Source organism: Chelon labrosus (genome assembly GCF_963514085.1).
Source record: "Chelon labrosus genome assembly, chromosome: 6".
Lineage (NCBI taxonomy): Eukaryota > Metazoa > Chordata > Actinopteri > Mugiliformes > Mugilidae > Chelon > Chelon labrosus.
Genome location: NC_140342.1, coordinates 15,308,100 through 15,429,079, shown reverse-complemented (window position 1 = coordinate 15,429,079; position 120,980 = coordinate 15,308,100). Strand labels below are relative to the sequence as shown.

General features: G+C 43.5%; 5 protein-coding genes across 7 annotated transcripts; 3 read left to right on the top strand and 2 right to left on the bottom strand.

The window, feature by feature from the left end:
* Nucleotides 1-1,717: 1,717 nt before the first annotated feature.
* LOC311489899 (general transcription factor II-I repeat domain-containing protein 2B-like) lies at nt 1,718-12,354 on the top strand (the record flags this gene model as incomplete). Its single annotated transcript, XM_084547211.1, has 3 exons — nt 1,718-3,334; nt 11,420-11,524; nt 12,310-12,354. 3 exons carry the CDS (start codon nt 1,718-1,720, stop codon nt 12,352-12,354), a joined length of 1,767 nt encoding a protein of 588 aa, XP_084403337.1.
* Nucleotides 12,355-12,817: 463 nt separating this feature from the next.
* LOC311489898 (meprin A subunit beta-like) lies at nt 12,818-18,584 on the top strand (the record flags this gene model as incomplete). Its single annotated transcript, XM_084547210.1, has 13 exons — nt 12,818-12,884; nt 13,086-13,148; nt 13,229-13,272; nt 13,379-13,457; nt 13,915-14,032; nt 14,174-14,352; nt 14,867-15,085; nt 15,281-15,433; nt 15,586-15,801; nt 15,910-16,377; nt 16,478-16,657; nt 16,963-17,212; nt 18,259-18,584. The coding sequence occupies 13 exons, from the start codon at nt 12,818-12,820 to the stop codon at nt 18,467-18,469; spliced, it is 2,247 nt and encodes a 748-aa protein (XP_084403336.1). The 3' UTR covers nt 18,470-18,584.
* A 188-nt stretch (nt 18,585-18,772) lies between these two features.
* On the bottom strand, nt 18,773-61,812 carry phlpp1 (PH domain and leucine rich repeat protein phosphatase 1). The gene is made up of 17 exons (XM_084546652.1): nt 59,832-61,812; nt 34,649-34,845; nt 33,483-33,608; nt 32,532-32,680; nt 28,027-28,173; nt 26,574-26,801; nt 25,384-25,586; nt 24,962-25,022; nt 24,431-24,526; nt 23,674-23,829; nt 23,137-23,337; nt 22,879-23,041; nt 22,670-22,800; nt 22,371-22,484; nt 21,802-21,996; nt 21,455-21,683; nt 18,773-21,357 (listed from the first exon to the last, which is right to left on the bottom strand). Exons 1-17 carry the CDS (start codon nt 61,453-61,455, stop codon nt 20,038-20,040), a joined length of 5,340 nt encoding a protein of 1,779 aa, XP_084402778.1. The 5' UTR covers nt 61,456-61,812; the 3' UTR covers nt 18,773-20,037.
* A 2,076-nt stretch (nt 61,813-63,888) lies between these two features.
* LOC311489844 (phosphatase and actin regulator 1-like) lies at nt 63,889-96,582 on the bottom strand. 2 transcript variants are annotated; one of them, XM_084547149.1, is made up of 12 exons: nt 96,163-96,582; nt 86,549-86,713; nt 79,308-79,388; nt 77,693-77,896; nt 76,898-77,237; nt 75,545-75,747; nt 73,902-74,058; nt 69,823-69,878; nt 68,744-68,805; nt 67,720-67,864; nt 66,420-66,492; nt 63,889-66,321 (listed from the first exon to the last, which is right to left on the bottom strand). In XM_084547149.1, the coding sequence occupies exons 2-12, from the start codon at nt 86,685-86,687 to the stop codon at nt 66,306-66,308; spliced, it is 1,476 nt and encodes a 491-aa protein (XP_084403275.1). In that variant the 5' UTR covers nt 86,688-86,713; nt 96,163-96,582; the 3' UTR covers nt 63,889-66,305. The 2 variants fall into 2 exon arrangements, with proteins under 2 accessions (XP_084403275.1, XP_084403274.1); XM_084547148.1 differs by lacking the exon at nt 96,163-96,582 and adding an exon at nt 89,409-89,970.
* A 12,626-nt stretch (nt 96,583-109,208) lies between these two features.
* On the top strand, nt 109,209-116,315 carry LOC311489459 (NAD-dependent protein deacylase sirtuin-5, mitochondrial-like). 2 transcript variants are annotated; one of them, XM_084546538.1, is made up of 9 exons: nt 109,209-109,319; nt 111,032-111,140; nt 111,677-111,810; nt 111,960-112,185; nt 113,056-113,143; nt 113,261-113,314; nt 114,616-114,739; nt 114,896-115,011; nt 115,236-116,314. In XM_084546538.1, exons 2-9 carry the CDS (start codon nt 111,041-111,043, stop codon nt 115,303-115,305), a joined length of 912 nt encoding a protein of 303 aa, XP_084402664.1. In that variant the 5' UTR covers nt 109,209-109,319; nt 111,032-111,040; the 3' UTR covers nt 115,306-116,314. The 2 variants fall into 2 exon arrangements, with proteins under 2 accessions (XP_084402664.1, XP_084402665.1); XM_084546539.1 differs by having other exon boundaries at nt 109,299-109,319; nt 111,036-111,140; nt 115,236-116,315.
* The last annotated feature ends 4,665 nt before the right edge of the window (nt 116,316-120,980 follow it).

The window sequence follows — 120,980 nt, the reverse complement described above, 5'->3', positions numbered from 1 at the left end:
GTAAAAAACAAGTCCTTTTAGAGCGCTACAAAGGGAGCAAATATAGTAGAACACCACCAGTGGTGATTGAACAAAGTAGCACATTTACATAAAATTATACTCAAGCACAGCGGATCACAGGTATTTTCTTCTCATGTCACTTCAAAAGTATTGTACCTTTTTACTATTCATGCATTCATGCGACAGCTTTTGTTACTTTAAGACTCATACTAACAACAAGGAGAGTTACAGATTAACCTTTTCTTTTCAGTCAAGTTAAGTTTTGACTAGAGGCTGGAGCCCAACATTAGCATGTAAGCAAGTAAAGCATCTGAACGATCTGAGTGCTTCCTTTAGCAGGGGATGCTAAAGACTCCAGTGGAATCTGCAGGATGTGTACATTAACAACTATCTGCACACAAACTAGCGGCATTGTGGGTTAAAACTTTTTTTTTTCCCCCCACGCTGAAGACAATTCTCTTGAGAAATCCAAGGTTGGCCGCGCGCAGTCGTTCATTTCGACCTTGAAACCACACATGGGAAAAAAAAAAGACACTTGTTATGATCTGCGAATGCGGCTTTACAGTTTTAATAAGCTCGCGTCGGAGGGGAATCGTGTGATTGAATTCGCTGAACGACTGTATTAACATTGTCAGTACTCTAACCTGCTGGTAATTCAAAGGTGAGGATGAACACATCAGCATGCCTGTAAGCTACCACTGTCATCCGCGTTTTCATTCTGCCTCAGCAACCAAAGTCAGATTTATGAACCACAGGCATAAATCGATGGATGACATGAGGGTCAGTAAACTAATAGGTAGCCCGGGGAAATACACCTAAAACACATGAGGTCATCCACAGTGCATATTTTTCAGGTAGCCTAAACTGTGCAAATCCTAACGTCCGCAATAACAGTGGAGCCTGTTACCAACTGCAACTGTGTTGATGAACACGTGCACATTCTGTGTGTTTGGTGTGCATTGATTTCAGTCCAGAAATCATCTTTTTTTTTTCTGTATATCTGTATTTCCCCACATACCGTCACAAAAGATTTAAGATATATTTAAGATCTACATCAAGTTATTACTAAAAACACAGGTAGTTTTCATTCTCCACAATACAAAAATGTCTCTAAACCATTCCTTTATGTTAAGTGGCAGTAGCTGAGTATTGGGCTTTAACTAAATCAAGATTTACATGTTTACCACACTGATTTTTTCATTTTAATAAGCTGCCAAAAAGTTTTCACCACTCTATCGTCCTCTTTTCCAAATGCCATTGTTGTCTCTGTGTGCTTGTACAGCATGTGTCATTCTCTCTGTTCACCTGTTGCAGTTTTGCCTGCCTCCAGCTGGTAAAACAGGGAGCCAGCAGAACACGCGTGAGAGACATTAACGGTGTGAGAATGCGAGCACCTCCTCTCTAGCCTCTACATCAGGGGTCGGCAATTAAGTTTGGCCTCGGGCCAAATATTTTCCAAGCCATTACATGGCGGGCCACAACCAAAACAATGGCTAATATAATGAATTAATAGGGGAGGAGGGGTGATAATGAAAATGATAGGCGATCTTGAAATGACGGAGCAGACGCACTGAGACATTCAAGCGGGCTGATGTAGGTTAAATTTGTGGACTGACCATTGGGGGCGCTATTAATTATATGCCTGTTTGTTAAAAAAAAAAAAAATAAATAAATAAATAAAAACATTTCCACTTGTTGCTGTTAGCTGTCCGAAAAAATGGCACTATCAAAACATCGCAAGAGAAAAGTTGACAGCGAGAACAGGATCTTTCATGATGAATGGACAGAGAACTATGCCTTCATCCTCCCCAGTTTTGTTAATGCAAAGCCCACATGCCTGATCTGTAACGAGGGTGTCTCTGCATGCAAAGAGTACAATATTAGACGGCACCACGAAACGAAGCATGCTAATTTCAAGGTTGCATTCCCTCAGAAGACAGAGGCACGAAAGCGCAAAATCGAAGCCCTGAAAGGTGCTTATGCACACAGCAACAGGATCCTGGTGCGAGGCCTCACATCCCAACAGAAGGTAACTAGTGCATCTCTGAAAGCGTCCTGGGTGCTCGCAAAGCACGCCAAGCCATTCACTGACGCAGAGGTCTTCAAGGAGATGATGGTGACAGTTTTGGAGGAACTTGATACCAACAAGTCGATGGATGATGTGATCGCGTCAGTGAAACAGATGTCGCTCTCTGCGAGGTCCGCTGCCCGCCGCATAGAAGCGCTGTCTGATGCGGTGCAGGGTGCAATTGTCGACGGTGTCAGTCACGCAAACTACTTTTCCTTAGCCATTGATGAGAGCACTGACAACACAGATGTAGCCCAGTTGTGCGTTTATGTGAGATACTTTGATGAGAAGGATTTCAAGGAAGAGCTGCTGTCTCTAATTCCATTAGAAGGGCACACCACTGGAGATGCTATATTTGCGAAACTGGAAGAGTTGTTTCAGTTGCATTCATTATCATTTGAGAGGGTTAACCTAATCGTGACAGACGGGGCTCCTGCTATGGTGGGAAAGCACAGAGGTCTGGTGAGCAGGCTGAAAGAACTCGCCCCCCAAATGCACGGGCTGCACTGCCTCATCCACCAAAGTGTCCTCTGTGCCAGACTGAATGGCGAGCTAAAGAATGTTATGGACAAAGTGATGAAAGTCATTAATTTTGTCAGAGGTACATCAAGCACCCAGCATAGGCTTTTCCGACAACTTGTGGCTGAGTCAGCAGATGCCGCCCACGATGACTTGCTGCTTCACAATGATGTGCGCTGGTTAAGCAAGGGGAAAGCACTGGATCGCTTCTGTGCGCTACTGAATGAGATCAAAGCGTTCCTTGGAATGAGCAAGAGCAAGGCAGCAGCTGACCATCTTATCCTGCTGGAAGATGAAAAGTTCATGTCCAATGTAGCGTTTTTATCTGACATATTTGGCCACCTAAACCTGCTTAACCTTCAGCTACAGGGGAGAGACAAAACCATCGTGGACATGGTTGAAAAACTGGAGTCATTCACGAGGAAGCTTGAGATACTTGAGGCAGACATATCTGCCGGCAGGCTCCTACATTTCAGCACACTGAAGAAGACAGCAGGAGAAGTGACGGAGCTGATGGTTGACTTCATCAAGAGGCTACGAGCCAACTTCACTTCTCGGTTTGATGACTACTCCATCCCAAAAGACATCATTGACTTTATACGTGACCCTGCAGTAAAACCAGCCGACAACTTCTCTTCCCTGGCGAAAGAAATTATCCCCTCTTTAGATCAGGCTGCGCTGGAAATGGAAATTATTGACTTCCAAACCACCTCAGTTGTGCGAGATGCGCTCAGAAGTGCGGAGTCCGTGAGTGCCTTTTGGATTGGCCTACTATGCTCCGAGGAATACAGCAACCTCAAGAAAGTCGCACTTTACATTCTGACAATGTTCCCTTCCACCTACGTATGTGAGTCGTCCTTCTCAGCTATGAATGCAATAAAAACGCACGAGAGGAATAGACTGACTCACCAAAATCTCGAGAACTGCCTGAGGATTAAAGTGACGTCTATTTCACCAGATATCCAGAAAATAGTGGCCAGCGGGAGATGCCACTTTTCACACTAGGTGAGTAATCTAAACCAGCTATTGTGTCTAAAATCTGAACTGTAGCCTATTTTTAATGAATGTCTCGTTGTAGGCTAGGCATAATTCAGGCCTACAGTAAATGTAGCACGTCTGCTCTGTCGTTTCAGGGGCCGAGCACTCCAGCCCATGGTCGAGTGGATTCAGATTTTTTGCTCTGATTTGCTCCGATTTGACAGTGCAATGCATTGTTATAAGTTTACATTTTTGGTGCCACCACAGTCATAGAAAGGCCTAGCCTAAATAACACGCACGCTACGTTTGAAATTCGTGTTTTACTTTTCACAGTTCTATGTACGTAAATGCCTATGTTTGATGTCTGGCTTGTTTGAAGAAAGTCGTGTTTTAATTTTCACAATAATATGAAGCCTGTCCGTTGTTTGAATGACAACTTGTGTTTTAGAGACGAGTTTGGAGTTTCAGCACCAGGCACTGTCCACTGACTTCATTTGTTTTTGCATGTTGAGCGTTCGCGCTGCACCTCGCTGATGTGCGTATTCACTCTCGTATCCAGTTAAACAAATACGCATTTAGATTGAGGAAATTTTTCTGTTCTGGAAAATGAAGTTTCCAAATAAAGAGCATTTTTGAGACTGGCAGTCCAATTTTTAAAAAGTATATTTTATATTTTTATTTTCTTTCTCTAGTTCAAACAATCTCACGGGCCAGATGTCTTTGCTTGCGGGCCACATCTGGCCCGCGGGCCGCCTATTGCCGACCTATGCTCTACATCGTCTGTCTTAATCTGACTGCGATTGGCTGGGTTAGTTACACCGCACATGCCGTGTGCAACAGGAAACGTTCGCGCTTCAGTGTGTGAAAAGTCCGCGCAACAGAGACCTAGAAATGAACCACAGCCACACTATGTAGGCTGCTCAAACAGAAACGTGACACCGGACGAAAATAACACAGCGTAAATCCCCATGAATATGGTATTCAGGATGAATCGGGTGTGACTGCGTGTTGAGTCAGCAGCTCTGCCGGGCAGTTGTTTCAGTTCGCTCTGTGCGTAAAGTGCGCAAAATTCATCCAGACGCACAAAAAAAAAAAAAAAATCCTAACTTGTATTTAAACCAAATCGTGTTAGCAATCTGACTACTGTTAAAAAAAAGAGACACCTTGTGGAGTTTAATTTCTATCCATCATCTCTCCGCCATTCAGAGAGATAAATTATTTAACAGGACTCTATGGGCACAGCAAGCCACGTTAAAACATGAGCAGAACATGCGAGTCCACAGTTAACAAATCTAAGGAAGGCTATCAACTTTTTTAAACTGAGACTGTAGGTGTCAGGTTGGAGGATGGACACTTGTGAAAAGTATTAAAGCATTTAGTATAAAAATAAGACAGTTTTGTCTTCTGTTTCATCAAATGACCAAAAAAAAACAATCTCCTTACCTTGGAGAATAAGAGTTAAATCACCCCAAATCCACGTCCACTAACGCTTGAGTCAGTTAAGGCTCCAGGTAAGTTTTCCAGAATTACTTTGAAACCTCTTCCCCCCCATGGGCTACTGCTGGCGCCAAACGGTGTCTCGGAGATGTCCACTCTTCTGCAGCGGCGGTCAGAGGAGCAGCAGAGGGAGCATCACACCGAGTGTGTGCTAAGGGATGCCCGTGTGGTCAGAGAAGCTGGTGGGTGGGGGGTGGAGTGTGTGTGTGTGTGTGTGTGTGTGTGTTGGGGGGGTTCAGAGCCTCCAAACTCCGATCAGTTAATAACGTCAATTACAATTGTGAGCTCACGTACTCTGACCCGTCTCCAAGAGGAGAACTGGAGCCCCTGGTGCACCGCTCAACTTAAGCCTCCTTCCGTTTCCAAAAAAACGTTTTTCCTAATAAAAAGAAACGAAAATGAGACTGATCAACAGTCAGTGCACCAACTACGATACGATGAGTGCAAAGCCACAGAGATCGAGGCAGGTGCTCTCAGAGTACTGGTCAGCGTCTTTCATCCTAGACCTATAGCGCCAGGGAGATGCACCCACACCCCCATCAGGTGGCTGATGCGGGCTATTATCACCGTATGTCTCTTGTTAGACCATATTCTCTTGTCACTCACAATGACCAGTGTTCTAATGTTTACCTCTCAACACTGGGCAGCGCTTGTTAAGTCTGTGCTTTCGACCTGTCGCAGTTTGTGCACCTCATGTAGCCTGTTCTCATTTTGAGTCACAGAGCTAACTTAGTCAGTGATGTCTGAAAAAAGTAAACCAGAAGACCAACTTCAAATGCTGAAAGTCCGTTGATTACATTGAACTTCTACATTGAAAATATGTCTGTGAAGGTTCTTAGTCAGCTAGGTCATGGTACACTGATCAGGCATAACATTATGACCACCTGCCTTGTTTAAGTAATATCCACACGAATGCCAGGTCCAAACGTTTCCCAGCGGAGCACTGAATTGTCACAAGAAGGTCAATGTTATTCTCTTCTCCTGTCAGAGGTTTTAATGTTGTGGCTGATCGGTGTATATCATGGTGGTGGCCACAAGAAACTCACATCAGGTGACCACCCGTCATTTAGAACTGAAGAAGATAGTTGGTCAAGTAACGAAATGTCTTCCAGGATCCCTACAATTCCAGGTTAAATTCTTTTTAGATAGTGATTAAAACAGATTTTTCACCCTCCTCTCAGATCTGATCTTGATTCTTACCTACAAGAGTCACTGGAAAGTGCACAAAATCATACAAAGTGCAGATCTGATACTGTTGCCTTATCGTTCTTAGTAAGTTAGGCTACAGGCATCTTATGTGTAAAATGGTTTAGCAAGAAAAAGAAAGATGTGAACTGAAGCTTGCACGATCATCGTGGTGCACCAGCCTTGCACACATTTTAATGAAATGTGTCCAGTTCAAGGAGTTTTCTTTGCCTACAAGACTGCACATAAGATCAACTGTGGTATAACTTGTTAAAATGCCTTAACACATGAAAACTGCATCATTATGCTGAGTTTGTTTACTCTTAAACAAATCACGGTTTGTTACTGAAATATATAAGGCAATACTGCTTGATAAGGGAGTGCCATTAAACAAAACCTCAATCTGTATGGTGTGCAAACACATAATGTGACACATGATAATGTCTACACTATGAGAATCGGAAGAGCAAGTTGCCACAGAATTTACATAAGTCTCATTATACTGATGCACTGATGCAGTGCAATCAGACCGCAGAGTATAACTAAGCTACTAATAGAAGACATTTTTGATCCCGTTTAAAACCACAGGAATTCTATCTGAAATGAATAACTCAATGAAAGTTAATTTTAAAGATATGTTGTTGTCCACGTTTCCGTAAAAGATTTTTTTCACTCTGCAATACAGCATCTATTCTGTACAGCTTCTCAACACATCATTTATCACGCTACAATGGACAGTGAAACTTTTTCTATCATTTTGGCTGGGGTACATTGGATTTGAAATTAAACACATTACCGTGGTTAGAGCGCTGACCTTCATCATCAAGGACGTTGGAGTGCGTTCACATTCACTGGGTCGCACCAAGAGCACCATTCACCCTTCACACAGTCCCTCAATTTTTTTTTGAACAGGACAGGGAAACAATGAGAGGGATGCTGTTTAACTCCAAGCACAGTAAACACTCCCTCAGATCAGAGCTGAATGTCAGCAATTTCACCTTTTAGCTCAAATCCAATGTCCAAGTTCTGCTTGGAAACTTTCGGACCTGGCATTCATGTGGATGTTACTTAGACATGTAGCACCCACCTAGACCAGACCAGACACCCCCACCCCATAGCAATAACACTCCTTGATGGCAGCAGCCATCCCCAGCAGGATGCAGCCTGACACAGGGACATACACAAAAAACAGTTTAGGAACAACTCAAAAAAACATGAAGAACAGCACAAGGTGTTGACCTGGCCTCGAAAATTCACCAGATCCCAAACTGATCAAATATCTATGGGATGACCTACAGAGTCCCCTCAACCCATAGGACCCAAAGGCCCCCACTAACAACATCCTGTCACAAGACACCACAAGACACCCTCAGAAGACCCATGTCCATTCTCTGATGAGTCTCAACTGTTTTGGAGGCACAAGAGAGACCTACACAATATTAGGAAGGTGGTCATAATGTTCGGTGTATGCACATGCATGAAATATTCAGATCCACAGAATATCTCCATAATTCAGCATGACCTACTGTAGTGTTTCATCTTTGAAGTCCCTATGATCTGTACTGGAATTTCATTTTGAATTTCATTCCATAGACATTAGTTTGTGATTAGGAACTTGCCGGTGGGCTCCTGATGTTGAGGTATATAATTCAGAACCTTTAGTGTTTCAACAATGTGTGGTTCTTTGTGGGAGGTCTTGTAAACACCCCTCTCTAAAGTATTAGTCATCCCTTGCAGCAATGATGTGCTGCTTTCATTAGAACTCAACATGCCCTCCACATAAACATAAATTAAATCACAGTGGGTCAGAAGCACATATGGTGGCACTTGAAAATTAATTCGGAATTTGTCTCAGAACGCGCAGAAACAATCCAGCTCGTCACACCTTGAAAGCAGGGTTGAATTATCTTCAAAAGAATTATGCTGAATGGAAAAATAGAAATAAATAAATAAAAAATTGCCCTCCGTGCCACTTGCTCCCCTCTTTGCTCATATGCGCCAATTCACGCGCACGTGAAGCAGCACGCAGATAGAAGCCGGAACGGATTGAGCCAACGCTTGAGATGAAAGCTCCATTCAAGGTGTAATGGTGTTTTCAAATAATTAATTGTGATGGCCAGGGAGGGCATGGAGAAATGAATGTCCACGATAAGATAAGACACAGCGTGGACATCAAAGTGGCCTGGGCGGAATACAGAAGAGGCAGTTAACACAAACTTCACTGCATGAGGAAAAGCCTGCAGCCTGCCTGCATAGTCGTGACTACAAATGAGTTGGCAGAATACTAATTACATTAACAGTTTTATTGGTAACACTGTTTATGCACACACTGCTTGTAAGGCCTCATTTGCTCAACTTTACAGCTGAAGGGTACAATTTCCATAAAGCAAGGACTGATCTTGCAGGAATAAAAACTGTATCTTTATGCATCTTAATGAAGATACCGTGTGCTCAAGCTAAATGGAGCGTGTTGTCTCAAAACAACAAAATCCTTTGAGCAAACCTAATTAAATTAGCAGTGGTACCACTCCCATGTCTGAATGTTAATTATGACGCAACTGTTTAATCAGATTTATTTACTTTAGCTTAATGGAATTGAGTGCAAGCAACTGCCTTATATTCATCGTCATCTATGACCGTCAGTGGTAGCCACTGCACCAGCGCAAAATCACAGAAAATGCCATGTTGAGCCTCAAACCCAGGTAGGATCTCACTCTCAATGGAGCAGTGACATTTAAACCCCACGTGCTTGACATTTTTTTATAATTAGTCCTTTCTTTTACCCTGTACTGGTTATTTTCTGTTCTCAGCTGAGTTCAAAAAAATGAGATGATTGGCTTCATCATGAATTAATATTAACTCATATCCCAATCTGTACTGATTTTGTGATAGAAAAATATTATACAGCGTATATAGAGTATAACACGTACTTGTTTTACATTAAAATTCCAGGACTCAGCTTTTCTGCATGCCATACCGCACTCTGTGGGATTGAATCCGTATGAAAATGAGTAAATCTGAATGTGAGAGATACACATATTTCTCTGATCACGAGATCAATGAGAAGAGCAACTATGTTATTAATGGACTGGTGGAAGGGTTGAGGTCTCGCTGTGCAGAAACTGCCGACAGCAGGACCGGTCTTTGAGGGAGCAGCTGATAAACATTAACTCACAGATCACATTTTTGAATTCACAACTCATTTCTACATGTGTGAAGAAGTTTTTATCTGACGGAGCAGGGTAATATAGGAACTGAAAGAGTCCGTGTTAGTCATACAATATCACAGCAGGCCTTCTTCGGTCTGCACGCTCGCTTAAACTAGTGAATTAACGGCTTTGCCAGCTTCTACTTGCCTTCTGTCATGGAAATGTCCTCAAATGTGCAGTTTTACACACAAACACACGTGTGTCATCTGTAAAGAAAAACACATTTTGAAATGAATTCTCTGCTGTGAATTTTATTTTGCCTCGTCTGTGCCTGTTCTCACATGTAAGCTTCATTAACTCTGACGGACGATAGGTGCATACAGTATAAACACACACTGATGCCCAAACACACTGGTAAACACAGGCTGTCTGGACTTGACGATACTGGCAGTGAAAAATAAGATGAGCAGTACTTGCAATATGCATTAAAATAAATAATGGGAGTAAAATTATTTAATATTTTGGCAATTAATTAAAAATAATAAAAAAACATAAGAACTTAATGGCATGAAGTTTAACACAAAAGCTACTGCAGTGACTTAACTGTACCCCTGAAACTTTTTTCCACGGCATGACACTGCTCCATCCGAGTAAAGTGTATTGATGGTGGAATCTTTTGTAAGGAAAAAAAATGTATTAAAAAAATCTCAGGAAAAAATATGGCCAGGGCCCCAGTTGCATCAGTTCAGCTCCATTAGTTCCATCCGTCCCGTGAACTCATCTTTTAAGTAATATAAAGCAGAGGCCAGAAAATATCAATACGTAATCAGCAAAGCCAAAAAAAAAATAAAAAATGACACCGTCAAACCACACAAAGTTTGCAGGAATGTGACGGCTGTGGGATTGTTTCCTCCGCCTTTGTCCTAGTTCCACGATTATCAAGGGCACAATGAAAATGCCGCTTTATGGACGGAAGCTTTACAATAAGAAATGACTCTTGCTGCGACCACAGACTTGTGTGTGTCTAGAAAAATGCTTAATTTAAAAAAAAAAAAAAGGGTAAAGGAAATTTTTAACCATAGTCAGAGCACTCTTTGGATATCTTTACTACCATCTGCAGGACAGTATGAACAAAACACTGATTCAAAGATGTTAACGACCCAGGTTGAAGGCTGCAACAAAGTGGACGTCTCAAGCCTTTTCAACAATGCCCTTTATCCACATCTTTTCAGGTGGTTGGTTGATGGTTGGTGGATGGTTAAGGTAAAGAAGCACAAGCACTGCCACTACAGAGGGGCGTAACACCTCCAGCCTCAAAAGGGATCCTCTAGGAGATCTAAAAATCAAAGTCCCTCTGCGATCATGCCTGATCTCCGAAGGCGTGCAAGAATAGATGCCCATATACAACATTTTGACAACAAATACAAAACATGTAGCATGCCCCACGCAGCGTAGAGCACAACAGTCTCAAACCATTACTCACCATACAAAGTCACTGCCTTCAACCAGCTAGTAACATCAAAACGTTGGCGACCAAAATTTGTCCGACTTCCCCACAACACAAAAAGAAGCTAAAGTTGCTGATGTTCACACATGATACCTCAGCTCACCCAAAATATCCCCATCTTACTGCACAGAAAACAATAAAGTGGTGATGGCCGCACCAACACCCAGAGGCTCTCTACACCAGGCATGTTCTGAAACATTCAACCTACTAACTTCTAAGACAAAACATCTACTGCAAGCTAAGCTTTGAATAATCCCCGTTCTCACCCTAAGAAAAAAAAAAAAAAAGAACTCTGGTTTTCAGTCTCCACAAAAACATCCAAAATATATCCACCACTTGGACCCGTCGCGAGGGCCGCAACGTAAAGTGGAGACACATAACAGAGTTACAAAGACAACGGTTTACTTTATTAAAATGAAAACAAAAACGCAACAGGTGAGACATGGTGAGCTTCTGCGGGTGAAAAGTGGTCGTCTCAGGCATTTTCAGCAACGCCCTTTATTCTCATCTTCTCAGGTGTGGCTGGTTAAGGTGATTGTGCGCAAGAACCTCCAGTGCAAGGCCAGTGGAGGTGCAGAGGGCCGTAACAGATGTGCAGAAGACAAAGTGAAACACCGTCAAGTTAGACCTGCACACAGATATATACTGTAGATAGGAAAAGCGCTAACTCCTGCGATTTTCACACATACAGCATGCCGCATGCAGGCAATGAATAGGCTATTACTACATAGACAAATACATAAAAAAGAACAACCTGATGCAAACAGAATAAATTTATATTTTTACTATTACAGTCTTCAGCATTGCTGCTTCACAGCCGAAGCTTAGGACTCTACCAACGTTTTGCTGTTCTGGTTGCACCTTTGAGGGTTTTGTTATGTTATTTCTCTCACAATCCAAAGACCTGCAGGTTTGGTGGACTAGGAACTTCTGGTATCTGTACTTGTCTGTTTTGTAGTAGATCAAAGGAGTTAATTGTCTCTTCCAAACCCATGTTAGCCTTGTTAATATTCGCCAAAGCCAATATGACCCTAAAACAAGGGTTAGGGTTATGACTAGCGACTCTTAAATATTTAACACATCCCATGTAATAGTTTCATAATAGCTAACCATATCTTAACATTATATTGTACGGCGCACAGTTTTAAGGCTAAGGGTATGTTTAACAATTCATTGAAAAAGTCCAAAGGTTGCACACCACAGCTGCACACCACGTTGAGTGTATTGAGCATTGTGTCACTGCATGAAGTAAGCTGACAATGACAGTAGATTTGAAGGGCAAAACAGATGAAATTCTAGAGAGTGTGGGCAGTTATAAGCAAGCTTCTGTGTTCAGTTGAATGCCGGGATTCGGTGCAGGAATGAGGGTGATGCTTTTGAGGTAAAGCCTTTGTGTTTCTGTGTAGGTTTACGAGAACCTCCCATGCTTCCTTCGCCGTGCAGCAAAGTGACGCAAAACTAGTTCCTGTAACAAGCCACGCATTTTGTGTGTCTTTCTGCTCGAGGGCAGGGGACAATATAAATTAATTCTGCAAAGTTTTATTCAATGAAACAAAAAATAAACCCCTCATAACTATTTGCTCTTACTGGGTCTTGAACTGATTGGTGAGCCCTGAAAGGAGAGCCCATGTTAGGAGGCTACATTTTGCTTTTTAAGAAGTAAAATTACTTTAAATGAGTGTTTTGCTGCTCCATGCAAATGTGTGAAGATGTGTATAAGAGATAGAGGAGTAGACTGAAGTTGTTGCATAACTCTCATGCTTTACGGCTCTGTCAGTTATTGACTTGTGTCAATAATACATTACGTGTGCTGTATTTTATGCACCCCTCTAATCATTCCTGCTTCCCAAGTGTCTATCAAGTGATTACAGACGTGTCACCTGCACGCGAGCATTTGGATTTCAATCCTCTGGCATGGCAGGTGTGCTTGTTCTACACATTGTTTGCCTTCTTTGTGGTGCTGCATTTTGCTTGGTAAGAAGTTGGTTTATTTCATTAACATCTTATGACAATTTGATTTAAAAAAAAAATAAAAAATAACATTTTTCATTTTTTTTATTTCATATTATTCAGCCCACAGGAAAAGTATCTGGTAAGTCTCACACTCCTACACTAAATTGATTTCACTTTTTAAGTCTCTTATATCTCATTGCTCAAATGTATCTTCATGTCCCTTTGCTAGCTCCACTTACAGACTACGATGTGGACGGTGGAAGGGACCTAGACATTTTTGACATCAATGAAGGTAGGTAGAAAGAACTGTTTTTCTGCCTTGTGCCTCCAGACAGCCCCGTAAACCATTTTCCTTTGCTTTTGTCTCCATAGAGGCAGGGTTGAATCTCGTTGAGGGGGACATTGTGCTTGATGAGGTATGTTAATTCAGCTGTTTATAATTATCACCTGCACAACTGACTTTTTATTTAACCTCGACTCATTATGTCCCCCTTATCTTTCTGATTGGTTTTGGCGCTGCAGAGGCAAACTCGAAATTCCATTATAGGGGAAGAGTACAGGTGGCCAACGACAATCCCATACTACATGGGAGATGACTTAGGTAAGAGTGCCTGTCTAAATAAAATTTTAAAAAGTCCAAGTCTGAGCTCCTAAAAGCTGTTAAAGTGCCTTTGTAGAATGTCTCTGGATAGATTTTTACAATATTGGCATTATTAAGTATTTAGTATTTTTACATTGCAGAAGGAAACTGTACTTTTTCTGCATCAGATTATAATATATGATGCACTTTTGTACTCCTCAAGAGCTTTCAAACTTTTTTAAACATACCACAAGTAATAATTTTGTACTTTTTTCAGAACATACGTCATGTCACAGTTGTAGTTCATGAGTTAGCACTGCTTTAGAACAGAACTGGGTGTAATCTGTATGTTAGATGTTTGTCCATTTACAGCTCTGAGCCTTATGGGAGCCTTAACATGCATCAGGGTCTTTCTTAAAAGGGAATTATGAACACATATTTTTGTCCTATTTTTTATTATTTATCACTTTCTCTGCAGAGATCAATGCAAAAGGTGTGATTCTTAAGGCCTTTGAGCAGTACCGGCTCAAGACCTGCATTGACTTCAAGCCTTGGAGCGGAGAAGCAAACTACATCTCCATCTTCAAAGGGGGCGGGTAAGGAAAGAAGAACTTGTACAGAACCTTTTTTAGTCTGATTAGATTTTGACACAAGGTGTACTTCCTCACGTATTAATGCAAACTCTTGGAGATGAGGCTGATTCTGTGTTCACAAAGTCTTTGTTTTCTTTTCATAAGCTGTTTCTCCTCTGTTGGTAACCGGCGAGTTGGGGAGCAGAGATTGTCAATAGGGACAAACTGTGACCGCATCGCCACCATTGAACATGAGTTCCTTCATGCTCTGGGTTTCTGGCACGAGCAGTCCAGAGCAGACCGCGATGATTATGTTAAAATCATGTGGGACCGCATCTCAGCTGGTAATGAACCACTCACTGGTATTCTACAAGCTCATCAATTCCAAGACTACTCCCACATTAATCTCTTTGGGATATCCCACCTTTCTGACTTCTGTTTGTATAATAATAGTTTTGTAAGATTGAGAAGTAATATAGCTTTTATACATTTAATTTATACTGTTTTCTCCCCAAATTTTAATTTAAATGAAAAAATCAAACTTGCAGTCAAGAGGTTTGAGAAGGTCGACTTCAAGGATAGCGATTGATTTACTGCTTTTGTGAGTGATAAGCATGCGCATGAGCTGTTTTCTCAACTGCAAAATCTCAAAAAAGATAAGCAGGATTATCAACACATCGGTTGTCACATGTGACCTATGCTCATCAAGGTGAAATCTACAGTACAGAGTACTTTGATTTGTCAGCAATCTTTTGTCAAGGCTTTGAACGCCTGCTGATAAGCAACATTTATGATTTAAAAAAAATCATCTGCCCCCACGTTCATTGCGATAACTAATTGTTTATGTCTGATCCGCAGGTAAGGAACACAACTTTAACACCTACGATGACACCACCTCCAGCTCTTTGGGTGTACCCTACGACTACGGCTCCATGATGCACTACAGTAAAAATGCCTTCCGTAACGGTACTGAGCCCACCATCGTCACCAAGATCCCTGCTTTCAGTGACGTCATTGGCCAACGTATGGAGTTCAGTGACAGTGACCTGCTGAAGCTAAACCGCCTCTACAACTGCAGTAAGAGCTGATCTGTTTAATTCCAGGTTTTATTGTAACTCATTCTTGAATAATGTTGCAAATGTGGGGGACTTATCTCTAGAATCTACCTCATGAAAATACATGGCTGTGTAAAATATTGGTGTAATGAATCAATTTACTGCAGTTCAAAGTGCTCCTACACATGTGTGTTTGTGTCTATGAAATGTCTTCTAGCAAAGGGATCCACCTTCCTGGATTCATGCGACTTTGAACGTGAGAACATCTGTGGCATGATCCAGGGACAAGGGGATAAGGCCGACTGGATCAGGGTTGACAAAGCTGATGGAGGGCCGGACACTGACTACTCCAACATGGGCAAATGCACTGGTAAGAATGATCTTGGGGGGATGTGCATCATAAAACAATACTCACATGTCTTTTAATTATCGCTGTGTGACAGATCAACAAGAATAATCTTTCCTCTTTCCATCTACTATGTGACACTGACATTGTTAATAAAGTGATATTTGTATCTTTAGGCTCAGGGTATTTCATGCACTTCAGCACCGGGTCAGCCAACGCTGGGGATACAGCTCTACTGGAGAGCAGACTCGTTTACCCTAAAAGGGGATACCAATGCCTGCAGTTCTTCTACTACAACAGCGCTGGCCCCAGTGACACACTGAAGGTCTATGTCAGAGAGTATGACAAAGCTAACCCCAATGGAACACTACGCTTTATAAAGACCATAGATGGTGACTATTACAAAAACGTCAGAATCTCAGAATCTTATAACGTGAGCAAAATGTGCTCACGTTATATTTGTCGTTTAATTAATGCTTTTACTTTATGTTCTGTAACAGGATCCCCTCAGGAGCTGTGGCAACTCCACCATGTGAGTTTGGATGTTAAAACCAAATTCCGCGTTGTCTTTGAAGGGACCAAGGTGGGCTCTGGGCCTGCAACAGGAGGGCTATCCCTAGATGACATCAACCTCTCTGAGACCACCTGCCCAGAGTTTATATGGCGTGTGAAAAACTTCAGTCATGTAATGGAAAGCACTCCAACAAACACACCTATCTTTAGCCCTCCATTCACCTCTAAGGAAGGTTACACCTTCCAAATGCAGCTGTACCCCAGTGGTAAGGCAGGCTACCCTGGTGAATTGTCAGCCTATGCTCATCTGGTGGCCCGTGAAGGGGATACAGGACAGAAATGGCCATGCCCCTGGAAACAGATGACCATGATGCTAATGGACCAGCATCCACACATCCAAAAGCGAATGTCCAACCAGCGCAGTGTCACCACTGACCCCAACATGACGGCAACAAGTACAACTATTTTAACTATTAGAAAGATTCAAATAAATTGCTCGATCTTTGCTGTGATTCTATACTGTATGTGTAACCCCTTCAACTTTCTTTTAAACAGACTCTGAGCAGTTTTTCTGGGATGATCCTCGCAAGGTCGGCGTTGAGGTCACAGATACAGATGGATCGAAGTATTTCAGGGGGCCAGGTTTGGGTACTGCAGTGTATCTCACCCAGCTCAGAGCAAAAAGCAGGGATTTTATCAAGGGAGGAGATGCCATCTTTCTTCTCACCATGGAGGGTAAAAGCAAACAATATAAATTTAACAAACTTCAGCATGAAAACATCCAGACACAGTATATCAAAGTAAATGTATTATCTCTAAAAGCCAAAATACCATCACGCTGTATAATGTCATCTATTCATTGTTCTGTACTCTTCACTGACTACTGTATCTGCAGCATTATTGGGATTACATCCATGAAGAACATACTCAGACACTAGAGTCGATTATACAACCCAGTTGTGTCCCCTTCATTTCATGCTCAACAATGCTCTCCCATATGGATCCATTTAAGCGCTCTTTTACTTACTGTCCCTCTTCAGATGTTTCCCATCTGACTGCACCATCACCTACACCTTCGACTTCGACTTCGGCTTCACCTTCATCTTCATCTACATCTTCATCTTCGACTTCGGCTTCACCTTCATCTTCATCTACATCTACATCTACATCTACGACTTCAACTTTGACGACAACTTCACACCCTGTCACCACACCGTCTGGTGTGTGTCACAATATGCAATGTCAGAATGACGGAGTGTGTGTCGTGCACAACGGCAAAGCTGCTTGCAGGTGAGTGCTTTTTTACAGTGACTTACTGGTTCAAATCCGTCCTAAAAAGCGTGACTAGATGGCCTCTACGTCGGATGACCCAGTGGTTTAGAACCTAAATGAAAATGTGTCTCTTTGAACTGAATATCTATCCCATCTTATCCAACTTCAAACAATGTTATTGATGATATTGCAGTCTTAACCAGGTATCTTGAAACCAAAACTGAGCAATCCAAATATTAGGAGTAACTTATTTTGGTGATATTATTCGCAAATTAATGATCAGTTTTGTTATGTGAAGCAAACATTCCAGCAACCATCCAGCGGGGTTACATTAGCAAAAAGACTGGAAACTGGGCATCTAGCTTGGCTCTGTTGACAGGTAGCTTTGGCACAAAAACATAGCATGTAGAAGAACAAAAAAGGAAACAAGACAGATATCTTAGCTCCATCCAAAGATAGCTTTAGCACAAAACTTGGCTTGTGTCGGTACAAATGAAAACAGGACAAATAGCACAGCAGTCTGGCACAAATACTTGATGTGCCATTCTTAACTACCCATGGGTATAGCTTTAGCACAAAGATTTCAATTAGGCTACACTGACACAAGGAATGGAAATAGGACAGCTACCTTGACTCTGTCCACACGTAGCTTTAGCACAAAGAGTTAGCTTGTGTTGCTACAAAAATGGATCAGGACAGCGCTAGCTTGGTTGTGTCCTCAGATTCAGCTTGTGTTGCTAATAAAAGAATGGAAACAGGACAGCTAGCTTGACTCTGTCCACATGTAGCTTTAGCATAAATAGTTAGCTTGTGTTGCTACAAAAATGGAAACAGAACAGCGCTAGCTTGGCTCTGTCCACAGGTAGCTTTGGAAGGGCTTACAGACAGACGGAGCTAGATGTTTCCCTGCATTTTCACTTTTTGATAAAAGTTACTCTTTGACCCCTCTTACTGAGTTATATTGGTATTCACCCAGGTTACATCAAGCACGGTACATATGGATACTGTATATACCTTCCAGGTGGATTTTTTCCTCTGTTCATCCCTTTCTCTCTGCTCTCCAGGTGTGTGGTGGGTCAAGACTGGTGGTACTACGGAGACAACTGTCAGCACAAGGGGACCACCGATGATACAATGATCATTGCAGTTGCTTCTTCTTTTTCTGTACTGGGAGTTATGTTGATAGTAACAGCACTCAGTGTCTACTGTGTGAGGAAGAAGTACAATAAACGCTCTGATAAAGGTTTTGCCATGGAAAACATGAATGCCCGCTGAACACTGAACTTTCAAGTACACAGCAACAAATTACAGACTTTACAAATCAGAAGCCTTGAAATCTTGACTGGATCAAAACATTGTATTAGTTCGCCACCTGCTGGCCATTCAATGTAACAACACTAAGGCAATGTAAGAATATTATTGTGTCAAATAAATTATTTTAAATAATTTAAGTTTTGTGAATGTTTCGTGGTAAAATTCAAACTGCACAAACATTGAGGCACTTAACAGGATTTCTGTCAACTGTTAAAAAAAAGTCCCAGACAATGTGACTTATATTCACAAATTTAAAATTTATTATACCAAAGACAAGGAACATTTGTGTTGTCTCTTTTCCATGTGGATATATTTGTTTGTATTACTGAACTTGACACAGTCATGCCGGTGAGAACAGTTACTGTAGGAGGGAGGTGGGGCTAATATTACCTGTGAGTGTACATGTATGTGTGTTTCTGTGTTATGTCTGTACGAATGCGTGTGTGTGTGCATGCAAATATCAGTTTATATTAGTGTTCAATAGATACAGTGATGACTACAGGACATCACAGTTAAACAAAGTGGAGCAGACCGTAGCAACGTAGTGTAGTTATATTGCATGGAATGTTGGGGTTTTCTGACCTGCAATTGCACATTTACATTTCTGTGTGTGTGTGTGTGTGTTTGTGTGTGGGCTTGTGCACGTGTGTGTGTCTACTTTTTGAGATAGAGGGAGGAGGGGAGCGACGCCTCCATAACAGCAAACAACACATCCTCCCCACCACTAAAACCTTCACCGACATACAGGTACGCAGTTCCTTTAAAAGCATCAGTATACAACATTTCTCTTATTTACAATCATTGGAAAAAAAATCACCATTTCTCTCAGAGAAGATTAGTAAAAGTGACTGAGTCACCATAAAGAGTATGCAACTCCTAGGAGTTAGTATTGCAAATTTCTACAAAAAAATTCTATGCCATTTTACAGGCCAAGAGCCATGATTTACTGAAGAAATACAGTATTTTAAGTGCCCTATCTACAACAGTTAGGTGTGGTATTAATGGTGTACCATTCGACATATTTTACTGATAATAAAAAGAATATGTGTATCTGTTTTTAAAAAGTTCTTTGAGCAACTTCACTGCTTTCACATTAAAAGATATGGTAAGTTCTTACAAAACAAACAAACAAACAAACAAAGAAACCATGGAATTGTTATCCATATTAACAAGTGTTGTGGCTAATGCTATTGCAAAGAGACTAGTGTTGATTACATACTCAGCTGGTTCTCTAATGTAAAAATAACGTTCCACAGTCTGCGAGAAGGGCACGACCATGAACACTAGGGGCTGTGTCCACAGGCTATTCAAAAGGGTTGAGTATCATTAAAGGGCTCATTTGCTTGTTTCATTCTATGAGTTCGGGTGGAGCAGTTACAGTGCATGTTTCTCCAATGATGAGGCTGCTCAGAAAAAGCCGGGCGTAACTTTTTCATGTGCATTTTACAGCCTCTCGAGGAAACTCATTTGCTTGTGTCGACATCAGAGTGGTTACGTTAATGCAAAGGAGATGAGGCTGTTCTTGCTGCTCAGAGAGGGGTGTCGTAGTAGTCCGTGGGTTGATCGGTCCCTGGCGGCTTCTGCTGTTTCTGCTGATGCTGCTTCATGATCTCCTTCACCTCCTCCTCCAGCTCGGGGGGGATGATGAACTGGTCGTCTGGGTCGGGCTGGGCTGGAGCTGTGAAGTAACCCCCAGATTTCTTAGAGGGGGCGTCAGCTGCCACCTCAATAAGGTTGTGACTCTTTTCCTGGCGAGCCACTGACCCATTAACCCTCCTCTTGCCTGCGAGCTTTCCTCCATCCCCACCTCCAGTTCCGACACTCTGCCAGGACTCATCCCTCTCAAGCCCATTCTCAGCTTCTCCTTGGCTCATGTCGCCTCCTTCCTCTAGAGGCTCCGGGGTGCTCGGTGGAGGTGGAGGAGGTGGGGGAAGAGTGAGCTGGGTGCGCTCCTGACTAGAGGGTGCGGGTGCAGATGTTTGAGGTGATGAAGAAGAGGAGGACTCTGCTTTCAGGCAGTGGACATCCGCCTCTACCTCCACACGGCTCCCGTTAGAGAAAACACCAGCAATGGGCTCTTCATCCTCGCTATCCAACCCATTGTCAGACAAGGCGCTGGAGAAAGTGGCACTAGAAAGCTGCCTCTGAAAGGATCCTGCTAAGCAGGCGGGATGGAGGGCACAGCAACTGCGGGCAGAGGGCAGCTCTGAACCTGGGAACAGGTACTGGCAGGGCTGGGTCGTCGTGTGGGCCTGCTGGTGCTGTAGGGACAGCAAGTGGGCCTGATGGTGCAGGTGGAGGTGAGGGTGGTGGGGCTGCTCCTGCAGTAGCAAGGAGCTCTGTGGAGGTTCATCAGAAGAGGCAGTGGAGCCCACCTCGCTGCTCATCTCACTGGTGCTGATCTCACTGCTGATTTCACTGCAGGAGGAGGGGGGCACAGGGAGGGAGCCATCCGAGGGCCGCTCCTTGATGCCGGACGATGACGAAGGATACGGGCCCAGGCCTGGGCTAGGAGGTGGCTGGGGAGGCTCAGAGCAGCAGCAGGAGCAGCAGTCTTCACTCACACTGAGCTGGACCACGACAGCGCTGAGGCTGTCAGTGCAGCCGTAACCCTGTGCCAGCGTGCAGAGCTTTTTAGCAGCAGCCAGGCCATCGGGGACGTTCCGAACAGCCTCCACAGCTTCGGTGGGAGACACAGCGTCCCACAGGCCGCGGCTGCCCACAATGAAGAACTCATCCTGAGAAGTGAGAGTGACTGTCTGCACATAGGGACAAGGGATGACGGAAGGGTAAAGGAAGGAGTAGCCCATGATTCGCGTCGAATCGGTCACGCCATTCACCTTGTTGTCCTGTGGAAGACAGTATACGAATCAATACAGTGTATCGCACATCAAAAAAACACAGGATTTCTTTATTCTCTCTTTTTTCTCTTTAAAGGCTCTCTACCTCAGTGACGATTGCCCTGTGCTGCCGGATCCTGCGGTATTCTTCCTCAAGCCCTACATTGTGAAGCAGTGACAGGGACAAAGGCTTTCCATCACGGCACAGAATGGCCTGGCACTTGCCAACGTTAGCCGCAGTGAGAGTGAAGCAGCCACCGGGGTCCGTGGGGTCATGCCGGATGTGACACAGAGCTGCCGAGCCACCCAGTTTCTGTCCCGCGGTTCCAAGTTTCCTACAGGAGGAAAGAAGATACGGCAAAAGGATGTTAAATTAATCTGATCAAATCGTTATTTGTTATAGAGATTAGAAATTTGCAACATATAAGTAATATAATCTAGCCTATCGTGTACCTTTGCATGACAAGGAAGGTGTTGGTCATGTAGTCCTCTTCACTTTTGGTCTTGTGTAGTTCTTCAGCCAGCACATCATTCATTGTGCACTGCAAAAGGTAGGGCACTTCCACGTTCCTGTCTCCATCAAACACGCCGTAGAGAGCTTCACGACTCCCACAGAAACTGTTCACTGAGAGGGCCGCAACACAGAGTCTGAAAAGAAAGAGGCATGTGCTCTATGAGGAAACAATGAGGGCTTCACAGAGATAATAACTTTTCTGTGTATTGATTGTGTTACTCCACACACGAATAACCAAGGACACAACAGATGATTCATTAGGATGATCTCGTATTGTCACGGTGGACTCGCCTTCTAGCATCATGAAAATGTGAACGCAGTATACGCAGCAGCTCATATCTTCTTTTACTGAATTGGCACGTTATTTGACACAGAGAAGTCCTGGCATGTGAATGTACACGATTCATGTGGTTTTGAGCGATGCTCATTCTCAAGAGGTTTGGATTAGTGACGCATCAATGGACGAGGCTGATAGTGGGTGCTGTTTCATCAGCTGCGCCGAACTTACTTGTTCTTGACGCCTGAGGCCTCCGTGTAACCATGACTCCACACAGCAGGCCCGCCGGATGCCTCGTTCGACGAAAAGGTCGGGGGTGGATCGATGCGGAAGCAGCGGATATTACTGGAAAACAAGAAAGAGGTCAAATTCACTATAGCATAAATACATTAAACCACTAAGAGTGTTCCATTCTGGCTATTTCCAAAATACGGAGACATATTAAATATGCGTTTGTATAAAATAAAACAAAACAGGGAGGAGGGGGGCGACGCCTCCATAGGTCTGCCAACAGAAAGACAATGACATACTTAAGCTGCTCCAGGGTCTTGTGGTCCAGGTTGAGGCGAGGGTTTCCAGTGAGGTCCAGCTCCTGCAGCTTCGGAGGCATATTCTCCGGCAGAGTGATCTCACTCAGCTCATTGCAGCTCAGATCCACGCACTGACAGCAGAAGAGAATATGTCAGCACCAATACAAATATATATGCAGAACACGCGTGTGTTGTTGCTAGAGGCTTACTTTCATCTCCATCAGCTGCATGACCTCCGGAAAGACCTCAATTGCGTTGGAGTGGGCGATGAGTGTGTGCATCCGCCGGCAGTTCATAATTGTGGTGGGGACCGTCTTCAGCATGTTTCCGCTCAGGTCCACCTCCTCCAGCTCCTCCAACTTGGCCATTTTACTGAAGGAGACCGGAAAGCAATAGACGATCATTAGTTCCAGCTCTAGTGTGACACACGGGTGGAGATAAATCACAGTCGGATTTGAGTTCTTTACCTGGCGGGGAAGGTCTGGAGATGGTTGTAGGCCATGTGCAAAACTCGTAGGTGTGTGTGTCCTGTAAGCATGGGTACACACTTGTCTGTCAGCCTGTTGTTGGTCAGGTAGAGTTCCTGCAGGATGCTGTGGCTTTCCTCTGATAAACTGGATGGAGGCAGGTGCTCCAGCTTATTGGCCGACGCATTTACGCTTCGTAAGCTGAAAGAAAAAAGAAAGCACACTCTTATTTCTGTTGTCCAACAGACTTGGAAAAATACAAATGAGTCACTTTAACTACTTCTGCATTAATTCCTGCATCTTTGACCCCTCTACTCAAACGTTTTCTTCTTCTTGACGTTTGTTTTTTATATTCGTCATCAACGTCCTTTGGTTATCTCATCTCGATCCTTGATTAAAAATCCTACTCATAACTTCTGCCCTTCGTCCTTGCATACCTGGGCTTTCCGAACACTTAATCTTCTTGTCAGATGTTGGCTGCATATTAGTGAAAAAAAATTTAAAAATAAATCACTTCCAGCTAAAGATTAATGCTACCTGTCAGATTTGAGGAACAGATTGCAGGGCAGTTCCACCAATTGATTGTGCTGTACATCCAAAACCTCCAGAAGAGGGCGCTCCACTCTTTCAGGCAGCTTCTGCAACTGGTTGTGTCCTGCGCTCAGCTTCCTCAGACTGTTGCTGCATAACAACCTGCGGCATGGGGAACATACAGATGGTTGGGTCAGTGGTGCAATATTAAGGATAGACAAATCAACTTTAATGAAAGTTGATAGACCATAGATAGATAGATAGATAGATAGATGAATAGATAGATGAGGGGACTGTGACTAGGAAAGGCAGGAACAGTCATGGAAATGAGGATAGTGCAGGAGAAGGACAGGGGTGTGGATAAGGATAGAAAATCAGAAAATAGCAGCGCCTCTAGTGGAGCCTGCAGATGAAATTCATCATTCTGACAGTTATTGGGTAAAAAATAAATCTACAGACAATGAGGGGGACCAGAGAAAGAGAGAGAGAGAGGAAAAAAAGAGTGAGACAGAGTGGGCAAGGTTGACAGAGTCGATGGGAGACATACAGTAGAGAAGAGGAAGAGGTGCATCTGAACTGACCTTCTAAAAGGCTATATAAAGAGGGAGAGAATGGACGAAGGCTGCAGAGGTTACAGGCTATCCGTGTGATTTATGGGACTCTATGGGGGATAGATGACTGGCCGACAAAGGGCAGGGAGAATAATACAGCATTGTGCTCCGTTTAAAGTCTCGCAGGCACGTTCGCCGCGAGAGAGACTCACCGTGCAGGGAGCTCGGCGATGAGGTTGTGGCTCACGTCCAGGACTTCCAGTTTCTTTGCTTCACACAGCCAGTCTGGCAAGGACTCCATATGGTTCCTACAAGAGGAGAAGGGGTGGTGACGATGATTAATTATCTGCAGCTTGCAAAGTGGTGTACCTAACATGGAATATGATGTACTGGAAACCTGTTTTTCCCATAATATTTCAGAACCTGTTTAGTTGGCACCTGACGTCTCAGCGTTTTGTGTTTCGCACTATTGTAATTAAGCCTCTTGATAGCATGTTACAAAATATAATTTTAAATCAGTTTGGCCCTTAAAAACACAATAAATCTTCCATGCCTTTTGACAGACCGCTAATAAGTACAGAAGAAAGTCACGGTTAAAGTTATCAGAACTGCAAATATCCTTTTACTGCGTACTTCCACATGCAGTCACATTAAATGCCCCTGCAGTACAAAGATGACGTACTTAAATAAGGTACATTTTCAATTTTAGTTTGTCGTCATTGCTGCGTGTACTTTTTTCTCACCTCGAGATATCCATGTAGCTGAGATTGGAGGGCAAGGGACTGACATCCAATTGTCGCAGCTCTGTGGGGAGAAAACCCAGACACATTAACCTACAGCAAGGACAGACGCGGTCTATTACAAAGGCAGGTGGATAGAAGATTGGAGGGGAGATTGGGAGGGGGGTGGATGATGATGATGAGTTAGAGAGGAATGATGGAGAGAGACAATGAGACTGCAGCACTGATGAGAATAATGGAAGTGTGCGGATAGATGAGGAGGAGCTGAGGCAAAGTTTTCCAGGAAAAAGGGAGTGATAGGAGCGATATCTATCGTAGATTAAGAGAAGACAGATTCAAATCACTGTTTTCTGTTTATAAACGACAGAGTAAGGTGGTAATGTGAAGGTCACCTCTCTTTTCCAACCACACGTTTTCAAACCCACCGTTGTTGGAGGCGTATATGCCCTTGAGCAAGCAACCCTTGGCCCTGAGGCTGGCGATGTGATTCCTCTCGCAGTGAAGCACCTCCAGTCTGGGAAAGACCGACGCATCCAGGTCAGTCAGCCTGTTATCCCTCACATCCAGCTGGGTCACGTGCCGCAGCAGGTCTGGCTCGTCTGGCACCATGATGGAGATCTTATTCAACCTGACAGAGGAGGCAGTGAGGAGGCAAAGGTTCATCTCCAGTTGGATCCGGCTGACTGGCACAGACCGTGGCCTTTATTGTAAGTCAGGGAACATGCCTTGGGTGATTGCTGATAGATCGTGCTGTTTCATTAGTTTGCTTAGGACTCAGCTGTATTATGCTCATTAAATGGATGGAGAGAGTAGGTGCTTTCAATTAGTGGTTTTGATTTGCAAAGTGAGCAGCGAATCGTAATCTTAAATAATTATCCACATTTGGTTATGATTCTGTTTCTTACTGCTTATCTCTTAAATGCCAATTATTACAACCAAAAAACTAATAAGATGCAAAAGATATAAATATATTATTTTGTATTTGGTTTTCACTATAATCAAACAATAGCCACAGCCAAACGATTAATTATCTCTGCCCTGTTCGTCTGGATTGACACCTCTCTCTCCTCTAAAAATGCCCATAACAAGTTCACAAATTCCAAGATGACCTTTACAAACGGATTCTCCAACAAACAGCTCAACATTTTAATCGAATTTAAGATTAGATAAAGCAGACACAGACGCTGACATTTTTAAGAGACAAAACTGTCAAAACAATAACACGGCAACACAGCGATACCGAGTGATCGCTGTTTTGTGACAATCCACAAACCCTCTACGAAGCACGGTGAAGCATTAACTGTAAAATAGTGCAAGTCACTACAACTCTGCGCTTTCCCAGACAATGATAGCCCGACACCTGATGGAACTACTGCAGGCAAATGATTTCCTGACTGCGTGCTGTCTGACTGTCTGCGGCACGGTTTGGCTTCCTCCTTGTGTTTTTGTTTCTATCATCACAGGACGACATTTGTCACCGGGTGCAGCGCTTGGGACACGCATGAGTGGGGACTGAGACAGTGAGGCCCGTTCTCCGCAGAGTTGTTCAGCTATAAAACCCATAATAGCTATCATCTTTTAAATAAGTTAGAATGATCTGCCCGGATTGTCGTACCTTAGATCGATGTGCTTGACGTGGAGCAGCCTGAAGTTCTGCAAGGTGAGTGTTTCTAGGTGGTTGCCAGCCATGCACAGCTTCTCCATGGAGGTCAACCGCTCCAGCACTTGGGGCACGTGGTTGAACTGGTTGAAGGAAAGACCTAGGTAACTCAGCCTCTGGAGGGAGCCCAGCTCATTGGGGAGGTCATTTAGACTGTTTCCATCTAACAGGAAGGTCTGCAGACTGAGAGAGGAGCATCTGATTAGACTTCACTCATCAAAGAGGTGACAGAGGTTAACAGAGAATCTTATTTATTTGCAGAAACAGTGCACCTCATGACCTGTGGTGTGCCAACTCGGGTCTGTTACAACAATATCCACCAGATGGCAGCAGCAGCATAAAAGCCCTACTGGCCACTACAGGAATTCACAGGCATACCAGATCATTCCTGCAGATTAACTTCTCATCTTGCTCTGTTTCAACCCACATACCTTTATGTTTACTTTCGAATTCTGCTTCAGTTTGAGGAGCATGTACTACACACACTGTCAGTGCTTCCCAGCTACTAAAATACTCAATCCCAAATGGGGGAGTAAATTAAATGACAAATAATGCAAGTTATTTAGATGACTTTGTTTAGTATTTTGTTTACACTTTAAGATTGAATAACTACTCATTTCAAGTCAAGGAGGCCTGTGCTGATCTCAATCAAAACTGAAAAAAGTTCTGAGCATTCCCATGTTGTTCATCCGGCAAAATCTGTTATGTACCATCACCTTAAAAGAGCTGGCCTAGAATTACAAAATCCGTAATTTATGGTAGAATGCAAGGTAAAACTGTCATCTCAGGTAAGCCTAATGGGATTTCTGAGCCATGAGAACCAAATTACAATTCGTTTCAGAAATGTAATTAAGTAAGTAAGATCAATGTTTTATCGGCAATATTTTACAGTCCTCGAGAGAAATGCAAAGTAAAACTTAGATATGCGGCGTATTGCAAGCGGATTAGCTTAACAACAAGTTAAAGAAACTTTTTAGATCAGATCAAAGGTGAAATTCAGCATGTTTAGATCAGACCAGCACCACGCACGTTCACACAAGTCATGCTCTTGTTTCCACATGTGTTGGAGCTAGCAGAGTAAATCATTGTGGTTATTATGCCATGTGACTGTTGCTAGGGAACTCCCACATCTGAGTATGTAAACTTTTGACACTCATACTGTCAAAACTGTGGTTGGTTGGGGAAGAGGTTCACTTGTCGCTTAGCCCTGAGATGCCAGTAAAGCAAGCATGTATTCGGGTAATTACCGGCATACAGTATCAAGCAGCCAGTGGTAGAATAAGAATTGAGTTGGACCAAGTTTCTGGCTTTACCAGATATTTAGATCTTGCATGGCAAACACCCTTGATTATTATTACATTGATTATCACCGCATCTGTGTCCTCAGTGAGTTCCTGTTGTTGCTTACTTGGTCATGGCACCCACAGAGCCGGGGACAGAGGCCAGGTAGTTACAGCTGAGGTTGACCTCCGTCAGAGTGGGGATGTCACAGATGGCCAGAGGGAACTGGCCAAGGTGGTTGTTGGATAGGTTGAGGCTCCGTAGACGAGAAAACCTGAGAGAAGTGAAGAGAAAAATACAGGCGGGTGATTCAAGAGTTTTATCTCATCAACATTTATACTGCAGTATAACATTCATAAATATATTCATGGGTAGTGTACCCAAGAGTAGCCTATATATATATATTTTCTGAAGAGCCCACAGTTAGAGCCAACACACACATAAACAAGGCTTTCCTTAATAGTAGGGCTAAACCTTTGGGTTTGATTGTTGAGCAAATAAGCGCAGCACAGACGTCTGTGTTGTTCATTGAAACACCAGTGACCAGTGGCATTCCCATGGCATGGCAGACCGGTAACCTTCACAAGGGTTAGACCCTCATGGGGAAATTACTCTCCCTGTCTTTATTTATCCATCTACACATGTGCATGTGCCACGCCGATATCACCTATCACACACAAACACACACACAGAGAGAGAGAGAGAGAGAGAGAGAGAGAGAGAGAGCAGTCAGGCAGCCGGAGATGAGCAGCAATGCCATATTAGTACAGCACACTGGAGCAGCTGCTAACACTGACACATGATTTTCCACGCTATGTACGCACACAGGTAGCACACGCACACACATTCGCGCAGTGAGTCACGGTGATGGAGGAAAAGGCAAACGAGATGTCAGAGCTATTGATTAGGGTGGCCGAGTAATTCCAGCTGAGGGTGACTCCTGCAGGCGGAGAGAGAGTGTGTGTGTGTCTGTGTCGGGGGGAGCATGCGGGAAAATGTCATTCCACCATTAAGTCAACCTCTGTAATCTGCTGAGTAATGCTCACTCCCCCTCCTCACACTCTCTGTCTGTGTCACTCTGTCTTCTCATGTTATTCTGTTTTCTCCTTTGGAGCTGGTGTAAACAATAGCTTATGGTCATGGTTTCTTTTAGGAATAAATCTCCAATAAATCTTCACTACTGGTTCACCAAATGACTGAAAGGGAGAAATTAGCAGCCAGCTTACAGTTCATCACATTAGCTGAACCGCAGAACAGCTCCACTGATAGCTAATGGTGATTAATATTGGGGATAAGTCAATGCTGTCTTGTTTACATGACCCGCAAATTACTAAAACTGTTAGTTAATACAGTTCTAGAGCTTAAAGCAATATTTAGTGTTAAATTGTTTTCCAGCTGGGTAGTTGCCTGTAGCTCCATGGAAGCCTTTTAGCATCTGTCTTTATTTATGGTCGCTGTAAGTACCTGCCCAGCGTCAAACAGCAGACAGACAAAGTAAGCAACTAGCGGGTGAACACCGAAAACCATTTAGCTGCTAAAAAGCTTCTTGCAGTTGCTTGTTTCAAGGGTCCGTCCTGGAACTTCGCTGTCATCAAATTCATTTATAGCCGATGTAGACAACACTATCTTTTAGCTGAAGGTCTGATAAACTCATTATACACTTCATGCTCAGCACCCAACAACAGATAAAGATACTGAGAAACTATACATTGAACAGAGCAAAGCATTTAGCTTCTGAGAGCAGCTTTGATAAATCTTTACTTTGTCCACCAAACGATGAAAGACATAAGTTAGCAGCTAGCGCACACTTGTTAAACTCACTGCCCACAGTTAATACAGATTTAAAGCTGCATTAAGTAATATTTTTGTTAAAACCTTTTCCGGTTAGATTGTTTCCTGCAGCTCTTTGAGACATTTAGCTTCTTTTAGTTATTTGTTTCAAGGGTGTGTCCTGGAACTTCGCTGTCATCAAATTAATTTATAGCCGATGTGGACAACATTATCTTTTATCTCTGATAAACTCATTGTACACTACCTGCTCAGCACCAGATAAAGAAACTATACATTGAACAGAGCAAAGCATTTAGCTGCTAAAAAGCTGGGTGTATTCTTCAGGAATTGATGAACAATTCTGATAAAGCTTCACTTTCTTCACCAAATGATGGAAAAACTAGCTTAAAACTAAGTTAGCAGCTAGCTTACGGTTACATTCATCGGGTAAACAGAAGAACAACTCTAAGGATAAGTCAACTGTGTTCATAGCTTGTTTAATTCACCCCCAAATTACCAAAAGTAACAGTTTCTACAGATTTAAAGCCGCACTAAGTGATATCATTGTCAAAATCTTCCTTCTGTGGAGTTTACTGCAGCCCTACTGAGACATTTAGCCTCTTTTAGCTACTTGTTTCAAGCGCTGGGCCTAGAACTCCACTGTCATCAGCTTCATTTATAGCCGTTGTAAGCAGCTGTTATCTTTTAGCCGGAGCTCTGATAAACTGCCCAGCGCCAAACAGCAGATAGACAGAGTAAGCAACTCGCTGCTGAACACAGTAGAGCATTTAGCAGCTAAAAGCCGGATATCTTCTTCAGGAATTGATGAAGCAGCCACAGGAGAGTGGACATTGGATTTCTATTCATTAGGCGGACAGAAATACAACTCTAAATGGATGCTAATGTTGATCTATGTCTGCTGAATGTGTAAATAGGCAACTACTTACTAACACTTTCACATATGGCAACATTGCTTCTTCTGATGCCCCCAATTGGCACATAAATCAATTAATGCGACTTTAATCCTTTCCCCAAGGCCATAACTAACCCCTTTCATTCAGAATTTTCACTCCCATGTTTTCCCCTGTCCCTTCATCTCCATGTCTTAACCTTAACCTGCTATACTATCATGCATTTGCAAATAATTGGGCCAAAAATGCAATTATATGCACAAAACATCAGCCTTTCCCTTGCGTGAGTGGTGACCCTTTTCTCCGAGAGATGTATGCAGGGAAGGCAGCCCCATGCCAGAGGAAAGAGCTAGTATCCCAGACAACTGATTATGCATATATGATTGGCAAATCACCCACCAGTGAGTATTTGTCCAGAGAGAAAAAAAAAAGAGAGAGAAAGGGAGAGGCATGTGGCAGGTTCACACATTCCACTGCTCTTGGAAAAATACAAAGCACTATGACCCCACGTTAGATGTCAGAGAAAGTCAGTGTTTATACTGAAACAAAAACAGGCTCTCACACAACAGTCCACACCAAAACACATACACCCACATTCATAGAGGCTGTATACAGAGTATTATTGTTCTTGACTCTGGCTCTTTTGTCTTCAGTCTCTCAGGGGAAAGCGAGTACTCAAGTAACTCTGCTGCATGTTTCTGTCCAAACCCCTCTATTTCCAGCTAACTATTCGTCTCTGTCTCATTACTGACCTCTTTTTCTGTCATGCTGGGTCAAATGCGGATGAGCCTACTTAGATTTGGCAACGCTAAATGGATGTTATTTCACTTGACCAGCAGGGGTGCTGTGCATCACTCAGTCAGATTTAAAAACGAGTTATTTCCCTTCACATCGTCATCTTTTTAACACCAGTCATTATCCCTGGGATTAAAATACAAAGATGATTAAAAAAAATCTGAGTCATAATATCCTGACCTCATTCATTCACAGTTTTTTTCAGGAACATGCAACAGCATGCAAGTTCAAACATGAACACACGCACACAAGCAGATTCCTGTAGTGCAGCCATCTTAACATGAAAATAAATAAATAAATAAATAAATAAAAATGCCATACTGTATCAAGACTTTGTATGCACTGACCTCAAATCTGTAGCCTGCAGCCACTCTTTCTGTTGCACCCAAGCAAGCAACTCTCCCTCTCTTTCTCTCTCGCTCTCACACACACACACACACACACACACACACTCTTCTGCGAACTCTACTCAAGCATCAGATTCACACAATTCACTCAGTTAAATGGTAGAAATCTTCTGGCAATAATCTTCACAGAGAAACGCTGCGATGGGTGAGTGTACCAGTGTGTGCATGCATGCACACACACATGAACACTCATATATCTTGGCTATGGTCTTTAATCTGTGACCATGACAAGCATGCAGCAGATGGTGCCCACAGAGAGAAAGAGTGAGGGAGGCCAGGCACATTAAAAGCTTCCCTACAGACCCATCTACCCTTCTGGGCTCTGGGCTCATTTGGCATAGCCTGGCATAGCCCCGGCTAGCCTTTTTGGTCGCTGTGTGCCAATGGCCCCAGTCCTAGACTGCTCAGGTCGATGGCTTGCAAATTGCAGGCGAAAGCAAAAGCTGTCCAAATCAGCCAGTCATGACCCGCTGTTTCCAGTGAAGTCTCACTGCGTCCGTGTCTCATTGTACAAGAGCCTACCCCAGCTCCTGTTGTGGGATAAGCTACTTCTGTTAAGCTTTTTTTTTTTCTAAACCTTATCATGTCTCAAGTTTCATCTTGCCCAAACCAGCCCATTCAAAACAACCCTGAACTGAATGCTCAAATTAAAACACCTACTCAAGTCTCTACACTCGTTCACTTCTTCCTGCACCGCCTTATAGTTTAACTTCAGGTGTGTTTACTGAAGATTTATAGTGGCATTGTACCTCTGCAGCTGCTGCAGGCGCTGGTCTGCCGGCAGGAAGTTGTGTTTGAGGTTCAGGTGGGTGAGGTCGTGGCTATAGAAGAGGTTGGGAGGAAGGTGCTCCAGACTGCAGCAGGACAGATCCACCGAGTTGATTCTCTGGGACACCATCTAGATGGGGGTGGAGTGTAAAGTGTGGAGGGGTGGCGGAGAAAGAGAGAGACAGAGAGGAACGTGGAGTTAAACAGGATTACCTCGACCACACAAGACTTTACTGGTTTACTGTGTGTGTTCGAAGCCTGCTGCTCGGGGGTCAAATGTCACTCAGCTGCAATCTTCTTAGAATTAGAAAGAAACACAGGGAAAGTACAACAGGCTACTGACTTAACATCACACAGCACAACCTTGTGTAATCTAGTTAACTGCAGGTGCGCGGAGTAGTTAGCCTGCGATCATTTGTTAGTCAAATTTCACTGAAACAATGGAGCTGCAATCTAAATCCAAATGACAGCATAAACGTCTGCCGCATCTTAAAGGACAAAATCTACAGTCTGTGAACTTGAGCCTGTCAGAGTTAGCTAGAGGGCTCAGCAGTCGTCACTGGAGCACGTGCCGCTTCCATCCAGGCTTCTATTCTGAGTGGCCCTCAGGGTGCTGGTGACATGCATGTCCCTGTTAATATTTAGAAAAGAGGTTTTCTGGCTATGGCCTACTTGAGTTCAAATGAGAGAAAGGAAAGGGGAGCCAGGAGTGGTGTTTATGTGCAACAGTGCGCCCAGTGACACTTATACAACAGATGAACGGCGGGGAAAATTTGTATCGCAGTTTTCAGTCAACTCAGCTCATGTGGCAGAGGGATTGCAGTGGGTGCTGGTCATATTCCGGTAAACAATGCAGCTGACCTACAAGTGGTGCCCGCGCAGCACATGCCTCTGTTCTCATTCCTATCTCTAAACCTCTTCGCACACAATACCTTGGCAGCGTGTCTGTGCCAGCGCAGGTGCTCCGTGAAGCTGTCAAAGCTGACGTAGTAGGTTTGACTCTGAGGCCCCGCTGAGCTGAAGGCCAAGCAGTGATTGTGCTTCTTCACCTCCTCCACCTGCAGCAAGACACACAACACATTAGAGTGACATTAGAGATCTGAAATGCCGACATCCCTGACCCTCTTCTGAATTTACATGGGTGACCTCACGCCTGCTAGGGAGCCGGAGAAGAAAAAAGGAAAGGATACAGAAAGGAAAAGCTGACACACGGATGTCTCAATAGATTGCTTCTCATTTGAATTGGCTTCTGCTGGAAGAAAATGAGATGTTTAACGCCTGCGAGGCAAGCAAATTCAGTCAACCAGAGGCAAACCCGTGAAAATATGTCAGTCACGCGTGATCATAGACTAATATACACATATGCGTGACATGAGCAACAATAAGTGGATGCGAAACTGCTCTTTCGGCATGCAGAGCCACACACGCGCTAAAGTGTATAGACTGTGAATGAATGGCTGACTAGTTATGGTGTTTGAATAGAATACTAGCACACACACGCAGAGGCGCCGAGCGGAAGAGTTGACTAGAGGTCATGTGCTGTGTGTGAAAACTGGGTGTGGTGGGGTATGGAGTGTCCTTTGTGCCAGAAAAACAAGCAGATAAGGCCTTTAAGAGGAGCCCTTACAGCGTATTTACCAAGTACACACAAACACATATAAAGCAATAAACAGATAAAGGTAATTTTTTTGCAGGAGAGATATAATGCGACCTGGATACATAAAGCTATGGTAATCAGGTGTCTAGGCTCTAGAGTAGGAGTGTGAAAAAAACCTCCTGACACAATGCTGCAAACATTTTGAGATCGTAGCTAAACCGAGCTTGCAGCATTTCTGTTTGACCCGAGGCGGAAATGAACAAATGAGGAAGAATTCCTGGATGTCAAACTCAGGGACAAACAGTTGCTTAAGGTGACATGCCTTCAAGGACAAACCACACCGCACAGAGAGACATTGTAATGAGGCTGATTTTATCAGGTCATTCTCCGGTGACATTATGAGTTTTATGATCCAAGCCATAAATTATACAGCGCAGCCATAAAAAGATCAGGAAAATAAATAAACGAAATGGTGCATGCCGGTACCGCTCTGCTACATACTTTTCCCCCGATGAGTGGCAGGATGTGCATCTTCCCCGTCTGGCTCTCTTTGACAGAGGAGACGATGAGGCAGGTGCCGCACAGGATGACCTGCCGTCTGGTCCAGCGGTTGACCGGTAGCTGGAGCTTCCCTTTCCGGACGTTGTAGGTCCCCGACAACTGGACCCGCTCCGAGCTCTCGATGCTTTGTGGTTTCCCTAGAACAAAGGAAGAGAATTTTTTTTACATTTTTTTCTTTTTTTAAATCGTTGGCACAGTTTAAGATAACATGCTGATTGAGAGAGTGAAATATATTTTTTTTGTTGTACTGTTTGTCTCAGTACAAATTATGAATGTAAACTAGCTTCGCTCACATTATTAGGATTCGTATTTGGCTGTCTGTGACACATGTACCCATCTAAAAACTGTTAAAATACTTCTGAATAAAAAGTGGAGGGCCGACCAGCATTGTCATAGCTCATAGCTGTGCAAAAAAAAAAAAAAAAACACTCCTACTTTGCACATGGAAGTGAAAAGTCCAGATTTGCATTCACTGCAGTGCAGTCTACATTAATAGAGTCAAATTCCATACACGATACCACTTCTTCTAAATTATGCTCTTACAATTTCTGCTCTGCCTTTATTCACTTTTGCCCGTCTGTCTGCCTCGCTTCACCGCAAGCCTGCCAAACCTGACAGTCAGGCTGCTTATCAGGCGTTCTGTCAGCCAGGCTGTGTTATCGTTCTGTCTAAACATCCACCTGCTCTCTGTCTACCTCCACCTCCGCAAAAAACCTCCCCGCGCTGGCATGTGCTGTCCTCCTCCCCTCCATCGCTTCTCTCCTTTCTAACCTGGCTTTCGATTTCTCCGTCCCATCTACAGTTTTCTTCTTCTTCTTTTTCTTTATTTTCTTTTTGCGCTCGCAGCGCGTTTAACCTCATTGTTTTCTCATTCAGCCAAGAGATACATGGCACGGTTTATGAAGTTTTCCTTTCCAAGCGACAGATGGCCATGGAAAATGTCTTTCGTACCGCGGCCCGCTGTAAACTAGCCGCATCTTTCTTTGCGCTGTCTCCTTCACACATATTTCACTCTGAGCACAGAGCGTAGCAGGGCGGTGGGGGGTTGGTGGCGAAGAGTTAAAGGGAGGAAGAAATAGTCAGTGGGGTAGGCAAGTGCGAACTTGCACACACTCTTGAGGCTTTAAATAATTCAGAACTTTCTCATGTCGACTGTAAGTCTAATGCAGCGTAGTAGTGTACTGCGCACCGCATTCATCTAACACACTCGGCCGAGTATAAAAACATTCAGACCAAATGTGGTCCGGTATGAGCTGATGTGGTTAAAGTCGAGGTCACACACATTTTCTTTTCCCCCCTCGTGATTTTGAGAACATATGATTATCTACCATATAAACAGATGAATTCACCTTTCTCAAGAGGCAGTTTTTTTTTCTTTTGCATAACCACTGAGCCCTGATCTTTCCTCTGTCGTACAAGCTAATCTTGTGTTCACAGCACAATCAATAGCCCAGTTTGCAGAAGGATATTTGCTTTGACTCAACGCAGAGGATGTAACATAAAACACTATTGTTAAAGGTTGATTAGGAGTCACGCTTACATGAGATGCTGAGCTACTGTGGTATACTTAAACATACGTGACTAGAAGGTATACAGAAAGGCCTTATCGCCTGAATTACTACACAATGTGTACAGATTCAGCTGCTCCAGTGTGCGGTCCTGGGAAAAACATGAAGACTATTAACAGACCTGCCTCATGGCAATGCCTGTAATGGCAAATCCAGCTCATACTGCACACAAAGCTGGAAAACTATTTCATTTATAATACAGTATACTGTATACCGATCAGGCATAACATTATGACCACCTTCTTAATATTGTGTAGGTCTCTTTTGTGCCTCCAAAACAGTTGTGACTCATCAAAGAAGGGACATGGGCCTTCTGAGGGTGTCCTGTGCTGTCTGGGAACAGAATGTTGTTAGTGGGGGCATCCCACAGATACTTGATCAGTTTGGGATCTAGTGAATTTAGAGGCCAGGTCAACACCTTGTGCTGTTTTTTAAGTTGTTCCTAAACTGTTTTTGTGTGTGTGCCTGTATCAGGCTGCATCATGTTGGGGATGGCTGTTGCCATCAAGGAGTGTCATTGCTATGGGGTGGTGGTGTCTGGTCTGGTCTAGGTGGGTGCTACATGTCTAAGAAACATCCACCAGGTCCAAAAGCTTTCCAGCAGAACGCTGCACTGGCACAAGAAGGTCAATGTTATTTAATTGTCCTGTCGGTGGTTTTAATGTTGTGACTGATCGATGTTCACAGCAGCATATTATATAATAATATAGCCTATATGTCTAAATGGCATAAAAGCACACTTTTGTTCTCTAATTTCTCTCTGTGCCCTGGCAGTCGGCCCTGACTTTACAGCTGTAATTAAAAGCTGGAAAACTCGTCAGGATATGAAGGATGCGATATTGCAATTTCTTTGTCCTCATACTGCACTAGAGTTAATGTAACAAAAAACTGCTGAAAACCCATTTAGAATTAGATAATTAAAAAATTCACCGAATATCTGAAAGTAAGACAGGTAGCTCCTTGCAGTTTTTAACGTACAATGAAGCCTTTTTAAAATCCTCACGAACATCCTATTGTGATTCGGGCACCATTAGTAAGGAGGTTTTGTTTTATACTATTTACCTTCAAACCCTCCAAACTGCCCCCACCCCCTTTCTACTGTTGATCTCTGCACTCATTTAATTGCACTTCTGAAACAAGTGGAGTGTGCAGGGAGCAAATGAAACTGCAGGTTTTATCTCTCTTTAAAGGGACATCATTATTACCCACTCCACGGGGAATGCTATTAAATGACTTGGCATTTGCGGTACCGCGACTATGTGTACACAAGTAATATAGGTGCTGGCTGGGATCAAAATATGGCATCGTGGAATTTAATTATTGTTTGGAATCGCACTGAATATAATGATATGTCGAGGGCAACATGAACACTGACCTCATCAAACGACCTCTATTTGGAAACCACTTGATCAAGGCTAAATCTAACTATGTCAATTACTTGGCATATAAGATGTCTATTACATTTTTGCAGAGGCAGAGGCAATGGACAAATATAACAGGTGCCTACTTCCACTTCTATTTCCAAGTTAGTGGCTTAGATAAGAGAGTCAAACTGGGGACTGAAGTTTCCTTTAAGAGGAAACACGGGGAAGGGAAAGATGAGACAGATTAGATAAGGAAGTGTGGTGGAGATGGGATTTCTCATAGGGAAATCTCTTCCCTCTTTAAATACTTCACACATAACTTATATAACATTGATATTATCGGGGGGTTATTCAGGTTTACTTCGACGTGAGTTGCTTGGAAACGATTTCAGCTTAATTGGTTTGAATCTTCACCTCCGGATCACCAGCAAAATTTCATCCAGTGATCTTTAGGCCAAGAGCTCTCCATCCACCAAATGCCATCCAAATCCATGTGATACCTCGCAAACAGACTCACAACCCAACTGGGGTGATGGAACAGACTGGTTACTACCCCCTTTCGCTTCCAACTTGCCGGCTGGCACAGGTTACCAGCAGAAGCATATTTTCATGATTGAGCTCAGGACGAGTGTATGTGTTGCATTAGACAAATTATTCACAAGCTTTTAGCCTCAATATGTCGCATGGGCATATTCCTACTATTTTTAGGCCTTTTGTTGGAGCGTGCTCTCTCCCACACGAGCATATGCACAAACACACCCTTACTCCTCCTCCTACTCTTCTTCTCGCTGACATCCATACACACACGGTCACGCCGACAGTGATTAACCATCTCCATATGTGCATCAATCTAATTGCACTCCCCCCCGAATGTCAGCGGACCGAAAGCAGCCAGAGATATTTTCATAGGGAGAACCGTACAGACAGCTGGAGTGGGCTGGTTTTGAGGGAAGACCAAGTTTGAAAGCTGACCCTGTTCGGATGTTGCCGCCTACAACTATCTCGCATGGACGTAGGGATGACTGGATGGAGGCAAACATTTTAGTCTGGCCATGAGAACCGTGCACAGTGGAGGAAACAGGGAGATGGGTGGGACGCCCACGTGAGTATCCTGTTTACAGGGGTGGGCCAGAGAAAAGCAGGATCCCTCGGTAGCCCGACAGTAGGGGACAGAAATTATAAGAAACATTTGCCATATTTCCAAATGCATGAGCCACTGGGCCACCTACGCTAGAAATATTTTGAGCAGCGATGATATTAGTCATGGTGGTCAGTCATCCCGTAGTGTATGGGCAATGCACAAGATAATGCAAAAGAAAACAATAGTCAGTCTCTGCAAGGTGGGTGTGTTCATGTCAGTCTATTTCTAGACTTACTGTACGTAGGAGCAGGAGTACTACATTGTGTGTGTGTGTGTCGCTAACTAGGGATGGTTTCCTTCCTTTTCCCCAGGCGCAGGAAATAACAGCTTCCCCTCCACGCTAGGCTCCAATACCCATGTGTGTGCACCCCTGCAGCTTTAACACAAACATAAATAAACACAGGACCAATGAAGACTGCTAATCTGGCTACCTTTGAAAGGTGAAAACTATTCCTGAAGAAACTTACATGGAACAACCAACGATCCACATGTTTAACAAAACGGGACTAGCAACTAAGGACAGTGGCGCAACAAGCCTATGGTCGGTGGTGTGGCACTAGTTGGATACCAAGTGGCACTTTTTAGGCCAGCTGAGCATGTGCATGAGAAGCCCAGTGCACGAGAAGAAAGGCTGAAGCAGCAAAAGTAAGCAAATGACTTCTCAAGAAGGCATACATGAAGAGGTCCTCATCTGAACATACCAATATGTTAATATGTTCACAACAATGGGGTCATTTGGAATAAAGAAACTACTGCTGCCTGGTGGTACAGGGTTATATCCTCTTATGTGTGCCCAGAACGTATGTGCCAGTTGGGCGTTGGCTGTTTAAGCGTAACTTCTCGGCCTAGGCATGGGTAATACCAGAGTCTGCGTTTGTTGGCGCTAGCTCTTTGATGTCGATTTGGTGTGTCCCGGCCTTAAATCTCCCATTACACATCACTCCATTAATACATTTGCGTTAATACATTTGGGTGGTGCTCATATGAGCCGTGTTTTCACATGCTGTATTCCAGTGAGTCCTTGGTACATGGATTAATACCAACAATGAGGTCATGAGAAAACAGACGGTTGGTTCATTTGCAACTCTCGTCTCACTGATTTCCTTTAATAGGTACATAATACTGAATGATACACTTGAATGCTGCTTGCCTTGGGTTCCACCTCTCAGAAGCCTTTGATAACCTAAGACATCCTACTAAAAACCTCAGAGCAAGCCCCATCTTGTAGAGACCAAGACAATGTTGCAATGACAAGGCAGTACATTTTCAAAATGACAAAACTATACACCCAAGAGCCAAACTTTGTGTTTTGCAATAACAATGTATCTTACATGGTAGCAGCTCCTTGCAGGAGTGTGGGAACTGGCACTGTGCTTTTGGCTGTCAGCTCTGTGAAACACCACATTACTGCATGATCCAAAAATGGGGATGCAGATGTGCAACAGCTGCTACTGACACTGTGCATCTAAATCTAACCCTCTCTGAATATTGATATGTACACCGATCAAGCATAACATTATAATCACCCTCCTAATGTTGTGCAGGTCTCCCTTGTGCCTCCAAAAACATTTGTGACTCATCAGAGAATGGACATGGGCCTTCTGATATTGTCATGTGGAGGCCAGGTCAACACCTTGTGCTGCTTTTCATGTTTTTTGAGTTGTTCCTAAACTATTTTTGTATAGGTGCCTGTGTCAGGCTGCATCCTGCTGGGGATGGCTGCTGTCATCAAGGAGTGTCATTGCTATGGGGTGGGGGCGCCTGGTCTGGTCTAGGTGAGTGGCATATGTCTAAGTAACATCCACACGAATGCCAGGCGTTTGTATTGTTACAAGATGGTCAATGCTATTTCCTGACTACTCCTGTCAGAGGTTTTAATGTTGTGGCTGATCAGAGTATATACTGCATGTTGTGTATGTATTGTGTATCTTCGCAAAGACATCCACACTGACATGACAGAAACACCTCCTATTTGCTTAACCTCAGCAATCTGAGCTGATGCTTTGCCCTGCTGCTCCTGTTATCCATCACTGTTAGCACCCAAAGGCCAACCTCTCTCCATCCATCCCCCATTTAACAGATCAACGCTTCTTTCCTCTGGATCTTCTCAGACCTGGTTAATCATCGTACCCTGTTAAATGCAACCTGACATCAGCACACCTCCACTACACGTCTGGGCATGCCGTACCGTAGGGCAACGATGACCCATATAAGTCGCAGCGGAGCATGAGCATGCGTGGACACACACTGTACTATATAGGCGATGGCAGATGTGATGTGCCGGATGGCAAGAGCATGAAAAATGGCTCATGCTGTACGAAAAATCCATATTGTGTTGTTGCGTAGTGAGAATCCAATTTCAATTCTACTTCTTTTCAAATGTATTTAAACAGAATTATATAAATATCTGAGTTAAAAAGGCCACTTTAAAATAGATTTTCATCAAAAATATGTAGCATAATTATTAGGGGTGTAACAAATTACCGATATGAATCGGAAATCGGTTTTGATTTAAAAGATGTGAGTGCATCGATAAACAAGCCCCTGGACCGATCTAAATGTACCACGAACCGGTCGATGGCCCGATTACAAAGTTATGAATCGGGTTATTACCGTAATATAATAATAATAATAATAATTATACGTAATACGTATAAGGCGCACCTGAATATAAGCCGCACCAGCTAAATTTTGGGGAAACTACAGATTGTTCCATATAAGCCGCACCCAAGCCGCTGGTGTTTTAATGTTTAATTACCGTAAGGGTTTCTTCTACCACGGAGGGGATCGTCGGGACAGAAATGACTGTTTGGAAACGCAAAGCGTCCCATTTATTTACATTTGACAAACACAATAAATCTTTCAATCAATCGATCGATCAAACTTTCACATCTTTGACATTACAAACAGCATTCGTGCAGTGCACAAATAATACAACGGTGCGCTCCTAGCGCACTTCCTGCAGTCATAGTACCGTAGTGCAGTATAACAAAAAACAAAGCTTACAAAGCTTGACGAGGCAATAACGTTAAATGGCTAAATGTAATTCGTTTTGGCAGCAAAAGTGCAGTAACCCGGCTGCTCAACAAAATAACCAGCATCTTTTTCGAAAACAGCCAACACAGCAGTAAAGGTGCAGTAACACGGCCGTTTACTGTATCAAAATAACCAGCCTACTATACCAGAAAAGTCAGCCAGATCGATCGCCTTTAACTTAAAAGCAGCTCTCGTACTGCATTTGGACTCACTTGGTTTGTTTTGCTCTCGTTACCTGTGCAAACTGTCTGTCTCGCTCCTGCGCTTCCATGATAGTGCGCCCCTGGTGACCGTTAGCTGTAAAAATCCATAATAAACCGCAGGGTCCAAAGCAAGTGACAAAAGTAGCGGCTTATAGTCCGGAATTTACGGTATATCAGCAATACAGCTGGAAGCCCCGCTTGCTTATTCTCTTTCTCTCTCTCTTTCCCGCAAAAATCTCGCGAGACTCTATTAAACTTATCACTATGAAGGTAAACAATATCACATTTTTAGGATTGATTTAGGAACATTCATAATGTAAAATGTCTACTTTAAACAAGGAACTATATCGGATTACTCTCTAGGCAATTGAATCAGGTCAACTGGACTTGGTTTTTGTCTGTGTCTGCGGGCTAGTCAGACTTGCCTGCTAGTCTCTCGAACTGATGAAGCCACTTGGATAAGGAGCGAAATGTCTTCACAGACAAAAACCAAGTCCAGTTGACCTGATTCAATTGCCTAGAGATGCCTTTGACCTGGACAAATGAGAATTTGCACAGACTCATCGGATTACATCATATTGCACTGAATCGTACCGAATCGTACCGAATCGGATCGGATCGGATCGGATCAAATCCTACCGAATCGAATCGAATCGGTTGTTTTTAAAATGTATCCTTCCTGAATCGTTTCGTACCCCATGTATCTAGATACGTATCGAATCGTCTTATATTGGAGAGATGCACACCCCTAATAATTATATATAAGACATTATTATATAAAGAGTTCAGGGACATTGTTGGTGAAAGTAGTATAGAAATAGATATAAAACAGAGTGAGGCATGCTGTTACTCTGCGACACAAATAGCTGCACTATTCTTCTGGTCCAAAACACACACATGTGCGCACACAATGTCACAATTCATTTGTGCTTCCTACACCCCTCTGTGCTTGAACAGCTCCGTTCAATGATTTATTTCTTCATCACTCTATATTCTCGGTGGATAACTCCAGGTTGATTACTCAGATCCAAAGACAGAGGCCAGGATAAGCCATCTGTCTTGTACAGAGGCGGTTGATGACCCTTTGTCAAAAGGTGGCAATGGGTCATCACGGGTGACCGGCTGCTTCCTGCACTCACCTAAATCCCCCATGCATCCTCCATGCACCTTTCAGGTGGATTCACATGTTGAAGTGTTAATGCACGTGGGGTTATTAGGAAAGTCTCAAGCCTGTTTAAACCGCACAGTTTCACAGTTTCTGAAATTAGTGATCCCTAATTAGAAGCTTCTTAATCCAACTAACCCTCTTTAAAAGTTCCCAGATGTTCTCACACAAATGGGTCCTTGCAGTTAAAAGGGGCTGTCTCCATCCCCCTCCTCGGGGGACTGAGGAGGTGTCGATGTGTGAAATGTGTCAAGCTGTACTTTGTGCAAAAGTGATAAGAAAATGAGGTACGCGTTTGCATGGAAAATAAGTGAGATTATCGCTGCATTATCGCCGTGTGAAACCACATTTGCACAAGTGCTTACATGCGCGTGTCTCAGTGCTCTTACTCTGGGTCGTGTTCAGCCGGGCTGCATTTAAAAACATTTAAAAAGTATCGGGTGTACGTTTTAATGTTTTGACTGCCAGGGAGGAGAGGTAAAACAAAATCTTCCCCAGTCACAATATCCAACAAGGACAACCGAGGTAGCTCTTTCAAGTAGTTAGGCTTTAAGGAGGTCGGCCTGCTGGTCTGAATACCATTTATACTTTTATAAAAGAGTAAATAAACTGATTACAATCTAAAACATTTGGCGCTCTGTGTAATTCAGATGATTAACCAACAATGGACACAGCGACACAAGCGGCTGAGTAGGTAGATGAGCATTTATTCAATCATCCATGTCGCAGCTTGCTTTCATAATCTGTAATTAATAAAACAATTAGCGTGATTAGATTGGTATGAGTCTTAGCTGGTTCCACTGTATCTGTGTGTGATTTGAAAAAGAAAGAGAGAGATGAACGCAGGATGGGATTTTAATTATCTGGAGATTAAAAAAAAAATGATATCTGCTGATAATTCAGGTGACAGGCAGTGTAAGTACAAGTGTGCTCCTTTTTTTTTTTTTTTTTTTTTTTTTGGTCTCAAGAGAGTGCTGAGAGGTTCTTCCAGTCCCTCTAGGAAAAACCGAGTGACACCGAGCTTTGCGATCCTGCTCATTTCTACTGTCAGTCACTGAGCATCGTTCAGCGTAAACAGCACATTGAAGAGCAGAGGCAAACAGACAAGGCACTCGGGGGGCAAGTGTGTTGCCGTGGCTCAGGTGGCCATGAGACGTTGCTTTATAAAACAAAAAAAACAAACAAAAAAAAAACAACATGACAGACAATTAAAAGTTTGATGGATGTCCCCCCCCAAAAAAAATTCTGATAGCTCATCTCTTTTTAAGCATGTCGCCCGGAACGACGCACGCACTCAGACAGAAACATGCGCACACACGCGGACACTACACAAAACACACATCCCCTCTCAGTCCGGTGAAACACATCCTGAATCCAAATGAGGTCACAGCCTGCAATATCTTCCCCATCAAACCATTATTACCCTTTGGCCTTGGGGAGAAGGGAACTAAACAGCCACACGCTATTAAGAGGAATAGTACGAGTCCAGTTTATTAGGTCACTGCATTACCACCAACCGCCTGTAGGGGCAGTGTGGGGATGCATAATGGCACGGGGATTACCTGAGGTAGAATTTATGGTGCTATTGTGGTAAGGTGTTTTTCTTCTTCTTCGTGAAGTTGACCCACTTGCACATGTAGATGCACTTCTACATTTTTAATTTTACACAATGAAAGCAGTAGACACTCAAGCCACTTAATATCTTCCCTCACGTTAAGTGGATGCAAATCTGTGTTTATGGGCAGAAGCAGATGCAAATGATGCATGAACATGAAATCATAAGTCACATGCCTGACAACGGGAATGAGGAACTACAAAGCCTCCATAAGTGGTTAGTAGATCACACTGCGCAGCTATGCATTTTTAAACAAATGACTTGTGCTGCCTTCAAGTGAACGAAACAACAGCGTTTTCCATCAGCGGCACCGTCCTCCACACTGCCAGCCACACTGTGGACGTGCTATTCAAACGATACCCGGTAAAAATAGACCCAGATGCAGAGGACACAGAGGAGAATTGTGTTGCCGTTGCCTCGGATCGCAGGTGTGGGCATCAGTCTGCGAAAAAGAAGATTTTCCCCAGTGGTTCCCTGTCAGTGAAAGGGCTGGATACTGACGTAGATGTGTGGCCCCCCTCTCTCTCTCTCCTCCCCCACTCTTCCCAACTCCACTCCTGCCGCTGTTATGTAATGATTGTGCGTTACGAAACCTTACATTGGAAAACACGAGAGCGCCGAGAGCTCACACACTCAGACACACACACACACTCCCCCCCTTTTTGTTTGTGCGTGAGTGAATGCAAATGCTGCATATAGTTTTACAGCACGTGTGATGTGTGCGTACTACAAAATTAATTGAAGGCACGGGTGTAAATCGGATAATGTTTAAAAAGGCTGCGAAAAGCGTGCAAAGGCTCCCGCGTGAATTATTTAGTGTGTTTGTGGGTGTGCGTGTGAATGAATTAAATAAATAGAAGTAGAGAACGAGAATAATGACGAGGAGTCCATGGCGGCGTGTGGCGGTGAAGCGCGTGAGTGCTGGGAGCTATGCGGGCTGGTTAATGGCAAGAGGAAGGAAGACAAGGTGAGGACGAAAAAAGAAAAACAATAATGAACAGATAGATAAACACAGAGGAATAGGTTACCTTGCTTAAGGCAAGCCTCCGGTAATCACAGGCTGAGAGATTCACAGGCCATGTCACTTAATCCGTCAGCCAGGCAGAATATATAGAAACAGGCGTGATAGTGTAGTATTAAATCATGCATGAAGGGGTTCTAACGAATAATTTATGTTTGCATCTTAGCTTCGGTGGACATTTTTACGAGGTATGATGATATATTTAAACAAAACAGCCCAAAAAAGCAACGGGGAGTTCAGCCAATGTTTGCATTAAATGTATTCACTGCACAAATAACTTTGTCCACTGCATGGGTTTTGCTTGATCTTACATCAGCCCTAATTATGGAGCAGTCATTAGGCTCACTAGATCACTCACTAGTTTGCCATTAGCATAAGCTGCTTTAAAATTCAAATAATCTGACATAAAAACACAGCGAAAATTGTGGACATAAATAGCGTTTTACAAAACTGTAAAAATGAAACAGGAATTATCCTTTACAAAAGGCTGAAGAGCAGGCCTACATGAATCCTTCAAACAAAAGCTAAAGCATTTCTTTATCAGCAGAGGTGCTACAAGATAATAAGGATTTATATCGTATACTGTCAGGCTAATGTAATGCTCATGGTTCTTCTTCTTTTTTTGAACTCAGAAGAGACACTCAATGTCTAGTGTCTAGTGTCTAGTATCTTGTCAGCTAAAGGTCAGATGCATTCTCCATCAATCCCCCCCGGGCCTTTATGTAACGCCGTGCCTCAGAGTTAAATGCACTTGCTCACCAGCGTGGAAGAGGACGGCTTCTCTGTGTAGGGGAGTAATAAATTAGCGGCAGGTCATGAAAGCGTGAGAAAACAAATGGGAGCCTGCGCTTTCGCACACAAAATACAGCGAGCCTGCACACGTGTGAACTGAGTTACTGTTGTGTGATAGTAAACTGGCAGGAGAGCCATGGTGTCCAGTTATGTAATGTGTCTCTGCCTTGCTTGGCTCACTCACACACACACACACACACACACACACACACACTAAGTCTGAGTGGTTCTATGTGTTGGTCCTTGGAGGCAGGTAATAACGATTTCTAGCCAAGCTTACCCACACCTTTACAAAGCCATGGTCTTCTTTTTAAATCTGCAGCGGCTTAAGTGTCCTCAGGTAGCACCCAGGAACAAAAGGGTCACCGAAAGGGACGTATAACGCACCGCAATTATATTGGTGTCTTATTCACTGGCCCACCCATCCCCTGACCCCACCCACAGCCCCTCCACTCGCCAGCTTTCCCCGCAGTGTGTCCTCGGCACAGCCTGAGGACACCACGCTCAAGGATACACTGTTGACAGCTACGGGTCACTGCAGTCCAGGCACAGGGTGGCACACACTCATGAATGATGCAGCGCTCGCCCTCAGTCCTACGGCTCAGCACATGAGGGCACATAATCAGGCCTGCACACGGGCGATGCGTGCACAGCGACACGAAAACGCAGGCGGGCAGTACGAGGGCGCGATTAAAGCGAATCCCAGAGCCAGCAAACAACGCATGTCGACACTGTGATAGAACAGTGAGGTTTTTAAATGGAGGTATGAACAGAGACGTATATCCACGTTGGGGTTTGTTACACTGTACGTATGTCCGTAATAAGGTTTCAACACAACTGTGGAACACAATATCTGATTCACAGAGACCATTTGTTAAAAAATACATTTCTGGATCAAAATGAAATCATAAAGAACACAATTGTGCCTATAACTGGAATGTTTTATCAGTGGCAAGTTATAGATACAGATAAAACAAGGCCTGACTTTTACTTCCAATGTTGGATCCTACTCTTCCCAAAATGCACCTTAATACTACAATCTCCATCAAACAACGAACCTCGAATTTGTAATGATATACACCAATCAGGCATAACATTATGACCACCTTCCTAATATTGTGTCGGTCTCTCTTGTGCCTCCAAATCAGAGAATGGACATGGGCCTTCTGAGGGTGTCCTGTGGTGTCTGGCAACTGAATGTTGTTAGTGGGGGTCTTTGGGTCTATGGGTTGGTCCTGGGGATGGCTGCTGCCATCAAGGAGTGTCATTGCTATGGAGTGGGGGTGCCTGGTCTAGTCTAGGTGGGTGGTACATGTCTAAGTAACATCCACCCAAATGCCAGGCCTGAAAGTTTCCCAGCAGAACATTGCATTGTCACAAGACAGTCAACGTTATTTTTTTCAAACGTCGGTCATAATGTTGTGGCTGATTGGTGTATGTCAGGCACTCAAACAATATGTGCAATGAAATGCCAGACATTCCACTCCGATACCAACTATTTTCACAAGCAGAATACTTCTTCGGAATAAATGCTAAGCATCTGCCAAATCTAGTTTCTCAAGCAGAAAGATTTCCTGCTTCTCCTTTTTTTTGTTTTATTTAAATATTTTTGGATTGCTGATCAAGCAAACTGTCAATATGAAGACAATATCGTCTGCTGATATAGACCAAAATCAGAAACGGGGATTGATTGCTTAGCCTAACCCCACAGAGAGCAGTTTTTAAAGATTTACTCGAGTCATATAAGAGGTTTCTCAGGCGCACATATTATCTTATCGTTCAGGACACTGGTTGCTCATCAGTGGCATCACTGTGTCACTTCAGCCTCCGCATTCTGTCACTCAGCAGTTGCTAATGGCCCATATACAGCAGCAGCCTGTCTCTGCAGCACTCTATACTGTCTTCATAAAGTGCGGCGCCTTATAGCGTATGTGGGGGGGATTAAGAGCGCGAGAAAGCGAGGGGAGTGAGGTATTGTCATCTTAAGCACAGTACAATAACACCCTTCCAGACACAGAGGTTTAGGCTTACCCACCTAGCATTTAACCCCCCTGGGAAGTGCATCAGGGGAGGGTGAAATGTGAGAGCCAGGGATGAAGGGAAAGCAGCGATAAGGAGCAGGCTGACAACACCAACCTCTGATACCGAGGCTAAAGAGGCGAGATGAGTGCGCTAATTGGTTAGGCGGTGACGGTTTGATGTTGCGCAAAAGGTTAAGGTCGACTGCGGTAGGGTGCGCATGCATACGAACACACTTCTGTGTGTGTTTATGTCAATGATTAATTAGCTTGCAAGGACTCCCAGCTGTTTGTCACTCTGGGCTTCCCTGTTCATTTGTACCACTGCATTAATAATGCCTGTCACTGATAGGAATGAAGTGGGGACATTTTACATTCAGAGCTCAACCCGTTTCACTTCCTCTGTTGTTCTGTTTTCATTACGGCCATTGCCCTTTTCGTGAGATCACAGTCACGGTCAATGAAGCCATTCATCACATTTCTTCCCAAAGTGTCTCCTTTCAGTATATCAAACCGAACACCGACACCATATAGCAACTAGTACTCTAGATCAGCTCCTTTAAATGGGTAAAAACAGGCAAATAATGGTAATACAGTGGGGACAACAACATCTTACTTACTAATAGAGCCAGAATTTGTTTACCCTGATTTGAATTACGCTCATTAAATCAGCAAACCCCTCCAATAACACTAATTTCGCTTAATATCAAAATGTCTCCCATTTAATCGAGGAATAACATTTCTTTTTCAACACTTGCTTTAATTGAGACACAACAACAGCCCGACTAACCCAGCCTGACGCAACAGTGAGGCAATTAAAACACGTAAAGGTCACAAAAGAGCGAAACTGCGGAATGTAATCGCAAATTCCCATCTGTGACAAAATCATTTTTTCCGAATAACATAAGTAACCCACTTCCTAATTTTAGTGGACAGTAAGATGGAGAAGTTAAGACCCAGCTCTTGTTTTGTAACACTGAACCAACCACCAAAACCTGTCTTCCCCTTCTTTATTATAAGGTTGTGGCGAGTGTGTGTGTGTGTGTGTGAAGATGTCAGCCAATAAGTCAAGCATGATGTCACGATGAGTCAAACACTGAAAGCATAATATGTGCGCAGAAGCAGCAGGGTTACATGTCTCGAGATCAAAGGTGGAAACATCAGATGCCAGTCCAACAAAGACAGACCTCACTGCGCTTTCTTTCATTTCATGCGCCGGAATAATACCGCTGTTGTGTTTGTTAATGCGATAACACAGGCTACCAAGCAAGTACACCTTGTTGTATACACAGTGGTGATCACACTGAACAGATGTGACCTTACGTACACTGAGCATGTGCCATCAATCAAAGAGTAGACAGATCCCTGAGTAGAGAAAAGCAGCTTTAAGTGGGCGGTAGCCACATTTTGATAGATGCAGCACTAGAATAGCACTGGAGCGTGGAAGAGACTGGATGAACACCAGGGCAGTGCTGCAAAATCGTAAGGAATCTGTGTGTGTGTGTGATTGGCGGGATGAACGTTTTGCCAGGCGTGCTGACAGTGGTACCCTGCTCAAGGCTCCTGTCTGAACTTGTTTCGCATCTAATCCCTGGTATGAAAGTATGCGGTATCAGAAATATACACCGAGCATCTGACATGTTTTGACCCTTGCCGAAACAGTTCACCCAATTGAGCAAGAGCAACAGAAAAAAAACCCCAAGTCTGTAACAATGAATGCTGTCGGTTGCAGTTTGCCAACAAATCTGGGGTCTCATCCATCATGATGCATTATGCATGATGCCAGGGAGCTGTCTTTACACGAGCAGCTTGTAGCGACAATGACAGAATTTTTACCCCTGATTGATTAGCTTCTAATCGGCTATGAAAGACAGTCAAACCACTTTAAGTTTTCCCTCAGGGTGGACCAGAGACACACAGATAAGCGCATCTCTTGTTACTGTTTGCACTCAACCTCTAACGCCATTCATTATCAGAAGCTATAAGTGAGTCTCTCGTAGCTTAGCTAAATCTGGCAGCGACCCGCTGGGATCTTCTGGGTATATTAAAGACTGTCGTGGTGTGACATTCCTCTGATGGTGAAAATGGAAAATTATAAGTAACAAGGGAGGAGCACCAGCAGTAATAAATTAATGACTGTTGTTATTTCCAAGCCAGCTACTCTTCTGTTCTCCTGCATTACGAATGCATCGATGAATGAAGTTGTAGCAACAGGGTCAGCCATTCTCTAATCCCACAGAAGGACAAGCCACAGTAATAAGACACAAGCTCTGTGGTTAAGGCGGCCGGGCCAACTCTGACATTGCCTCGTGTCGCCTATCTTAATCAAAAAATTGCACTTGAACACACCACGCTGATGGCACATGTTCTGCACCTGCCTGAAAGGAAATCTCTTCATACTAGCAGGCGGCAGTAGTCTGTATTCTTGATCCAAAAGGGGGAACCAGAAGCGCTACTACTAGCTGAGACAGTAGGACGAGCAGTAGTAGGACGTTAGGCACAGAGCAGTCCTCTCCTGAATCATGCCGATCAGTTGGTCTACATTTGTCGTAGTCAAGCTCAGGCTTCTCTTTTCGCCTTGCGCCGGTGTTGCCAAGTTGAACAGCGGCCTCTCTGACCGCGGCCGACTGGTCAAGCCGAACCAACCGAAACTCCGCCGAAACTCTGCCGAAACAATCCACTTTTTTCTTGATGTGCTTCATATTCCTATTGCACACTGACATCTCGAACAGCTAATGTTTGGGTACAACATCGGCAAACTCCACTAAAGCAGGGAACCAGTATGATAACCTGCTAGGTAAGCTATGCAATCTCGGCATGCTATAGCAAGAAACTCTCCAGGTCTAAGCATTACACGATGCTGGTGGTCAAGATGTGCAAAGAAGCGGAGGTCCTGCAGAGAGGTTGGTGCCTGAGCTTGACTAAGACCAAACCTTAGCCAGACAGCTCTCCCTTTTTTTCCTGCTCTACAAGATTTGCTTGCAAAGAGCTACAGCTGTTGTTGTATGTTTTGGTTAATAAACTGCCGATCTGTCCTTCAACATGATTGACTAGAGGTTAAAATCGAAGATAGCGTTGCTACATAGACTTACTATAACATGGTACAGACCTAGGCTATCTGTTAGCATTCTAACTTCTGTGGATATCTCTGCAACACAAAAGACAGATGTCTGCCACAGCTATCACCTTATGTTGATCATTTTAGTTATTTTTTTCCACTGTTTTTAAACTTTTACAAAGTGTCCCTTTAAGGCTACAATAAGTCCAACTCAGAAAAGACAGAAAGAAGAGACAGAGACACGGGGAAGGCTTTCACATCAGAAGAGCAAAGGAGGGGGTAGCGAGAGCAAGAATTAAAGGGCTGTGCTCTCCCGATGATGCCGATGGACAGATCGAGTGAATGAATGAGATTGTGATGCTGTTGCACATTCCCCAGGTCCCACGTGCTCACTTTTCTCTTTCTTCTCACTCTCCCTCCTTCCCTTTCCTTTTGTTTTGTTTAAAATTTAACAAGGTCTGGAACAGTGGAGGGCTGAAGCGGGCATCCGGGGTGTTTTGGCTCAGCCTCATGTCACATGCAGGGGCCATGTGAACAGAGTGGCACTGAGGGAGATGGGGGAGGAGGGGAGGGGTGGTAGTGGAGGGGGTGCTTGTGTTGGGAGGGCAGTATGAGAGAGAGAGAGAGAGAGAGAGAGGGATAGTGAGAAAACTAAACCAGAGGGACTGGGAGGCTGTGCAAGGCAGAACAGCAAGCAGAGGTGGATAAGTGAGAGTGCAGCATTTATGAGAGTTACACCACAAACGAAACCGGAACTAGAGATGAAATAAGTCTGGACAGGCAAGAATAAGCCTGTGCAAGAGAGTCAAATGCAAACTAGAGGGACACAGTGAGGGGAAAGTGGCAGGTAGTGCAGCTGGTGACAGCGCCACTTTTTTCCAGGACCTGGATAATTATCAAACGGCACAGATAACTGCAAGAGACAAGCAAATTGCGACGTTAATGATTATGGCCAGCTGCACGTGGAGCGCTGTCTCGTCAGTCTCTCTGGGATGACACCGGGCTTTCAGCTTGGCACGTCTCAGACACACTGCCATTATGCGCACTGACTGGCCAGTTTATTGGGCACACCAGTTCAATTTAATGCAATGTGACGTGACAGTCCAGCAAGCTCTGTGAAGCCTGTCACAGCCTGATATTGGTGAACGTGTTTAGCATTTGACAAACCTGTTCAGTTCGGGGGAATGCTATAAACAAATCGATATTTACTGAAGAAAAAAATAATAATGTTCTGAAAGACGCTTCTTGATACTTTTTATATTGGAAACCAGATTTTTGTGAGGCTCAGTTTTCTATTATATATTTGGTTGATACAGCTAACTAATTAACAGATTCAAAGCTATATAACCATTCATTTGGAGACGTAAAAAATATCATATTTTTTAGCCAGTGAAGAATCTTCTGTTTTCACAAGGTATTCACCCAATCGTCTGTCTGCTGTTTGCTGACAAGCAGGCGGCATTTAAGATGGTGTTTTGTCTGAAAACAATGATTTCAGAGCACAATGAGAGGATTCTAAAGGATATACCTTCAGAATCAAAGTATGATACCTGTGATTTAACCATTGCGTGCAGCTATTTCCTTCCAGTTAAAGCATTTCCCTTAAAACACTCAACAACAAGAAAGCATTGTTCTAGTGCTTCAACATTTTTTTGAGAGATGAACTTTAAACTGGGTCATTTCATATCAACAACTCTACCTCTTTCTATTGGAGCAGAGTCCATAGAAACAAGCTAAGCTTGAAAACACACCTTATCTAGCCGTGTCCGCATGACACAAACAAAGATTCGCGGACAATCAGGTAACACTTTGAATTCCAATCACAATACCGTCTGCCAAACAATCAATCTCTCTTATCTCACTCTTGTTTCCACAAGCCAAGAAGATGTCTCTGTAAAAACAAAAAATTACACAGAGAGCTGCTCCAAATCAAACTGATCCATGACATTTAGCAATAACACAGTAAATATAAAGCATAATACCGTCTCTGGAGACTCGGGCTTTGTAAAACAAATCAGTGTAAGCACCAGTGGAGTGGTGGTATTTAAAAATCTCCCGTCCAGGAATTGACACAGTTCTGTCCTGTACACTAGCAGGCAAGGAGGCCGCGTGTTCCCTAATCGGAATTTTTTGGGCCTCTTTAATGCTGAGAGTTGCAGATGTTGTCTGGTATTAGGCCGTGCTGCTGCTGATCAAAGCTGCGGATAGTGAGCCCCCGCTGGCCTGGCTCTAATCCCCCTCATGCATGTGGTCAGGACAGGGGCTGGTGCTCAGCTAGGGGACAGTCAGACCACTCCATGACCCTGCAGAAGGGGGGGAACTCTTTCACTGCCTTTGCCGGCAAAACTGTGCAACCCGTCCCTCCGAGGTTTCTGGGCACTTGGCAAGGGCAGCCTGACAGACAGCTGAGAGGCCGAGCTTCTCCCACAAGGAAGAAGAACCACTACCGTTACCAACCCCCTTTCCCAATTCCCTATGTAAGATGCGCCGGCTGGCAAACAGCACTGACATATCAGCATGACATGGCTCAGCTTAGATTCAGCTGCTCACCACAAAGCAATGAGAAGTTCAAACCCTCCTTCAGACCCTTCTTGTTTTCTTTTTTAGTTGTTGCCATAGAGAACATGAACTAATGCTCATAAACCTTAAAGACAACTATGAGGGTGAAGCGGTAGTTCCTGGAATGAAAAGCAATAAGCTCGGGAAACATGGCGATATGGGAAGATAGATGGAAACCGTCAGATGGTGTGAGGGAGGAGGAGATGCGAGAAAAGATAGCGGGAGGAGAGGGAGGAGGATCGATCATGAGAGAAATTGAGAGAGGGAGGAAGATTCGGTGTGAGAGGAGAGAAGGGGAGGGCGGCGGTGGGATGTCAGCCAAGAAGGCAATCTATATTAGACAGAAAACAGCTCCCCTGGCTTTAACTGCTACAAGCTGACACCACCATCCTCTCCATGTCCGCCTCAGAAGATGCACACGTGAGACTCCTCGGAGATGCTACGCATATCTAGCTGGACGCCGAGGTTGCGCGGCCGCACTTCGCCTAAGACGCACTCCCGCACGTGTGGCCAGCATGTGAAGAGACGTGAAATACTATTCTTTTGAGTGGACGCACAAAAACCTCAGCGCACACTGACACATGCGTATTGGATTTGGGCTCTGGAACGTGTGAAATCTGGTTACACAATTACATAATGACTCAGCAATGGGCCATTTAGAAAGACCATTAGCTGTCAAGCGAGGACATGGATGTGAGAAAGGATGAGGCAGCCCGGTGTCACTTCTGCCGAGATCTTCCACGAGCCTTTGCGTACACGGGAAGGCTGCGGTCTTTGCCGTGCTTTAAATGCTTTTCAGTGAAAGTTGAAAATATTGCAATCGGTAAATCCCTGACGGCCGCAAACGCATCATTTGAATAACAAAATTCATTCAAACTTGAAGAGATCCTGTTATCGGGATAATCAGCGACCGTTCATAAAAACCTAAAAAAACAGACAAAGATTTCACAGACTGTTCTCCTTCTGCCTTTGAAAATGTTTTCATAGAAACGCAAGTGTGAATGTGGGAGCAATCTGGCGCGCTGACTGTACGAAAGAAGCGACGTGGCACAGACAAGACAGAGTGAGTGGTTCGCCGCTTAATAGCTGCCACAGAGCCTGCCGGAGAAAGCTGGGAGCTTCATTAAGCCTTTAAACCCTTGCACAGTCCTTTAAGTCATCACGTCACCAGCCGCCGCCTCCTCAGAGAGGGCCCGAGGTAAGACCGGAAAGATACAGTCCTGTGCCGAGCTTTCACAAACCTTTTAGAGTAACGGAACCGTCGCCGTCTTCGTAAAATGTTACAGCCGTCGATCGGCCACAGCCAAAACAACCATCTTTAAAGACAGCCCGACAATATTTGAATAAAAGGTTTGATATATACCACACGGGGCTGTGAAATATATCTTTTCTTTGCGATAACTTACCGTTGCATATCTTATAGTGATTTGTACTGTACGTTTTACCTACATTTTATTGTATATATTGACTGAATCATGGTACACAATCAGATGAAGGACATTTCTGCTTGGAAGCACAACAGCACGAAAAGTTTTTGGCGTAATTCTCAAATATCATCTACGATTTGCTTTTCAGCAACAATCGATTGGACACCAACCACTAAAGACGGCTTAATTTTAATTAAGTCTCTGCCAAGTTATGTGAAAGATGGGAGATTAATGCTAAAAGAAAGTGCATAATATCACCCAACTCCAACTGCCAGTCCCTAATTCAGCAGGCTAACAAAGAAACTATCTGGCAATGTACTCAGCCAATCACCCAAACTTAATCAACAAATATACTGCACATTTTTCTGTAATATCATTAATTTTTTTTGCCGTTAATTTCACTTTCAGTGTTCAGGAAATATTACAGATTTAATGAAGAAGCAGGCAGCTCTTTTGACGAACACAAAAATAAACACTAAAAAAGTGTGAAAGTTACAAGTGGGATGTTGATGAAAAGGTAAAAATAAGTGCAGTGATTCACCAGATAACTAAACCTCACACTTCTCTTTTAAGTCTTGATAGGAAGACGCTGATTCACTTCTCAAAAAGGTAATAGTCTGTCATTTAAACACGCTGTGGAGTCAACGCGGGCGATGATAAAAAAGAAAAGAAGAACAGCTGAATGTTATCCTCGGCGTTGACGCACGATCCCAAAGCAATAAAGTGGTAAGTTATAGTCAGAATTTTGTAAATAAGCACCTCAATAACAGCAATGCAGTAAGCATGAAATTTGTTTTGAGATTTATTGTGGGGAAAACTTCATATTAAAAGTGTGCAATAATAATAAAAAAAAAAGCACTATAAAATTTTATTTTCAGAACTAGGGATAATTCTTTTTGCTAATTTTTGACAACAACATTTGTATAATGGCTGTTATTTTTACCATAAATGTGTAAAGCTATAAACATCGGTATAAGTAGGCAGATATTGCACTTGTGTTTTCTAAAACCGGAGTCATTATCGCCATTATCTATGCTTTTATTAGCTCCGTGAGAGCGATTCTTCCTGCTAAGTTCACCTTGTTGGCAGACGCCGACAACAACATGGGAATTACCTGAAAATTGGGTGCAGTGTGCTGAAACTGCTATCAAGCCTGACTTGGTTTCACGGGAGCTCAAGCTCAATAAACCCGCATGCTGAAAGGAATTAATACCTTCATAGTTTCTAGGCCAGTACGTGCCAGTGGTCATAAACTTCGCTCATAAAGCACACCAAATCTTAACACCGCTCTGGATTTACAAGAAAACTGCTTTTCAAACATTTCAACTTTAATAGGGTAAGAAGCAGCCGGTGTAAGTGCACAGATGAGGGCGTTTGCAAAGCTGAGTAGGCTAATGAATCTAAATAATTTAGTGCGCTGCTTTGGTTTGGTTAAGAACGTCGGGTCCTCTGCCTCTAGGGAAACCCCGTGCCAGTGTTTGTTAGGGTTCAGTATGGCGTTTCTTTTTTGTTTTGCAAGTCCACACACACACGCTCCTAGGATGACAGCCATCCAAGAAGGAACGCAGCTTCATTACTTGTTGGACTGAGGATCCAGAGAGAGCAAAAGCCCTGTAACAGAGTAATATTGACCTGTACCCTATACTTTAAACTGGATTGGCAATTAAACCATATAGTGAGTCAGTGCACAGTTAGAAAACCTCTGAAGTCCCTTGAGGAAGTGGACTTTTATTCAGAGCTGCGGCATTTTAGGCCCGTCTGCAGCGGAATGCGCTTGTATTGATTATATGAGTCTGTGTGTGTCTTTTCGTTTGTACTGCAACTCTAATAAAGCTGGCCGGGTATTACAAGAGACTCCTGTGTGGGCAGCTCTGAAAGGATCACTCATCAGCTTGCCAAAGAGGACAGCGGCCCTTTGATCTAGGCAGCCTTCTGTACATGCGTGTGCGTGTGCGTGTGTTTGCGTGTCTACTAGGGCAAAGGGAGTCCTCTCATCTGGCCACTGCAGAGTTTGTGCACTCAAAGCGTGACCTGACCCCCTTTCAAAGTCAAACTGCTCTCTGCATTGTCCAAATCATCTGGCAAAGGCGCACGGTGGTAACTCCTCGACTTAACAGCCTCTTCCTATGATCCTCCTGCTTGCCTAATCACAAAGATTGCCGAGTACGTCGTCTGTCACGCAAATTAAAGACACAGTACGGCACCCCGGCCGCTCAAACGCTTAATATGTAGGTCCAATAAAATTGCACGGTGCTCTTGTTGAGCAACAGAGCAATAAAAACCAGTTTAGATACTGAACTTCCCGTATCAAAGGTCACTCTGCATGCACAGGCATGCAGACAAAAAGGTCTTTAGAGTGACTGAGGTCTACAGTTGTGGCAGCTGTGCCTGAGAGCAAGTCAGCTGAGGCTGGTCCTATCTCCACTATCTAGCCTGAAAGACCATTCAAAGTCAGCTCAACATGTGTCAGCACTGTATACTCTCGTACACCCCCCCCCCCCCCGCCCCCCCCGCCCCCCCGCAACCCAACCCCCTCACGCCACTTCCTTCTCAGCAGACGTGTCTGACATTCTGGAGGAGCCAGCGTACATTCCTCACATGCTTCCATCGCGTAAGGAAACGGCGGAAGAGCATGCCAGACATGTCACAAGGGCATTAGCACGGCTTTCTCTTCGCAGTGCATGCATCTGTGTGTGTGTGTGCTTGAGAGTATTCTTCAATGTCCTTCTACATGTGGCTGAATGTGAATTAGTCCTCTTGTGCAGACTGCAGTCTGCGTGTTGAGTGGTGCTATTGGCTGTGGAGGGAGGGGGGGCTGGAGGAGAGCTCAGGTGACCACAGTTAAGCCGTCTCACATGGGACGTGGAGGCGTCGCCGTCAGAGGGGCATCTGGGTTTCTTTCGCCCGCCTTTAGCGGCTGCCGCTTGCTACTGGTTCATCTGGCGCAGGCTCGTGCAGGGATTCATGTGTTTATTCTCTGCATGCACATCCAGCCACATGAGCCCCCCCCCCGTGCAATTCCATTCAGCATGCCATATGATGCTATCTGAATTAAACAATTCTGGCAACACCTCAAGCACAATAGTTCGGAAAGTACGTGAGACTGTGAAAACATGCCAGTGCTCAGCTTCATACTCAATAACCTCTAGAGGTTAGTTACAATAACCTCGAGTTCAACAGCCTCTTTGGACAGGAAACTACAGTGTGTAAGTGTCTCTTTTTTCCACACTTCAAACCCAATAGTTCCTCCTCAACTGTCCCCATCGCCCCGAATTTCACTTCCCACAGCAGCAACAGTTATAGCAGCAGTGGGGTAGGCAGTGGCATGGCAAAGAAAGGGGCTTCCTGAGCTTTGGAGGAGCACGTTAACCCCGCTTGGCAGGCAGTTAGTTAGTGTGACAGTAGCTGTTCTGGGTGCCAATAGCACAAGCACTGCGCCGCATCTCAATGACCAGAATTCACTGAGTCCACAGAGAGGGTTTATGGTCCTCCCAACCATACCGCTCCCACCCCTATTCTCCATCCAACCACAAAGGCATTCAGCCTTTTCATTAGGATGATAATGGGGCAAAAGCCGGAAAGGGCCCCATGTCTGAGCACCATAAGTTGTGGTGATGGCTTTGTGGCAATGTCATGCGTGTCCATGGGAGCAAAGTGTGCAGCTACGGGCCAGCTACAACAGTCGTGGCCGGAAGAAATATATAAAAAACTGTCCTGAAAATATAAAGGACACAAGGTAGATCTGGAAAACCAACAATTTTTGGACCATGATCTCGCTCATTCCACCACGTTTAACCTGAGCGTGGTACACAATCACTAGGAAGCAGGCTTAGTCTAGCAGACCTTTAATAATAACCCTTTAAAACGTCCTGTGCTGCACTCAGTTTAAGACACAAGCTGTGTAGAAATACTGTGTCATTGCAAAAAGGGAAAGAACTTGTTGAATTGATTCATTAGCACAATTTCATAACACTCATCTGCATGAACGCTCTCGTCTCATTCTGATACAGGTTGACAACCTGTTACAAACACTACAGCACTGAGCTCCGAAATACGTAGTGTGCAACAAAAAGAAGGCCCTCAACAAGTCTCAGGATGAGCAGAAACATGGACTGTGATGGGATGTCGTTGCGTCTGAATGCATTGTTTCATTTACCTGCATAAAAGCGTAACAGGGAGCCAATTTCTGTGTTAAGCCCTTCCTCTTGAACTCTCCACGGGTCCTTAAATCCAAGCTTAAAGAGAAAGTCATTCTGGATCTGCAGAGGCCTCTCATCTGGGCTAAGCCTCCTGACAGCTTCACCATGCAGCTGAACATACAGTGTCGGGCTGGAATCACAAGAGTCTCCATTGTGATGTGCTGTCAGCCCTGATTTTACACCACCTTGGTCACACTCTGGATCTTGGATGTCAGGTGTGTTACCTGTAGAACAGGCTCTTGACAATGAGCCGGCACTACTGCTGGGTGGCAGGCTGCCCAGGCTGTGTGGGCTGAGTCTGCTATCTGGCCCCATATTGTTTGTCATGTCGTTTAAATGTCCCATGTTGCACTGCTTGTAGCTGGCAGTGACAGCAGCGATGCCATTGGAGTGGTCCATGCCCGTGCCGGACGCAGGACAGTCGAGCTCCAGTTCGTCTGAGGAGCTGCCGTACATGTCATGGCCCTCTGTGGCGCTGTCAAACGAGGGACTGAGGATGGACGCCTCTGTTCCCAGAATCATGTCATCGCTGAGGGAGTCCCTGTGCTCGCTGAGCCGGGCCCCTGAGCTAAGGTCATCGAATGCACTGCTCTCCACGTCTGAGCCGGAGTTTAATCCATAGCTGTCCGCACCGTTCCTGTGCTCTGAATCGTCGTCATTGGGGGTATCCATGTTAGAGTTGGAATTTAAGTCCGACAGGGAGCATGTTATGTTGTCCTGGGACTCCGATTCCGGGGTGAAAAGTTTCCCGTTAACGTCCTGTTGCTTTTCCCTGTCATCTGCATTCTCCATGAGCAACAGTCTCAACCTGTCGGACGTGGGGTTGCTCAGTGATTCTGTGGATTCCAGGGGAGACAGGTGGTTGCACTTTATACTCGAGTCAGCTTTCACCTGGCGCTGATTATCATCATATTCGTACTTCACATTGCAGTTGCCATTTTGGTCAGTTTTAGAGCTATCTTTACAAAAAATGCGCATGACGGAGCTCGACTTGCTGCAGAGTTTACTCAGTCGGAGCGCCACCTCGCCGGCTGTGGTGTCCATAGTGCAAAGGACCGGCCTGGGATATGAGGGCGTCAGTCTGTCGTGGACATGTATGGAGCCCCGGTGGAGATCCGCTCTCACCCACTCGCGGTCCGCGGGCTGCAGCTGCATGTTCTGCCGGTGCTTCAGGAGAGTCTTCCTGTCCAGACTCCGAGTGTGCAAAGACGCAGAGGACAGGGCCGACTTCATCTTCGCGCCGCAGGCGGCGGTGACAGCTGCGGCGGCGGTGGTGGCTGAAGCTGCGGCGGAGAGGTTCCTCTTCAAGCGCCTCCGCCTCAACAGGAGGGAGCTGGAGTTGCTGGACGAGCCCCGGCCATTAGACGCCACGGCTCGGTTTGACGCACTAGACCCCGCTGTAGAGGCGGAATGAGAGAGGCTATTCCCGTTCTTTGCCTCTACGCGGGAGGTTGCCAAATGTCCACCGCCATCATCCGCCGGAGTCCCCCGGGCGACAGACAGTCCGCCGGGCTTCTTCATTAACTTGGTCGCGCCTCCATCCGACGCGCCATCCTCAGCGACAGCCTGCACACTTTCCATCCCCGCCAATGAAAAGTACCCCCACTCTAAATAAATAACGGTGCGCACTTGGTTTCGCCTAAAACCTCTACATTTAAAAGCCCGACTGCGTGCCCACCGCGGTGTAAATGTCCGCCAACTGGGCGGTGTTGCCGAGTTATCCCGCGAGTAGTCATTCACTTCTCGCCTTCCTTTCCATGTCGGAGTCTCCTCCGCTGCTCCAGAAAAAACATCTTACTGATTACATTCGCTGGGAAGAGGCTGGGCGCGCGGGGACAGATCAGGGCGGAGACGTGACTGTGCGTCCCATTTGGACCAGAATACAGCGCTGGAATATGAAATGAACGTCGGCCGACCTCCTACGCAAATACTGACTGATATATATTCATGAGGAGGACACAAGATGGGGTCGCTAACAACAACGCGGTGGATTGTGGGAAGCGTATTGCGCCGGCGCGAGAACTGAAGTCGCCGCCGTCGGGAACAAAGCCGCGCCGTAACTACATTTCCCAGGGGGCTTCGCGGCAGATTCAGTCAAGCGAGGCGGTGAGCAGACGAGAGGCGTAAACATAGCTCCTATAAAATGTGTGGCGTTTCTAGCGGAGCGCGTCCTCCGCCTGCTGTACTGTTGCCTCCACTGTACGTGAGCAGCGGAGGAGACTGAAGCGGAGGTAAACGAACCTACACACACGGCGAGAACGTGAGCTTTCAGCGTCAACTGTTGCGTAGCCGCGTGAGACAACTTCCAACTGTTCAACAGTCCCAGTTAACAGCATACACTTCGGTTAATAAAGTCCCCCAAATTCTGCTGCGCGCAAAAAAATAAAATAAAAATAAAGCCTCTTCGCAGGTTTAATTATTTTTGACTAGTGGTGACGAGGCAAATAACTTCGGCACCATCTCATCAGGACGCCATTTCACAAGGCTCAGCGTACATGCTATTATTCTATTGTATTTCTCGCCATCTAGTGGAGCAAACCGCAAAACTTAAAAAAAATATATTTTTTATTTTTACTTAGGCCTGTTGAGGACGCAGCGACCCCGAGAAAGAGGAAGGATAGTGGTTTCATATTTATTCAGGTCACCCTTTTTGCGTAAGGTGGTAAAACCGCTAAATAGGTCATGCGATTGTTGCCTGTTAATGTTGTCTAAGTATTTTAAGGTGAACATTTGCATACAAACATTGTCAGTTTGTGGAATTTAAATCTTTATTCAAAAGTGCTATTGAAAACAAGAAAAGGTCATTGCTATGGAGTGGGGGCGCCTGGTCTGGTCTAGGTGGGTGGTACATGTCTAAGTAACATCCACATGAATGCAAGGTCCAGAAGTTTCCCAGCAGAACATTGTCACAAGATGGTCAACGTTATTTACTTCTCCTGTCAGTGGTTTTAATGTTGTGGCTGATCAGCATATGTCAATGTGAAAATATTTGGATCTGTCATTGGCTGTGTTTCCTCCTCCTCTTCCTACGACTTTTCCAGTGTCGTACATAAAATGTGTTTGTCACTGTTCGAAGACAGACAAAATATCAACTTCGGTCAACTACTTTGTCCACGAGACAAAGCTGTGGCCTCCTACATTTCACCACTAAATGTGTAAATATTATGTGATATTTAGAGTGTTTTTGGTTCATCATTGATTTGTTGTCATGTCATGGTCTAAGCCTGACTGGTCATTATCTAAATTCAAATATTCAAGTATAGACCCCTAAAAGTATGGATTGCATTATATACACTGTTACAAAAATGAAAGGAACACTTTTTAATCAGACTATAGTATCCAGTCAGTTAAAACCCAAAATTTGGAACGCAGGTGGAGGCCACTGACATTTTCACTAGTTTTGCATTTGGCTAGGGTCAGTGTCACTACTGGTAGCATGAGGCAATACCTACCTGGATCCTACAGAGGTTGCACAGGCAGTCCAAGGCAGTCCTCCAGGATGGCACATCAATACCTGTCATAGCCTGAAGGTTTGCTGCGTCTCCCAGCACAGTCTCAAGAGCATGGATTCGCAAGAGATTCCAGGAGACAGGCAGGTCGACAACCCATCAGCAGAACCGGTATCTGCTCCTCTGTGCAAAGAGGAACAGGATGAGGACTGCCATAGTCTTACAAAAGCAGGCCCCAGGTGTGAATGTCTCTGACCAAACAATCAGAAACAAACTTCATGAGGTTGGCCTGAGGGCCTGACGTCCTCTAGCGGGCTGGCTAGCTCACTGCCCGGCGCTGTGGAGCTCAATTTGGATTGATCATAGAACACATAGAATTGGCAGATTCACCCAGAGCACATGAAACGGATGTGAAAGGGTCTGGAGAAGCCGTGGAGAATGTTCAGCATGACTGGTTTGGTCTTTTTCAATTCCATCATACGATGTGGCATCCTTTCGTTCCCAAGACAAGAAAAAGTATAAAATGTGCAAATAATAACGCAGAAAGTGCAAATGCATTCAGAAATGGAATTTAATTGGCATGATGTATCCTTTACATGGCATTTCAGAAATGAAAAACAATGGCCGCTTTCAGATTTGTTCAGTCGCTCCACCGGCATGTAAAAGGAAACAGATTATTGCTGAATTCATGTTCCTTGATTCCAGCAACATGGAAAACCTCATGCTCAGCCCACTGGCTCAGGTTGTTCGTTAAGGAGCTGAAAATGGGTTGTATTTGTAGAGATTCATTCTTATTAGGCTTCATCGTACTGAACCATTTGGATGGAAAATTAAAAATAAAATAAAGCAAAAAAAAATGTGAGATCATAAAGAAGCTGGTTCTAACTTAAAAAATCTCATATGTCAAAGTCGCTGTGATTAGATGACCCAATGAAATAAAGATTTTTTTTTTGAAACATGGGACAATGTGACAAAAGAATGACTAGTGTACAGATTTTTGATGAGAAACTGGTCAAAACACTAACAAAAGAAAAGAAAAACCCTCTATTATTTCACATACAAACCATGCAGTGCAAAAACTACTTTTATGTCGTCACTTCCCAGGTTTTACTGGGTCATCTATCACCGATCAAGACCTTGAAAATAAGAGAGAACACATGTTCCTTTGCAGATTTCAGTAGGCGGCAAACAGCCTTTCAACAATTTCCCCACCCGACGAGAATTCCATATTGCAACTTTAAAAGTAAGTAAAAAATAATAAAAAATATTCTGTGCACGTAAAGCTCATGAGCACTGGAATAACTGGTGTAGGATCGATATCATTAAAGTGTAAAGACAAACCGGTTACAGCTCAGAAACCCGACCATATTTTACACACGTGGACCCCAACCCTCGAAAAAAGCGGCCGTCGTAAAGCCAAACTCTTAACAGTGCAAGGAATTTAAGCGATGGGGAATATTTAAAAATCCTGACTCGGCGAGTGCACCGAATCAGCGCTCGTCTTTTTAAAACGATCGAACCTTGTCTGTCCATAAAGCTGTCAAAGAGGCAGATATTTTTGGGTGGCTCAGTCAAGAAAAATGCTGAAAAAGTCCTCCGTAATAAAGCCTTTCTAAAGAAACATATAAAAGAAAACTTAAAACCCTGAAGTGCAGGCATAGTGTATGTGCACAGTAAAAAACAATGAGGGGAGGGGAGGGGGGGGGTTACACCTGCAGTTTAACATTTTCCCTACAAACAACGGGTATTGCTTCGTCAAAAGCTCGAGTGACACAAGTATAAAAGTAAAGTGTATAATACAACGCACGCTATGAGCAGCGTCATCATTTGACATACCGCTGCAAACAAAGAAATAAAAATAAAACAGATAGCAATGTCGAGATTCACCTCTTGATGTTCAGTTTAAAAAAAAAACAAAAAAAAAAACACTCAAATTCAAAGTGCTGAGATGAGTACAAACATGGAAATCAACCGTTGGTGATCCGAGTGCCTCTATTTAAAAACAATTAAACCTGACAAAAAAATATATATATAGAAATCGTTTGCACTGGAACCAGAATGTAATCTACCAGCTGCAATTTTTTTTTTTTTACATTAAATTTCTAAGACTGTGAAAATGGATAAAACTTGGTCAAGCGGGATTCTTCTTTAAATGTAGCTTCTTCTTCTTCGGTATGAACAAAATGTACATTTGGAGAGAGCGCAGGCCTGAGCCGAAACCCTCGAATTCACAGTTAGCAATTAGATGTCGGTACAGTGAGAGAATTGCACATTATGAAGTCAGACTACATAGTAATGACACAGAGAGAACCCTAGGGGGTGCTATAAGTCTAGGAGAAGCAGAAGGGAAAAAAAAAAGAAGAAATATTGCACATGATTCTAACGTTGGACGCCTCTTTCTTTCCCGTGTGTGTCATTCTCAGACGTATCAGAGGTCCCGGCAGATGCGGTGAAGGCGGATCCTCTGCTGACGTGGTGGGCTCGGAACGTTCGGGCCCTGCGTCCTCGCCCAGAGTCGCCCATTAGGGCTAAAGGAGTCCGGAGCATAATCGAGAAGTGGGATAACAACATGTCCACTGAGACAAGTCTAATGGTGTTATTATTAAAGAACCAAAATACAGTTGCCCTCGGCAGATGTTGCAGCTGCAAACCGGGAAAAAAAAAAAATAATATTTCTTCCGCCGTCACCGCAGAGCTGAGCGCCTGCCTGAGAGCCCAGCAGAGAGATTTGGGAGACGGTCGAGCAAATTCCACAGAGGGGCAATGTGAATCAACTGGAGTCATTATGTGCTACTACAGTGGATGGAGTAGTGGGTGTCTGCGTCTTGTGGCGTAGTACCGACTCAGTTGTGTGGGTCTTGAAAAGGCATTTCAGAAGACATGGCCTTGTCGTAGAAACGGGCACCATTTTACTGTCCAGCACTTAAGGTTCTCAGTGGAGGAGAGCGCCGGTCCGGCACTGCTCGAGACAGTGATGGTCTACTATGGTCTGTGAAACCTAGAAATGCAAACATAAAAAAATAAAATAAATCAGCTAGAACTCTAAATACACGAGCATTCACGGTCACGCGCGGGCCGACTCGTTGGGCACATTACCTGGTTAAATGGCGGCTCGACTCGTGCACCTCCATCTCGTTGCTCTTGAAGTCGTTCAGCTCCTTCCTTATAGCTGCCTGCAGAAGAGGACGAACATGAAGGAAGATTGAGAAAAGCTGCAAAGGTTTAGCACACAAACAGGAGCCTCCGAGCGCAGACTGTACCTCCTTTTAGTATGCTTCATGCATTATTTACGCTTATCTCAAGGCTCTGCTGAATTCTCTCCTCGCATCACAAGAGCCTTCAGTTCAGTTCGCCTCCGGAGACTTCAGCCCTAACATACAGTAATATACAATCTGTTGTTGGCTCCGTTTTGTGTTTTTAACAATAATGAAGTGTTGGATTAAAGCAGCGTGGATTTAAACACAAAAAAAAAAAAAAATTGGCTTCAAGCAAGGCGAGTTTATTTTTAGTACATTAAAGCTGTATTTAGGTGTTGGAGTCCTTGGATCAAAAGCTGAAAATAACCCACATTTGCAGTGTGAAAAAAATCATGACACGATTGGAAGTAAAGGCTGCAGTGCTCTGACTATTTCAGCAGGTGACACTGTGGTGTAACTACACATGCAGACCTCAACCCACCATTTTTTTTATTTTATTAACCCAATCTGTTTCTTATTCCAAGTCGAAACACTGGAGCAGTAAAGCAGTAGAAGTCTTTTTTTTCCTCTCCCTTTTTTAACAACTTTACATCTTCTCTACAGCGTCATGCGCGACAGCACCCCAGCCAGGTGATGTCATTGCTCGGGGAGGATGCGTCTATGAGGGCAGAACAACATGTAATTCAAATTTGTGCTGGGTGCTCAAAGGAAAAAAAAAAACAAAAAACAAAATAACGTCAGCAGAGCCGTAATGTGCCCGGGGGGTGGGGGTCTTGAGGCACACTGCTTATCCAATTACTCCCTTATGTAAAAGGAGCTGTTGCGTAATCAAAACGCTGACTCTCTGTGTGGTCCTCGGGTTTGACCCGGAGGGGTCAGAGGAATGCATCATCAAAGAAAAGACGGCGGAATATCTGCTCAGCAAAAAGCTAGACTTCATTAAAAGTCGGAGGTAGAGATCACTGGACATCGAGCATCGGGACCGCTTCAGGGTGTTTACCCACAGAGGGAAAGCCAAACGGCTGAGGTGGAACTTGCCATAATCAGGGAGGAGGAAAACATCCTTCTTCCATTACTCTTACCATTACTCTCATATGAAGCACAAAGGTGGCAGAGATGGGCTAAATTGTGATCACTTAAAAGCAGGCAGGGATGGATTTGTCTTAACTGTTCAACTATAAGATCAGTTTAAGTAACACTGGCCTTGTCAGCTGCTGTGAGGCGGGTCCAGGGCTTATCTGCCCGCCTGTCGTAGTCCTGGGCATCAGACACCTCCACGTAGTCACTGAATCGGATGAGGATTTTGGCCTGTCTCAGCTCCTCTACAGTGGGCCTCTGGCTCAGCTGGAACAAGAAGAAGAAAAAAATAAAAAAGTCATGGTTAGCAGCCTCTCTATGTTCCAGCTCTAAAGTCTCGCACATTCAGTATCACTTAGGTGCATCAGATAAAAGTGCGTCAGCTTCAACGTTTCAGTTCCTCTTCACTGGATGAGGTCATTATTATTATTAAACCGACAAAGGACAAACTTCTGAGCACATCACTTGAGCGCTCCCTCTTGAGATCCAGTGTCACATGAAGGCTGGAGGCACTGACGGCGTTCTGAGATACCACTTATGATCATGATGAAAAGAAACGGCTGTCTTTCCATAGATCTCAACAATCTATGTTTCTTGGAAATCCTCGGTCAAAAAACCAACAGAACGTCAGCTGAAATTAAACTATTTAATACCCCTCTCATTTTATTTACCGTCAACGCAACTTCATAACAAAATATGTTAGAATAGTATCAGTACAGGCTTGTAGAAAGACAAAAGATACAGACCAACTTTCTATTCTTATTAGATAATAAAACACAAATTGAGAACCTCAAAAAAAAGCCTCCGTAAGACTTCCAACAGCGGCGAGATTATTGTTTCGAGGCGTGTGTCTGCAGGTGAGCAGAAACTGTAATTGACGGTGTTGGGAACATGCTCAACACCTCCCTACGGGGTCAAAGGATTTGGCAGCCAACACGCTGAACGGTCCAAGGGCAACGAGGGCATCGGCGTCTCCTGGGGTAAACCTGAGATGTACAACGCCCGGCCTGCAACACACTAGATTACACCTCTCACAACAGATGAGTCAGTGTCGCAGCGTTTGTTTATCCTGGCCCACGATTTACCCCCTCCGGGCGCCCGCAGAGCAGGCGCGGGTTTGCACCTTTGCAGCTATTTTGGACTCACCTTTCGCGTTAGCCTCCGCTTGATCTCCCTCTTCTCCTCTATTTCCTCCTGCTCGTTGCGAGCTGCGCAAAAAAAAAACGAGAGGGCGAGGAATTAGAGAGCGGGCAAACAGTGCAAACGGTTCGAAAACTTTCAAAAGCGGGACAAACACGTTATTTGCATAATACGGCTCATTAGATTCACACTAAACTGGGTGCATTTCTCGACGCTTAAAATAGATCCCATCATTGGCTGTTAAACGCGATTAGGGATGGGTATCAGGGGAGAATGATTGCTTTGTTCCTTTCAAGTTGTCCCTGGGCTTTTTTCGGTCCATGTTCATAATCAAGTGATTACATTTTTTTATTTTTTTTTTTTTAAATAACTTTAAATGTATTTCTTTTAAGATGGGGAATTGCTGATTATGTTATGTACTGTACTGCAGATCCGATTACAGAAAGCTCCAGTTAAAAGACGAGTGTAAGCAACAACCATACTGGGACACTGCTTGTGTTTGCGAAAGCTTCACCAGCCTCCATTTGCGCTTATGCCGAACGCATACTGTATCTCTAGTAGTGCTTGCAGTTCTGGATGTGTGCCTCTCTGCAGACTAAAGTCCTGTTTGTTTAACCTTGGTATTGTACGCGTGTGTGATTGATGGGGAGGACATGACTTGTCACTCAGGAGTTCTTCGGCTGCGTGTTTTCCTCCCGCACTATGCCAATCACGCATCGGCCTCTGGGAAACCGGGGACTGCTGGTAAATCAGTCTTTGATGCAAGAGCCGCAGAGTCCCTGGCAGCGGCACTGCTTCTCTCTGATACTGCAACTGTTTGAGCTAAGAAACCAGTCTCTCTGGACATGGCTCCTCGGGGAGCCCTGCTGCCTGCCTGCCACACATGAAAAGACAAACCAAGGAGAAACAACGAACGGCAGAGACGTACGCCACTGGCACTCGCATAACTAGGTCTCCAAGTCTGCGTGCACTGCAGGCTGCCGCAAATATGGACTCATGCTCCAGTGTTAAAGTGACACTTCTGTCAAACGGTTCACCCTTTTACTTTTCGCAGCTTAGAGGTATTAAACGCACGAGAGACTCACGTTTAAGGATGTTCCTTTGTTCCAGCTCCTCCGCTGTGGGTCTCTGACTCAAGCGCCTGGTGGGAAACACACATTCATCGTCAGCATATAATCACAGGGGTCAGCAAGTCAACGCTGAAGCGAAACGTTTCTAACGCAGTCATGTATAATCACGTCGATCTTTTAAAAGAAAACCAGATAAACGTGACCGTTCTTATTCTGCGGTTCCTGATGCGTAGCCAGGCGAACCAGATTCAGTTCTTACCAGAATATGAGTCTGGTAACTGACAGAAGGGGTCAAGGGCAAGAGAAAAAATATCTCTGCATGCAATTGGGTAGTTCTACAACCAATCGGGTACGGGCGCTCACCAGGAACCGCAGGAAACATGTGGCAACAGTGCACCGCATAAAAATCACACAAGTAAAGGGTTGAGCTTCAGTTAATGTTTACATCAAGCATCATGATGGAAAGAAACAGGACCTCAGTGACTTTGCTTTCAGATGAGCTTGAATCTAAATCTGCTGACCTACTCGGATTTTCACTCCCGAGAGTCAAAGGAGCAAACACATACGGACAGACATGAGCTCAGGAAAACAGGCATGAAATTGTAGCTTGATTGGATGACTCTGGGTTTCTGTTGTGGACTTAATCTGAATTGTGTCAACCTGTAGGCGGTGTAATGGTGTGGGGAATGCTTCCTTGGCACAATTCGAGCCATTTAAAACCAATCAATCATTACGTAAGTGCCACAACTTATCCGTGCATCGCTGCTGACCGTGTGCATCCTTTTTGGCCGCGATTTAGCCATCTTCTAACGGCCACTTCCAGCATGATAATGCACCACGTCACAGAGCAAACCTCATCTAAAAGTGGTCTCAAAGGAATGTGACCAATATCTTGCATAACCCAAATGACAAAGAACCGAGGCTGTTCAGTTTTTTTTTTTCTTCGATCCTGTACATTTTTCCCAGCGTTTACTTCTCGTCCTTGAAAGCAACTCCCAGCTCCAAGAGTAAAATGCAGTGCTAGACCCTAACTGAATTAAATATACATTATCTACCTTACCTGCAGCACAAGTTATTTATAGCCCTACAGTCTATATTTTTTTTTTTGCCAATATGAAAGGTTTGCAAGGTGCGCTTCCCAAATCTTCACTCCTAAATGATCACCCGTTCCCTTCTTCTAACTGAACGACTGATTATAAGTTTATACGTTGGTCATAAGTTGGTGCAGTCCAGGAATGAGTCTGCAAAAGCCAGACATTCCTCAAGACTCAGCTCCCACCTGACGCTGACTAAGGCAAAATGTGATTATGACACCTTCAAATGCCAGCTGAAAAGGTCCCATCGCAAATCCGCTGCACACACTTACACGCGACTCGTCGTCTTTTTATTATGTGCAACATATGAGATGGTGCAGATTGTCTCTAGTTTCCTATATTGTGAGTGGCTGGAATGACTACGATGCGCAAAAAGGTCACACGGAATGCTTTCAGCGGGGTGGGGTGGGGGGACTCTTATTATAGCACTGTGTCAGAAATCTAAAAGTAGACAAGAACCTGAAGGCACCAGATCAATAATTGTCTCCCTCTTGTTAGATGTGCCTGCCATCTGGAAGTGCTCAGCCCAATAAGCTACTGTATGCAGAGTTGGGCCTGTGCTCAGACGAGCTCGTCTCATCTCGTGTCATTTCTTCTCTCGCTCGTTCCGGAAAAGCCGAGACACCGACTCTCAAGCCGGAGCTTCTCTCGGCATAGCCCGAGCGCTACAGCAGAGCCGTGTCAGTAAAAATCAACAAACACCCATGTGAATGGCACACAGTCCTGAAGTGTTTCTGCTGTAAACAAGTTCTTTTTAAGCTCTGTCAGAAAGTCTTCAGGTTCTGAGCAAAACAAAGAAACACAAGATGAGATTAAGTAATAAAAAGTTTGCACACATTAATATTTTCAAATTAACAATTAGCATGTGAAAGAGTTATTATCATCTCAGTCCTCATTTATCGTCATTTAGCCAACAGTTTCCGTCTCATAGTCCACAACTTTACTGTTTCGACTCACTTTCACTGTTATTAATCTCACATCCAGCAACAGGCATCAGTCAAAAACTGATAAACCCACCGTACGCTCTCTACCCAGCACCAAACAACTAACAGACGATAACTATGTGGTGAAGATACTGGAGTGGGCCCACTGCTAAAGAGACACAGCTCTAGATGAATGCTAATTTTAATCTGTGTCTGGTGGATGTAAAAAGGCAACTGCTTCCACCCCGTCAGCATAATGGTGATAATGCGTCAATGTGTCTTCATTGGGCATAATGAAATTCGCACAACACCGCATCTGTAAACAGTCATGCTGCCTTATTTTTTGCATACTCGCAAATACCCATAGGCTGCAGTGACTAGTCATTTCTACATTGCACATTACAAGATGTGTTTGTTCGACCGTCACAAGTGCTCTATTATTACTGCTGGTTTAACAATATATGTTAACAGTTTCATTAAACTACTACTCAGTCAGATGTATAGAGTTTTCAGATGACGTGTATGACTATATCTGTGTTACTCGTCTGTGTGTCGCACCACGTAAAGATTTGATTAGCCTGGCAGGTCTACATCGAGCATAATGAAATCGAGCAAATCAAGACCAAAATTCCCCACTAAACGTTTGCGGGCTAGGGGATTTAGGCTATACACATTTTATGAGAGACATTTTGAAATGCCTTTCATATTCTTTAATTAAGTTACATGTTTGTTAGCTTGCTAAATCGTTAGCTATGGTGGCCTCTAGGAGCCAAAAGTCACCCTGTAGTAGTGTTCTCGCAAATTATGGCCAATGCTACTAGGCTTAGGATTTTTTGCATGCTTTAACAGGCAACCTAACTGTCATTTCACGTGGAAAATATGATCTATTCAGATGTCTACCAGCCAAAAACAGACCAGTGTTTATTAACTTTCTTCAAGGGCAAAAGCTGAAGCGCTTTTCTTCCCTCTCCGGGGTTTTGTCACCGAATCAGGTCGTCAAAACTAAGTTTAGGTCAGCGTGTCCTAGAACGGCATTATCATAATCAATTCCGATTGGCTCAGCTCGAGCAACGGCTTCACAGGACACGACTGCGTTTGGTTAGAAAAGAGCGAAATTGGGAAGTGTGCACAAGATGACGCTGCAGAGGACATGGAGCTTTTTGGGAACATGACAACTAAGCAGGCAGGCCTTCTGGGAACATGCACCGTGTTCCAGTCACAGTGGGGAATAGCGGCTCGTGTGCCAGCATCTCTAGATAATACTCTGTCCTCTGCAACCATATTTCCCACATCTCGCGTCTTATTGTGTTACACGGGCTTTCATTTTTACTTCGCAGTCTCCTCTCCTCTCGGCGCATCATTACATCCCCTCATTTAGCCACGCAAGTCATGTTCAAAGAACACAGCGAATTCAAATGAGGCTTGTCACCCTTTGGGGGAAAACATTATACCGTTTGATCTTTTCAGTTAGTAGAATTCACATTTGTGACCTCAACATATGTATACAAACTCCTATGATTTGTACATACTGCGCCAGTCTAGTGTGTGTGTGTGTGCAAACTGCTGGTATGAAGTGGCTTGCGTGGTGCTGCTGTGTGGAGGAGTCGGGTGGAGATAGTTTGGCACATGCATCACCGTGGTGATTCAGTGAGCGAGGGAGGAAGTCAGGCAGCAGGAAGAAAGAGAGGAGAGTGAGAGAGAGAGAGAGCATGCTAGAGACAAGACAAGAGAAGGAAAAACGAGAGGGTGGGGGGGTTGCATCGATGAAATTAGGTCAGCTCCATTTTCAGAGACTCGTTTTAACGAGATAATGCGTTTATCCTTATCGGATGTTGAGGAGTAGACAAAATGAAAGAATATAATAGCGTTTGAATTAAAAAAAAGAAGGCTCATATCAGCTTTGGACTGAGTCACGGTTCTTTCAGGCAGGATATTGAGCACCGTCCGCCCAAAGCAAGACAAAACGCTCGGTTTGGCTGAGAGGAGCCGGCGCCGTTGCCCGACAGATGTTGCTGAACCCCCACCAGAAAGGGGTGCATGTGTGCGTGTGTGTGTGTGTGAGAAGCTTGCCTCTCACCTGGTGAGTTTGGTGCCTATCTGCTGCCTAGACTCCAGCCTCTCCTCATCTGTCTGCATGGGCAGGATGTTTTTCTCCTCCAGCTCTCTCTTGGAAGGACGGTTACTCAGCTTGATGGCCAGAGAGTCTTTTCTTAGCACCTTCTGAGCCAGGGTACCTGGAACACAAACAACATGGCCAAAAGATCACGAGTGCTCATTGTCCCAGATGTTTCAGAGAAATGATACCTTGGATTTTGGACTTCGAAATGGTAGAACTGGTGTAAAATCTTAGCATCAGACTGTTATTTATACGATTACATCTTTACTCCATGGTTCTGTCTTCTATATCCAGACTACACCCTAAAATACGATAAGATAATCCTTTATTGATGTCACGCTGGGGGAAATTTACAGTGTTAACCCAGTGGAGGGGACAGCAGGATCAGAGCAAAAAAAGAACAAAAGTATAGAAGGTATAAACAAGTAGCAGTAAGCATTGAGGCATTGGATGAATACTCTAGAAAACGTTTTATTTACGAATTATGTGCATATATAACACATGGAAAAAAGTTATTTGAGTTCAGGTGTATCTGTGGTCTGATAGAAGCAGGAAGGAAGGACCAGCGATATCTCTTCTCACACTGCAGATGAAGCAGGTCCAAAAAAGTAGTTCCTGTACCCTAAAGGACTACTTTCAGCAAGCCTTAAACCTGTGATGTGGCATATTGGGACATTTCATCACGCACGACCAACCACAACCTCTGAAAAACTCTAATGTGCCAAAAATACAAGGTATTCTGCAGAGTTCAGCAGTTTAGTTTGGAGGAGTGGAGCATGAAAGTGCTGGGTGACGGCGTGATGCTGGATGCACTTCTGCGAACCTAATTTTGGCTTTGAAGGTCAGCCTACATTTGAGTTCCAAGCACCTTACGGTGAACTCGGTGAGTCAATGAGATATTTCAACAAATCTGTGACCAACAAATCTCCTGCAAAGGCGCACTTAAACCGATCAGGCATAACATTATGACCACCTGCCTAATATTGTGTAGATCTCCTTTGTGCCTCCAAAACAGTTGCGATTCATCAGAGAATGGACATGGACCTTCTGAGGGTGTCCTGTGGTGTTTGGAAACAGAATGTTGTTAGTGGGGGGCCTTTGGGTCCTATGGGTTGAGGAGAGGGGCCTCTGTGGATCAGGCTTGTTCCAGTCCACCCCACAGATACTTGATCAGTTTGGGATCTAGTGAATTTGGAGGCCAGGTCAACACCTTGTGCTGTTTTTCATGTTTTTTAAGTTGTTTTTGTGTGTTTGTGAGGCTGCAATGCTGCTGGGGATGGCTGCTCCCATCAATGAGTGTCATTGCTACGGGGTGGGGGTGCCTGGTCTGGTCTAGGTGGGTGCTACATGTCTAAATAACATCCACACAAATACCAGGTTCAAAAGTTTCCCAGCAGAAAGTTGTATTGTTACAAGATGGTCAAAGTTATTTACTCCTTCAGCCAGTGGTTTTAATGTTGTGGCATTTCTTCATTCTCAGAAACATACTGCCTTCATTTACACTTTTCCTTTACAATAAATATTCCTAATTCCTAAAACGAGACGATGATGGCAAATGTGTGTGATCTAAGCCTTTGTTTTTGTTGTTGTTTGCCGCCACTTACTTGTGAATATGGAGTCGTCGTCCTCGTCGTCGTCCTCGTCGTCATCCACGTCATCGTCATCGTCGTCCTTGTACATGCTGGGCAGGTCTTCGTAGTCCGACTCGCTGGGCATGTTCTCCTTGTCGTCCTCGTAGTCGATGATCACAGATGGCACTTCTCTCCTGTCCAGGGGACCGCACTGACCACCGCCGTGCAAAGCGGAACTGGTGGAGGGAAAGGGAGATGTGTGAGGGTGATTTTGACTCAAATTTTGCGTATGAATGTAACGGATCATGTTTATGGCCATACCGTTTGGCCTTGCTAAAAGGATTCAAACGGGGAAAAAAACTCATATTTCATCTCCGTTTACATGCAGTATTATTGAAACAATATCCCTAGGAAACCCTTCTCGTGCCAAAACAATAAATGGGCCTCTTACTTCTGGTACAGAGCGTTATGATGGCTTAGTGGAGTTTTAATCCAAGTATTAAAGGAGGAGAGACGTAGAACGGCAGCTGAATGAATGTGGAGTACAAACAGCCTGAATACAAACTAAGTGCGATTCTGTGCAGTCCTACGCAACGCCATGCAATTCTCTCAACTACACAGAGGAGGAGAATTATACAAACTTGTGTAAATTCATAGCAACGTGAAAAGCATAACTTCCATTGCTTCCTCATCCCGTTGCCCAAACGGTTTCGGTGAAAAAAAGAGATCCTAATGTAGGAGATTACATAATGTCCAATCCGCTACCGTGTCCCTTTTTCTCCGAACGCGAAGAAAACGCGGCTCTTGTAAAGAGCAGCTGGTCATGTTATGTCAGGCCAACTGCTGGAGGGACGCCTACTCCACGCGCCCGGGCCCCACACATACACACATTTACTTAAAAATTAGGCCATGCTGCCCTGTGAGGCAGTGTGCCGATTTAGACCTGCACCACAGTCCTACGGAGCTGCCAGGACGCGGCCTCAATAACTCCAGAGTGTGATCTGAAAATAGTGGACAAGCTGCCGCTGCAAAAAAGCAAAAAAATAAAAAAATAAAAAAAATACGGGCTAATAAACAGGCTAATTCTTCTAATGCTTTCTTTTCGGTTATTGCTTGGATTAGTGCCATTTTAGCAACAGCTTTTGCGCTGATCGGAGACTCGTAAAGTGAAGGAAAATAATTATTTATAGAGGAAACGTGTTGTCACCAGCAGACCATTCTGAACTATAGTTCTGTTACATAAGATATGCACATTTAAAAAAAATAAATAAAGAAAACTACACAAATCTAACTAGAATATGTAAAGTACAGACAAATAAGATAGGGAATGTTAGAAAATCCCTCACACAATCAGATTTAATGACTTGAGTTCAGGCAGCTACTGACCTCTCAAACCTCTGCATGGAGAGCGCCAGGGTTTTATTGAGCTCCTCGATGATCCGGCTGGGGGTGTGTAAGCTGCCATACTGTAGCTGGAGCGGGTGGCCGTGGCTCTGGTGGAAGCCGGACAGGCCGGCGAGCTGCGAGGGCAGCAGGGCGATGTGGTGGGGCGGCATGCCCTGGGGAGGTCCGCACTTTTGGACCAGAGCGCTGAGGGGGTTTGGGGACGGGGAGGAAGAGGAGTCCAGCCCCCCTGGAGGCACACAAATCATCACTTTCTTGGGAGGCAGAGGCGGAGAGTGCTTACCACCCGGCATGCAGGGCAACTTCATCGGCTGGCAAGAATCTAGAGGACAAAGAGATGGGTTGCTGAATGTTTTCTGCTGTTGCTGTTTTACAGCACGTTCTGTGGGTTTGCTGTTGCAGACAGATAAACAGAGCTCATGGATGATCAGACATGGCTCAGACGTCAGTGCAGAGTGGCGGGAATTAGGCCAGAGTAATGCCACTTGCCTCTACTGACAGATCGACAATGACAGAGAGAGAGTCCAGCTGACCTAACCGAGGGGGAATTTAATGAGACTACTATAATCCGACGCACATGTGCGGCAGTGCAGGTACAGCTTAAAGCAAAAGCAGTCATGGCTCATCCATCCAAACAAGTACTGAGTCCAATACTGTTCACAGTAATGAATAAACAAATAAAAGGTCAGCATGCAGTTGATTCAGTAAATACTGGATATTAGTACGGAGAAATGGACAAGAGAGAGTAATTAGAGCTGGAAATGACCATTAACTGACCTGTGTTATGGTTTGGGATCCTAGAGAAAGGCTTTGGAGGGAGAGCAGGAGGTTGTTTGTGGTAGAGTGGTGGCTTGGCAGGGGTGTCCTGATGGTCACCTGGAAAGGTGACAGATTTCTTGGTGGTCAGGACCATAGACGACTTAAGAGGGGGCTCCTGAGTGCAGACGCTGCCGTCCATTGAGGATCGGAATTCAACCGTAGCTGAAACAGGCGGGAGAGAGAGAAAACGGCGTCGAAAATAAGACACTTCCCGAACTGACTGTTCAAACAAAGTTTAAAATGAACTCCGGGACGTTTTGAGACAACGGGGGCTGCGGCTGTTTAACAACCCGAGAGCTTTTTATCAGCGCAAACCAGACCCCGGAACGGCGGCAGACGAGCAGTTTGGCAGAACTTCTGCTCGCGGGCGCTTTTACAGTTCTGAGCCGTTTGATGGCCTTTTTGCGTGATCACATTTTAGGGCTGACAAGGCAAATCGCAACGCTGCTCACATATTCTGACAAACAATGAATTGATTTTGCGAGGCCCCTTTTCCCCAAACTGCATATTGACAGAGGAGTCTTTTATGCAGAAAACCACAGGAACGCTTGTAAAATATGGGAAAAAATTAAAGTCCCTCCCACAGGGATTTCTTTTTTTAGCAACTCCCGATATATAAGTCAGAAGTTGTCGTATTGTAAAAAAGCTGTCATGCTGTACTTGTAGCTCATTTTAAAGCCTTCGTTTTGAAGCATGTTCTTAAAGAAGGATTGGATTGTACACTATTTTTAAATCGTGGAGATGGCGGACTGACTCTGCAGCATCTAATTTGGATCAAGGCTAGTGACGGGGTTTGGCTGGTGCGCCGCCGCAGTAAATCCAGGCACACAGGGTTCCTGTCAAAGGTGGCGAGCGGTTAAAGCCGATTACAATCCGCCAGCCAATCGCGGACACGTTAAATGTTTGTTCTGAATGCACAAGACCAGATACTGTGCATCTATCAATCTGTGCACACTGGGTTTTCACTGGGCAGAAGAACTGAGCACACCTGGCATCATTTACATGCATTCTTAGGAGCGGCACAGATGATGTGCATAAATAAAAGCTGAGGAGAGGCGCCTTGCATCCTATGAATACAATATCCAAATTACATTCGCACTCAATAGGTGATTTGTTTAGGCTTTAACGTCAAACAATGTCCACAATATCAATATAAAAAAGGTCACGTTTCCTTTCTCTTTGCGTCTTGGAAAGAGTCCGTGTACTTTCTCCGTTCCTCCAACTTTATTTTATTTATTTTTTTATCCCGAGGCACCGAGCCGCCCGCTGTCAGCTTCGAATATCTTCTCCAGCTTTGAATGCGGGATGTCAGCGGCACATCAAATCAAGATCAAAGAGTTTATGAAGCGCTACAAAATTTCTATGATGAACGATTACATCTCTTGATGCCCCGTGCCAAATCTCGGAAGAGCGCGCGCCAGAGACGGCTGATTAATGAAGAGATGAATAACCGAAGGCCTCCCAATTTAGCACGCCACGTCTAACCCTCTTGTAGATTCTACAGAAATTCCAGACACTTCCCCTGCCCCGCTCCGTTAAATCAGACTGTACAAGGGGCGTGAAATCGGCTCACCTTTTTCAAAGATCTCCTTCAGCACTCCTCTCTTGATGAGCTCGTCTCTGCTCTGTCGGACCGACATCTTCCTCTCCAAAGCTGTGAGAAGAAGAGGGTTCAGATTCAGAACAACAACTATATTTGTCCCCGAGTGATTTAAGGCACATGTGAGAAGCATAACGTGGAAAAGGCCGCCCATAGAGGATGTAAACATGGCTGCAGAAATACAATGAGTAAGAGAATAAGCAAACAGATGTATTTACTGTCATCCATAGAAATAGCATGCATCTTAGTTTAATTTTGGGGGTTTAAATTTTTTTCGATACATGTCTAAACAACTGTATTAGAAACACACCAAAGGGTGACAACTATGCCGCAGCAACTCCAGGTGACCGGTTGCCATGGTGACACAACACACTTTCCGGCTCGGGAGTTTTAAGGAGCTCAGCGGCCTGATAATTAGCGGTCAGATCAGCGATGGAAGGATTTGACCTGATAAACGGGAGCTCAAAGAAAGTGCTGGTACATCTCGCCCTCAGCACAGTCTGGGACGAGCAGCAGAGGTAAAAATCGCACGCAGCACCGACTGGCTCGCCGTTTCGTAGACGGGTTTTGGCCTTCCATTCTCAGTATTTAAGTAAAAACAATGATTTTTTACATCTCAGTAAAGTCATACTTGTAGGCTGTGCTCTCGAGTGCCTGCAACCATCACCGTTTTTTTTTTTTTTGTCATTTTATATCAGCATATTTTAACTAGCTAAGACAATCGCGTCGTAACAAATAGATACGCCTATGTGCGACTTTAAAAGAATGTCATGATCTTAAAAAAAAAAGTCTGGAGAACAGAACATTTTCCCAGGAAAGGAAAACGTTCTACTTTCATGAGGCATGGCTTTAATGGATTTTCTGGATTGTCACTATTGATTATAGCAGCTAGGACTTTAGCGACAGCCGGGCGCTGCAGTGGAAAAATAAAAGAATAAAAATCTGTGCATTTTTAATCCAAGCTGCTCCAGTACCCTTTTATGGAACACAAGGGTTTGTAGTGATCATTAACATAACCACATGCACCTCATTTGTCCAGTATTTGGTACATTAGACGAAGCCTAACAACTCCTAAAATTTGCCGTAAAAGATAATTAGTTGTCTCTTCCGAGCCGTTAAATCTAAAACCACTGGTCGTGATTAACAAAGATAACGGAGAAAAGAGCATTTCCAGAAACACTTCTTGCAGTGATACATTATGCACGGGATGGCATGTCCCATAGCTAGACGTTTGCTTCTATTTATAGGCTCAGATCTTCTATCGGCAGGCCGAACGTTTTCAAAAAACACGTTTTCAAAGCCGAGCACTGCATAGGAACCAATCAAGAATGTGAAATGAGGATGAGCAATGCCGCTAGAGCGCCGTGCTTAGAAGGGCCCGTCCTGCAGGCCCCTGTAAGACCTGCTTAATGACCCCAGACACGTTGTTTTACATACGTTGTTTCTGCTCTGTCAGAGGTTGTTCAGTGGTAAAACATTTTCAGAGTAGACTGGGGAAAAAAAAAAAAAAACTGGCAGCTTGAACTCTCAACAAGGTCAATTTAAAAGCCCAAAATAAGAAAAATGTCAGCGTGGCAGCCCTTCACGGCAGAAATTTGGATACTCTGTCCTTCAGTGTTATGAAATACCACAGCCGAGCATGTTATCATGCTCCATTACAACAGTATGCTCCATTAAAAGTTCCTCCAGGACACCGGATGGTCAAAATCACTCCACACTTCAAAAGTTCTCCAAGAGAAGCCCGTTTGAGACTAGCTCTAAGGGAAGAATTAGTTAAGCAGTAAAAAATATATATATATATATTTATATCATTTTTGGTGGGGGGTAAAAATACGTGACCAAAATATCACCAATACTTCACACAGAAAACCATCACAGCTGGAGCCCTGGGAGGTGGTAAATTGAAGATGGTGTGAAATCAAAAGTAATTGTGCCATTTGTAGATGCTATTTGGGGATGCTAATGCAGGCAGCTCCATCAAAAACGGGATTTTTCATGCCCTAGGGAACAAATTTAACATTCGGTCGAATATATCGAGGAGATGGTAAACAGACTTCTCGGAAAGGTTGACCCTGGAAACCAACAAAGAGGATTTGTTTTTCCAGAGTAAAAGCACCTGATTATGTTGTTTCCACAAAACATCACAGGCATTAGGACGCGGTAAGCCATGGCACATGTGCAACCTTTATATTTACAGTCCTGACTATTAAAAATGTCTGCCGGCTGAGCAGTACGTGGATAATTAGAAGAGTGAGCCCAGAAAATTTAATCCACACTAAAATCTTTGGCAGTGTTTCTCCATTAACCTGCCACAATCCTCTTTAATTAGGCGTTCCCTTCACACAAATGTATGTTCTTTTCCATTGCCTGATATTATTAAGCTCTCATAATGCTTTTTTTCCACTTAGATATTGCCTATTTCTCTTAAATCCTTGAATGAAGCTTTATTCTTATACCAAAAACCGTGCTTACTATGCATTATTGGAAAAATTTGAAATGGTTTCTCAGTATTTAGTTTGACAAATCAAAAAGACAGATTTCTAAAACCGCCAGCCAGAGCGGGGGAAACCCGGGGCTAAAGGTCGACGCTAGGCTGGCAGCGCCGTGATATGTTCAGGGATTATACCGCAGTTTCATCCCAAAAAAAAAAAAAAGTAATTACTCAAAGCTTTATGACATAACTGCTATGCCACGGGATGCACGCAGTTACGCAATACCATTAACTCAAAACCCTTAATGAGAATATTACGTCTTCAGATCTGGTGGACGGCCCGTGTGCTCGGAGAACAAAAGAGGACACTGGTAAAACTGAAGAGGGCACGTGTCGGATGCTGAGCAGAGCATGAATACGTTATTAGTGCACAAGAAGAGGGATTGCATGTGCGTTTCATCAGGAAGATCCAATAGGGGCCATAGGCAAAAAAAAAAAAAAACATTTGGTGCATATAAGAAATATGCTTTCCACAACAATTATCCAACTCTGATGCTAAATAAAACTGATCCACATGTAAAATTAGCAAATTGGTTACTTCTGGCAGGTTCGGTGTGCGGCTGAGGTGCACAAATTAAAGCAACCAAACACATTATAGATTTATCAATACCAGAAACAAACAGTGCAGTCTCTCCTGTCAGGGTGTGGAAATCCGATCTGCCCCCTAAATCACCTTGAATACCGAACCAAGTTCTATTTTAAATGTCTACCACGGCCCAAGTGGTCATGGTCCAACACTTCAGCCGCTCACTCAGTACCGAGATGAGAAGATTAGACGCTCATTGGGGAGACTCAGCTGAGAGCATATTAAATTAAACTGGCATATCCGAGTATGGCCTCTATTGATCTGAGAACACTACACTTAGCTTTTTATATAAAAAAAAAAAAAAAAAAAAAAAAAAAAGAGAAGAAAAAAGAAGAAAATATTCCACTGCGAAGTGACCCAGATAGTCAGAACACATCCTCCCAACCCTGAGGCTCAGTAGCTCAAAGTGGAGGCTTTAACTGAGGCAATTCTCTCAGGCTGAGCCTCACAAAAACTGCATTAAAACTTTCACGGAGACTTTTATCAATAAGGAGCTTGAGCGTTGAGGCTCGCGCTTCAAAAGGCTTGGGCGCGGCTGAACGGGATCTTGACACCTAAAAAGGAGAGCCTTGTAATAGCACTGAATCAACAGACAGGTATGAAATTTGCCCTTAATAGTAAAAAAAAAATATATATATATATATATCTATATATTCCAATAATCAGCAATTATAGTGCGGTCGGATGACGTCTGATTAGATTAAAATTAGACAACATCAGACTACTGCGTGCGTTCTTTTGATAAATCTCGTCCTAGTGAGATCTCTTCCCGATATAAGCTCGCTGCGTAAATTTACCAGGCCCAAAATGAGATAAGCGTGATAAGACACCCAACTGTCAGGCCCTCCTTGCTTCCTTCCTGAGGTGAAGAGTACATTTCCCCGGGGCTGGCCTTCATCTGCTTAATATCACAACACATTCATAATCCTCTAGCGTGCTTCGTGCCCAATTATCCCTGATAACATCGGCACGCCCAGTGGCAGGTCTGCTCCCCGTTGTCACGGGAGAGTCGACGGTGAGGTATCACAGACGACAGCAGAGAGAAAATGACAAAGCACTGGGGTCCGTGCAGAAGGTTTTCCCAGGTTGGTGTTGGCTGACGACATCTATTGGAGACTACAAATACAACCTCAAGCTGCTAGCAAACAAAGAAGTCAAGGTGTGTAGGAATTTCTGACATCTAGCTGTGAGAGTGACAGACTGCAACCAATTTTGTCCATTCTGGGCTAACGTACTCCCTATGTAGATATAGAGGGTGCATTTTAAGGTGAGGAAGACCCAGCAATTCCTATTTTCTCATGGTTGTACACTAATGAAATGAACATTTCTGCTGAGAGAGCCCCCTAAATTCTACACACAGGACTGTTGCTATAACAAGTCAGTGTACTCCTGGCATCAAGGATAGTAATAAAGCACTGTCATCTTGTGGTTGTTCAATTAAAAAGGAGATACACAACAGTCGCAGACACAAAGTTCCAGATGAATAATGGAGCTACAGGTCACCAATATCAGAGCTGATTAGGACAAAATGCTAATGCTAACATAGCAAGGCTACACCGTGCTACCTGCCTTGAAACTACATTTTTTCCCTCCAGTTTCACTCGTCTTTTACTTCGTTTTTGTTCAGATTTAGCTTCACTAAATATGCCTTCTCAAAATCTCCGTTTTACCCTCTTATTCACGCATGCCAGTGGATTCAGGCCAAGGGGTTTTCAAGGAATTTAGTAATTGTTTTCTGTAAATGTGAGGCTACAACTGAAAAATTGCAGCTAAACTGCTACATCTTTGCAACCATTGGCTCATAAAATACACAGTTTCATAAGCATGACTTCCGTTTTTATGGGCCGCACGTGCACTGTTTGAGTGAAGGCATCTTTACTGTCTTTAAAGCGGCACTAAATCAGTTTTTTGGACTCTTCAAACATAAATGTCATCGTCGTCTTATAAAAGTGAAGGAGCCAAAACGTGCTGTTTACACAAAGAGCACATTCAGAACACGAGCGTCTGTTTGGAGTCGAGCTTCCGACCTGATAAAACTCTGTTTGACTATGTGTGTTGTTTTTTTTCCCCCCAAGCAGCAGTTTGCTGTGGCTCGATAAGAGGATGATGAAAGAACAACGAGCGAAACCGAAAACAGTGAGAAAGCAGCCGTACAACCAAAACAATGAGAATTAAGAAAATGCTAAAACTTTGACAAAAAAAAAAAAAAAAAGGGAATGCAGCATTTTTGTGGCCATTTTCTCAAACACATCATACGTGCACACGCCGTTTGAGGCATTGATTGAGGGCAGCTTTCATCTCCAGGTTGTTGACTCGTCTGCTGGCGTTCCAAATCCCTGCGCCACTTCCTGTCATCCGAATTTTAATGCACTCGCTCACATCGTCACCGCCTGCCGCAGGAGGCCACATTCCACTTATTTGGGGAATTTGGGAATTGGGTTCATGCTTTACGGTAAAACAGATGCGACAGAGTACACCAATCAGGCATATCATTAGGACCAGCTTCTTCATACTGTGTAGTTCTCCCTTGTGCCTCCAAAACAGTTGTGACTCATCAGAGAATGGACATAGGTCTTCTGAGGGTGTCCTGTGGTGTCTGGCAACAGAATGTTGTTAGTGGGGGGCCTTTGGGACCTATGGGTTGAGGGGAAAAGCCTCAACCCACAGGATCATCCTACAGATACTTGATCAGTTTGGGATCTAGTAAATTTGGAGGCCAGGTCAACACCTTGTGCCGTTTGTCATGTTTTTTTAGTTGTTCCTAAACCATTTTGTGTGTCTGTGTCAGGCTGCATCCTGCTGGGGATGGCTGCTGCCATCAAGGCGTGTCATTGCTATGGGGTGGGTGGTACGTGTCTAAGTAACATCCACATGAATGCCAGGTCCAAAAGTTTCCCACATTGCAACCACACACATCAGTGGCTTGTATTCCAACATTGCATTATCACAAGATCGTCAATGTACTTGTCCTGTCACTGGTTTTAATATTGTGGCTGATCGGTGTACATGTGAAGTAGCGACACTGAGGCGGAAGCGCCTGGTGGAGCTGCTCTTGTGACTGCATACCCCCTTTTGACAATGCACAAATTCCACCTAGACGATCACGATCCCGTGAGATACGGCGGGTCATAATCGACCACCAAAAGAGGATCAAACAGAACAGTGGCTCTTTGGTGACAGGCGGCATTATGCATACAAAAGAGGCGGATAACAAAAGCGATGAAAAGAGCTGCTTCTCTCGGCTCTGCTGTGCATTAACACCACTGTAGCGAGAAAAAAACAATGCCTTTTGTTTCACAGCTCTTGATTGTTGTCCTTCACCACAACAGAGGAGATGCTGCTATCGTAGAGCATACATGAATGTGGCAATGAATAGACAGCGCATCCGCAACTGTTTCATCAAGTACACGCGCTATTAAAACGCTGTGAAACATCAAAAAGTCAAGCATCTAAGGCTAGAAAACACACTTCATCAGCACTTTTTTCGTCAAAAAGTGATGGGAGACCGCTGAAGGGGCATGTCAGGGGTGGAAACACAAACTAGAGCAAAAAAGAAAGTCAACGTTTTGTGCTTCCCGACAAGCGAGATGACAAGACATCACATTAATTCTTGTGATTAACAGACTGACAAGACCGAAGCCGCGGAAAACATGATCGCATCAGTCAGAATGAATCACTCGGCAAACTCACACCAGGAAAAATGTAAATTCAATAATATTACTGAATCAGAACATCCCGTCCTGTTCAGACCGGATTCTGGTCTGCGTGTAATTGCTCATCCTCTGCAGAAGCGGGAATTCAGCCTCCAACCTGTGAGATTTAGTCTGACAAAGTGCCTCCTCCTGTCCAGCAGGCCGACGGTAGAATTCGGGACGTGTCAGCCAGGGAAAATAAACACGGCCACATCTGAAGAGGCCGCATCCTTCACTCGCCCCTGACAAGACTGCGCTGCAAGATCAAAAGGAGCTCCGAAGACACCTAAAAACATACAACTCCGACGCTACACTTTCTGAATCGATTTGCTTTTTCGATCACCCTGGAGACCAAAACTTAGTAATCTTATTTTCTTTTAACCAAAGGATAGGCATTGAATTCCTTTCAAAATCATGGTCATGTGTTGTTTGAAAAGTAACGTACCAGCAGAAGTCTGCTTGAACTTCTCGCTCTTCTTCTTCCTCCATTTCCAGGGCTTGAGGAGCCGTCCCAGGGTGGCAAACTTGCTCCGACGACGGATGGGAGGAGTGTGGGAGCCAGAGAGCAGGGACTCGGAACGCATGGCGGCCAGCCTCTCTACCTCCTCAGCTGTAAGCAAACAAACTAAAAATAAATAAATATACATAAGCAAGGTCTAGTTTGGGTGAGGATGCAGAGGAGGTGATATTCTGGGAAGTTTTCACACACACAAACACACACACACACACACACACACACACACACACACACACACAGGAGGACTAGCAGTGAGACACTTTTGCTTTGAAATATTCGAGAAGCAAGAATCTGTGCCGAGCTGCTTCCTGAATTCCATAGTAACTGGAGGAGGCTGAGCAGGAGGATACACAAGCCAGATAGCATTATGCAGGATGCGCTCGACAGTCTAAACAGTTAGGAGGCTGCATCGCACCGCGCAGTTGGCGTGACACACTAAACAGACCGATAAACACCTCATTAAGGGGGAATCTTTGTACTCTTCATGAAATATTCACAAGGCCCAGCCCTTTAGACTTTAAAGTACTGTCACCGAGAGCGTTAAGCATTTTGTTCGAGCACGAACTTTTACGCGGAGAGATGAATGTGAAGGGGTACAAACAGCCAGATTAAACACCAAAAGGCAAACTGTGGCAAAAAATTATAAGATAAAATATTCAAGCTGAAATCTGACAAACTCAGCATTTAAATCTCTCAAAAGCAGAATAAGACAAGTAACATGCACTAAACTGAATAATAATAATAATAATATAGCTCAAAATGCATCAATCTTGCAAAATGAGGATAACATTTTCAGAAACACTGACAGAGCTTCTAGACCAGGGGTGTCAAACATATGGCACGCGGGCCAAAACCGGCCCGCCAGAGGGTCCAATCTGGGCCACAGCGTGAATTTGCAAAGTGCAAAAATTACATAGAAGACTGCAATTTTCCAATCAAAGTAACTGTCATTCCTAATTTCTTAGGCCAAAACTGCACTTGTGCTTCTTAAGAAATTTCAGGTTGTTCGTAAAGTGATTTGTAAAAAGTTAGTTAGTTAAGCATAAACATTTTCATAATGAACTTCTTTGAACCAAAACGAAGGGAAACATTTGGCGTTGTCATTATTTTTAGTTTATTATGCCATGATGTTTCCTGCTCTCAGACTTTTATCAGTCTGCAGATGCAACAATAACAGTGTTGCATAAAACATAAGTGAAGATGTGCGACAAAGCAAAAACCCAGCAAGACTTATTATAATGGATCACCTCACTTGGTGCCAATGGCTGCGGAAACCATTTAAAAATGTATGTGAACTGCTACAACATACAAAATCATTGGTTTGCTCCTTTGAGTGTAAAAGTATTCACATTTTCGGGATATGTACGGTGACCAAAGTGTCATGTCGCTTGTCAGTGTCACCACTTTGCATCAGATCTTTCCTCATAACATGCGGTCGGGGAAAGTGTGGCCGTGTGCCCGTTTTGAAACAATTACATCACATTCGCATTGTTTGCCAACAAGGCCGTATCACTTTACAGGCCGGCCGCCCCCCGGGGCCCAATAAGACAGCGTGATAAATAATGTGACAGTAATGCAGTGCAGAAATCAGTTCCCACAGACCACCACATGAACGCTCCGGTGCCTCCGAGCCAACCATCTTAACAATCCTGCCACCACACCACCGCTCTATAAATAACTCTACAGTCAATGCTAATTGAATCCAGCAGAGATTCAAATGACTTCATTAGAGAACCAAAGGATGGAAAGAAGACAGGAAGGCAACTAAACTGAGTAACGGCCAATCTTGTATGGCTGAGAGAAGGATGGCAACGACTCCCCTTTAGCAACTTTATTAAGACTGATGATTAGAAGCTGAACATTGGTAAAGAACATCCAGAACATAAGTCTTTAAAGGCTACAAACCCTTCACTGGAAAAAGCACGGTTTTAAAAACAACTCCAAGTCATTTTGGTGTGTTCTGTGAAGATGAACCCAAAGCAGGGTCAAGAGCCTGATTATCCGCAAACGAGGACACATCGCCAAGCAGAAAACACACAACCGCATCCGTCTACACTTCTGAATGCGATGATGCAATTAATTACAATCTAGACAAAATCCTGGCCCGGGTAGAGAGGAGCTCAATCTGCGGAGTAAACGGGAAGAGGGGGAAAATCCTCTTCCAAGCATCCAGTTCAGAGTGATTAAAATGTTGTGCTGTTCTCAGGGTAGGTGGCGGCTACATTTATTCACCCGGCCTTCACCATGTTGCCTGTAACCTACATTCTCCACTACTGGAACACGAGCCACTGATGTGTGTGGTTTTAATTAAAAACACTTGTTTGCATACCAAGATGGCTGAGTGATGATGTAATGACACTGAACTGGAAATGGCTTTGTGCGAACAGCCTGCACAGCTTCATGCCATACCACCATGACATATGATCTTAAAAAAAAAAAAAAATGACATCATTCAAACATAACACAAATGTGGAGGAAATCACCAGCATCTGCAGATCAGCAGCTCAGGAAGACAGAGCCCAACCCCGCGAGAAGTTCTGATCCAGTCAGAGGCAGTTTCCACAACAGCAACAGTGAATCACTCTCGTTTTGAGCGATTTTAATTCCCAGGATTCACACAGGCGCGTTCAGACGCTAAATAAACCGACATGCGCCTTGATCTGGTTCCCAGACGCGCACATGAAGCGCAAATGCCATCGGCAGATAATGAGGAGTGTATCCTGGATGGCAATACCGCAAGGCTACTATATGGGCGAAGCCACACGAGCCTTGCCTTGAGCTTACTCACCGTCCTGCGTGTCGTTCCCGCGGCTGCAATTGCTGCAAATGTGCTTGATCTCTTTCCCGATGTGACAGTGGATCGTGAAAGGCATGTTGTTGTTGTGGTGCGGATGCTGGCCGTGTCCCTTCTTGCTGCTCAGGGACATTATTTTGACCAGGCTGAACGCCTTTTTCTTGGGTTTCTCCACCGCCACGGGCGTGTTTTCTCGGCACCCCGTGGCAAACCAAGTACCGTGCATGATGGTGGGCGCAGGATCCACCGTCGGGTAATTGGCCGTCTTGAACATCGCGGACGCGAGAGAAAAAAAAATAAAACGAGACTCGGCGAGCGCGCGGTGTTACTACGCCGTGGGTTTAAATTAAAGGGCCATAAAATTACCTGACCTACAGAAGCAGCCTCTGTCGATCCTTCTCCCCGCTGCACTCCCACACCTTTACCTGAGATCTGAGATCCCAATCTTTGCAGCCTACTAGGTTTTGCGCAACGCGAAAGAATTCTCGCTGCAGCTGAGAAATAAAAGCCCTGCTGCCAGATCCAAGTGGGCTAATAATAAAATAGAGAGTGAGTAGTGAATGGCAGCGACTACCCTCTCCCTCCCAGAGCTGTGGACTGCAGTCGGTTGTGGCTAATCCACGATTAGTAGAGCTGAGCAGTGAGTGCCTGTGATTGGCTGCGCGGTGCGCTCTTCTAATAGGCCAGCGTGGACGGAGAAAAAAAGTTGCTCCTCCATATGCGCTACAAGAGCCCAATAACTGTTTTTATTGTCATTATATGAGAGACGGTTGTCAGTATTTAAAACAGCTGCAACAACAACCAAGCAACGCCACATCGACGCAGTACTTCAACACGATCATATTATCAGAAAAGCAGTGCGTAATGATATGATTTGGGCGTAATCAACATATTTATATGTATTATGTATCCGAATTAGATGAATACCATGTGATTTTGATAAAATGGACTTGTGAAGTGAAAGTTGGTTTATAAAATCATTCAAGTGGCAAGAACACAAAAGGAGGAATAAGAAAACGGATAGAGCAATGACCCAAAACATTTTAATGGCTAGTCTGCCAAAAGAAAACAGAAAGTTAGGGACATAGTACAGTTTGCTAAGTCCAAAATAGTTTCATAACACATGACGCATTTGGTTAAGATGATAACAACCATGGCCCCCTGTGGTATGATGGAAAAAATGTAGATTAAGACAAGCATACCAAGGTGCCATCCATAATTTACATGAGTGAACTGTTAGAACAGAGTCAGCATCACCAATCAGATGCTTTACACTTAATAAAATAAAGTAGTTTAAATTGTTCAGCTTCTCCTTGAGCATATAAAACAGTTAAGAGCCGGCGACTCATTTCTAAGTCACATGAAACTCGCTTGACTTTACATTTGTGCGCAAAAAGTCTTAAACTTAACAACTTAAGACCGCATCCCTAGCACGTATTCGCGCATTCACTGATTACAAATGCAAGAAGGATGATTTAGAAAGTCTGGCTGTACCTGGAGGGCAACAAAAACAGTTGTGAAAACTGCAACACCTCTCCACCACAAGAATTCAAATCCGAAAGAAACCCAACAGATGGACTTTGATCAGTGGGAAGAAAGCGCAACACTTTAAATAAGAGATGCTGGCCTGAAGAAATAGAGACGTTAAATATTCTAATAGCTCTACATGGAAAATTCTGAATCGCCACTTGCTGCGCGCATTCTTGGGTAATTGATAACATTAATGGGCGGATGATGAGCAGTTAATTGTCAGAAAGATAAGAGACCCGGAAGCATTCCCGAACACGTTTCCTACAGAGGAGTGAATGGTTGTGGACCGAGGATCTTTGATGTTCCCTCAATGAGCTGCAGCTTATTCCAGTGACATCAAAGCCCTCTCTGAAACGAGGCAGATTTACTCCCTCCACGGTGCAATGCGGTAGTAGCCCTCGGTTGCCTCTTTTTTTGTGCAAAGTCTCACTATTTTGCACTAATGTGCTGTAAAATGTGGGAGGCTGGGAGCGAGAATGAGCTATTTCTACATACTGTAAGGACGTTTTGCAGCACAAAGTCAAAGGTTAACAGATGAAGCAAGAGGGGTATTTTCCATCCCCAGGCGATGCAAAGTGTGGCAACGTGTGTGAGAAAAAGTGAGACTCAAAGAACCACGAAACAGTCGCGGAATGTGTGCTGCTGTTTCGCTGCGCAGCTTTAAACAAAAACAGAGATTACCTTTCTCTCTCTGTTTACTGCCTTCCATTCACATACTTCTGCCTTAAGTTTATTACTGTAAGTCTGAAAAAAAAAGGAGACACTGAGCATCCATTTTTGTGTCGGTCTTTAAACTACGGAATGTACCTTCATGATGATCTAACTCTTACCTAATGATAAGAGAGGTCATTTGTTGGCTTCAAGGAAGGATGACCGCATATGGCAGCGGAGTTATGTAATAGGGTCGGTGCTCCAGCACATCGCTCATTTTTAATGAGCCAGCCGCACATGGTGCCCTCTGTGAAGGAGAAACCCGCCCTCTTACCGTACAGGTGATCAGTGCTGGGAAGTAGGCACTATTTTAGGATGCTTGTACTACAGTATTATCATTATATGCTACCTTACACCAACCATCCACAACATTAAAAGAAGTGAATAACTTAGACTATCTTGTGACAATTGCAATGTTCTGCTGGGAAAACTTTGGACCTGGCATCCATGTGGATGTTACCTAGGCATGTAGCACCCACCTAGGCCAGACCAGGCACCCCCACCCCGCAGCAATGACACTCCTTGATGGCAGCAGCCATCCCCAACAGGATGCAGCCTGACACTGACACACACACAAAAACAGTTTAGGAACAACTCAAAAAAACATCAGCACAAGGTGTTGACCTGGCCTCCAAATTCACTAGATCCCAAACTGATCAAGTATCTGTGGGATGATCCACAGAGGCCCTTAGAGAAACCTTAGGACCCAAAGGCCCCCAATCTGTTGCCAGACACCACAGGACACCCTCAGAAGACCCATGTCTATTATCTGATGAGTCACAACTGTTTTGGAGGCACAAGGGAGACCTACACAAGGACCTACATTAGGAAGGTGGTCATAATGTTATGCCTGATCGGTGTATACTTCCACTTCACTACATTTTGTTTGGAAATACTACACTTTATACGGTGCCTCATTTATGACAGCTTTAATTACTTTTACAGATTATACACAATGGATAATTTAACAAATTCTTTGCTTTTGGACAAAGAATGCTTCTTTCTTTTTTTCTGGACATTTTAGCACAAAATCAGTTGGTATTCTGGCAACAGAGCCACCAAATAATGAAGTAAATATTAGATTAAAAGTCCTTAAACAGACTTTTGTTTTTCTTCTTTCTTTTTTTCTTATTTCCTAATCATCTTCCAATCCCTCAGACCTATCTGCTGTCCCTGTATATGAAGTAGTTTAAAAATGCTCCACCTGCAGCAGAAACATGCTGCGAACACACATATGGTTGAGTATCAATAATTTAATGATGTCATGTAGTTATGTAATTTTATTTGAATACATAAACTACGTTTTCCAAGCTCTCACTTATGTTGTATTTTTAATTTTTTTCATGCAGGATTGCATTGTTTTGCAGTGTCTCATTTTAAAAGTTATTTATAGCAACTTTTCCACATGTCAAGATTTAGATTAGATTGATAGTGACCTTATTAGGGAATGTATTTTAAGTTTATTGTTGAACTTTAAAAGAAAAAAACCCACCAGTAACCCACCAGCTGACTTGGGCCTTTCTGTGTTCTTCTTCCCTGTTCCTGTGTGGGATTTCTACATTGCTCCCACTTCCTCCCAAACGCATGGTTATTTGTCTGTCAGTGTTAGCCAAGTGACAGACTATCGACTTGTCCAGGGTTTACCCCGCCTCTCGCCCAGTATCGGCTCCAAAAGTCTAGTCGGTCGGTCAGTCAGGCCATGTTCAGACCTGCTATTAAAATTCTCCAAACAGCAACAGTGACATTACAGCGATCATGGATGTTTCCAGGGTGCCTTGTTAAGATTTAGCGAGAAAGAATTCACTCCTCATCACGTTCCAGTTTCTGTATCATGTCACCATGCAGCACACACAGATAGCGATGCACTGTTTTGAGAGAGCAGCTGTTTGCTAAATATTCTATTGCACCCCGGATAATGCAAGCACGGAAGTGAGACCTGAACAGGACACATGCTAATACCAAGTGTAAGAATGGCCTCAGATGTGCTTCCATAATAACTGTGTGGGGAATTTTGATGTAATGCAGCATGAAATCCTGGGATGACAAAAAAATAAATAAAAATGTGGATGGCAACATACCTGACACTTGTCACAATAAACTTCAACTGCTACAGTAAGCTCCTCCAAAGCTGCTCAGAAGTATTTGCCAAACCTCACTGACTCACATCTGATGGATATGCTGGCTCACAATGTTGTTGCTATGAAGCTTCAGTAAATGCTAGTCGTTTTGTCCGATCAAGGCGAGCACAGATTCTTTTCTTTTTTTTTTTAAATAAACTGGTGAATTTGGTGGTGTTTTGCTTGAGGCAGAGTTTGCTTTTCGCATATTTTGGATTCTGGTTCAGACTGGTTTCCATGGCTGTGGCGCAAGTTTTGGGCTAAACAATCTTACAACTTCCGACTGAGCAGCCTGTCACTACAAATCTGCTGTTCCCGTTCTCCCTGTATCTCTCCGTCTCTTCCCATCTGTCATTCTCTCTGCATTATTATCTGTCTCGCTCCCTCTCGGTAAGACAGCGCCACATTCTCCTAACACAGTCTAAGAGACGGTTAATAAGATGGTAAAAGTGCAGTGCTTTGCCTTTTCCACTTTTCTTATTTGCTGTAGGGAATGAATGATAGTTATGCAATTTTAATCTCAGAATGATTCCTCACGCTTCTTTTTTTTTTTTTTTTTAAATTCAGTTCTTGGCTCCACCTTCAGCCTTAAGCTCCGTCTTCTCCCTGACAGGCAGCAGAGTAATGTGACACGATTATGTAAAGTCCACAAACCGCAGCACTTTTATAACGGCCATGTATTCATTTTGAAAATCCTGGACATTGTGAGAATTGTGAAAGGAATGGTAGATACCCACTTGTTTTTTAATTGTTGTGCACATCAGTAACTTCTCCTCTTGACGCGCAAATCACTGAAGCCTGAACAGAAATGTTCATATAGTACTGTCTCTGACTGTCAGGGATTGTGCTAAGATGCCTGCGACTACACTTCCGGAAAACTGTAAACAGATCACTGCTCACTTTTCATCTCTGTTATAATTCACTCCTGCCCATCTTCTCTGTGTCTCCTCTTATCCGCCTTGCACAGTCTCTATTTACTTTCTGTACAGCGGAGTTAAAATGACAAGTTTGCTCTAGCAGCATGCAAAACAGTCCATATCCACATTGTTCTTTCTTTTCTTTTTTTCCAAGCCACAGTCTGTGAGAAAATCCAAAAATGTTGAAATTCTACTGTTAGCCTTTAGGTATTTAGGATTGCCAGAACATAACAAAACCAGCGTGTCACAGTACTTTATAATGACATGCATATGTAGATGTGTACTGTTTCCGTTATTGCACATATTCTGTGTTCTATATTCTTAATGTTCCTCCCTGTGCTGTATTTTAAATTCACCTATGGGGTATCAATAAAAGTAAATAATTAATCTGATTTTACCTCAGTTTATCTCAGAAATTACAAAACCTTTGTAAGATTACATGCATCTCTCCTCACTCCTTATACAATGCACTGTCCTTACGGTACAAATTGCTATAAAAAAAAAAAAGCAAAAATAACGCAAAATGCTGTTGCAGTGCCACTTGGAGGAGGCCCCTTCACTGCAGAGCTGCCCTGCCTCCTCCACGTATTATCTGTTACAAGGCCGCCACCTCGTGGGCTCAGTTGGTATAACCGTTGATAAAACAACAAACAAACGGACAGAGACTGTACTTGAACACCAAATAAAGCTTTAACTGAATTCCCAGGGTACTATATAATTGTTTGCTCTCTAAATGTAAGAAGGTTGTCACTAAAAACTGACTAAAACCTGACAGCTGTGGCCAGAAATATAAACAATTGGCTAAAAGATGTAAAAAATGGAGGGAGAAAGTACGCAAATATTACGCCCAGTCCAACCAACGTAAGGACAATATAATAAAAGAGCAGAAAAAGACACAGCAGCAAAGCAAAAAGACGAAAAAGCAACAAAAACTACGGAATATTTTATCACCTTTCCTCTGAAACAACTGGCCCGAGTTTAGACAAAATTTTATTTAGGCTATTCATTGTTTTAAAACACGGAGCTAAAACATTTTGTACTGTATTGACTTTTTTTTTTAAGTTTGTTAAATGCAATCTAATTATTATTATTATTTGTCTTTTTGCACCTTTAGAAACGTGCCATGTTGCATGATTCGTACATTTTAAAACCGAAGAAGAAGAAGAAGAACCGGAAGAAGAAGACAGAATATGGCTGCCATTCCTCACTATGTTCTTAACCGAGTCGTTTTAACATACAGTCTATAGCGTTTAACAGTCAGCTGAGCCTAGCTCCTCATGGTTTACCTTTCCCCAAACAAAATAGTTTTTTTAAGTTAACCAATGCTATTGCTAGCGGAAAAGGTGCGAAAACGTATAACACCACATAGGACAATACGTATATATTGTATCCTAGCTACATTACTTAGTTGTCGCAATTCTTAAAGCTAATTTTAGTGTTTTCACGCTTGTTTCCTCAGGCTTCCGTTCCTACCTCTCCCCCCTCTCTCCTCCTGATCGTCCCTCCTCTGCAGCTTGTGTCTGCTGCTCTGTGGGAGACACTGAAGCAGCAGGCCTTGATGCACTACGGTCTGCTGGAGGAATTTATTAGCACAGTGTTGGAAACGCTCCCTGAGCTGCTCACTTATACACACACACACACAGACAGAGCTATGGACCTGCTGTACATGCAAAGGTAAGAAGGAGATACGAGATGAAACCCTGCTCCAATCACATTTAATTGTTTGCACTGGTGTAATGAAGCTCGGGGCGACCTAGTAGTATTTCCCTCCTCTGCTTGCTACATTAAATTAAAGTGATCAGCTATTGTGCAAGATTTGAAACGTAAAACCTGCCATCGGCCTCCGAATTAAGTTGGATCCTTGTGCATTTATCATTGACACATTAGTAGTATTTATTTTGCACATTGATGCCTATCTGTAATAAATATCAACTGATAAAAGGGGCCGTTCTTCATTAGGTACTACTCATAAATGCAGGTTAAGAATATGACTACAGAAGCAATAACTGTCCTGACCAGAGGCAGAGAATTGTTGATTACAGGTCAACTACAAAATACAATTTTGAGAATCTGTTGCTGCAGCTTCCTTCAAGTTATCATAAGAAAATATGAGCACAGCAAATGGCATCATTAACACTGCAAGTTAGTATTTATGAAGACTGGGGGACTGGGGGCACTTGATTGTTTGTGTTACTACATTAACATGCATCAACACACACACACACACACACACACACCAGAACGCTCAAAATAAACTTCCAATTTCATACAAATGCAGCCGGAGTTTTGTTCACGGTACTTGAACAGTGCTGACTCCAAGGATAGCTGCTTAAACCATTCCTTAAATAAGAACAGTGTAAGTCTAACACTTGACCTCACCTGCACGCTCATATTCAGCAAATAGATACATTTCACATCGGTAGTATAACAATGTTACTCAGGGCCATTCAAATTGGGGAGAAAAAAAAGGAAATTTATGTAAAGTGTCTGGTTTCTTGATATGCCAGCAGATGGTGCTCGAGTTGTTCATCAGTTGTGGTTTTGCCCTCCCACAGACCATACAGCCCGTTTTTGTTTCGAGACCTATATGAACTGTCTTTATGGCAGTCTTCAGTGATACACATAAATCCAGATGGGTCAGCTGCATAGAAGACAACAAATGATTATTATTATTAAAGGTCTTTAAAAAATAGAAACTAGAATTAAGGCTGCTGCCAACTAGACAAGTTGCAATTTACAAACATGCAGGAGCAGACTCATATACTGTATGTACTGTAGTGAAGATCTGGAGGAATATCAGGTACTGAGTGTATTTCTGGCATGAAGGATTTCAACTGAGTAATTTCTTCACGTACAGACTATTTTTACAGAGCAGTACAACAGCGCTGATAAAAATCTTCATCACATGGTGCAGTGACGATCGCCCGAAGCTCAATATGAGAAAAATCAATGAGCTTGTGGAGGACTACAGGAGAAACAGGAGGCCATCTGTCCCGGTTTTCATCCGATCACCCGAAGCATGCAGAGCTCCGGGTGATCGCCACTGCACCACGTGATGAAGATTTTTATCAGTGCTGTTGTACTGCTCTGTAAAAATAGTCTGTATGCGAAGCAGTTACTCAGTTGAAAATAATTCATCACAGAAACAAACCTAATACCTTTTACTTCTCCAAATCATCACTACAGTACGTACAGTATATTAGTCCGCACCTGCATGTGTGTAAATTGCAACGTGTCTAGCTGGCAGCAGGCTTGATCATAGTTTCTATTTTTTAAAGACTTTCTTATTATGTTTTTATTTATTGTCTTCTATGCAGCTGTCCCATCTGGATCTATGTGTATCACTGGAGACTGCCATAAAGATCACTCATATAGGTGAGTCTATAAAGCAAAACAAGCGTCAACACACAACCCATCCAATTTGAATAGTTTTTCAAACTTTGAGCACTGTAATGATGATGATAGTGGTGGTAATGTTTACTCAAAGAATTCTGGCAAACACTAGAGGATTTGCATGGCCAGTATTAAACAGCAAACAACGGTAAACCCACTGCGCTGTGAACCAGTCTTAAAATACTGTACCTCACGAATCGATATGTTCTGACTGGTGTAAAAGAAGCATCCCTGTCAAAAAATGCTCTGTTTCTGGAAAGACATTATCTTCTTATGTCAACACTGGACAACGTTCTTATTTCTGTTTTAATTATGAGAAAGCCTTTGCCATCTATGAAGACTGTGAAAAATACCCAGGAGCTTAAAACCAACATCCATAAGCAGAGAATCAATTCTTATGGGAGAATACTTTGGGCAACACAAACATAAGGAATCAGGAGAATTTAGTTTTTTCAAGAGTCACAGATACACCTGCCAACTCTGCCATGTCTATTTGACCTATTTTAAGAGAGAATGCAACAACAGAAGCTGAATAAACCCAAAGCGTTTCTTTATCAGCTGACAGTACCAATACAAGCCACCCTGAGACAAAGGACAGTGAAATAGCAGCTCTTCCAGATTGAGCAGATGGCTCCCTGACTAAACCTCACACCTTTAAGTGCACCATGTTTAGAAAGAAGCTTTCTTTATTCCGTGTCACATCAAGTTAGAAGCTCATCCCCCTGTCCTTCGTGTTTGAAGAGAACATTTTGTGAGGTTGAACAAATCAGTTTGAGATCATCAGAACATAAAACAGTTCCGGTGCACGGTGCCTGTAAGAAATTCTTCACCAAGCCAGGACTACTCAATGAACATGAAAAAGTTCACACCGCAAGTGTAACACCACGCATTTGTGGAGCACGTGGGTAAAGCTTCAAATCCCTCGCTGATCTGATTCTGCACCGAAGCCAGAGCTACAGAGATTGGCAACCTTGTGTTTGTTCCTACACTTGGAAACGGTTAGTATAAAATACTGTTGAGACCACATATGGTAAGGTGGTATGCGGGGAAAAAAATCTTGTCAAGAATACCTTAAATGGCTTCTGTTTAAACACGAGGCAAGAACCATACCTATGGGGGCGCGTGTGGGATGGCTGGTCGAGTACGGCGTTGCTCAAGGTTCACATGATTGGAAGGGAAAGTAGTTAGAGTGTAAAGATTGCAGTGCTTGTTGAAAAACGAAACCTCTTTTATAGCTAAGGTTTAGGCTGTTTATCTATAAACGTTAAAGAAAGGCAACTAGACTTGTAGAGTTTCTGGAAGATGTTTCGGCATTCATGCAAGTAGCTTCTTCTCCAAGTAGCTGTTTGTGTGGGATATCTGCAGCCAAAAAAACATGAAAAACGGCACAAGGCGTTGACCTGGCCTCCAAATTCCTAGATCCCGAACTGATAAGTATCTGCGGGATGCACTGGAACAAACCTGATCCACATAGAGGCCCTCCTCTCAACCCATAGGACCACGGGACACGGGAACAATGTCCATTCTCTTATGAGTCTGAACAGTTTTGGAGGCGCAAGGGAGACCTACACAATATAAGAAAGCTGGTCATAATGTTATGCCTGATCATGTTTAGTGGAAGACATATAAAATTTGATTTCATGTGTAAACAAGTGGTGAACCATAAATCCACATTTCTCTATAATACTAAAACATCTGCAGTGATTTAAACTTGGAGGTAAACATACTGTACAGCCAGAACAAGCAAACTCTTACAAACATTTTTACGTTTTTGGCAAAGTTCAGTACACATCTGTTGAATTTTCTGCAACATTAACATGGACACATTTTTGTGTGTTTGGTAACTGCTGATTACTTTTGTTGTCCATTAATCGTTGTAAGGCTGTAAAACAATGGAAATTGTGAGGGAAATGGCCATAAAACAGCCACAAATCAACAAATTGCATCCTGACATTGCTTATATGTGTTGTCAGTTTAAAAAGTCTATTCAATTATTAGAGTTATTTGTGGTTCATTTTCAAGTCCATTACATCTTTTCAGAACATTTGTTTGTGTATTCACATCTAACCTCATGCAATAGCTGAACAGAGTTCTTGCTCCACCAGAGAGCAGTAGTGCTGCAGGAACCGCCTCATTTTCATCAGCCAGAGTCAAACTCTATTCTGTGTACAGTATCTGTCCTTTGAATAATTTTTAATTTCGCTGTCCACCTCCCATGAAATTAAAAAAGGCAGCAAATTCTTACAGGAGCATGAAAATGACTCTTGGACTACATAACATTTGTATTTGTATTTTTATTATTATTTGTACTTTTACTGTAATGTTTGAGAGGAAAAAGCTTTAACTGCATAACCTGAATGTTAAATTACATGTTGTCTAAGACAGGAGACCTATTTTGTCTTTGTCCTGTTTCTGCAGAGCGCAAAGAAAAACCTGCAGCAGGAGATTACCCAATTGTTTTTCGACTTTTTCTTTCACTTAATTAAGAAACGGTGTTTCAGGCAAGGTGATAGACGGAGACTGAGAGCGGCTTTTAAGGGAGAAATGAACATCTCCATAATGACTGCACAGTAGGTGCTCTTTTAATGTGAAAGGCAAAGAGGAACAGCGTATACTTTCCTATTTCTCTGCGGTCTTTTGAAAGGGGCCGTGGACAGGTTGTGCTATACAAAAGATAATCTGTGGGTAAGAAGGTTTGGTTATAGTTTCACAAAATCACACCGCTTGACAGCATTCGTAAGGAAAGAAACCGCAGACATCGCCCAAAATGAGAGCAGACTCCAGAGAGCACTTAACTGGTAGGCAGACTGTGCCGCTCCTCTGTCTCTGTGCTGAGATTTTTCTCAGACTGAATCTTACATTGATGAACACCACACTTTGGAGGGGACGCTCGACTAAAGAGCTTTGGTGTCCTCTGGCTTCTTCTGGCTCTGCTGAAGTTAAGGCGAATATCTCTCAGTTTCAGGCAGGTAGTTTAGTATTATATAACATCAAAGCAAGAGTGTTCCTAGCTACATATGACTGCTGTTTTTATATTTTTAATAATTTCATCATAATTTCAAAATAATTCATTATTTTTTTAAATAAATCTAACAGTTTTATGAAAAACCTGAATGGTTTTAGCAGTGTAGTCTTAAAGGGGAAGTTCTGTTTACAACCACCTGGATCTTATTTCTAGCATAAAATACGATTGTTTACTCACCCATATAACTTTTGTGTCATTTGCACTCGTTCAGGAGATAATTAGATCAGTGTATATCCATATAGCGGGAGTGACTCGGGCATCGAGACGCAGCCTCTAAATTATCTGCTGAGAAACTCGTTCATTTTGCCAATATTTTGTTATGATATGCTAGTGCTATTCCCCGTTGAGTCCAGAGTTACCTGTTATCATCAACCGGGGTCTGTAGATTGACCTACAGACCCCGGATGATGTCTTCTGACCTGGATGATGTCATCTCTGAGCGCCACATGCACCCGCGATGGTCGGCTTGTTTACCTGTAATTTGCTACTGCTAGTCTTTTGCAACATGGCTGAATATTTTCCGATTCTGAGGTTGTGGACAATCCATAGCAGTAGCAAATTACAGGTAAACAAGCCGACCGTCGCGGGTGCGTGCGGCGCTCAGAGATGACATCATCCAGGTCAGAAGACATCATCCGGGGTCTGTAGGTCAATCTACAGAGCCCGGATGATGATAACGGGTAACTCTGGACTCAACGGGGAATAGCACTAGCATATCATAACAAAATATTTACGGAATGAACGAGTTTCGCGGCAGATAATGCGTTATTTAGAGGCTGCGTCTCGGTGCCCGAGTCACTCCAGCTATATAGATATACGTTGATCTAATTATTTCCTGAACGAGTGCAAATGACACAAAAGTTATATGGGTGAGTAAACGATCGTATTTTATGCTAGAAATAAGATCAAGGTTGTAAAAAACAGTACTTCCCCTTTAATACATTTACATGGGCGATATTTCTCCAACCCAATTGAAATCAATCTGATTGGAGGTTCCAACTTAACTGTGTATATGTATGCTAAATAAATGTAAATGTGCAAAGTCAAAGTCTGTAACACAAGATACATTGAACCCATTTAGTAACGATGGGCCCATGTTTTGAGTGGGGCTGCCCGCGCCGGTTGTGGTTTTGTTCATCTTTTCAGACACTTCAGATGCAACGCAACATATTTCTGTCGCTTCCTGAAACCGGTCACGTCACCTGCTGTTTAGCCCAAGTGGGACAAATAAGTTTCAGACAGAATTTTTTAATGCCAACCAGAGAGAAACAATTGGATCAAGCGTTTAGATTGATGTTAGGTGTTAATATTTTCCTAGTAAAAGGTTTACACCACCCATCTCAAGGTGACTGAAAATTCCATCTAGTTGGGCCAGTCTGTTTAACTGAGGTGGCTACATGGGACGTTTTTGTTCTGACTGGGCTATTTTTGGGAATATTAATGTCCATGTAAAGACGGCAACTGAATATAATCTGTTGGGAGAGGAGAGGCTGATTGGTAGTAGCATTTGCCACATTGTCTTTTGTGGTAGTACAGAAAATTTTCAAAACCAGAAGTGGTTAAAAAAACAAAAGATCGGATGTACTGTTTTAGTAGCTATTGGTAACACATGATTACAACGTTTTACTTCATTATGACTTTACCATTTCCCAAACACACCATGTAAAAATTTGATGAAATTAAATTGTCATTTGGATACTGAGCTTATAATGAGTTTAAGAATCAATTCTGCCCCGGCTCTGTGAGGTTTCCTGGAAAGAGGATGGGAGCAAAATGCAAGTTTAGTTCAGTCACTTAATTTCCCAGAATTACTCTGCTTCTTCAGATCCCAGCCGTTTATCCTGTAGGCTGTCAAGACTATCTTTACACAGGCTTACGTAACTGTCTGAAAAGTACAGACTTCATTCATCAAATTGTTTTCTGTCGAGAAAATGCAACCCTCCTCTTTTCCATTTCAAGTGTTTCACTCCAGAATAAAGTGTTGATATTCATGACATTTCTGCATTTAAAAAAAATACATGCAAGGGCACGATTTATAATTATATACATGTGTAAGTTTTACTGTGACACAATCTTAGAATCACTCATCAAATGCAGATTAACAAACATCCACTGGTGCAGGTAAACAAATATTGTATAATAATGCATATTAGTCTATTATTGTAAAGTGGGGTTTACTTCGCTTATAATTTGGGTAATGGAAATATTAACCTGGTTTCGTAACCTGGGATTTATCATTAGCTATAGGATAGAGTTTCGAAAGGAGTGCTGAGTGGTGCAATGCAGCTTTGATTGAACTGAGTCCCAGGTTTGCAGCAGTGTTGGGGGGATTCTGACTCTGTGAAGACACTTACTCAGCAGAAAGGACCTAAATAGCTGGTGCACTATGGGAACTGCATTGGTGACACCTGCAACAAATGCCTTTCTTCACACATTCATCATCTCCACTTAACGGGCGACAGTGTATACCTCCCTGACGATATCTGCCGAGAATAAACTGTGTGCCGTCTCCTTTGTTTTAGCGCCCCCCAGAATTTGTTTCATGTAGCTTTAAATTCTGTAAAAGACAGAGCTCTCCCCTCCACTATAATTGGTCCTCATGGCCTCTCATTGTGCATTGGAATCTTTACCCCTCTCTGCCCAACGTGCACCCAGACTTACTATAAATATGATGCATATCTTTACAGCTCGAGAGGCTTCTGAAAAAAGGCGTTATTTCTCAGCTGGCATGTGGAAAGCACATCACAGCCAGAAGCCTTTCCCACACTTCCAAGTGTGACAGGAAGAGGGAGAGGGATGAAAAGAAAGCGGAGAGAGAGAGAGAGAGAGAGAGAGAGAGAGAGCTGCAGCTTCCTGCAAGCTTATTGAAAACACCTGCATGCCCTTTTTTTCTTTAAACTATCTTGCTCCAGAGGTTGGCAGGTGTGTGCCAGGTGACGGTTGATTGAACTTGTATGCAGCAGGAGCATCCAGTAAGATCCGGTCCTGGATAAAGCGTTGCTATTTTTTGCTCTGATTTTCCCACTCATGTTTTATTCAGGCCCGGGATGCTTCAGCACAAAAAGGCCCATTTGCAACCAAGTAGGGAAGATGGATGCTTGGTTGTTTCATTTTTTTCTTTTTTTAAGATGCTGCGCTGTTAGTCTCTCGTATGACGGTCTGAAATGTCAAATACGTGCTTTTGGAGATGAGGATGGGGGCTCTAAACCAGAGATAAATTGTAAGTGACGGGAGGACCGAGAGCCGATATGAATCTCTTGCCGCTAATTATCACCACTTTGTTAAACACATTTGCTAATAGCCCCTAGTGTCGCTCCAAACAGCTAAAAACATTACAAATTCAACAGCCTCTGCACTGGCTCCAGCCCAGCTAGTTAATCAGAGATTCACTTCCCCTTTGAGGAAAAAAAAAGGACTGACAGCCTGAATTGGTGATTGCAAAGTCTGCTAGTTCTTGTCCTTGCTGTCACCTTTAGCTGTTTGCAAATTCTATTAAAAACCAGACGATCTAACCAGATCTTCCCAAGTGAAAGTGAATATGCAAATCATTTCCAGACGCTGAGTAATGAAAGATAACACACAATGACCAAATTTCTTCTAGTAGACAAGCTTGCAGTTCTGTTTCTCCTCACTGTGCCTATAAATGTTTCTCTCTGTAAATCCTCAGGTAGCTGGCACACAGAGCTCTGCAGCAGAAATTTGCCCCGTCCCACCATGCATCTGGTGTGTATTGATTGCACTCTTTTGGACAGCAGTGCTTACTGTATACAGGCACTGTAACACAGAAAAGAGAGAAGCAGGGAGTGGTGGGTGGTGAATAAGTTCAGCTTTTTTTTTTTTTCTAAACGCAGGTTTTAACATCAGATCCGCCCACAGTGCACATTAAATGTGTGTTTGACATCTGTAGGCCCGTTTAAATTGTAATACACATTCTGCATACTGTGTTTAAGTAACTACACAGTAGCCGTGCTATCTGTCCTCCATCCTCTGCAGTGCAGCCGAGCCCGGGCTTTTCTATTTGCATGCACGCCACGTGTAAACGGTGGGAAGTCTTCAGACGTAGCCACACAACATCCAGCTGTTCGGCACAACTAACATATGTATTGTGGGTGCGTTGCGTTCCGTATGAAAGAGAACATCTTAGACGACCATAGGCCTGTGAGAACAAGGTGACATTTTTGTAAAGACTGCAAGAAGCAGAGAAGAAAAAAAAAATCAAATGTTAATAGCAGTATTCTAAATTGCAATATTGGCAAGCAGCAATATCTTTTTAATTTGACTAAAAGTAAGCAATGGCTACATACATGACCCCTTATGTAGTAATTCTAGCACAATGAAATAGACAAATTAAGGCCATGTACAGCAGATATTCCTGTTTAAATCACAATACTAACCCTCATAATGCAATTCTGCTGCATAACACCACCATAATTGCACTGATGTTTCAGTCGATATGAGCACAAGCAACCACTACTTCAGCAGAGAACAAAGCCTGAAATGAGCAGAATATGTAAAGGGGAGAGACGGAGAGTAAAAAGGTTTGTTTGATCGTGTCAGCAAATATGTCAGAAAACCCAAAGATATCTGATCTCTTTGGCGGAGCCGTGTTAGCGGAAAATCCAAAGAGCCGGCTCCTCTAATCGGGAGAGTTTCTTGCGTGAAGCCTGCAGACAGAAAGCAGATGGGGTTGTTGAGCTGCTGAATGATGGACAAACAAAAACAAGCAGGCAGCCTCTTCCACTGAGACGGATGCTGTGTCAGCAGGCATACGCGGCTCACTTGAACCGACGTGTGCGCACACGTCGCGCTCACAAAAATGCACAGTGACGCGCCTTTCGGCTGAAATCATTCCACGGGATTTTTAACTAGAAGATTAAGCTTTCTAGTTTCACAAACGCTGTCATCTCTCAGCTGCTGCTCAGCTCTCTTTTATGTGTGCGGCTAAATGTCTGAAGCCTCATAACGGGCAGTAATGATTGAAATCAAACCAGGCAGGTAGGTCAACCATCCATCCACACCTACGCCCTTTGCTGCTTTATAGCAGATGACACAGACGTTGACGGCTGTGCAGTAAATGATGCCATTATATCGTTACGTCTGTGTGACTGTGTGCAGAGCCCTTTAACTGCGGCGCAAATTAGATTAGTGCAGACTCAATGCAATAAACCAATGTTTCATACATGCTCTCTAATTCCATTTTAAAGCCCACAGAGCTATCTGCCACTTGTATGCCACATCCGTAGCCCTGCAGAAGGCAAAACTACAGCAGGCAGTAGAGGATTGGTGCATGTTTTCAGTGGAGATGGCTTTAAGTTTTTGATTCATCTTCAAATAATCACACAGAATAACTCACCACTCATCAAGTGCAATACACATCTCCATGCCAGGTAATCACCAGCCAAGCAGTCTCTTGATTATAAGCTGATTACACCGGATGTAGTGATTTTCTGCTCTGATTCAGTCACAAATGTGTCACTCCTTTTACAGACTTTATGAATGTCATCATCTTTGTTATCTAAATTTGGGTTTAAACCTTTATATACACCTTGGGAAAAAAACAAAACACCACAGAACGAAACCAAAGCCATTGACTTGCCATGAAGTAGGCGTTCTTGTTTAGCATCCTGCCAGCTGGTCATTTGTCATTATTAAGCACCTAGGCGCTCAACCACAAGACTTTTGGTTTCCTTGGCAATAAGCAAGCTAAATCCTGCTCCACTTCTTCAAGTGGAAGTGAGTCAACAGAGCTGTTGTACTAATCGCCCCCGTACCATCCTCGTGCTTTGTGTGAGATCGTTGTAGAGGAGGGAAGTAGAAAAAAAAAAGGAGCACACGGACAAATGTCAGTGTCCTGTCACTGACAACGCTCTCATCTTCACGGGCCAAACACAACCGCCACGAGCAGAGTCTTTTCATTCATTCATTCACCCGGGAAAAACACAAGCGAGCACATTTGCTCTTTTCACGGCGCACACATGGGAGCTGCCCCGTGAGAAGCTGCAGAGATGACACAAGCTTCGCTCAGTGTATAGCCTAGTGCACATTTTTGATTAACTGGTTACCTGCAGCTTTTCAAATGTGAGCATTTGGTCACATGTTACTGTTTCTGGTCGTTTTTTAATGTAGAGTCTTTGGGGGTTGGGACTATTTGCTGGAGAAAAATATTATTTTAACATGTCGCCTTGGGCATTTTATGACATTTTAATGTTAGATTATGACATGCTTCATCAGAAAGCTCAAATCATCTTCTTCACATTTCATGTAATGTCTAATGTCACTATTTACAAGACAATGTGATGTATCTATAGTAAGTATATTTGTATGTATATATTTTAGTGGTTCACATCTGAACGCTACACGATACAGGCATTTTTAGTCTCATACATTTTGCTGAGTGGGTGATGGGTGTGACTCCAGCAAGCTGACAAAATGGGGCAAGAACATGTATTAAGTTGCACCTTTCAGGGCTGTTGTTTTGTTGCCCGCCTGCCTGCGTTTCAGAAGCATCATGGGGACAAACAGCGTTGGACTTGTGATCTCATTCTAGTCGCTGGACATGTGGGCACACTCAAATCCTCACAAATGAGACGGATCAGAGACGAGCTCATTTTGCCCGGGACAGAAATCAAAACGATCTTTAGAGCATTAAATGACAAACACGCAGCCGGATGCAGCGTGTATCAGAATTAAACTGTAAAAATAAAATTGTTGACTCAGTCAGCATAAAATGCCAAGTCACCATGGTAACAGATGCAACACGCTTTGTAAAAGGGGTGGACGGAGGAGACAGGAGACTATTCAGCACGAGTGTCATCGCGGTATCTAGCCTACAGTTTGGAAATGATTAAAAATCTGAGGAAAAACACACACAACAAGCCGGATATCCGATTTTGTGCGACGCGACCACATCCAAAGCTCGGGCTACTACAGGTCACGTTGAAGCTTCTTCATATTATGTAACACTGGTAGAGATGACCAAACGCAGACACACAAAAAAATTAATAAAAATCCCACAAGAAAACTGTTATAACCTATAAAAACATGTTTTTTTATTTGAACTCAGTGCCAGCGCCAGGCACGCCAGTAACAGCGTTAGTCTACAAAGTTGCGTAATATTTCAGCCACATTTCCCCCCCTCTCCGAGACGAACGTCCACAGCCATACGATAATAATATTTAGGAGGTTAAATCACACAGCAAAACTATGACACAATTCCACAACAATAGCCTGATTACATTCGCGTGAAACGGGAATATTTCCGACTAAAACCCCTCCACACTCAGCAAGCGATATGAGGAGAAGATGTTAGAGGATGGATGGATGGGTGGATGGATGGATGGATGGTTGCGCGCCTACCTGTCCGCAGGTTGAAGGAGAGTCGGGCTTCAACGAGATATGGGGTGTCGCTCTTGGAGCGAAGTCTCCTTATCGGTCGGCGGTCTGTGCTGCTGGCTGGAGTGGTCGCCATCAATTTAAGCCAGGTTCCGGTGATGACTGCTGGCCGACTGGGGCAGATGAAGAACCACGGCCACTCACACGCTGGGAGGTAGCTATTGATGATGATGATGGGGAGGAGGGAGTTCACACACACACATGCACACGCTAGAGCGAGAGGGAGAGAGAGAGAGAGAGAGAGAGAGAGAGAGAGAGGCGTTGGTGAATGGCATGGTGAGAGGAAAAAAATACACAAAGATGGCAAAATGTGCGACAATTACTGATCGAGAGCCAATACATTAAAAATCTACTTACCAATGTAATATCAAGTAATTTAAAAGCAGCAAATAATCCGATCACGCAGGCTGATTTATTTCTGAAAGATTTTTGTTTGCTCAGTTAAGATTTCTATCGTCAGGAAGATAAGGATTCATTAAACCATCATTACACTAAAAACACAACAAACTATATCAGTGGTTAAGTCATTCATGCTCCAAACAACAATTAAAATATATTTTACAATGGACGTTTGCGTCTCTTGTGATATTATTATTATTTTCCCAACTTGAGAATGAATGAATCATCCTGAATGAGCTGCAGTGTCGCCGGTCTACCACCAGCCGGCGCCACTAAACCACACTGTGCGTTTTTTTCCAGAGCTCGTTTACGACATCGCTGGGCACGTTTACGGTCGCTCGTGTTCGTTTCAGAGTTAGAGGTAAACAAGCCCACTCGACGTGTTTTTTCTGCTCTGACAGGAGGGAGAACACTCGGCGAGGTAAAGTTATTGACGCAATTTTGTTTTAATACGTGTGTATCCGCTCGGGTTTCTGCTCGTACGGCTTTATTAGTGAAAAGTTTACGTGTGCCCCGTTAGTTCCTGCTTATGTGACGGCGTGCACGTCCAGATTTGAGCCACAACTACCTCTATTTTCGATGCTTTCGGTGCTTGTACAAGGCTTTGCAACATGTCAGCTTAAGTAAACAGCGTCGACTTTCCATATGTTAGCCATTTGGTAGTAACGTGACCAGCGTACGACCACAGGACTAAAACTTGGCTGTAACTTCTGCAAATGTGCAGAATGCCTACACGTCTTTGAGGTGTAGTCCTTGTATTGTGGTTTAGGCTGGGCATCTTGTTAAACTCGTTTCGACACATTTGTCTCTTAAAGTTTGATCAGGCTCGCCCAGTTGTTTCCTTTTCTTTTGTTCATGGTCAAAAGAAGAGAAGAACTGCCAGCATGTTCGTTTTGCGATTGATTGTACTGTGCACATTCCTTTCTTTATCAGTGCCAAACTCCAGACTGTCTCAGGTTTGTCGCAGTTGCAGGCTACGTTTAAATCTAAAATCTAACCGCACAGTGGCCTTGAATATCTTTTTGCTGCCTTGTGTTCATTTTGATATGTTGCAGTCATACAATATAAGCTGGAACCTGTTTCCCATTGTTCATATTTGTTAATTCATCCACTTGAATAAGCCCTGATGCATCATAAGTTTAAGTAAAAGGCTTCTCTTTCATATTTAATTTTTATAAAAGTGGATATAATATAATGAGGAACTCATCTCATCTTTACCTGCATGGAACTTGCATGTTTTTTGTTTTTCAACCTTAACCTTTTTTATTTGTATTTTGTTGTATTCTCCTGCTGAAACACAACAATTTCTCCTTGCAGGATTAATAAAGTATATCTATTTACATGTGTATAGCAGGTAAAATAAGTACTGGAACACGTCACAATTTTTCTCAGTAAGCATATTTCTAAAGGTGCTACTGACGTGAAATTTTCACCAGCTGTCGGTGACAACCCATGCAACCCCCGTTTGCAAAGAAATCAGATGTTAGATATCTAAAATTAAGTTACGTGTTAAAAAATGGAATGACACAAGGAAAAGGTATTGAACATATGAAGAAATGGAGGTGCAGAAAGGCACGGAAAGCCAAGACACCAGCTGAAATCTATCAGCAATTAGAAAGCAATCCTGCCCCTCGTCAGTGCAAATTAATATCAGCTGGTTCAGTTCCAACTGACGGCCTATAAAAAGGTGTCTCGTTGCCAAGGTGTCACACAAGAAACATCTCGTGATGGGTAAAACCAAAGAGCTCTCTCAAGACCTTCACAATGTTAATGTTGCAAAACATACTGATGGCCTTGGTTATTTCTGAATGCTCCAGTGAGCACTGTTGGGCCTATAATCCAGAAGTGGAAACGACATAATTTCACCAGGTTCCAATTTTTAAAACGTAACTTAATGTATGTATGTTTAACGTTTGATTTCTTTGCATGTGTGGGTTGTTACTGGCATTTGGTGAAAATTTCTCAGTAGCACCTGCAGAAATATATGTACTGAGAAAAATGGTGATGTGTTCAATACTTATTTTACCCGCTGCATCTATCTATATATCGATCTATCTGTCTATGCATAAAACACAAGATACAAATTGTGGATTATACCCTGAATATTTTCTTTTATTTTCTTTATCTGGTCAGATAGTCACAATGCTTCTCCAAAATCGAGCTGTTATTGCACTTGGCCGCCGCATGTGCTCCACTCATGTGACGAAAGGGCCATTGGTTGACGCGGCAAGACCCAGCTCAGGTAAAGGAAAGCTTTGGTCATTCTTTAAACGGTGGAGGTGAGCCAGTAATATATGGGAGGGAAATTAAACAGTTAAATGTTGGAAATAAATGTTTTTTTTTTTTTTACAGTGGACCTGTGGATTTGTGGTTAGCAAAGAAACATTGGGATGTGACTTTGCAGAGAACAAATTCCTTGTATGTACATATATACATGGAAAGTAGAAGCTAGTTATGATTGGTGTTTAGTAGCACTCTTACTTACCGAATAGCAGTATTGTTGTACCAGGGACATAAGTGAAAAATCAATCAATTATTAAATGCTAATGAATGAAAAACAGACAGACTCTTTGTAGATTAGCCACATAGGAAGATCATTTGCCTTTAAGTTGGTTTCATTAAATTAATGGGATAATACCACTGACTCAGCTAACTGATTGATTGTTGTCTCTGTTTGGTCCCTAATTAGATTTTTTTGCATTTCTGGAACTACTGCTTGGCATTCAGTCTGATGATGGCTCCTAATCTAATGTTGGTTTTCCTTTTATTTTTTCCCAGACATGTCTGAATTCCGCTTGGCCTTTTCCAAAGCTAGGCACATAGCAATCATCACAGGGGCAGGTGTGAGCGCAGAAAGTGGAGTGCCGACATTCAGGGGAGAAAATGAGAAATGGAGGAAGTGGCAGTCTCAGGTAATTGATAAAGAAGCAAAACACACACTTGGACATGGCTATATTTTTAGTCTTTTTATTTAACTCAGAGTTTTGTGTTTTTGTCTGATTTCCATTTGGGGTTCACAATGATTGAGTTAATTTTATCGTGGCTGTGCGTGTATCCTCAGGACCTGGCGACTCCAGAAGCCTTCTCGCGCAACCCGTCTCGGGTCTGGGAGTTCTACCATTACCGAAGGGAGATGGCGTTGAACAAGAAGCCCAGTGCCGCCCATGTGGCCATAGCAGAGTGTGAGGCGCGGCTGAGGAAGCAGGGACGCTCTGTGGTTGTTATCACTCAGTGCGTAGACGACCTGCACCGACAGGCCGGGTCCAAGCATGTTCTCAAGATTCATGGTGAGCTGGAAACATCATTATGAAATTGCGCAGAACAACATAGCTGACGCTTGTCATAATTCTTTTTGTATAATTTTATTAGCTTTATGATGCATTAATTCATTCATTCATTCATCTTCTGTAACTGCGTGTCCTGTGAAGGGTCGCGAGGGGGGGGTTGGAGCCTATCCCAGCTGTCATTAGGCGAGAGGCGGGGTACACCCTGAACAGGTCGCCAGTCTATTGCAGGGCTAGCTTTGTGATGCACTGAAACCTAAAGAAAAGTCCACGTGAAATACTTTATTTTATTTATGTAGCACTCTTTAAAAGAAAGTAAGAAAGTGCTTTACATAAAACACCTAAACAATTGCTAAAATATAATAAATGAGAAACAAAGTGCAAACAAAACATAGAATAGTGGTTAAATACAATCAAACTTAGCGTAAATCACATGCACATGTGTGTGTGGTTACTGCTCGGATTTAGGTTTTGAAATTAAACAAACAGCTTGAGTGGGTCAGAAACAGGGGATGGAAACTTTGACGGCAACCAGTGGTTTTACTGGTGTATGGAAACATCTGATTCATAGCTGTTAGTTTCTCAAACAAACATCAGCCCACAGAGTTAGTCACTGTGTCAGTGGACGAAGTCCAAAAGTGTCCTGCTCAAGTATTGATTCAGTCTTAAGGCAACTATTTTGTTTAGCTTTTTTTCTGGGGCAAACCATGGTGTAAGTGCTGCTAAAACAATAATATCTCTCATTCATTGAATTCTCTCTTCTATTTAGCAGAGTTGGGCCTAGAACTTATTATGGTCAAAACTTTCTGAGTGGGGTGGGTTTTCTGTGAGGGCTAAATGAAAAACAGCTGTGTTTTGTATGTGTTACTGCAGGCAGTCTGATGGAGACACGCTGTGTGAGCTGCGGGCATGTGACTGTGAACAAGCGCAGCCCCATATGCGCCGCCTTAAAGGACAAAGGGTAAGAGTCTCTACCTCTAGAATGTACACAAGCTGATAAACATTCAGAATGTGTAGGTTGACCCCTGCACGGTTAACGTGCTTTTTGACTCACGGTGCTTGTTCTGTTAATGTGCAGTGAACCTGGCCCAGATGTTGCTGATGCCCAGATTCCTGTGGATAAACTGCCAAGGTGGGATTATTTTCGCTTCATATTAATAACGCCGAGCCAGATTTGCTAAGCTTTTTGTTCTGCACTTCTCATGCTTGCTGCAGTCAGTCAGACACAACAGCCCGAATTGCAGCTTCACCAAATTTTGTTGTTCTGTTAATTGCATGTGGGTTGGTTTTACAGACCCATTTTCAGCTTGGCTGATTCTGCATTATGCATGATCTTTTTTTTTTTTTTTTTTTTTACTTTGAGCATTTTACAGAACAAAACATCACAACAAGAGCAACACAAATCGTAGCATATCACCCTAGAGGAAAAGAGAAAAATAGTAAACGTAAAGTTAAACTTAAATCCATAAAAGTTTGCCTGATCTGATTTTTCTCCTCTTCATTTTTAATGAGAATTTTATCATTTCTAATTCAAAGATCACGTCATTCATTAGGTTTCATTGTTTTGGTGCAGTATCTTTTTTCAATTTAGCAAGAATCTACCGGATTTATTACATTTTTTTTTTCTTTTGTGTGTGCAACAACCTCTGGAAATCCTCTTTCTCCTTAACAAGGAAAGAGGGATGCAATTAGCGCGGTTAGCGATGTCCTAATATCTGAATCCTGCAACACTGGAAAAAAAACCCTCAAGAAACAGAAAATACTAGGATGTTGGTTAATGTTCATTAATCAAACTTTCAATGAAGTATAATAAATAAAATGTACTTAATCCACTCTTCCCTGTCCCATCTCTCCCTTACCAGCTCTGGTAGTGGTACAGGCTTGTAGAAATAATGTATTTGCAGTTCAGCACTTCATTAAGCCGCCTGTATTCTTTTTCATTTCCTTCAAACTTCATCTTATATAAACCTACAGATTCTCACATTTGTCTGTCTGAGCCCGGTGATCCCAGACTACACAGTGCCTGCTGAATTCTCTTCCTCTCAGAGAATGCTCCTTTGCACTGTTGTAGCTATGAGCTTATGACCTTTTAAGTCAGCGTGAGAGCAGATTTAACGAGCCCAGTGCAAATTCTCCAAGTCCTCAGGAATTTATTTCATCATGCCTTTCCATATTTCCTAAACTTAAGTTTTCCACTTGGGGGCAGTGGTGTGCTATTAATATCTTCTTCTCCTTGTGAGTGTGGCTGAAATTCAAAGCTCAATAGTTGCACGTTGAGCAACAGCTGCTTCTAATTTTTGTGTAAGCCTAATATATCAAGCATGTTACTCTTCCCACCACATCCTATCAGCGAGTAGGACTGCATGATTTGTTTTGTGACAAATGTGCTATGACACAATTAATGTAAGGACTATTACATACTGCTGTACCAAGGTGTGACGAAAGGGACTGCCATGGTCTGTTGAGGCCTAACGTGGTATTTTTCGGGGAGACTCTGGATTCGCACATCCTGACCAAGGTGGAAAAAGAAATGGAAATCTGTGATCTCTGTCTTGTGGTGAGTGTTCTTCATTTATTAGCATGACATAGATGTAATACCCTTACGTAACATTGTGTTTGTTCAGAATTTTTCAGAACCAGACATGACGTACAGTACAGTACAGTCGATTTAAAGCTGACATTTTGGTCACTGGCCCCTTCTGTTTACCTATAGGTGGGCACATCTTCTATCGTTTACCCGGCCGCCATGTTCGGCCCCCGGGTCGCATCCAGAGGCGTCCCGGTTGCGGAGTTTAATACAACTACAACACCGAAAACTGAGTATTTCATGTAAGTTGGTCACGTTACTCACTGGCATCTAACGATGAACATATGCACCGATATGTTTTGTCACCGACTGTCAGTTTACGCCACATTCATTGCCTTCATGTCACTTGTTGTCTTGATTCTGTCTCCTACTGCAAAGTTCGTTCAACCCAATGAATGGCCTTGTAACCCACAATTCTGACCTTCGGCATCTTGTTTTTCCTCCGTCTGTGTGTGATATGACACAGGTACCATTTCCAGGGCCCATGTGGAACTACGTTGCCTCCAGCTTTGGCACAACACGAATCGGAGATGTAACAAGAGCCACCAGACTGACTTTTTAGACAGCAATTGGTGGCTTCTTTTACACTCTTAAAGCAAGCTGTGGGACTTGCATTTCTTCCAAAATCTTTGTTCTAAAATCAGCCTGGTAGAGGGAGAGATGTAAATAACTTAGCTTTTTCAAATTTTCGAGACGTATCTCTTAATACTTGAAGCTGTAGCTCACTAACTGGAATAAAGCAACTATGCAGCAGCTTAATAAAAGAAAGGGAATGAGCTGTGTATTTAGTCCTTTGCATAGGAAATCATTTCCGATATCAGATGGTGTTATTTTATATTAAATGCTGGTAGGGGGTTGTCGCTTAGCAATACTATACTCCAAAAGGACGACAGAGGACCGAATGAACGGACTTGCAGACTGTAACATGATTTTGTGCCCTTACAAACCGTTTACACAACCACGACCAAATGCTTGCTTCAAACCTCACCTACAAATCAACCAATGCTGCAGAGATTTAGTCAAGTGTACAGAGTCCAATGCTGACCAAGAAGGCAGAGAAAAGGAGAATTTGTTGACTTCACAGTGCTGTTTATTACGACCTCGGTCTAGTTACAAGTCATGGATTACTCATTTTTATACTTTTCGGTGTTTTCAAAAAGAATGTATATCCAGTCTCTGGATGGAAGTTGTGTGCAAATGTTAGCAATCACTTAAAATCATTTTGTTCAACAGCTCCCATGTCCACAAACTTTACGCACAATGTCTTATCATGTATTCCATTAAAACTGCCAGTGCTTTTATACAAAACATGATTATTAAAACACTAAATGGAATTAAGATGATTTTGTGTCATTGGATGTTATGTTAAGTCTCAGTGTCTTTTTTTTCTTCAAGTGTACAGTAGATGGCAGCATGTAGCTTTCTATCCTTGATATAACATCATATAACTCTGCTCTGAGAGAGACGTAGGAAAGCAACCTTTTATCCACTCGGATTCCTCTCTTAGTATGCATGAGTGAGAGGAAACGCAGATTTAAGTACCCCAAGGCCATCAGTGAACTGTTACGGCTGAGCCGAGCTGGGGAAACAGTATCGGGCTCAATCGCTCTGCTGCTGAAAATGGAAATGGTTTGGAGTGGAAAGCTGTCGACACAAGGTGGTCCGCCGTCTTAGCTGATCTCATATAGGGATTTAGATAAATTGCATGTGTTATTTTACCATTGATTGTGTGTGTGTGTGTTGGTGGTTGGTTAGATGGTTGCCTCAGGAGAAAAATACTTTATTCTTTCTTCCTGTTTTTGTAGGTTGTAGCTTAGTTCATGACAAACTTGTAAACTTTGCTCACCATCTACGTACTTTATGTCTACAAGCTGTGATGAGTTCAGGATTTACTTTGGTTAAGCATCATATTTCAGATAAATGCCCCCAAAATTGAAAAAGGGAACATGCTGCTTCTCCTCGTAATCATCTTTCAACAACTCAGATTTATAGTTTCATTCCAAGTTGGGATCCCAGCATGCAGGTTCTGGCCTAGTGCATCCTAGAGGCAAAGCTGCTGAAGTGTTTGTCTTCATTCACTGACTGGACTAATGTTGTTAAGCCGTTCAGTGGAAATGAAAGAGATGGAAGCCTTGGAACAATTAAAATTAGCTGTGGAGGGTTATGTTCATTAGACAGTGTTATGTTAATGTAATGACAGTCATAAAGGAGTTTTCTCAAGAAAGGCGGGGTAAATGGTGTCTGCACACACATTCACTAACTCACACAGGTACGTAATCCATCTTTGATATCTCAGGGGAGTCTCTTCAGGTTTGTTCATTTCATGCCCTCGATAGTTTCATCGCTCTCATTATAAATGTTTTTAGTCCACGCAGCATCGCAGCACCACAAAAGCAAAAAAACACAAACTTGCCGCAGTTGGACCAATCGGCGAAACTGCACATGTGCTGAGAAAATACTGGCGCCGTATCCTCTCTGGTGTTATTCTTTTTCCACCGAGGCAACAATTAGCATCCAAAATCAAATCTTTCTGCCTGCCAAAGAAAAAAAGTATCTCCATCTGCTAATGTATATCATCGCTGCCATGATTAGATTCTCTCATTTCCTTTTTCTATTGCCGGTGCCTCCTTTCTAAGAGAGGTAAGGCCAAGTCCCATTTGTCATCACGACAAAAAAAAAAAAAAAAAGGTACATGGAGAGGCACTTAAGAGAAATCTCAGCTGTCTTGATACAGTCATTTCTGGAGCTGACGTGATCGAGGCTGCTGCAGATCAGTCAACTCTGCTCATTCATGAATGTAGTGGGGAGTGATGAAATGGTGGAAGTGGAAAAGTTCCTCCCTGACCCAGAAGCCTTTCGGGTTAATAGACTCCTCATCACTTTTGGCAGCACTACAAATATCCCTCTGTCTTTGAATGAGTAGGTAGATTGACTGGGAGATTGTGTGCGCCTGTGTGTATAGGCAGGCATATATTGGTTGTAATGTGAGGGCCTGTGCGTGTGATTGAATCCATGACTTATTATGTTGGCTTGGAGGAAAAAAAAAAAAAAAAGCTGAGAGTGGTGTTTGATGGCCAGTTGGATGAGTGTGTTGGGCTGTGTGTGTGTGTGTGTGTGTGTGTGTTCATGTGCTTGCACCAGGGGGAAGAATGTGTTTGAAAAGTGTGTGTGTGTTTGTGCTGTATGTGTGTTGGTGTGATTTTCCTCTCTGTATGCAGACTGGCAGAAGTGTCAAACCAAACCAGGTCAGGCTGGTCGAGGAGCCGTGAACATTACACAGATACATACTGTAGCTTCTCACTTACACAGACCCTGTCAACATCTGTTAGGTATGACATGGCTCATTCTGACATTTCAAGAGGACGGTAGCTGTTTCGTTTCAAACAGGTTTTGTTAACATGTTGCATATCTGTTGTTTGAAAGTGTTTGGATAATAACTAGAGCAAGTCTGGAAGAAGTAACTGCATTTTAACACAGTGTTTAAAGCTAAAGGGAATGATGAGCGTCCTGGCAGATCATGAAAAGAGGAGTCGTATTTTTATTTGTTTGACTTAAGCAGGCCAGAGCTGGTCTGTTGCTGAAAAAGAAAAAAAAAAAAAGAAGGAAAATGGAGAATTACCAACCTATTTCAGTGCTGTTTCCTCTGGGATCAGGTATTTCAGAGTTGCACTAGTTTAATTCTTTAGCCAATAAAATTTAAAGAAATTATTTCCCACTGCACCTTATCTCACAGATAGAATCGGGTTTGTTATGTACGTCTTGACATGTATTAATGACCATGTCCCATTTGACCATAAAAGTGACTGCAGCAAAAGCATGACCTCTCCTAAGTTGAATGCAGCCATCTTTAATACACCTGTGCTTTGTCTGCTGTGACATGTCAGCTTGTTTCTTGACTGACTTTAATACACTTAATCAGTTATTTGAAGGTTTCCCTACCTCTATAAAATATACTCTATAAAATCCCAACCCCAAGTAATTCCTTTCCCTAAATAGGCATTAATTGCACCTTATCATATTCCTGTGGTGTTCCACAGGGATCCATCTTAGGACTCTTACTCTTCCAAAACATTTGTGTCTGTACTCCCTGCCTGGGAACCAGAATGCTTTCTTTCATGTGACAAGTCACAGTGTATGCTGTGAAAAGGTTCTGTTTATTGAATTTGGTGCTGTAAAATATTAATTCATTGCACGCTACATGGCCAGATAACTTTGAAGTTTTCTGGGTATTCCTACCTCTAAATACCTAAGTAGTCATATTCCATAATTAGGCATTAATTGCACTTTATCACATTGGGGTCTGGTTTTACAAGGACCTTGAGTTGCCATATTTTAGGTTTTGAGGTAAATAGAAGAAGAGATAGAAGAGATAAGTGAATATTAATATTTCAGTGAATTAATACTTCCTATTTTTATGGTGTCCTGGGGTTTGTGATGGACTGGTGACTTGTCCCGGGTGTACACCACTTCTCCCCCAAGGCTCCGGCCCCCTGCAACTCTCTACAGGAAAGGCGGTTATAGGTAAGGGATGGATGGATGGTATCTTGTGAGGATGTTTTGTCAATATTTGTTCATGATCAAATGAATGCAAAGAAACCATAAATATACTACATGCTCAAAGACTGATTCATTTAATTGAATCGATCGCATTAAAAGAAAATAAATGTGCAATCTTTAGCCTAGCAGTGTAGTTTAGAGTAAAACAGACTAGCAGAGGCTTGTGAAGGCCCAGGTATGTTCTATTTATAGCAGCTGTCAATTCACAACCCCAGACACTGGTGCTTGTGTCGCCTGCATGCAAACTCATGCACACTCACTAAAAGCACATACCCTCAGTGCTGGCGACCCATACTAATCTCCTCATGGGCTCTCCTCCTTGACCTTTCCCTGAACTCTGTATATTTAACCAACTTGGCTGCGATAACAAAGCTCTACAGTTAATCCATTTGTTGCCACGAGAACTGTTTCAAAGTGTTGCTAATCGCCCCCCCACACATCCTCCTTTAAAAGACCCAAATGTCCCTCCCTACGGTGTTGATATTCCCACACAGAGACAAACAATGAACAATGTGTGAGGAAAAACATTTTCACGTACATCCAGTACATACCGAGGTGTCTTTCCCCCACCCACATTATATCCCTGAATTATGCTGATGCTGGTCCTTCCAGGTAGCCTGATTAGGAGGGAGTTGTTGTTGGAGAAAGGCTGAGATAGGGGCTCAGGTGCAAGCTAATCTGCTCTAACCCTGCACTAATTAGGATCAAGGCTAGCGGCCACTTTCTCCTGGTTATTGATCACAGGCCCTGCCTCGCTCAGAGAGGTATTTGGCTCCTGTGAGAACAGCAGCACAGGGCACACAGAAGAGGAAGCTCTGCCCTCCCTGCCTGCTGAATGTTGTTTGTGTCTTTGAAATTCAATATCCAGTTCCTATTCAACATCAGGCCTTTCCAAGTGTTGTTGAGTCTCAACCGTTAGGCCTCCAATCAGCCTGCTCTATTTTTTGCCTGTTTCCTAGATCTGACCTACTCAATATTCATTACATAGGTGTCTGTTGACCGGCATCACAGGCATCTCCATCTGTCTCTATCTCTTGCTATCTCTGATTTATGCCACCATCTCTGTCTCATTTTCTCTCTTTCTTGTTTCACTTGAGCTAACATTGCTCTGATATACTATACCCTATGTCTATCAAGCGATCAGCCACAACAATAAAACTACAGACAGGTGAAGTGAATGACATTGATCATCTCAGAACAGTGCAATGTTCTTAGACACAAACCATTCACCTAAACGTTGTTGCTGACTGGGCACGACCGACACATAGCAATGACACTCTCCGACTGCAGGGGCTTTTCTCAACAGGACAACGGCCCTCCACAAAAATTGCTTAGGAACGACTCAAAAAACATTAAAAATATAACATAAAAAATGTTGACCCGGCCTCCAAACTCCATAGATCCCAAACTGATTGAGCATCTGCTGAACAACCCTGATCCACGGAGGCCCCTCCCTCCAACCTTGAGTACCCATCCCACTATTAACGTCCTCTTGCCAGACAGGACAGGACACCCTCAGAAGACTCATGTCCATTCCCAGATGAATCGGAACTGTTTTAGAGACACAAGGGAGACCTACACAATATTAGGCAGGTGGTTGTAATGTTGTGGCTGATCGGTATATTTTTAAAAGGGTAGTAGTTCAGCTTCTTTG

Coding starts and splice junctions, on each gene's coding strand:
- phlpp1 (XM_084546652.1), bottom strand. CDS start 61,455: ATGGAAAGTGTGCAGGCTGTCGCTGAGGATGGCGCGTCGGATGGAGGC. Junction 34,846..59,831: donor CCTGTTACGCTTTTATGCAG/GTAAATGAAACA, acceptor CCTTTGTTCTAG/GGAAACCACAAAGCATCGAG. Junction 28,174..32,531: donor CGCCTGCAGCAGCTGCAGAG/GTACAATGCCAC, acceptor CACTTCTCTCAG/GTTTTCTCGTCTACGGAGCC.
- LOC311489844 (XM_084547148.1), bottom strand. CDS start 89,688: ATGTTCAAGACGGCCAATTACCCGACGGTGGATCCTGCGCCCACCATC. Junction 77,897..79,307: donor GAAGGAGATCTTTGAAAAAG/GTGAGCCGATTT, acceptor CGCCTGTTTCAG/CTACGGTTGAATTCCGATCC. Junction 67,865..68,743: donor AGCGGAGGCTAACGCGAAAG/GTGAGTCCAAAA, acceptor TTCTTGTTCCAG/CTGAGCCAGAGGCCCACTGT.
- LOC311489459 (XM_084546539.1), top strand. CDS start 111,041: ATGCTTCTCCAAAATCGAGCTGTTATTGCACTTGGCCGCCGCATGTGC. Junction 112,186..113,055: donor GCATGTTCTCAAGATTCATG/GTGAGCTGGAAA, acceptor GTGTTACTGCAG/GCAGTCTGATGGAGACACGC. Junction 114,740..114,895: donor TCTGTGATCTCTGTCTTGTG/GTGAGTGTTCTT, acceptor GTTTACCTATAG/GTGGGCACATCTTCTATCGT.